Here is a 144,179-nt window from a genome sequence, read left to right on the forward strand (position 1 = left end):
TTGATTGAAGACACGACAGTGCACACACACACCCCTTCTGGCTAAAGCCATCATATAGTGTGTAGTGATCAGCTGTCTCCAGGATACCTAATTCATAGGTATCTAGAGAAAAAGCTCTAGATCCAACATCAAAGACCCGACCTTCTGTCGGACATCTGCTTCAGGCAGAACAGCAAGCATCATCAATCAAAGCCTCCACTACTTCATAGAACTAAGGACATGAATTTTAAATTGCAATAAAAACATAAGCACGAAGAATGTTTGCATCACCTGCATGTCTATTTCTTGGTTAAGGAAAGATGCTTGACTGAGAATGGCAGAGAGTTTTAAGGCATACTCCCTGAAAACTTTGGTGCTGAAATCCCTCAAATTTCTGGATGCAAACTCTAAGCTTGCCGTCTTCCTTTGTTTCTTCCAAAGCTCACCATCAACATTAAAGATCCCATCTCCAAGAAGAACTTCCATATAGGAATGATACACTTCACCCTGCAGTTAGAATCACAAGCTTTTCCATCAAAATCATCAAATTATGCAAGTAAAAGAAATGAAATTTAAACAAGATTCAAACCTTTGGATAATTATTGAAGTTGGTCTTAAGTACATGTTCCACATTAGCAGGATCAGCTATGTAAGTGTAAGTTGTGAATGGCATAGGGACCACAACAGTTTTTGACTTGGACAAATATTTGACAAGCCAATCATGCATCCTATCATAGTTCATCAATTGTTCAATGGAAGCTCCAAGAAAGGGCCATGTTTTGGGGCCTAACTTGTTCCTTTGACTCCATCTGTGTATGAACATCCATCAAACAACCATGCACATCACTAGCACTAACCCTCCCATGTTGCATTGGTCCCTAAAGGGAGCAACTAATGCCTACCTCATCTCTTCTCTCATTTTCAAGACATGAAAAATGACCTGTATATAGAAGTCTGTTATGTCACGAAAGATGAATGTTGGAGTGATACTTAACGAGTATCTTTATATTAATTAGGGAGATTAGAGGTGGTTAAAATGTAGATATCTAACTGGTTTATTTTATATAAGATTTTAGCTATGTCTTAGCAACTATGTCACAATCTTTTAGTGCTTTTAATTTATGAATTTGTGAGATAAAGAAAAGCTTCATTTGTTTCATGCCCTTGACCTAAGTTTCCTAGAATTACTAATATGACAAGAGGGTGAGACTTAGGCAAGTCACTATCCACGTTACAGATACTGATATTTGCATTTCTGCTAAAAGGTTATTGGTTAATACCCAATTAGGAAGAAAAAAAAATTGATTAATTTTTTTTAAAAAAAAATCATAAACTTAATTGATTATTTTATATTACTTATTGACGAAATTAAATAAAAAAATTCATTGTGTTCTTTTTTAAGGTTTAAATTTTAAATAAACAAAATGTTCATTTTATAATTTTCAATCATTTAAAAAAAATGGTAGGATATACTTACCACAAAAAATATTTACCACCTTTATAACCAATTTAATCACCTTTGATTTCAATCAATCTAACAGACTATAATTTATTGAAAATTAATAATTAATTAACAAGTACAACCTAATAATTTTCAATAAAGTATAACCGTTAGATTGACGAAAATAAACCATGATTAAGTAGATTGTAAGAATGGTAAACATTTTTTGTGGTAAGTATATCCTTCCCCTTAAAAAAAAATTGTAAAGACAAAAAACAAAAATTGCAAAAAGATGGAAAGCTTGCCTTAACCTGTTTACAAAAAAAAAAAGAATGAAACTAAAAAATGGTACAGGATAAGGATAAAGTACATGAATCAGACGAATTGGTATCTGATTGTGACACGTAATAGAGAAGCTAGGAGCCTTTGGTTTTCCACAATTTTCCAGAGAATAACATGTGCAACCAAAAAGGACGTTTCCAGAACGTTTGGGCAATCACTCTCGAACCTTCTTCACTCATCATAGTTTTCTTCTATTTATATACATCCAAAAGTGGAAGATTCCTCAAACATTAAAATTCTCATTATCTTGGTCAGATTCTCGGGGCACAAGCATAGGTACATGTCAGAACATTGACTCACTATTCGTGTCCTATGATGTTTTTTTCTTTTTCTTTTTTCTCTGTCTCTTTCTTTTTGTAGTTGATGTTTTTATGTGGTTACCTTAATTGCTGTGTTTTGTGGTGGTTTCAGATTAAAGTAATAGTGGGTGACTTTGCTGTGAGAATTGGTGAAGATGAGCAGTGTTGGTGTGGATTTGGTTACTGCAGTGAACAACCTGTTAAATTTTCCTGAAACCATGGAAAATTTCATGTTTCCTTCTCGAGAGCATGACAACCAAAACACCAGAGGAGTTTCAATTTCTAGCTTCCCAGTGGACATTTTGGATACTCCCAAGGAATATATCTTCTACGTGGATGTTCCTGGTCTCTCCAAATCTGAAATTCAGGTGTACTTGAGAGAATTAAATTAAAGATTATTTTTTTTATGCTACTATTCATGATGAGACTTTTGTATGATAATATGCAGTATTATGTAAGCATGCATAATTTGTTGGTGATTTGATATAATGAAGTAGTGATTAGACATTTTTTTTTTTTGAAATAAGTGATTAGACATTTGTGTTCTGGTGTGATGTACTCATGAAATGTGGCTGCATTGCAGGTGACAGTTGAAGATGAGAACACACTTGTTATACGAAGCAATGGGAAAAGGAAACGTCAAGATGGTGAGGATGAAGGTTGCAAGTACCTTAGGCTGGAGAGAAGAGCACCACAGAAGTTGCTGAGGAAGTTCAGGTTGCCTGAGAATGCCAATGTGTCAGCCATCACTGCTAAATGTGAAAATGGGGTTCTGACTGTGCTTGTTGAGAAGCACCCTCCTGCTCCAAAATCAAAAACAGTTCAAGTTTCCATTGCCTGAATGATAATTTGTGTTGGGAGCTAGAGCACAGTGATTTTTTGGTTTTTTGTTTGGTTTTTCTGCTTGCTTAGTAGTGAAGGGCCTGTGTTTTTGCCCTTTGTGGCTGTTTAGGTGGCAATGTAATCCTAGTACTTTTGGTTCTTGTATTGGCTCTTGTTCCCATGTAATGAAATTTTTAGCTAGTGGATAAATAACAAAAGAACAATCTTCTCGCCAATATAGATGAAGACAAGAGCAATGTGCATAACACTTTGTAAGACTATTATAATTGTAAAACTTGATTTTAAGTCGAGCGAAAAAAATTATACATACCCAAATGATGGGTCCAAATTAAAGAAAGGAGCACTAGGTATATATAAAATGGATGAACACAAATATCAACTTCAATCTCGAAGCTAACATTCAATCTGGCCATAGTTCTCTATTATGAAAGATCAATTACCAAGGGAAATGAGCTGAACTTGACCAGATTACTTTTTCCTTTTCTTAGACTTGGGTTTTTTATGGGAAGGTTTTTTCTCGGTATGGTTATCTTCCATTAGATGCTCAAACTCTTCATAACTTGCAAATGGAGACACTGCACTCTTGCCACCACTCTTGCGCTTTCGTTTTCTTCTGTCAACTTTATCTTCATCAACATCAGAGGCATCATCAATATCTCCAATGTCAATATCATTGTTATCATCAGTGCCATCATCATCAATTGAAGCATCAACGTCTTCCTCTCCAATATCTGAGGCTATCTCCATCTCTGCATCACTAACATCACCAATCAAGTCCTCATCATCCTCATTGGCTACTTTATCCAAATCATCATAATCATAGCCACTTTGTGGTTCCAAAGATTGATCAGCAGTATCCAGCAAATTCTCAATCTCTTCATTATCACTCTCATCCCCACCATCAATATCGCTGCCATCAACCTCAAACAACTCCTCAGCAGCTTCCTCATCAGCTGATTTCTTCTTTTTCTTTTTCTTCAGTTTTGAAGAGGAACTCATTTTGTTGGTATAGAATTTCTGGAAGACAAGATCCTCTGGTGGTACATCTACTTCAGCTAATGAAAGAATTTCTGACCCAATCAAATGATTGTTGACGTCCATCTGCAAAAATAGGATAGAAATGAGGATACATTAGCAACAGAAATGATTGTGCTGAAAAAGCATGAATTGAAATGTTGATTAGTGAAAAAAAAAAAAACCACATTTACCATGCCACGTGCTTTGTTTTGGTTTCTTCTCCATGAATTTGTCAAGGAAAGCTGTTAAAGACAGGTCATTTAACGGGTTTCCATTATAGACAATGTTGGCCCCAGAAAGAAGAGTCCCTGCCATAGTAGCAACTGAAGGGTGTGCATGAGAAGCAAGTACCATTAACTCCCACCAACTTACACGGTCTGCATTGCTGTTGGGATGGACAAAGTGTGTAATTTATGATGTAGAAAGATAATTAGAAGGTGTTACAAACAGATTAAGAATATAACTCGGAAAAAAAAATCAATGGTTATTAAAATAATCTCTTTGACTACAACTTCCCCAAATGCAACAGCTATTTCAACTTGTTACCAGAATTGTGGATCACTTTTAGTTCCCTATTAGAGGAAAACATAGATATTATGGGCCTCATAACATTGTACCTATCCCCCCTTTTAGAAGTAATATGACACAGTTACGCAATTTATCTTAGCCCTGGTGCTTTGAACAAACAATCACAGAAATCTTTTATAATTTTTAGATATCAGATATGAGTTCTAATGTGAAAGCAAATCAAGCAAATTACCAATAAGAAGGCTCTCTGTGTTGCGGATCATAGCCTCCAGGCAGGAGTGATTTCTTGGCAGATTGCGGATCATAGCCTACAGACTTTGATTTCTTATCGTTTAAATCACTCTTTGCTAGCACAAAACCTGCATCCTCTGAAGCATCATCCGAATCATCATCTTCAGAAGATGCTGGAAGATCATCTTCATTTTCTGAAGAACCAGCGTCAGAATTGGCATCCTCATCATTCTGAACAAGTCCAATATCATCAATTTGCTTGTTTGATACAGTACTAGGTTCATTATCAGTTTCTTCTATAATATCCTCAAAGTGTTCAAGTTCCTCATCCATAGACTCATTCTGCAACGCCATGTTCCTATATGACAAGTGAAGATGAGTAGATGATTTTTTTTCTAGTCAAATGAGTAGATGGTCAAGTACTTGACTACCAATGTACACAGAATAGATAATTTCTTGCCAAATGTTATATATCTTTCACGTCCACAATTAATAATGGCAATGACATAGAACAAACAATAACCAGCCTTACCATAAAGGTGGCCTGGCTTTAAGGAGTTCAGAAAGAAGGAAAAGGCATGCACATGCATATTGTGGTGGTTGCTGAAGTGCAAACTGAATGAATAAGAATCAATAGTGTTATCTTGTAAAAAAAGAAAGGTAGAGAAAGTGCAGTTTAATAATCACCTGTAATAAACGTTTAGAAAATGCAGCCACACGCTTTAAAATGACATCTCTTTTCATTGCTCTTAGAAGAAGTGCAATAAACATTTCTGCCTGATAACGAACGAGTTAGAAAAAAAAAAGTCTAGAGAGGAGAGGAGTGAAGAAAAGCACAAGCATAAGCATTTTGGGTCAAAAGGTAAAATGTAAAAAGAGATTGCTTGCCTTGGATGTATTCATGACTGCAGGAAGCAGAAGTTTGGAGTACAAAGCACGGTAAAAACGATCACTGGCTATCTGATTCTTCGATGTAATTTTATCAAGAAGCATCAGTGCTTGAACTCCTACATTAAAATTCTTCGAATGAACCTGCAAGTTTGCAGCTTTTGTTAAGACATCTAGCAACCAAAATCAGGTATGAAATACTGCACGCAGAGTTTCAAATGTGTTATCAATCAGTAATATTACCAATTGGAAAAGTACTGGCGTTTGAACATCAACAATGTCATCAGCTTCATTACTTGAGACAAAAGGAAATGCTCTATTCAATCCCTGTAAGAATATCAAATGGGAAATAGCAAAAGATTGTAAAATTTAGGACAAAGGTTGCTGAATAGTGAATACCCAGATTATGACTGAGTCTGACATGTTAAAAAATTTCACAATCATTAATCAAAATCATTGCATATAATAATACTATTATATAATTATACATACAGTTACGAGAGCCGATAGAAGCCGAGAGTCCAATTCCGCATGTAATTCTGATAACCCTTTTGATTTTTCCTCCTTAGCATTTGCCTTGCCATTTTTATCAAACTTTTGATTGCTGCTTGCAGCAGTGATCAAAACCTGCAGAACTCTAATTGTGAATGCATTTTCCCCCCATTTCACCTATTTTCTAAATATTGAGAACCGCACACTGACATGACATTTCAGTTTGAGAGAAGCTTAAAGAAGGAAGGATCTTAGGGAAAACCAATACCTTAAATAGTGCAAAATATACATCTATTAGACGTTTTGCCACTTTTGGTCCATCTCCTTTATTTGTGAGACGGATTTGGCTCAAGAAGTTAACCTGAAAATGTAGAAAAGGCAGTCAATGAGATTCTTCAGTCAAACCATGTCTAAATGGATTTGGATAGAGTCAAAGTTTTAAGTTAAAAGGTCATCTAAAAATTGAAGGGTCGCCATTTATGTAGCTACAGAAAAGTGATTTCAGACAGATATATTCTTGCAGTGCACAATATTCTCATTTAACAAATCAACAAATGATTACTCAAATAAATTTTAAAAGTCTGAAATGTCACAAGATCTAGTATTTAAGATCCCTTTTGGGTGTGTTGTAGGATACCGATCTGAATGATAATGACACAAACAATGATGAACAAACTTTAAGAAACATACTATGGCAGATAAAACCACAACTTGTGCTTTTCTGTGCCTAGTATGTAACAATTAAAAAACAAGAAGCTTGTCGCATTTTACTTTGCTTTGAAAGATATAATAATAACATAAACAATAAAAAGTTTAGGACATACAGCATGGTACTGTGCACGTGGTCCTAAGTGAGGCCGAAAAAGAAAAGAATCCACCTCGCCAATAACCACAGCCTGCATAAAAAGGGGGCAAAATAGTAAAGAAACAAAACATATACAATTAACAAGAAGCAATTGCATCAGCACCTAAAACAAATTAGGAGGAAAATAGGAGCCTTCACGTCAAATATATGTATCATTGTCAAATCTCACACAACTCCAAACCAAAAAGGAAATAGTCAATATCTTCTAAAAGAGAAGGAAATGGAAAACAAAACAAAAGAAACCATATGAGGCATGCAAAGCTTTTCAGCTTGTAATTTTTGTTCAAGAATATATCTATTTCCTGGTAACATTGATAATATGTAAACATTGGCTGAAACATAAATTATTGACACTCCCAAAACCAAATTAAAAAGGTTGATAAATAATCATACCTTCATATTTGGGTGGTCAGACAGAAGGTTGGACAAGTGAAAGTCAGCATTAGATGCAGCCTTAGAATCTGGAACCCCAAGCTGAAGAAATTCCAAGTCCCCACCCACCAGCAAAACAAAAGAAAAAAAGCAAAAGTTAAAAAAAATAAAAAAAAATCAGAGAGTGAGTTTAGTAAACAGCTGGTATTAGTTCTAGCAAGTTCACTAACCACCTAATATGACAAGACCAAATGAAGATCAAACATGTCCAATTCAGATAGGTCATGCTTAATGTTAACTCACTTTATTAACAAGTGCAGAAAGTAGTTTGCGCTCTTGCTCTGACTTTCTACTCAATAGCACGTGTATGGCCTGCAAGCAACAAAGGAAAAAGGAACCCACACAATATTTAATAATTGATTCACTTGATATATCTCAAAACATGTCTTCACACCTCACATAACATGCATAAAAACAAAAAAGAAAACCATAAAATGCAAGGGTATATTTTAAGTTTCTAAAATAAAAAACAAAGAGAAAGAAAAAAAATTAGACAAAGTGTGAACAGAAAACCCACCTTCAGTGCCTTGTTTTTTAAAGCAGGTAGCAAGTCTCGGGATGCTTCTTCAAGTGCAACAATAAATCGTTCATATCTGAGACATCAGAAGCTATTACATAGATCACTAAAAAAAAAAGAGCTTGGGTCGACAAGGACAATACACTGTCATTGAAATTTGAAAATTGGTAATATTATGATTGCTCAAGCAAATATTAATTAATGTGATGTAAAGTAATCATATGATGAAGTTTTGGGCTGTCTGGTACTAGCATTAATAAGCCCTTTCTCCTATTCTTCGGTGGTAGCAGGAGGTTACACTTCTGTGTAAATGCTCACTAGAATCCAATTATTCTTATAATGGCAAAGCAAATAATTACATGTATAGGAAGCATCCAAAGTATAAGAAACAAAAAATGCACTACATAAAATGTACTTGCATTTAGAGTTAACTTGAGAAACCTTACACCAAATCAAATCAGAAAATTTGATTTAAGATTTTTTTTTTTGTACAACAAAGTGTTGCCACACATACCTCTGCTTCAAACATTCTTCCCAATACCAGAAAAGGAGAAGTGAGTAACCATCTTTAGTTTCTGGAACGTGATTTAGCGGCCACTGTATCAGGGTCTTCAATTTGCGATCTGGTAATAAGCTGCAAGCAAAATAGGAAAAAAGAAAATGTAGTAGATCAGAGCACTGATGAGGCATGTGATTCAATGCTATGCAAGTTAGACATTTGTCCAGTATGGTCTAAATAATCAGTTAAATTACAACTTAAAAGCATGCAAATCGTAAAAGTATAACATGGCATATATTATTAGAATAAACAGGGTATACTCACAGCAGAGTAACGCAGGACACGCAAAGTAGAGCTTGGATTATTATAGTTTACATTTGAGGATTTTGCACAGCTTTCACAATTATCACTCGCACAGATTTTTATCTCTTTTTGAGCATTTTTTAAAAAGCATTTACGATTACATTTTAATGATAAAAGAAATTTTATCAAGATGGGGAGAGGAAAAGTGAGAGTGAAAGACAAAGGGGAAATGCAGACCTTGCAATAAATAATTCTTGGAGTGCTTCGAAACCTGTCAAGGCATGGCGCTTTCCAACCTTGGAAGTAACCATTCCTAGATTAAACAAAAAACAGAGTCAAAAGCTCAACTCTGAAGCACCACATATGGGGAGAACAAAAAAATATTATATATCCTAAAGTCAAGGTATATATACAGATGGGGAAATCTCACTAGAGACACAAATCATTGAGGAAAAAAACCATGAGATTGAAATAACAGATCGCTATAAAAAATAAAACTTGGTTGAATGTTTGATGGAAATGAAACTCTAGCAAGTACAATGTTGGGATATATATCTTATGTGCTTCAGATTGGGGTAACATAGCGGGAAGTGCTGCTTGGAAAGAGATCAATTTTTCTTTTATAACATCAGATAGAAGTCTGCTAATGATAAGACACATTAGCATCAAAGGGTTACTAAGAATTCAAAATATGGGGAAGTGGATTTTAGAAGACAAAAAAGAGAAAGAGATATGTACAAAGATAAGTTGATTAAATTGCCAAAAACTTTGAAAGTAAGAAATCTCGATTTAGCAAAAATAATAGATACAAGACAGCATCAGAATCATTCAACCCCACCAATAAAAAATTAACTGAAACAAGTTCTATCGCACCCCAACCCCAAACAAAGACAAAAAAACTTTTAACTAAAATAATTGAGCTAATACATAGCCTAGAAAAACAACTTGTCGTCAGAACTTGAAATGTCAATCCTTACTTATTCTTCAATTCATCGACACTTGAAGAAAGGAAACCAATGTAAATACTTGCTTGATGGCTCAAACTAAGCATATATAACAAGTTAATAACAATAAAAGCCCATTAAAAATAAAAATAAAAAAGATGAGAAATGAATTTACCCAAAAGAGCATCAATTGACCGCAAGTTTGCAATTGGATTGTCCCCAACCAACACAGAAAATGCAGATACTTTGTCAGCAGCAGTCCCTGACCTCTGTGTGGAAACCAACATCTTAATATCACTACTTTGTCCCCTTGATGACTCATAATCCTGAGCATACTGTGCCATCAACCTCTCACCCAATTCCCTCTTCTTCTCCACAAAGCCTTTCCATTCTTCCACATTCCTTATCTCCACCTTCTTCTCCTCACCAATCACCTTGGCTTCCAACTCAGCCGCATCCTCAAACCACACACCCAAAGCATTTGTTTTCATCAAAGGAAGCTTGGGAAGATTCCTAGACTTATTGAACCCATTTCCCTTTTTGGCAGCGTCCACTGACGACAGAACTGAGGGTTTAGGTTTGGGTTTGGGGTTTGGATCCTCTCTTTTTTAAGCTATAAGTTACTTTTAAGTTAAAGCTAAAAAAAGAGCTTAAAAAGAAAAACTAAAAACTATTTGATAATTACATAAAATAATTTCTTAAAAGTTACAAACACATATTTCAAGAAAAGTATCTCTTTATCTCTATAGCTCTTCATTAAAAAAAAACATAAAATTCAAGAAAAATAAATAAAAGCTTAAAAAAAACTCCTCCCGAGAACTTTTAGTTTTTAGCTTTTTACTTCATTATATAAAATAAGTGTTTTTGATTATACGAGCTTTTCTCAAAACTTGTTTGTTTGGCATAACCTATATTTATAATTAACTTCTAGCTTAAAAAAGATAGGATTCAAACAGGCACTAAATGAGAAAAAGATATAAGCAATGTAAAATTGTAAATCATGGGAGAAAAAATGAGTTTTTTTTCTAAATTTAACATTTAAATAAAAAATATTAAATTATGTCATGAAAAGCTTGCTGGAATAGGTTGTGGAACTGTATCAGTCCATGTTTTTGTTTTATAAAAAAAACAGTTAAAAACCAAAAAACAAATACTAACCAAAACAGAGATGAACAAAAAACAAAGGTGTTTCTGCCTTTGTTGTTAAGATTAGTAAAAGGTTAAACTGTAACAAAAGCAAAAATGAAACACAAGTACAGAACAGAAGTTTCGTCGCAGGTTGTTCGCATACTTTAAGGGTCAAAAGACAAAAAGACCCTCAAAACGATATACAGAACGTGCAAAAAAAAAATAGATGCGAGGTTTTCTAAATGTTGTGATTCTACCTTGAAAGGTTACTGTCTGAAGTTTTAACATGTAGTTGGCGTGACCCAATTGCAAAGATAGTAAATTTTTCAACCAGAAAAGAAGAATAAGAAGATGTTACCGTAGTTGCAGCGCTTGAAGATGTAACGTTCCATCTGAAAGTCGCAGTTTTTCGTACCGAGATGGACATGCGCCGCCAACATCAACTGGATGTCGGCTTCCTTCTGTGACAGCTCGCGCGGCGGGGCTGCGGCGGAATTGGTGGCGGCGGCCATGGTTGCTACCGGAAAGGGATTTGCACTCTAAAAAAATAAATTTCTCAAAGAGAGAGAGAGAGACAAGGGAAGCTCCGAGTGATGTGAGGGAATTCTGAGTAAGGAATAACGATGTGTAAAAAAAGTGATTCACATGTCCTTGACCCATAAATATCTTGACCCATTGATCTTATTTTTATTTGGGTCAGTTTTAGACAACATTAATTATATATCTCAACACGTCTTTTCACATGAGAGTCTACTGGGCTTGAAGGGTGGACAATGCACAGGCCCACTTACGTGCGAGCAAAGAAATTCCACTTGAAAGAAAGTGGAAGGCGGCGAAGATCGAACCGACACGAGGCTTGATACCATGACTTGTTTTAACAATGATCTATTGACTCAAAACTTGATCAATACTTATTATGTGAACAAAAAAGAAAAAAAAATCACAATTATATTAAAAAAATAGTTTTAACGTAAAATAATTACGTCAAAAATTTTTACGAAAAATATTTCTATAAATAAATTTCGCAAAAAATTTTTACGAAAAATATTTTCATCAAAAATTTATGACTAAAAATATTTCTGTAAAAAAATTTGATGGAAAAAATTTTTTATCAAAATTTTTTACGGAAAATAAATTTTGTCAAAATATTTCACAAAAAAACATATTCATTAAAAGTTTCGACGAAAGAAATTTCCATAAAAAAAAATTGGACAAATTACACTAGACCACCTTGTACTTTGGTGTTGTCTCAAAAAGTCACCTTAAACTTTCAATTGAATCAATTAATTCCTTTAAACTATCATATTAAAACAATTTAACAAATTTAATAATATTTAGACAATAATACCCATATTCTTAACCATAACCATAACCATTGCCACCACCCACTAATTGCACCACTGCCCCGGTCGCCACCCTGTCACCAGCCATTGTAGGAGAAATGTAACAGGCCTTCTATTAGGGAGTCGATGAAACAAGAGAAATGTAAGACTAGAAGTTATGTTTATACAAAAAAATCAGAATGGTTAATAATTCATTCACCAATTAGAGTTTTGAGTTTGAATTGAACGAATGAAATCTTCAAACACTTTCGAGGAAGAAGGTGGAGAAAGAAACACCGGAAAGTCACTAATAAAAAATCATTCAAGGTAAGAACTGAGGTAATTGATTGATTGATCATTTTTCATTATTATCATTGTTATTTACCAATGAATTTGGTAGCAACAATTTCAACAGAATGATATTGTACCAAAGGGGAAAGTTGAAAGAGGAAGAATTTGTGAAGAAGATACAAGAGATGGTAACTGAAGAAGAGAAACAGAGGATATCTGTTGCATAGGGTCTTCCTTGAACTGCAGATGAACCAAGGTAAGGTGAAGTCATTTGTTTGAATACTGGTGACTATGTTGTGGTCAAAAGAACAAATATTTCATTAATTCAAAGACATAATTGGTTTCATCTTTGCAATTGCTGCAATATGGGTTTTACTTGGCATTCTTTGATGCTATTATTTGAGTGCTTGGTAAAACCTCCATAGTGAAAAAAAGCACAAGGCTCATTGACGGATTGCGGGCAATGGATTGTGTGATTTGTTTGACCATCAAGTATCTCTTTCATCTCTTCTTTTCTGATCAATTGCTTACTAAATTCATACTAGAAACTGCACTTGAAAATAAAGACACTAACTATGTTGGATGACAAGGTGGGGACCGTGAGGGCCGTGGAGCAAGAGCAGGTAGCGGTGATAACGATTAACATGGATAGGTTATAAATAAGGGTATTATTGTCTTAATTTTGTTAAATATGTTAAATTGTTTTAGAATTATAGTTTAAGGGGGGTTAATTGATACAATTGAAACTTTATGGTGTTCTTTTGAAACAACCCATAAGTACAAGGAGTTTTTGTGTAATTTACCCAAAAAAATTTGACGGAAAAAAATTTCATCAAAATTCTTTACAGAATTCAAATTTCGGCAAAAGTTTTCAACGGAAACATTTTCGTTAAACCTTTGACAAAAAAAAAATTCGTCGAAATTTTTAGCGAAACACATTTCCATCGAAAATTTTTGACTAAATATTTTCGTCAAGTTTTTTGATAAAAAATATTTCCAGAATTTAAAGCGATAACTCGTGGAGGCACAGAGTATGAAAATCCAATTTTTGGAGCGACTACTTGTGCGAGCGCAGAGAAGAAAAATTCAAGATTTAGAGCGAGAACTCGTAACGCCCATATCGAGAAAGTCCAAATTTTGAAGCGACAACTTCTTGAGGCAAAAAGCATGAAAATCCAACATTTGGAGCGGCTACTTGCGTGGTCAAAGTTGGACATTCAATTCGAAGAAAGAATGGAATTAACGGATGAATCTGATGACGTAGATGATGACATCAATCACTTGGGGATTCTAAACCATGGACAAAATTGGGAAGTACGACCTGAAATTCAGTCCACTTTTCAAGATATTAAGATGCAAATAAACATTCATGACTTTGATGTCTACAATCACAACACAATTTATGATGATTACTCGATTTATGATAATAATTTAATTTATGATGATTATCCAATTGACGATGATTCGATAATTATTTAGTTAACGATAAATCTATTGGGAAATTAGATGATGGAGATTTAATCGAGCAAGAATTGTTGTTTCAATTTATACCTAAAGGTATTGAGAGCAGTGAAGAAAAAGAAGATTCGAGGGCGAATCTTTTCCTAACAGGGGAAATGATGCACTTACATTTGACCAATTTCACATGACCCAATTGATTAACGAAGCCCAAAGTCAACTAAAATTGTGATCCAATAAGTATAGCCCAATTGCACATGACCCAACTAAAAATTTGTTATATTTTAAATTACTACTTCTTTTAACAATTAGGCCAAACTTATTGGACCAAAATTCTGGTTGACTATACGCTTACTGAATCAATGGTTGACTCATTCCATGAATCAATGGTTGACCTATTCCATATGACCCAACCATTGATTCAGGAAGCACAGAGTCAACTAGAATTGTGGTCTAATAATTGTGGCCTAATTGTTAAAAGAAACAGCAATTTAACATATAACAAATTACGATCAAATCCAAATAAAAACAACACATTTGGTATGATTTGAGATCTAAGATTTGAGATATGTTTTAAATGATTTAATTGTAATTATTTATCTATTTTTAAATGTTTATTACTGTTATATTTGTTTCAGGAATTTTTCTTATTTTTAGGATTTTCGATTTTAAATTGATTTGTTATTAGTTTATAACAAGGAGCTTAAGACACTCATTATATGAGTTGAATTTATTATTTTGATAATTAAAAATTGAAAAGGGTTGAGAAAATTAATGATAAGTTTTTTGATAATTTTGTTTTTTTATTGTATAAATTTTATCAAAACACCTCTCGTTAATTCTTCTAATCATCAAAACTATGTAGTTTTGGAGTTGAAGAAGATAATTTTATTTCTTATGACAACAGAATTGATAAACGCTTCGTTTATACCCCTAAATATGATCATATTATTAAATAAGTGAAAGATTAAGACAATGATAAAAATTAATAACTGTTTTATATTTTTTGATAAATTAAATTGGTAATAAATTTTGAAAAATAATTTAAGAATTTCGAAGTGATAGTTACGTATCGAATGCTTGTGCAAATATCCGCTAGTTATTTTATCGTCAACAATAATATATGAGTAAAGTCATTTTTGGGTCTCAAATAAAAGACACGATCCTCACTTTCATCCTGTACAAAAAAAAAAGTTAACTCTTGGTCATTGTACAATTTCAGTTCTTTGAAAATGTAATCCCTCGTAAATTCAATGAAGACCCAATTAAGTCTTTAAAAAAGGACTAATATGAATATTTTTTTGTAAAGGACAAAAATGAAGACTCTATTTTTTGTTGGAGACCCAAAATGAACTTTACTCATAATATATGTAGTAAAGGTTTATTATTTGTCATTTTAAACGACATAAAATTATGTCATTTTAATAGCGTGTTTGGATCCTCTCTCTTTTTAAGCTATAAGTTACTTATAAATTAAAGCTAAAAAAAGAGCTTAAAAAAAAAGTTAAAAACTATTTGATAATTACATAAAAAAAATCCTTCTTTTTTTTTTGGAGTTACCTAACCCTAATTACCTCTTTGAGGCGAGTTGGCTCCCTCCGGTATCTCCACAAGCTTCGACTCTTTGAGCCGGCTATGGGACTAATCCGGAGTGCGGGGGTCAGTGATGGCTAAAGGTTAAGCCCCCTCCCCAAGAATGCATTCAGCGGGAATCGAACACATGTCCAACTCCACTAACTCAGCGCCAAGGAACCAACTGAGCTGCACCCATTGGGTTATAAAAAAATTTCTTAAAAACACATGGAAATAGATAATGAATTGTACTACACATTATGAAAATAATGAATTCTGCTTTCTGGAAATGCTTCCATGTGAATATGAAATCCAAATCCGTTATTGGACCGCGGAATAACTAATGAATATAGTTTCCCTATATGAAACATAAATAGATACATTATTATTACAAACAAGGTCGGAATTTATCACCCTAAAAGAAGAGAAAAATTCTTAACTTTTATCTGTAACCTATAATTCATTCATTTCTCAAGGCCTTGATCCAATCAAGTTCAACTCTGAAATCACCCGGACCAGATCTAGCACCTGGAACACCACCCTCAGCATTGACAGACAGAGACATGCCCAGAACACGGGATGGATTCATTTCCATTTCTGCATCTATAACGTTCCCTCTCCAGGTAGGTAAATATCGAGCTAGAGGAATCTGGTCAATCATTGAAATTACTAAGCACATATCCAAAGTGTTGAAATTCACAATAGAAAAGAATGCAACCAAAGTATGACCACTTCAGAGCTTAGTATGGGCCCCATGATACCAACACTTCACTTTCACATTTACAGAAAATCAACAAGACACAAAACCTAGCAACAATTATTCCATCATAAGTTGTCTGCTCAATTTCAAATAGTAAAGATCAGTCCCCAGCAAGACCTGGACTACTAGTAGCAATCTTGATACTTTAATGAGTAGCAATCAGAGACGCTGATAAAATTGACAAAAGCAGTTCTGTGTATAAGTAACACAGAAATTTCAATGTGAAGCAAAAGTTCTGCATAAATAACAAAAGACACATTTGTTATCCACAAAAGCTGCCTCCTGTAATGCCCAATAAGCTTTCCAACTTCTAAACTCTATGATCACGTATTAAACTGTTAATAATCCAGAGATTCGTAAAACCAACACAAAACAGCATCCTAGTTCTAATCACAATCTAGAACTGTGTAAACATTGCAGTCGTGAGGCTTCAAAGAGAAGTAGATGGAATGCTACAAAAGCAATGTGCATGGGCTTTCAATGCATCTGGATTTAATTTCAATTTTTTGAGGTGAGTTAGCCCTTTAGCTATATTCATAAATTTCAATTTTTTGAGGTGAATATGAGATTAATCCCGAATCGGGACTTAATCACAGTTAAAGTTCTTCGTCTTTCAAAAATATATTTAGCATGTTATCAACTAAGCTACACTCATTGAGTCTATAGGTGTAACTGAGCTCCTACAAGTTCAATTACACCTATCTAAGGACGCTCCCAATTATTATCTATATAAAGTAGGAACAGAAATTTCAAATTTGAGCCAACTAATATTGTGAAAATCGAGTTTCTACGTATAAATGAAAAGAGATCGTAGAAACATAAATCGTAGAAATGACACGAAACATAAAATTTCTATTACTTAGGATCAAGCTATAAAATTATATATATGTGCATATAAAAAAATATCACATAAGTCATTACTTAAAATTCAATGAACAACTTCATATTTAAAATATATAACTCACATAACTATATAAGACGTAAGTTCAAAAACACAAAAAGAGTTTAACAACTCATATAACCCAGTTCCAAAATATCAAAAGAATAAAGTTTAACAACTCTTAAATTATATCAATTAATTTAAATCAAACACATCATCTTACATCGGTTATATGTCCTCAATGTCTTCTTCTCTTACTCATATAACAAGTTCATTTGCAATAAAACGTAATAGATTGATTCAAAATCCACCTTAGTTTGATACTCAAATTTTGCACCAGTGGCTTCACTCTCTTCATTTTCTGCAACAGCGACCTCGCGTGAGGTTTTTTTTTTTCAGATAGCTAGAAGAAGATATTGTACATTTTGATTTAGGGAAAATGAAAATAGGTTTTTTTTTAAAAAAAAATAAAATAAAATAAAAATCGAGTTACGGGTTAAAAGTTGACCTAGTTCAATTTTTTTTCTTTTTTTGGGATAAGATCGGGTTCAAATTTTTGTTTAAGTAAAAACGTTCTACCATTTTTTATCAATTTCTATTTAAGAGAGTTTTTACTTGTGTTTTAACATATATCACTTCAATAAAAATGTAAATTTTTACACATTTACACTAGTTTCTGACAACAATGAACATTAAGAGAATAAGTTAACTCATGAAACTTCATAAAGTTTTATGAAATTTAAAATAACTCAAGGTCACCTTTAGTGAAACCAAAACCTCTATGAGTTAATTTCTTTTATAACAGATGATTTAATATTTCTTGTTAATTTTATATGAAAATCATATTTTAAAACATTTCCCTATCAAATAATAAAAATCACGAAATATAAAGTGCCAGTGTAAATAATTTGATTTTATAGACTACTGCACCAAATAATAACTCCTACTATTAATATTTCATATATCCATTGCACTATCAACGAAATGAAAACTTTGACAGAACCTTTGGTATGTTTTGGGTCCTCAGAACTCAGATCTAATAGACAGTGGGTTATATCCCAGCTCTTAAAGTATCTCCTATTACAATATTCATATCACAGTTCTTTTCGTATGGCCCAACAAAACCTATTTCTTTTTGAAGAAAAATTATGGATTTGTTTTAATACAATGATACTTTGACCTCTTTAACTTAGATACGCCACATATGTATCCATTATTAATACTACATAGCGCATCGTGCGAATATGTATAAATTAAAACAAAATACGAAAATATAAAATAAGAAATATTTAAAATTATAATGAAAATGTGTATAACAAATTTAAATATTTCAAATTTAAAATATAGAAGAATAGAAGTTAGGAATGACAAATGTTATATATTTTATTTTTTTAAAGAGAGTACAAGAAGAGATTTAACCACCCCAAGATATTAAAATTATTAAGGGTTTACTAATGTTAAAATCTTACAAATCTTTATCAATTTTATGTATTCCATCACTTAAAATATGAAATCATGATGCTTATTGGACATATAATCAAAGATGAAGTACTCAAGAACGTCTCTCTATTGTAAGCTTCAAGCCATGTTGCATTGATAATATAGTCATCATCCTGTATTTCACTGAATGACCAGGCACCAAGTTGAATTTGTAAAATCTGCACAAAATAGCCAATACCATCCTCATCTGGAGATATGCAGAGTCCTTTCCAAGGCATATCCTTGGCCCTGCCTGTATATCCAAAGAAAAAACTAAGGTGTTTATTGCACATCTTGGTTCAAACATGCAATACTTGCTTTTGTATTTTTGTTATATATTCCAAACCAGATTAACTTACCTGAAAAGCAGTGAATTTGAATGGAGATTCATTTTGGAGAATACCATCCTTGAACCATCTTTCAGGTGTAAATGAAGCTGCATCAGGGCCCCAGTTATATTCCATCCTTCCCATAGAGTATGGAACATATGTTACCATGCCACCTGCTTTTATTTTGGTTCCATCTGGCAAGACATCGTCTTCCAAGATGCCCTTAGGATCCTACAATCAACCCCGTTGATATCATGTTACATCTATGAAACACCGACACTTCAAAAACCCTGACGTATCGTGTCCGACACTCTTTGACACTCCCCGACACTCCAAGATGCATTATAGAAATTCAAAAAAAGGTTCAAAGGTTGCGTTGCGTTGAGTTTTTAGTTCCAACTATTAGATTCGTTGGATTACGATTACTATTTTATTGAGTTTAATATATATATTTGGGATATCTTATATTTCTTTGCAAAATCGATGAATATTATAAGTTTAGTTTCATTTTTTTGTTAAATTATTGAATATTAAATATAATATACACTACAAAAATTAAAAATATTATTTAATATCAAAACGTGTCTTAACGTGTCGAAATCTAATATTTTTTAGAATTAACGTGTCGGAGTGTCGTGTCGTATCGTGTCACATGTCAGTATCGGTGCTACATAGTGTTATATGACACAACTTCTTTTTCCTACACACTCAAAAGTATGTGGGACCCACTCCAATTTTTTTTATCTTTTTCTATGCAGTGGGACCCATGATGTTTATGTGTCTATAACATGATACAAGAAGTGTCATGTAACATTATATTCATAATACCCTAAATCTTAAGCAAAAACCTTAGTGAAACTCCTCTTTCAAATTACATTAAGGTACTTTGCTTAGTAATAAATGTTAGAGATATATAATATAAAATCATTAACCTGATATTCAGGTTAAGCTTTAGGGTTGAATTGGTGCTTTATAACATTTAAGTACATGACATTTTATAGAAGAATTTAAATTGGACTGCCAAATTCATTTCCCTTTGGCAGCATTAAATGAATTCTCAAGCTCTTTTCATTAGGCTTCTAAAATGAAGAACTTCTGCTTATTCAGGTCATTATGAAGAAACCTACCTTGTGATTGTCCTATAATGCTTTCTAGTAGTCATTTGAGTCAAATGAGATAAAAAAAAAAAGTATATCATTTTTTCTTAATGTAAAAATTGCATACCTGAGGAACAGCTGGATACAATCTTAGGGTCTCCGTTATGACTGCATGCAAATAGTGCAGTTTTTCTAGTGAATCTTTATTCAATAACCTTGAAAATTGAGCTACTCTTTGATTGAATGATTCAGGGTCTCCTATGTCACATTGAAGCAAGGAAATATTCTCTTTGTTTGCTCGATTCTCCTCAAAAGTTTTGAGCTCTAAGTAAAGTTTGTCAGCAACATGAGCATGTGTAATTACCATATAAATGGCCCATGATACAGTTGTTGCGGTTGTGTCTCGACCAGCAATTACAAAGTTCAAGACAACATCTCTTAGACTCTTGGCTGATGCATTGCTTTCTCCCAGTTCTATGAATCTTGATAATATATCATGTTTTATCTGTTTATAAATTAAGATAAGAGTGATATATTAATATGTAAGCTTAGGTTTGAACTCCACTGCTATGTTTGGATACATGGTTTCTATGATGCTACCTGATTTTGTTGCCCATTCTTTTTAGCATCCTCTATCTCTGCCTTCCTTCTACGAATTACTGAGTAAGTGAAATCATCAATGACTTTGATGCTCTTATGAAGTTGTGCTTCTGACCCTATATTTAGAATTTTCTTAATTTTCCATAGTGGATCAATGAAGCGAAGTGTTACTATGATGTTTGCAGTGTCAAAGGCCCGAGCAAAAGAATTGTCTGGTAAATTGGGAGTCAAAGTTCCAATTTCCACACCAAATCCCACTTTACATATGGAGTCTAAAGTCATTCTCATCAACAACTCCTAGAAATTGACATTACAAGCATCATCAATCAAAGCCTCCACTACTTCATAGAACTAAGGACATGAATTTTAAATTGCAATAAAAACATAAGCATGAAGAATGTTTGCAGCACCTGCATGTCTATTTCTTGGTTGAGGAAAGATGCTTGACTGAGAATGGCAGAGAGTTTTAAGGCATACTCCCTGAAAACTTTGGTGCTGAAATCCCTCAAATTTCTGGATGCAAACTCTAAGCTTGCTGTCTTCCTTTGTTTCTTCCAAAGCTCACCATCAACATTAAAGATCCCATCTCCAAGAAGAACTTCCATATAGGAATGATAAACTTTACCCTGCAGTTAGAATCACAAGATTTTCCATCAAAATCATCAAATTATGCAAGTAAAAGAAATGAAATTTAAACAAGATTCAAACCTTCGGATAATTATTGAAGTTGGTCTTAAGTACATGTTCCACATTAGCAGGATCAGCTATGTAAGTGTAAGTTGTGAATGGCATAGGGACCACAACAGTTTTTGACTTGGACAAATATTGGACAAGCCAATCATGCATCCTGTCATAGTTCATTAATTGTTCAATGGAAGCTCCAAGAAAGGGCCATGTTTTGGGGCCTAACTTGTTCCTTTGACTCCATCTGTGTATGAACATCCATGAAACAACCATGCACATCACTAGCACTAACCCTCCCATGTTGCATTGGTCCCTAAAGGGAGCAACTAATGCCTGGTTCATCTCTTCTCTCATTTTCAAGACATGAAAAATGACCTGCATACAGAAATCTGATATGTCACAAAAGATGAATGTTGGAGTGATAATGAGTATCTTTATATTAATTAAGGGAGATCAGAGGTGGTTAAAATGTAGGTGTGCCTAACTGGTTTATTTATTATATGGTTTTAGCTATATGTGTTAGCAACTATATCACAATCTTTTAGTGTTTATGATTTATGAAATTTTAAGATAAAGAAAAGCTTCATTTGTTTCGTGCCCTTCACCTAAGTTTCCTAGAATTACTAATATGACAAGAGGCTGAAGGATGATGGGGCTTAATTGAATTGGTAAAAAAAATCTTCTTTCTTTGAATCATAGTATTCATTCTTATTCCCTTTTCAAAAAATCATAAACTTTTTTTTCATTTTTTGTGATTTGTTCCTACAGAACGTAGTTCGAAAAGATTACGAAAATAGAATCATCTGATTTGATTCATTCTCAATAGCCACGAGATGATTGTGACACGTATAGAGAAGCTAGGAGCCTTGGTTGTCCATAATTTTCCGGAGAATAACGTGTAACAAAAAATTCAAAGGACGTTTCCAGAACGTTTGGGCGATCACTCTCGAACCTTCTTCACTCATCATAGTTTTCTTCTATTTATATACATCCAAAAGTGTCGTTGTTACATATCTCTCAACAAGATTCCTCAAACATTAAAATTCTCATTATCTTGGTCAGATTCTCGGGGCACAAGCATAGGTACATGTCAGAACATTGACTCACTATTCGTCTCCTATGATGTCTTTTTCTTTTTCTTTTTTCTCTGTCTCTTTCTTTTTGTTGTTGATGTTTTTATGTGGTTACCTTAATTGCTGTGTTTTGTGGTGGTTTCAGATTAAAAGTAATAGTGGGTGACTTTGCTGTGAGAATTGGTGAAGATGAGCAGTGTTGGTGTGGATTTGGTTACTGCAGTGAACAACCTGTTAAATTTTCCTGAAACCATGGAAAATTTCATGTTTCCATCTCGAGAGCATGACAACCAAAACACCAGAGGAGTTTCAATTTCTAGCTTTCCAGTGGACATTTTGGATACTCCCAAGGAATATATCTTCTTCGTGGATGTTCCTGGTCTCTCCAAATCTGAAATTCAGGTGTACTTGAGAGAATTAAATTAAAGATTATTTTTTTTATGCTACTATTCATGATATGAGACTTTTGTATGATAATATGCAGAGTATTATGTAAGCATGCATAATTTGTTGGTGATTTGATATAATGAAGTAGTGATTAGACATTTGTGTTGTGGTGTGATGTACTCATGAAATGTGGCTGCATTGCAGGTGACAGTTGAAGATGAGAACACACTTGTTATACGAAGCAATGGGAAAAGGAAACCTCAAGATGGTGAGGATGAAGGTTGCAAGTACCTTAGGCTGGAGAGAAGAGCACCACAGAAGTTGCTGAGGAAGTTCAGGTTGCCTGAGAATGCCAATGTGTCAGCCATCACTGCTAAATGTGAAAATGGGGTTCTGACTGTGCTTGTTGAGAAGCACCCTCCTGCTCCAAAATCAAAAACAGTTCAAGTTTCCATTGCCTGAATGATAATTTGTGTTGGGAGCTAGAGCACAGTGATTTTTTGGTTTTTTGTTTGGTTTTTCTGCTTGCTTAGTAGTGAAGGGCCTCTGTTTTTGCCCTTTGTGGCTGTTTAGGTGGCAATGTAATCCCAGTACTTTTGGTTCTTATATTTGCTCTTGTTCCCATGTAATGAAATTTTTAGCTAGTGGATAAATAACAAAAAGACAAAAACAAAAAACAATCTTCTCACCAATATAGATGAAAACAAGAGCAATCTGCTTAACATTTTGTAAGACTAAACTAGTCAAGCGAAAAAAATTAAACATACCCAAATGATGGGTCCAAATTAAAGAAAGGAGCACTAGGTATATATAAAATGGATGAACACAAATATCCACTTCAATCTCGAAGCTAACATTCAATCTGGCCATAGTTCTCTATTAAGAAAGATCAATTACCAAGGAAAATGAGCTGAGCTTGACCAGATTACTTTTTCCTTTTCTTAGACTTGGGTTTTTTATGGGAAGGTTTTTTCTCGGTATGGTTATCTTCCATTAGATGCTCAAACTCTTCATAACTTGCAAATGGAGACACTGCACTCTTGCCACCACTCTTGCGCTTTCGTTTTCTTCTGTCAACTTTATCTTCATCAACATCAGAGGCATCATCAATATCTCCAATGTCAATATCATTGTTGTCATCACTGCCATCATCATCAATTGAAGCATCAACGTCTTCCTCTCCAATATCTGAGGCTATCTCCATCTCTGCATCACTAACATCACCAATCAAGTCCTCATCATCCTCATTGGCTACTTTATCCAAATCATCATAATCATAGCCACTTTGAGGTTCCAAAGATTGATCAGCAGTATCCAGCAGATTCTCAATCTCTTCATTATCACTCTCATCCCCACCATCAATATCGCTGCCATCAACCTCAAACAACTCCTCAGCAGCTTCCTCATCAGCTGATTTCTTCTTTTTCTTTTTCTTCAGTTTTGAAGAGGAACTCATTTTGTTTGTATAGAATTTGTGGAAGACAAGATCCTCTGGTGGTACATCTACTTCAGCTAATGAAAGAATTTCTGACCCAATCAAATGATTGTTGACGTCCATCTGCAAAAATAGGATAGAAATGACGATACATTAACAACAGAAATGATTCTGCTGAAAAAGCATGAATTGAAATGATTGATTAGTGAAAAAAAAAACACATTTACCTGCTTGGCAGGTTCAATCTGAGAACCACCATGCCACGTGCTTTGTTTTGGTTTCTTCTCCATGAATTTGTCAAGGAAAGCTGTTAAAGACAGGTCATTTAACGGGTTTCCATTATAGACAATGTTGGCTCCAGAAAGAAGAGTCCCTGCCATAGTAGCAACTGAAGGGTGTGCATGAGAAGCAAGTACCATTAACTCCCACCAACTTACGCGGCCTGCATTGCTGTTGGGATGGACAAAGTGTGTAATTTATGATGTAGAAAGATAATTAGAAGGTGTTACAAAACAGATTAAGAATATAACTCGGAAAAATAAAAATCAATGGTTATTAAAATAATCTCTTTGACTACAACTTCCCCAAATGCAACAGCTATTTCAACTTGTTACCAGAATTGTGGATCACTTTTAGTTCCCTATTAGAGGCAAACATAGATATTATGGGCCTCATAACATTGTACCTATCTCCCCTTTTAGAAGTAATATGAAACAGTTACGCAATTTATCTTTAGCCCTGGTGCTTTGAACAAACAATCACAGAAATCTTTTATAATTTTTAGATATCAGAAATGAGTTCTAATGTGAAAGCAAATCAAGCAAATTACCAATAAGAAGGCTCTCTGTGTTGCGGATCATAGCCTCCAGGCAGGAGTGATTTCTTGGCAGATAGCTGTGATTGCTGATCTTCATTATCAGATACAGACTTTGATTTCTTATCATTTAAATCACTCTTTGCTAGCACAAAACCTGCATCCTCTGAAGCATCATCCGAATCATCATCTTCAGAAGATGCTGGAAGATCATCTTCATTTTCTGAAGAACCAGCGTCAGAATTGGCATCTTCATCATTCTGAACAAGTCCAATATCATCAATTTGTTTGTTTGATACAGTACTAGGTTCATTATCAGTTTCTTCTATAATATCCTCAAAGTGTTCGAGTTCCTCATCCATAGACTCATTCTGCAACGCCATGTTCCTATATGACAAGTGAAGATGAGTAGATGATTTTTTTTCTAGTCAAATGAGTAGATGGTCAAGTACTTGACTACCAAAGTACACAGAATAGATAATTTCTTGACAAATGTTATATATCTTTCACATCCACAATTAATAATGGCAATGACATAGAACAAACAATAACCAGCCTTACCATAAAGGTGGTCTGGCTTTAAGAAGTTCAGAAAGAAGAAAAAGGCATGCACATGCATATTGTGGTGGTTGCTGAAGTGCAATCTGAATGAATAAGAATCATTAGTGTTATCTTGTAAAACAAGAAAGGTAGAGAAAGGGCAGTTTAATAATCACCTGTAATAAACGTTTAGAAAATGCTGCCACGCGCTTTAAATTGACATCTCTCTTCATTGCTCTTAGAAGAAGTGCAATAAACATTTCCGCCTGATAACGAACCAGTTAGAAAAAAAAAAAGTCTAGAGAGGAGAGGAGTGAAGAACAGCATAAGCATAAGCATTTTGGGTCTGAAGGTAAAATGTAAAAAGAGATTGCTTGCCTTGGATGTATTCATGACTGCAGGAAGCAGAAGTTTGGAGTACAAAGCACGGTAAAAACGATCACTGGCTATCTGATTCTTCGATGTAATTTTATCAAGAAGCATCAGTGCTTGAACTCCTACGTTAAAATTCTTCGAATGTACCTGCAAGTTTGCAGCTTTTGTTAAGACATCGAGGAACCAAAATCAGGTATGAAATACTGCACGCAGAGTTTCAAATGTGTTATCAATCAGTAATATTACCAATTGGAAAAGTACTGGCGTTTGAACATCAACAATGTCATCAGCTTCATTACTTGAGACAAAAGGAAATGCTCTATTCAATCCCTGTAAGAATATCAAATGGGAAATAGCAAAAGATTGTACAATTTAGGACAAAGGTTGCTGAATAGTGAATACCCAGATTATGACTGAGTCTGACATGTTAAAAAATTTCACAATCATTAATCAAAATCATTGCATATAATAATACTATTATATAATTATACATACAGTTAGGAGAGCCGATAGAAGCCGGGAGTCCAATTCCGCATGTGATTCTGATAACCCTTTTGATTTTTCCTCCTTAGCATTTGCCTTGCCATTTTTATCAAACTTTTGATTGCTGCTTGCAGCAGTGATCAAAACCTGCAGAACTCTAATTGTGAATGCATTTCCCCCCCCATTTTACCTATTTTCTAAAAATTGAGAACCGCACACTGACATGACATTTCAGTTTGAGAGAAGCTTAAAGAAGGAAGGATGTTAGGGAAAACCAATACCTTAAATAGTGCAAAATATACATCTATTAGACGTTTTGCCACTTTTGGTCCATCTCCTTTATTTGTGAGACGGACTTGGCTCAAGAAGTTAACCTGAAAAAGTAGAAAAGGCAGTCAATGAGATTCTTCAGTCAAACCATGTCTAAATGGATTTGGATAGAGTCAAAGTTTTAAGTTCAAAGGTCATCTAAAAATTGAAGGGTCACCATTTATGTAGCTACAGAAAAGTGATTTCAGACAGATATATTCATGCAGTGCACAATATTCTCATTTAACAAAATCAAAAAATGATTACACAAATAAATTCTAAAAGTCTGAAATGTCACAAGATCTAGTATACAAGATCCCTTTTGGGCGTGTTATAAGATGCCGATCTGAATGATAATGACACAAACAATGATGGACAGACTTTAAGAAACATACTAGGGCAGATAAAACCAAAACTTGTGCTTTTCTGTGCCTAGCATGTAACAATTAAAAAACAAGAAGTTTGTCGCATTTTACTTTGCTTTGAAAGATATAATAATAACATAAACAACAAAAAGTTTAGGACATACAGCATGGTACTGTGCACGTGGTCCTAAGTGAGGCCGAAAGAGAAAAGAATCCACCTCGCCAATAACCACAGCCTGCATAATAAAGGGGGAAAATCGTAACGAAACAAAACATATACAATTAACAAGAAGCAATTGCATCAGCACCTAAAACAAATTAGGAGGAAAATAGGAGCCTTCACGTCAAACATATATATCATTGTCAAATCTCACTCAACCAAAAAGGAAATAGTCAATATCTTCTAAAAGAGAAGGAAATGGAAAACAAAACAAAAGAAACCATATGAGGCATGCAAAGCTTTACAGCTTGTAATTTTTGTTCAAGAATATATCTATTTCCTGGTAACATTGATAATATGTAAACATTGGCTCAAACATAGATTATTGACACTCCCAAAACCAAATTAAAAAGGTTGATAAATAACCATACCTTCATATTTGGGTGGTCAGACAGAAGGTTGGACAAGTGAAAGTCAGCATTAGATGCAGCCTTAGAATCTGGATCCCCAAGCTGAAGTAATTCCAAGTCCCCGCCCACCAGCAAAACAAAAGAAAAAAAGCAAAAGTGAAAGAAAGAAAAAAATCAGAGAGTGAGTTTAGTAAACAGCTTGTATTAGTTAGTTCACTAACCACCTAATATGACAAGACCAAATGAAGATCAAACATGTCCAATTAAGATAGGTCATGCTTAATGTTAACTCACTTTATTAACAAGTGCAGAAAGTAGTTTGCGCTCTTGCTCTGACTTTCTACTCAATAGCACGTATATGGCCTGCAAGCAACAAAGCAAAAAGGAACCCACACAATATTTAATAATTGATTCACTTGATATATCTCAAAACATGTCTTCACACCTCACATAACATGCATAAAAACAAAAAAGAAAACCACAAAATGCAAGGGAAAAAATCCTATAATTCACGGGTTGATTATGTTCAAGAACTTTCAAGTACCCTGCAGAAGTTAAGACAAAATATTTTAAGTTAATAATACTAGCTGTTAGAGTATAATATAAACCATTAAAAAGGTCCTCATCTCCAAATCTAAAGCAGCATGTATTATACCTCGTGGCAAACCTTTCAACTTCCCAGAAATTGCAGGATATGCCTTTGTTTCTCCCCAGAAACTCCATTTTTTGGTCAATCTCTTCTTGGTGATAATGATACTTTGTAGTTCTATACACAATGAACAGCACTACTGTACACACAATTGCCATAAAAGGCAGCTGATTTCCCCCCATCAGACAAACCACTCTTTTTTCTCATCAACCATCTCCATGGTTTGAAAGACTTCATGAAAAACAGAATCTTTTATTCAGTTTTCATCACAAACTACTTGCTAAATGCAATCGTGTCCTGGATTTGATCATCACCGCCCCCATTTTCTTTATGGAATTTCTTAGTATGGATAAGCTGGGCCTGATGCATTATCCACATTTCAAACCCAATGGGCTCTCTTGTGAGTGGCGTGTTAGAGTATAATATAAACCATTAAAGAGGCCCTCATCCAACAGCTTAAACTTTTGGGTTGAATTGGTTCTTTACGTGGTACCAGAACCTCGGTGTCAGGGTTCGATCCTCACCGCCCCTCATTTAATTAATAATTAATTAAGTCTTGTGGAGTTTCTTAGCACAGGTAGGCTGGACCTGATGCATCATCCACCCTTCAAGCCTAATGGGCTCTCGTGTGAGGGGGCGTGCTAGAGATATATAAAGCTATTAATGTAGCCTCACCCAATAGCTTAAACTTTTGGGTGAATTGGTTCTTTACACTAGCAAACCTTTTGTTATAATAAAGTATAAACTAGAGTCACTTGTAACCGTAAATATTAAGTAACTAAGTCTAAAATAAAAACCAAAAAGAAAGAAAAAAAAAATTAGACAAAGTGTGAACAGAAAATCAACCTTCAGTGCCTTGTTTTTTAAAGCAGGTAGCATGTCTCGGGATGCTTCTTCAAGTGCAACAATAAATCGTTCATATCTGAGACATCAGAAGCTATTACATAGATCACTAAAAAAAAAAGAGCTTGGGTTGACAAGGACAATACACACTGTCATTGAAATTTGAAAATTGGTAATATTATGATTGCTCAAGCAAATATTAATTAATGTGATGTAAAGTAATCATATGATGAAGTTTTAGGCTGTCTGGTACTAGCATGAATAAGCCCTTTCTCCTATTCTTCAGTGGTAGCAGGAGGTTACACTTCTGTGTAAATGCTCACTAGAATCCAATTATTCTTATAATGGCAAAGCAAATAATTAAATGTATAGGAAGCATCCAAAGTATAAGAAACAAAAAATGCACTACATAAAATGTACTTGCATTTAGAGTTAACTTAAGAAACCTTTCACCAAATCAAATCAGAAAATTTGATTTAAGATTTTTTTTTTTTGTACAACAAAGTGTTGCCACACATACCTCTGCTTCAAACAGTCCTCCCAATACCAGAAAAGGAGAAGTGAATAACCATCTTTAGTTTCTGGAACGTGATTTAGCGGCCGCTGTATCAGGGTCTTCAATTTGCGATCTGGTAATAAGCTGCAAGCAAAATAGGAAAAAAGAAAATGTAGTAGATCAGAGCACTGATGATGCATGTGATTCAATACTATGCAAGTTAGACATTTGTCCAGTATGGTCCAAATAATCAGTTAAATTACAACTTACAAGCATGCAAATCGAAAAGTATAACATGGCATATAATATTAGAATAAACAGGGTATACTCATAGCAGAGTAATGCAGGACACGCAAAGTAGAGCTTGGATTATTATAGTTTACATTTGATGATTTGCACAGCTTTCACAATTATCACTCGCACAGATTTTTATCTCTTTTTGAGCATTTTTTAAAAAGCATTTATGATTACATTTTAATGATAAAAGAAATTTTATCAAGATCGGGAGAGGACAAGTGAGAGTGAAAGACAAAGGGGAAATGCAGACCTTGCAATAAATAATTCTTGGAGTGCTTCGAAACCTGTCAAGGCATGGCGCTTTCCAACCTTGGAAGTAACCATTCCTAGATTAAACAAAAAACACAGTCAAAAGCTCAACTCTGAAGCAACACATATGGGGAGAACAAAAAAATATTATATATCCTAAAGTCAATGTATATATACAGATGGGGAAATCTCACTAGAGACACAAATCATTGAGGAAAAGAGCCATGAGATTGAAATAACAGATCACTATAAAAAATAAAACTTGGTTGAATGTTTGATGGAAATGAAACTCTAGCAAGTACAGTGTTGGGATACATATCTTATCTGCTTCAGATTAGGGTAACATACAGGGGAGTGCTGCTTGGAAAGAGATCAATTATGTACAAAGATAAGTTGATTAAATTGCCAAAAACTTTGAAAGTAAGAAATCTCGATTTAGCAAAAATAATAGATACAAGACAGCATCAGAATCATTCAACCCCACCAATAAAAAATTAACTGAAACAAGTTCTATCGCACCCCAACCCCAAACAAAAACAAAAAAACTTTTAACTAAAATAATTGAGCTAATACATAGCCTAGAAAAACAACTTGTCGTCAGAACTTGAAATGTCAATCCTTACTTATTCTTCAATTCATCGACACTTGAAGAAAGGAAACCAATGTAAATACTTGCTTGATGGCTCAAACTAAGCATATATAACAAGTTAATAACAATAAAAGCCGATTAAAAATAAAAATAAAAAAGATGAGAAATGAATTTACCCAAAAGAGCATCAATTGACCGCAAGTTTGCAATTGGGTTGTCCCCAACCAACACAGAAAATGCAGATACTTTGTCAGCAGCAGTCCCTGACCTCTGTGTGGAAACCAACATCTTAATATCACTACTCTGTCCCCTTGATGACTCATAATCCTGAGCATACTGTGCCATCAACCTCTCACACACTTCCCTCTTCTTCTCCACAAAGCCTTTCCACTCTTCCACATTCCTTATCTCCACCTTCTTCTCCTCACCAATCACCTTGGCTTCCAGCTCAGCCGCATCCTCAAACCACACACCCAAAGCATTTGCTTTCATCAAAGGAAGCTTGGGAAGAATCCTAAACTTGTTGAACCCCTTTTCCTTATTGGCAGCGTCCACTGACAGAACAGGGGGTTTAGGTTTGGGGTTGGTGTTTGGTTTCTCATGGGGTCCATTGTTTCTGTTTAAAGTCTTGTTTTTTGGCTTCTGGGTATTTTGGGGTGTAGTTTTTTCAGGTGCTTTTTGCTTCTTCTGTGGCTTGTTTGGCTTGTTGGTTTGGCGAAAATCGACATCGTTGAAACCTGAATAGGATTGTGAAGTGGACAACCCAAGCGAAGAAGCGAAAGAGGCTACATCGGATTTGAGGGTGTCTATGTCTTCCGGATTTTTGGAGGACTTGTCGGAATTTGATTTCACCATTGTTGCCTGTGGAAGGAAGAAAGAGCCACTTCACGGTTTCAGTTTAGGAAGTTGAAGGAGTAGGGTTTAAGAATTTGGGCCCATATCAATACAGCCCGGCCCATATCAAGTACGGTTTAATTATCATGCTTTTTATGGAAACCTAAGTAATTAATTATCATGCTTTGATTGGTATGAAAGCATGATAATTAATAATCATTAAGCCGTCAAAACGGGCTAGCCCGGCCCGTTAGGCCCTCGCCCGCACGGGTCAGGGTCAAAAAGCTCGCAGGGTCAAAGACCCGCATATTAAATAGCTCGCACGAGCCAAAAAATCATATAACCCTATGGGTTAGGGCCAGCCCGCGGACCAAAAAACTTTTTTTTTTCTTTAGATTATAGCTGCTATAAATTAACATAGACTTGTCAAATAAATATTCCATAACATAATGTAATTTATATATTCAATTCAGATAATTACCAGAATTGCTTAATAGCTAATATAAACTTCCTACTCTGCTCAAATGGGTATAAACCAAATCATCCAGATTCCATGAAAGGAATTAGAAATACATGATTGCAGTAACTTCAACACTTGAAAAAAGGTATTCTGATATTATTGAATTGTGTATTAATCTGATACAAAGAGGTCTCTATTTATAGAGACCAAAAAAACCTAATTCTTAACCTAATGGGCTTGGCCCACTACAACAAATACTAATAATAATAAAAGACCTAATATTTACAACACTCCCCCTCAAGCTGATGAATAGATATTTATCATTCCGAGCTTGCTAGTAAGTTCTTGAAATCTGTCTGAAGGAAGTCTCTTTGTCAATAGATCAGTTAATTGACGCCCAGTGAAAATGTATGGAGTGGTAATCAACTCGCTATCAAGTTTCTCTTTGATGAAATGGTGGTCGACCTCAATATGTTTAGTTTGATCATGTTGAACCGGATTATGAGCTATACAAATAGCGGACTTATTGTCATATAGCAGCTTCATAGGTCCTTCACATTTTATTTTGAGATCATCAAGTATAATTTTCAGCCACAGTAACTCACAAATGCTTTGAGTCATAGCTCGAAATTCAGCTTCTGCACTTGACCTGGCAACCACATCTTGTTTCTTACTTCTCCATGTCACTAAGTTACCGCAAAGAAACATGCAATAACCAGTGGTAGATCGACGGTCAGTCACGGATCCAGCATAATCAGCATCAGTGTAGACTTCTAAAGAGAGATTGCCATCACGTCGGAATAACAATCCTTTACCAGAAGTAGCTTTAAGATACTGAAGAATTATCTCTACTACTTGCATGTGTTTCTCTTTTGGGTCGTGCATAAACTGACTGACAAAACTAACAGCATAAGCTAGGTCTGGTCTCGTATGAGCCAGATATATTAATTTTCCAACTAGCCGTTGATATTGTCCTTTATCAACTGGAGGATTCTCCTCTTCATAGCCTATCTTATGATTCTGCTTAATAGGAGTATTAGAGGGTTTACACCCGAGCTTTCCTGCTTCTTTGAGAAAATCAATAACATATTTTCTCTGGCTGATAAAAATTCCTTTTCTTGAATGAGCTACTTCTATCCCTATGAAATATCTCAGTTTTCCAAGGTTTTTGACTTCAAATTCAGAGGCAAGTCGTGTTTGCAGAATCTGTTTCTCCACAAAATCATCACCTGTGATAATAATATCAACATATACAAGGAGCACAGTAAGCTTTCCATTATGGGAATGCTTGAAGAAAAGAGTGTGATCTCCTTGACTCTGTCTGTATCCTAATGTCATCATAACCTTAGTAAACCTTCCAAACCAGGCACGAGGTGACTACTTCAATCCATACAAGGCCTTTTTTAATCTACAAACTTTATTTTCTCCTTTCACAGAATCAAAACCATGCGGGATTTCCATGTAGACTTCTTCTTCTAACTCACCATTGAGGAAAGCATTTTTCACATCAAATTGATTTATATCCCAATCGTAATGGGCAGCAAGGGACAACAAGACTTTCACCGTATTCATCTTTGCATCTGGAGCAAATGTTTCTTCATAATCAATGTCATAGGTTTGAGTGTAACCTTTGACAACTAATCTAGCTTTGTATCTCTCAAGAGTTCCATCATAATTATATTTCAGGGCATAAACCCATCTGCACCCTACTGATTTCTTTCCATTAGGTCTATCAATAACCTCTCATGTTTTATTTCTCTCCAACGCATTCATCTCCTCTTGCATGGCTTGAGCCTAATTCCCATATTTCAAGGCTTCATGTACTGATTTTGGGATTGCAATAGAGTCTAGTGCTGAAACAAAGCTTTTGTGCTGCACAGAAAGATTAGCAGAGGGAACAAAATGGGAGATAGGGTATTGAGTATAAGAGGGACAAGAGGAACAAGATTTCTTAGGACAAGATCTTTTTCCTTTTCTAAGAGCAATGGGTAAATCATCAGAATCAGTAGTAATGGGTAAGTCATCAGAAGTATTAACATCAAGATCATAAATATGAGATTCAGGACTTACCAGTGGTTCAGACGATTGAGGTTGCTGCTGAGACAATGTGGGTTGTTTCCTTCTTTGATATACAAACTCAGGTGTCATAATCTTATGTATCTCTGCTGAACTTGATGTATCAGTCACAGGAGGATCAGTCACAGGAGGATCAGATATAGAAGGAACAGGAACAATAGGGACAAGAGAAGGATACACTGACACAGGTAAAGGAGTAGACATTGAAGACTCAAAGAAAGGAGGTGATGAGCTTTCTGGTGAAGGATTCTCCCCTTGAAGATGAGGAAAAAGGACTCACATTCCTAAAATGTAACATCCATAGAAACAAAAAATTTCGTACTACCAGGGTGATAGCACTTGTAGCTCTTCTTATCGGGAACATAACCAAGAAAAACACATTTAATAGCCCTAGGGTCCAACTTACTGCGATGATGTTTATGAACATAAACAAAAGCAACACACCCAAACACTCATGGAGGAAGACTCATAGTTGGAATAGAAGGGAAAAAAGAAGTTATAGAGTGAATAAGACTTACATGGTCAAGTACCCGAGTGGGTAAACAATTGATCAAGAATGCTGCAGTAAGAATAACATCTCCCCAATAGTATTTGAGTACATATGTCTGAAACATTAATGCACGAGCCACTTCAAGAAGGTGACGGTTTTTTCTTTCAGCAACCTCATTCTGTTGAGGGGTGTCAACACAAGTAAGTTCATGAATCATACCGTTATTTCATATAAATTGGGAAAAATTGTGATTAACATATTCAGTACCATTATCTGTTCTTAGTCTCTTGATTTTTTTACCAAATTGGGTCTCAACCATTTTATAAAATTGAAAGAACAGATGTGGTATCTTAGACTTTTCACGCATTAAGCAAACCCAACTTACACAAGTGTAATCATCAATAAAAAAAACCATCTATTTCCATAAGCATGAGGGACTTTAGAAGGACCCCAAACATCAGAATGAATAAGATCAAAAGGTTCAACACTCTTAGTACTACTAGAAGGAAAAGACACACGATGATGCTTAGCAAACTCACAAAAATCACAATGAAAAGACTCAACAAACTTAGACAAAAACAATGATGGAAATAAAGACTTGAGTAAACTAAAAAGGAGGATGTCCCAAACGCTTATGATGAAGCCAAATCAAAGAATCATTAGTTGATTGACCATGAGTCACGAAGATGTGATCTGTTACTTTATTTGCGGGAGATTGTGACACCAGATAGTACAGCTCACCTTGCTCTTTAGCACCACCAATCATCTTCCCCGTGGCGAGATCCTGAAAAACACAATAGGTAGGGAAGGAGGTTACAGTACAATTCAACTCTTTTGTAATTTTATGAATAGAAAGAAGATTTGTGGAGAGTTTAGGAACATGAAGAGCATCTTTAAGATGTAAGGACTGCTGTAAGTTTATGTCACGAGAACCCGCAGCTGATTATGTGAGCCATCAGCTATGGCTATTGTATGAGTTTCAATGGTAGGATGATAAAAAGTAAATGAGTCAACACAACAAGCCAAATGATCAGTAGCACCAGAATCAACAACCCAAGAATGTTTAAAATCATTACCTGAAGAAAGGAAAGAATGAGTTTTAGAGCTCATATCAGTCATAGCCAAAGCACTAGTATCAGATGGCTTACTCAGATAATCAAGGATGGTTCGGAGCCGTTCCAATTCATCTGGACGAAATGCAGGTTGGGTCTCATTAGGTGCAGGAGTTATTTCAGAGGAAGGAAGATGCGCTTGACCACGCATCATTGCCATCTTTTCTAAAACAGTTTGCTTTCCATGGAGGCGAAAGCATAAATCCTTGATATGACCTGTTCTTTTACAATAAGAACACCATCGATCATATCTCTTAGGTCTAGAAGATGCACCATCATAAAACTTTGTAAAGGAACTCCTTTGAGAAGAGGTCATACTGCACAAAAAATGGTCAAAGAAAAGCTCCAAGAAGTAAAAAAAATACAGAAAAAATACCAAACGATGTCCGATCTGAGAAAACAACACAGATCCAGAAAGAAGACAAGGAGACGAGAAGAACTGCACTGGTCCGCCGCCGAGAAGGCTTGAGGCCACTGTATAATCCACCCCAGCCTTCACTTCCAATAACCTGATAAAGGATCATAAATATAATTAAAAATATATATTATAAACACAACAAAACAAAACAAAAAAGAGCAAAATTTGCACCCTGAAAGATTTGAAGAAGAGTACCAAGAGCAGGAACAGTACTAGGACTTAGCTTGTTCCTCTTGAGATTTCTCTCAGTTTGTTGGCGTGCGTTTACCTGAAAATAACAATGGAATTGGTTATAGAGACCAAGGGAGAAGCAAGGTAGAGAGATAGAGAGAAAGATTAGGTACCGTTTGAAGAGGATAAGTTATGATTTGAGCAATAATACCGCAACTTGCACCTGCACCAACTCATTTGGCTTCAAATTAGAATCGATGGAAAGTGGATGAAGCGGTAACAATGAAAAAAATAGAGAAGATACCGTGACAGAAGAAGAAATTGGAACGCTGGTGAAGAAGAAAACTAGAAAAATTGGGATTTAGGGTTTAGAAAAAAAAGCATCGGGCTGGCCCATAGGTTATTGGGTTAATCCAAAAGAGACGAGGGTTGATGGGGTTAGGGTCAAAAACAACCCCATCAAATATGAGCTAAAAAAAATTGAGGCTGAAAAATGAGGTTGAAGGGCTGGCCCACGGGCTCTGGCCCGTTTTGACAGGTCTAGCCGTATGATTCTCTTAACTTGTGAATATTTTGATAAAATCTTAAAAACTTTAGGAAGAGACGACTTAGCATATATTAGAATAAGAAATGTCTGTACGAAAAAAGAAATGTCAATAAATAAATAAATAAATAAAATTAAAAAGATCAAATTAATTAAAAAAAATAAGAAGAAGAATAAGAACAGAAAATGAAGGATTTATTTGGGATATCAAAATTTAGGATGTACAACTACAAACCAACCAGAAAGATACCAAAATTCGTCTGATCTTCTCTAATTTGAAAATAACACTTACCTGGAGAAGGAAGGAAAGAAATAACACTTACCTGGATTTTGAAACGATAATTTGAAAATGAAAGAAAGAATGAGGAGTGCCCTTTCTACAGACACATTTTTAGTTCTCAGGTTGCACTGAGTAGTTTAAAATGAAATTATAAATTATATATTTTAAAAAATATATAGTTATAAACTTATAATATTAAAGTTATTTTTCTCTTCCTTTCTAGAAAAATATGTCAGCTAATGTATTATGTTTTTATTAATGGGATATAATACAACCGTAATATTATAAACTTTTCCCTTTATACTGTCCAAACTCCAAACGATAGTAAGGGAGTGTTTGTAATATCAACAGGTATAAGTTAGGGCATTAAAAAATAAAATTATACCTTGCTTTTTTAAGGTATTTTTTTAGAAATTAAAGTTATTTTTTATTTGAATGTGAGTATAAAAAAAACAAGCATCATTAAAATTTGAATTGGGTTTTAAATTTATTATTTAAAATTAATGGCAAATTATCTTCACTAGAAAGTTGGATTCGTGTAATGAACTTAATTATTTAAAAATGAAGGTAATACAAAACATTGTTTTGCCTGTGTGGTGTGCATGATAAAGTTCTTGTTCTATATTCACCAAGAGAATTATCGTGTGTGTGTATATATAAAGAAAGGGGCACACGTTAAAACAAAATCTTAAAACTGTCATTTATCAAAACAAGAAATTAACTACGAAGAAATAACAAATGAAAATAATAAATATTACAGCTAATATTTAAAAGATTAAACTTAACTTTAAACATATCAAGGATGACGCAATTAAAAAATGTGCATCCATCTAAATAAATAAAAGAAGTCGATAGTACCAGCATGAGAAATTAAAGGGAAAAAGGTATCAAATAGAAAATTAACCGACTATAAATTAAGAAAAATTAAATAAAAATACAATGATAACCTGTGACAAAATAAAATGTAATTAATTTAAAATATTTTTATTGAAAGAATTAGTGTTAAATACCTTATTAGTTTTTCTTTAAGAATTTGTTTATGCTAAATAATTATGTAAAATTTGGGAGTAAATCTCTCATATTAAATATTCACATGACCTGGTGATGTGATATTTTCATATAGATCTATTTCTCTCTTTGATAAGTAGAGGTCAATTATAATTTGTCAACATTAATAAAGAAAGAGATAAACACAAAAATTTCACCTAATCTTCTAATGTGAAATTTTAACATAAGAATATCAATTCCCATAAAATTTAATTGATTAAGAAAATTTATAAAAATTTCATAAATTAAGTAAATAAAATTAATAATGTTCAATCCTTGTTTATCCCCAAATTCCATAGATTCCATAAATTATTTAAATTGATTTAGTTATCGCCAAATCAAAACGCCTATCAAGATTTATTGAATAGTCCTATCAATACTGCTCAAGCCTTGTTTATCGAAAAGATAACATATGGTGTAAAAAAAACATAATAATAATATATCCGCTTCCAAGAAAGACACAAATCTAACACAGGAGAAAGCAACTGGGAACCTTATAAAATAAGTGAATGGAATTTTTTTTATTACTATAATAATAATTATAGTAAATACGGTTGATTTAAAACTTCATCTAAATAATTAAATTTTTTAAATTTTATGATATCTTTTATAAACTTCATCAAAATTGATATTCCCATTTTTTGGGTGAGTCCTATCTTTTTTTTGGAAATATTTCATCGGTTCATCACTTTGTGACTAGTCCGATTCGGGGCGGGTTGAGGATTAAAGCTTTAAACTCTCCCCAAAGGAGGTACTGGGGAGGTTCGAAGACATGCTCTCACCCCCACCTACTAAGCTCTCATGCGCTAAAGGAGCTACTACAATTTGGTTTTAGTGAGTCATATCAATCAGTTATTCTGTGTCTCCTGATCCATGAAGCTTATAAAATGGATGCAGTTGTTCAAACACATGCTCTCACCCCTACTTTCTCAGCTCCCATGCGCCAACTGAGCTACTACCATTTAATTTGGGCGAGTCCTATCAATCAGTTATTCTATGTCTCGTGATCCATAAAGCTTATAAAATGGATGCAGCCCACCAACGAGTTAATTTCAAACCCAAAATAAGCCTAGAAAGAAAGGGCAATTAAGTCTTTCAATAAGGAACTAGGGTTTTCTGTGTTGTGATATTGCAAAATCTCAGCGCAGCTTGAAAAATTTCAAAGTCTCTCACGATAGTAATTTGGATCTTATGGTCATGCGGTCATTTTATTTGATCATAACTATTCATTAATGATAATATAAGAGAGATAAAAATGCATTATTCTTAGATAAGTCGTTATGATCAGATAACATGATCACATGACTATTTATTTTTTCAAAAGATTCAAATTTCTCCCTCACAGCACTCTTCGCTTTCTCTCTGAAAATAATTTTTCAGAGTGCAAATCCCGTTCTCGTTCCGGTAGCAACCATAAATGGATTAGTAGTGCAAATCCCGTTTTCAAAATCTATTCTGACAGCATTAATTTTTATTTTTATGTTGTCATTCCAAATTCATCTGAATTGAATTAAAATACTTCGCAAATGATTATTCCAATTCAATAAATTAACATAACTCATCTTATACCATAAAAAAATAAAAATAAACTCACCCAAGTGAAACCAAAGTACTATTGGACTTACACTTTAAAATAACAAAATACTGTTATCAAAAAAATAAAAAAAATAACAAAATACAATCACATGATGAATATTACCTTAGGGGTGTTCGGTTGAGGAAGAATTTTTTGAATACTAGAAAAATGTAATTTCTAGAGAAATGGTTGGAAATTGAGTTTGATAGGAAAATGTAAAAAAAGTTGTTTTGTTGGAAAAAAAAATTACCAGAAAAATTTGATAACCTGAGAGTATTTTGGGCTGAGTTAACTTTCATCTTTTGTCATTTACCCATCTAACTAAGGAAAGCCACCTCCAAAGAAGCTTTCTAAACAGTGACAATTGCTCCATTTCAACGGCAAAATCTGAATAGCTATGCAATATGAATAAATGGGGAAATTTTAAGAAACTCTCTACCAAACAAGGAAATCAACAATTGCCAACTTGATTTGGATGAAATTTTTTTAAGAAACCCCCAACCAAACAGCACCTAGAAGAAATTCTTAAAAAAAATACCGTAAATAGGTCAAACAGCTTGTCGGGATTACAATTTTGTCTAATTTAGCTTAATTCATTTTAAAAATAGTATATGCTTGAATTTGTTAAAAGTTTTCCTTAGAAATAAGTCTACAAACCTATTTTAGCATACTCGTCTTTAAGCCTTAGGCTCGACTTGTATTTTTTAATAAAAAATATTTTATTTTTGATAAACTAATGCATAATTATTTTTAATAAAATAATATGTTGCTAACTTTAATCTTATGTTATATGCATTTACATATCTTGTTATTATTTGTTCGGTATGTGTTTATGTTTGTCTTTTACTATTATTATTTTTTTATTTTTTTATTATTTTTATTGAGAAATTCTTTTAGGGAAATGTTATACTTATTATTATTTTTTTCTTATTACCTCTTACAACCAAATCTTAACCGTTGATTTACGTCAATCTAACGGTTATAATTTATTGAAATTTAATAAGTAATTAATAAGTATGACCCAATAAATTTTTATCGTTAAAATAACTTAAATAAAAGGTTAAGATTTGGTAATAAGAGGAAGCAAGAAAAAAATGTAGTAAATATAACTCCGTCATTCTTGTATAAGTTTGTTGGTTGGTGGATATCTTCCGCCTTTAGTTGCGTTATCATTGTTCTTCATGATTTGTATGAAAAAGTTTTGAATTGTAATGTATTTATCATTTTTGAAATTGATTTTTAAATATATTTATTTTTTTAATCTAATTTGATTGATTTTCACTTATTTCATGGTTGTTTTTTTTTTTCTTACAAAATCATGATATTGCAAAATTGTGGAGTAGCTTGAAAACTCTCACGGTGTGCATGACAACTATTATATTTTCTGACACTGTTTCTAAAAAAAATTATTCTCTATTTCTGAGAAAAAAAATGTTTGATAACATGTTCTATTTTTATTCTGAGAATGAGAATTGCGTTTGATAACACAATAAATAATATAATAAAAAATAATTTGTATTAAACATAATTTTTTTCGCATTATCACTTTCCTTTCTATATGGTGTGGTGATGGTGGCGACGGTAGTGATGGTGGTGGCGTGGTGATGGTAGTGGTAGTGACGGCAGTGGCTGCGATGATGGTGGTGGTGACGATACAGTGGTGGTGGTAATGGTGGCGGTGACTATAATGGTGAGGACAGTGACTATAATGGTGATGATAGTGGTTGCGAAGATGGTGGTGATGGTTGGTGACAGCGATGATGGCGTGATAGTGGTGGTGGTGGTAACGGCAGTGGCAGTGGCTGCGACAGCGGCAGCGGTAATGGCAGTGGCTATCGCGATGATAGAAGTGGTTAAGGACAGTGGTGGAAGTGGTGACGTCGTGGTGGTGGCAGTGCCATGGTGATGGCGATGGTGGCTGCAGCGACGATGGTGGTGGTGGTAATGGCATTGACAGTGGCTGCGACGATGGTAGTAGTAGTTAGTGACGGTAGTGGAAGTGATGGCATCATGGCGGTGGCAATGGCGTGGTGATGGCAATGGTGGTGGTGGTGGTGACGGTGACGATGGTGATGATGGCAGTGACTGCAACAATGGTAGTGGTGGTTGGTGATGGTGGGGGAAGTGGTGATGGGTGGAGGTGGTGGCGATGGCATCGTGATGGTGGTGGTTGTGATGGTGGCGGTGGCGGCGGCGTCGTCGTGGTGACGACGACAGTGGCAGATGGTCGCGGTGGTCATGTCAGGATGTGGTGGTGATGATGATGATGATAGCGGAGGAGAGTAATTGAGAGAAATAAGTGTTTCTCATTTTGTGCACTGGAACAAAAAAAAAGGAATTTTTTTTTATTATTATTTTTCCTGTTCCTCGGCACAAAAAATAAATCGGTTCATCCTGGGAACAAAAAAAAGTAAATCGATTTTACCAAACAAGTTTTCTATCCATTTCTGTTCTCAGGAACAGAAATTAAAAAAAAAATGATTATGGGAAGGTTGTCATGCACACCCTCAAACTCCTTCACAACGGCACTCTGGGCTTCCCTTCGCTCTGTCTCTCTTCGAGGAATTTTCAGAGCGCAAATCTCGTTCTCATTCTGATGGCAATGAGAATTGCGACTTTCAGATGGAACGTTAAATGTTGTTTAATTTTAAAATAAATAGTTTTATGATATATATATATATAGGCTTTAATGTTTCTACAGTAAATATAGATAAGTTATCTACATTCATTCTCTAAACGACGTCGTTTTGGGTTGAAAGATTAAAAAATCATAATGAAAAAGACTATTACAATCCTTAAGTAAATTATAATTATAAAAATACCATTATTTCTGCCCCAAAACAACATCGTTTTGGGTTCAATGTAAATAATTTATCTACATTGACTATAGAAAATACGAACCCCCCCACACGCACACACACATATATATATACGTGCTTTATTTCCAACAATATAGTTAAATTGTCAATACTTTGAATTGTGTTCAGTTATCATACAAAGTAATTATAACTTATAATTTACAGAGTGAAATATAGTATTTTTGAAGGCTGAGTAAACTCGTTCCAAAGCTTTTATTTTTAAAAACAACTCGGACTAAACTTATAAGTTGACTTGTATTATGTTAACAAACGAAGGAAGACTTTAAAATAATTTACTCATACCTCATACCTAACTTACTTAGGTTAAAGTCTGATTTAGCCTAATTAATTTACCCTAAATATGATTATATTATTTGTTCGGGAACGAACATTTATGTCTTGTAGGATAGCTAATATTTGTATCTACGGAGCTTATGGTAAAGATAACAAACAATGAAAAGTCCTGCACCTTAGGTCAAAGTCCAATGATTTTAACAATTGGTGTGTGTGTGAGAGTCACCTCCTTAGTGGATAGGATGCGCTGTGAACAAATGTGAAGGTTGTTGTCATGGTGGCAAATCTTATAAATACTCGGATAAGTTATATGACTTAATGGTATGATGCAATACCTAGTGGTGATTATTTGTAGTGGATGTAAGTTAGGAGAGTGATGGAGTGAGATACTCCATGTAATGGGGATATGAAGTGAGAATCACTTAAGTGGTCCATAACATTATTAAACAAGTGAAAAATTAAGACAATGATAAAAACTAAAAATTGTTTTATAATTTTTGGAAAAATAATTTAAGAATTTCTAAGTGATAGTTACTGATGGAATGCTTGTGCTAATATGTGCAAGTTATTTTGTCGTCAACGATAATATGTATAGTTATATAAATTATTTTTTGATAAAATATAGTTATATAAAATTTAACTGTAAATGGTTGGTACCTTAGTGGTGGCATGCACATCCAGTCACAAGTGTTAGAAATAAATAAAATAAAATAAAAATTCGGCCTGTTTGATTTCCATTTTGTAAATTTTTTTTTCAATTTAGAAGCAAAAAAAAAAATTGATACTTAGGGTGTGCATGACAACCTTCCCATAATCTTTTTTTTTTTAATTTCTGCTCTCGGGAACAGAAATGGATAGAAAACTCGTTTGGTAAAATCGGTTTATTTTTTTGTTCCCGGGATGAACCAGTTTAATTTTTGTGCTGGGGAACAGAAAAAAGAATAAAAAAATTTCTGCTTTTTTGTTCCCGAGCACAAAATGAGAAACACTTATCTCTCTCAATTACTCTCCACCACTACCATCATCACCACCACCACCATCATCCCGACACGACCACTGCCACCATCGTCGTACCACCACCACCACCTCCACGTCATCACCACCACCGCCGCCACTACCATCACCATCACCACCATTATCACTACCATCACCACCAACATTGTAGCCATTGCCGCCACCACTACTACCGTCATCACCACCGCCGCCACCACTACACCACCGCCATCACCGCCACCAAGTCATCGCAATCACTGCTGTCACCACCACCACTACCATCGTCGCCACCGCCACCACCATGTCATCATCATCACCATCGTCGCAGCCACTACTGTCACCACCACTACCGTCGTTGCCGCCGCCACTATGCCACCGTTACCACCACTACACCATCGTTATGTCATCACCATCATCACCACTATCGCTTCGGCCACTGTTGTCACCACCGCCACCTCTACGTCTCATCCACCATCACCAACCACCACCACCACCATCACCACAACGCCACCACCACTACCGTTATCGCCATTACCGCCACCACTACACCACCGCCATCACCGCCACATGTCATCATGATCACCATCGTCGCAGCCACTGCTGTCACCGCTGCCACTGTCATGTGATCATCATCACCATTGTCGCAGTGACTGCCATCACCACCACCACTGTCGTCGCCACTATGCCACTGTTACCACCACTACACCACCGCCACCACCATGTCATCACCATCACCACCACCCTTGCCACCATTATCACCACCATCTCTGCGGCCACTACTATCACCACTGCCACCATCACCACCACCACCACCACCACTACCATCACCATCACCACCGTTATCACTACTACCACCATCGCTATAGCCACTACCACCACCGCCACTACCATGTCATCGCCATTGCTACCCACTACTGCCACCACCATACTATCACCTCTACCACCACCACCACGACGCCACTACTACAACCACCACCATTACCATCGCCGCTGCCGCCACCACCACCACCACCACCACCACCACCGCACCATATGAAAAGGAAAGTGATTATCCGAAAAAAAATTATGCTTCATAGGAATATTTTTTATTATATTATTTGTTATGTTATCAAACACAATTCTCATTCTTGGAATAAAAATAAAACATGTTATCAAACATATTTTTTTTCTCATAAACTGTTCCAAGGCACATAAATAGAAAAGAATTGTTTCTTTTCAGAAACAGTGCCAGGGAATAAGATGGTTGTCATGCACACACTTAATGTTTTGTAAAAAAAAAATTAAAAACAGTTTTTTGTTTTAGTTGTTTTTATTTTATTAAAAAAACACACAAAGAGGAGACAAAGTGTTTTTAATTAAGGGAAAACAAAGGCTTTTTGACCCTTTTACCCTTCATTAATTAATTAATAACTATTTTCCCCCTTATTCGAAACTATCTACCAATCTGCCCCTCTTTAATCGATTAAATTAAATGGTCAAAACTGGCAAAAATGGTTGACTTGAAGATTTAATCGATTAAATCTCTCCACAGGTAGTAAATGTCAAATCTCCTCCATAAACAAAAGCAGATTCCATGCATATGAAGCAAATCAGCAAGTTAATAAGAGTTGATTGCGATTTGTATTTAATAAGAGTAGATTGCATTTTGTATTTAATAGGAGCTGATTGCATTTTGTATTTAATAGGAGTTGATTGCGTTTTATTAGGAGTTGCCATTTTACGTGTTGATTACATATTGTATTTAATATATTGCTTATAAATAGGCTCGGAATTACAAATTACAAATAAATTTGAATTGGTGACAATCTGTAACCAACTCGTAAAATGGCAACTCTCAATAAAACGCAATCAGCTTTCATTAATATTACTCAAAGCACTTTGCATGTTTGGTAATTAATTATTAAATAAAGGTCAAAGAGCCTAAGATATTGTGCTGGTCACTTTTTGAAAAGAGTTATCAACTTACTATATAATATTACTCAAAGCACTTTGCATGTTATCACCTTCGAATATGTTGAAACTGTAAAGTTTGAAGTTCCGTAGGGTATGCAAGTTTCTGAAGGAAATAAAGTTTTTCTTTTTGAGCTTGTCCAAAGATTAATAAGTGATGGTTTGACTAGGTTATGTTCGCTAACACTACTTGATTTGCATATTCAACAAGGCTTTCACTCAAGTTGCTTAGCTAATAGTTTACTTTAATGCAGGTGGATTTATTCTTCCATAGGGACCCAGAGGAATCAAAGGCACAAGAGGAGGATGAAGCTCCAGCAGGTGATTATGCTGCCATTACAGACTTCAATGCAGGCCCTATTACTGCTGATCGACAGTGGCCTGCTGCAATTGATCAACCATGGACTGATACATTTCCACAACCTATTCCAACCTAGGTTGTCAGAAATTCAAAGAAGATTCAATTTAATTCATAAAAAAGGACTAATATAAGGATTTTTTTTTGTAAGGGACGAGAGTGTAGACTCTCTTTTTTTGTTAGCGATCCAAAATTGGCTTTACTCATAATATATATAGTAAAAGTTTATTGTTTGTCATTTTAAAAGATATAAAGTTATGTGATTTTAAGAACTTGTTTGGATCATTTCTTTTTTAAGCTAGAAGTTACTTATAAGTTAAATCTAAAAAAAGAGCTTAAAAAGAAAAGCTAAAACTATTTGATAATTACATAAACAATTTGGCTTAAAAGTTACTTAAAAACACATATTTCAAGAAAATTATCTCTATCTCTATAACTCTTCGTTTAAAAAAAACACAAAATTTAAGAAAAACAAATAAGAGCTTAAAAAAAAGCTCCGTTTTTAATTTTTAGCTTTTTTCTTCATTATATAAAATAAGAGTTTTTTATTATATGAGCTTTTCTCAAAATCTGTTTGGCATATCTTATGCTTATAAGTAACTTCTAGCTTAAAAAAGAAAGTATTCAAACAGGCATCATGAGAGAAAAAATGAGTATTTTTTTTTAAATTTAAAATTTCAATAAAAAATATTAAAATGTGTCTTTTTCTCACTTAAAATAGTATAATTTTATGTCCTCTAAAAGAACAAATATTTTTTCAGTATAGTGATATAAAATTTAACTGAAAATGGTTGGTGGGTTAGTGGTGTGGCATGCACTTCCAGGCACAAGGGTCAGAATTCAAAAAAAAAAAAAAAAAAACCAATGTGAACGTTGTTTCTTTTTTGAGTAGAAACTCTTGCAAAGTTTATTTCATTGTATCAAAAAAAGGAATTATCATTTTTGCTCTAGTAGCAGATTTTTTTTTTCTACTAAAACATAAAAGGAACGGGCTCCATCATTGTTTTATGTCGTAGTGACAAATTTTTTTTTCCTACTGAAACAGAAATGATAATCCCATAAAAAGATGAAGAAAAAAAAAAAGTCTTGCAAATTATTTTTCGGTCAAATCAGTAAGTGTGGATGGATATATGCGTCATGGGCTTTACAACTTAAACCCATAAAACTTATAAATGGATGCAGCCCAAAGAAAGCCCAGAAAAAGGGTAATTAAGTCATTTCATACGGAAACTAGGGTTTTCTGTATTACAAAATCGCAGCGCAGCTTGAAACACTCTCAAAAGTCCCTCACAGCACTCAGAGCTTCCCTTGTCTTTCTCTCTCTTTGAGAAATTTGTTTTTCAGAGTGCAAATCCTATTCCGATAGCAAACATGGCCGCCGCCACCAATTCCGCCGCAGCCCCGCCGCGCGAGCTATCACAGAAGGAAGCCGACATCCAGTTGATGTTGGCGGCGGATGTCCATCTCGGTACCAAAAACTGCGACTTTCAGATGGAACGTTACATCTTCAAGCGCCGCAACGATGGTAACATCTTCTTCTTATTCTTCTTTTCTGGTTGAAAAAGTTACGATCTTTGCAATTGGGTTACACCAACTACATGTTAAAAACTTCAAACATTAACCTTTCAATGTAGAATCACAACATTTGGAACAACCTCGCATCTATTTTTTTTTTGCACGTTCTGTATATCGTTTTTTTGAGGGTCTTTTTTGTCTTTTGACCCTTAAAGTATCCGAACAACCTGCGAAGATCAGCGACCTGCGACGAAACTTCTGTTCTGTGCTTCTATTTCATTTTTGTTATTGTTACAGTTTAACCTTTTACTAATCTTAACAACAAAGGCAGAAACACCTTTGTTTTTTTGTTCATCTCTGTTTTTGTTAGTATTAAAAAAAATCATAAACAGCCTTCAAATTATTAATTCACTCACTCTAACATTCACTTCATTGATAAAAAATTTTGTATCTGTATTTTATACTTTTGATGGTGTTTTTTTATAAGATGTTTTTTTTGTCTGTATCATGAAGTTGTTATATGTGTGGTATAGATCTATATAACTGGTACATGCATAGGACTCTGCGTTGGTCGCTACCGGCTACCTGCAGTTGATAACTATTGTGTTCTGTAATATACGTGGTTGTACTCTTTTTTGTCTTGTCTTGATTAAAAAATGGGAATTTTATTGGTTGTGTTGACTTTGTTTAGGTATTTATATCATAAATCTTGGTAAGACTTGGGAGAAGCTTCAATTAGCTGCCAGGGTTATTGTTGCCATTGAGAACCCTCAGGACATAATTGTCCAGTCTGCTAGGCCTTATGGACAGAGAGCGGTTCTTAAGTTTGCTCAGTACACTGGCGCTCATGCAATTGCTGGGAGGCACACTCCTGGCACATTCACGAATCAAATGCAAACTTCATTCAGTGAGCCTCGTCTTCTTATTCTAACAGATCCAAGAACTGATCATCAGGTTAATAATAGCTTTTTTTATTTTAGCTTTTCTTTATAGAGTTATTACTTTATTAATGTGATTTATATTACTTTGTTTGTATTGTTTATGTGCAGCCTATTAAGGAAGCTGCTCTTGGAAATATTCCAACCATTGCTTTCTGTGACACTGATTCTCCTATGAGGCATGTTGACATTGGAATTCCAGCCAATAACAAGGGGAAACACAGCATTGGTTGTCTCTTTTGGCTTCTGGCAAGGATGGTGTTACAGATGCGTGGTACTATTCGCCCTGGTCTTAAGTGGGATGTGATGGTAAAAATTTATCTTGCTGCTATTGTGATTCTCGAGTTGAATTATTATTTCTTACAACATTTTTGTTTTTTTTTTAATTTTCCTTGTTGCATCTTGAAGTGGATGGAGATCTTATGCTCCTCCAGTTGTACTTCACATATTTTCTCTCTACTAAAATATCTTTAATGTGATATTAAATTGCCCCCGCTTCTGTCACATGGAGCAGCTACATTTATAAATCTGAGGCTTGTTTCTGTATCTGTAGTGTGAATAATTAGAATATTGTTTTATGTTTGCATCTATAAATATGATATAGGTGGAGCAGGGACATTATCTGTTCAATAATCAATATTATGTTATAAATGCTGTTTTCCACTTATATAATCGTTGCTTTGGTTTCATCGAATTCTGCTACAAAATTTTAATTGATTTCCATTGCCCAAACTACATGTTTTGAAATTGAAGGGAATTAATTTGCTGCATTTTGTAAATTACTTGAAATTTTTGAATCCACGATCTAAACAGAGTGTAATAGGCCATTGACAGCATTGTTTTACAAAATGATTATATGATAAGTACTAGATTTTACTTATAAATTTGCCCACTTCTTAAGTGGGATGTGATAAAAAATATGTCTTGCTGGTATTGTGATTTTCAATTTGAATATTATTTGTTAGACATAGTATATGCAGTCTTCTATTAGATATCTGATATTTGAATTGCGAACACATTGCACCCTTTCCCTAGTGTAAGATCCAGAGGGTTTGAATTTTGGAAGAGCCAACATATTGGGTGGCTTTCACTCAAGTTGCTTAACTAATAGTTTACTTTAATGCAGGTGGATTTATTCTTCCATAGGGACCCAGAGGAACCCAAGGCACAAGAGCAGGATGAAGCTCCTGCAGGTGATTATCCCATCACCGACTTCAATGCAGGCGCTCTTACTGCTGATGGACAGTGGCCTGCTGCAATTGATCAGTCATGGACTGATACAGTTGCACAACCTATTGCAGCAGCTCCTGGTGTCAACTGGGCAGCCCCAGAAACTGGTATCTGATTATTTTTTTCTTTTTAAAGATTGTGCTATCTTTAATATATCATTCGGTATCTTTCCTGACCTTCCAATTTGATTGAGGGTTGGTAGTTAAATTGATTGTATTAGCATCATTTTTTTAATATTTGTTTGTGAAAATTGTCTTTACAAAATTTAAGCGGTGACCTTATCAATGCTGCATGTGTTTTCACTTTTTGCAGATTTTAGTTAATTTTGTTTAGAATTAGGGCTTTGATTTTCTAAAGTTGCATGAAAATTGAATTCTTGTGTTGTGACTCATCTAGTGTTGGTCTCCACATTTATTAAAAAGAGAAAAAGAAAAGTCGAAGGGTCACAATTTGATAATTCAATTCTCATTTTTTTCTTAGAATTATGTGTTTATGTTTTGTTTAACGTGATTTTCTCTTGCAGGTGCAGTTGCAGTTGCAGCAGGAGGAGACTGGGGTGACTCAGTAGCCACTCCACAACAAATTCCTGTTGTTATTGGAGAGGAGACTGTGCACCCAACTGGGTGGGAATGAACTTAGTGCTTTCCTTCAGCTATTTATTTTACTCTTTTCCCTTCTCCCCGAAGTATGAGTTTTTTTGGTAGTTAAGGAACTTCGTTGTTTACTTTTTTGGTATGAGTGGCAGCAATATTGTTAACGACATAATATATTCGGTCAAATTTTATTACATCTTTATTCTGTCATGAATCTTTTGCCTTTTATTTTTTAATCCCTTTTTCTGTTTACTAATACCCTATAATTTGATCTTAGATTTCGTTTATTTGTTAAATGTCTCGTGATAATATGACTGAATTTCTTTTATGTATAATAAGGTTAAATGTACAATTATATCTAACAAGGTGATCAAAGTGTTGCATATGATATTTTGGCTTTCGAGTAAAAATGAACTTGAGAGTGGAAAATATTGGTAAGATGAATTTAATAGTCCAACTTCGGTAGGTTCACTACTTCGTGAGTATTATTTTGTAGTTATAAAGTCCGAGACTCTGAACAACGCAGATATGTTTTATAGATTGGATAACAATGACAAAACATTTTTATTATTATTTTCTTTTGCGTAAATCAAGCATTAAGCTACTTGAAAATTGTTATGACACTAGACTATCTCCTTTTTGAAATTGACACTTTTTTTGTTCGTTTGGTTATAATTACATCATATAAGTTTTATAATCCATCTTCCTTTTGGATAACGGAAAAATGTTTCTTTAGCATTTGAAATCCTACGATTAATATTTTTTCAATGGTCAGTTAGTGCGGGGATGTGAATGGCAAACGAGTTCATACTTTAAGCAAATAAAGATGGAAATCAGCGAATCGGTGGTTCAAATTAGTGAATGAATTGGTCATGCATTCGACCCGGTGAGAACCGGTTTGACATGCTCAATTTTTATAAAAATATAGTATCCTGGTCAATTTTTGTTGCAATTTTTTTTTTAAAAAAATTAAAGTGAAGCAGCATCGTTTTTAAAGAAACAACCAAATGCAAAATCTCTAAGTTACCATACACTATTTTCAATCCACAAATACACATCATTCACCAAAAAACAAAACACGATTAAATATTTAAAAGTTAAGAAAAATGAAATTGAAAACCCTATGTAAGTTGGAAAAAAAATTTCGGTGCACCAGGACTTTGTGCTCCTCCCATTAAGAAGATGACATGATTAAAAAAAATATATTCATATTCTCTTCTCTCTTCTCTGTTTTTTCTTCTCTCTCCTAATTCCATTACTGTGTCCCACCCAATAAAAAATGGTCCCGGAGCACTTAAAAACTTCTCGTAAGGTGGATTGAAATTTGAAAGTATAAAACACATTGGGGAGAGCTAATTTAAAATTTGAAAAAAAATATATATTTTTTTTAATAATGACTCCGGATAATTCCTTTTTTTCCTCGTAATTAGGGAGTGCTTAATTCCGAAAAAATGAATTACAAAGATGCAAAATTTCTATAGTTATGAAAACAAGTAAATCTCAATCTAGTAAACTAATCATTTGAGGAGGAGGCTAACTAAAGATAATAATATTCTCTTCCAGGCAAAGACTTATTTCGTAAATCAATCCTTATATTTGTTGCAAGACAATTTTGGATAGACATAATTATAAATTTTGCTAGACAACATATAGAAGTTACTGTTAATGAATTTTGAGTATAAATTAAAATTTATATATATTTTTCCGGATCGTGCGATTCTTCCAATAATCCACTGATTGAACTAGTGCTTTATTTACCCGACACACCGACCAAGTCGATGACCGATTTGAATTTAATAACATTATTGTAGTTACTTTTAACAATTTTCTTATAACTTAGATGTCCTTTTTAACATGAGCTGTATATATTGACACAAATTTCTTCGTGAAGATCAATTACTTCATTCTTACACGTGATACCGTAAATTGTCTTTTTTTTCTTCAAGCATGACATTTACATGTTGATTTGAAATTTTGAATATCCGATACCAAACTTTTTTGTATGTACACAGATTTAATTAATACAGAAGCTTTTTTTTTTTCCACCTTATTCTAACCTATTGAATTTAATTTGAATTTGAATGAACAAGTAGTTCATGGACTACTGTTACCGACATCTGAACCTAGATGTTCTTAATATAATGGTCTCAACTATGTCATGTTCTCTTCCTCTTTCCTTTACAATACTTAAACAAGTCCCTTATATTAAATAATGATAGCTTAGTTAACGAATAAAAATTGAGTAAATAGAAGTGAAAACATATGTTCGATTATTCCCAGTATCATCTTTAAAAAAGATTTAAAACCTTAATCCTGGATCTATCCCAAACAAGATTGCCTCTCATAAAAAATACATGTGATAAGACACCTTGTGTAACAAAAAAAAAAAAAACCCTTACTATTTTTCAAGGTTCCAATAGCTTGAATGCTTAATGATGTGAAGGACCAAATTACGTTCCTAAAGGTCACATGGCTACTCAAACCAAGTTTGAATCTTCCATACATTCAAGTCTCCAACAATTGCTTGGGGCTATAACTATAGAAAACTCCTGGTGTTACGTACAATTAGACTTCTATTATCACTCAAGATCAACTCAGAGACACAAAAACAATACACTTTAAAACACTACATTGCCATTTGGTTTATTGCTTTATGGGACATCGCATGTGATACCGTACCACGATAAGCTACAATATTGTTAATCTAAAGCAATGGCAAAGCTTTGCACTTTCATCGTTTCAAACTTCCCCCCAAAACAAGTTAATTTGGCTTAGCTATTTCAAACTTGTTTTAAAAAAGAAAACAGGTTTGTTTTCCTTATGCTATAGGAAAACAGTACCCTTTCTCATACACACAAATATAGAGAGGAGACAAAAAGAGTGATGAGAGAAAATAAAAAAAAAATAGAACCCATGTGTTTTTCTGTCGGTAGAAAAGTGATACTATTTTCCTACAACATAATTCTTGTTTTTTTTAAAAAAATAAAATAATTAGAGGTTGAATGAGAATACTTTCAAATTTATACCAAATAATAATAATAATAATTTGTTAATGACTATGCCAGATGACTGAACACAGTCAGTCAGCTGCAGAATAATTGGTATCTTCAATTCTTGAAAATGAAACTCTCATGTATCCAGGGAACCAAAAAAGATTTAAGCGCGCATAATTGATCTGTCAAAGCAGTTATAACCTGAGTACCAGCTATGAAATATTTTTGTTTTCTCAATGAAAATGATATATAAGGTTGATGATTTTGGTATGTTTAATAATGTAACTAGTTGGGGAGGCACAAAAATGAATTTACCTATTGACATCTAACATTACCTCCCAAATGATGGCTACCATGGACTACAGAGAACTTTGCAGGGCAAATATAATCTGTTAACTCAAATGCCCTTGAACCAAAAATCAGCTCCTCAGCTGCTGCATTTGCTATTTTTGCTTTTGGATTATATCTTACCATTTATTTCTGTACAGCAAGTCAGGAACCCACAATCCTTCGGATGGGGTGATAAATGTCACAAAACTATTCATGAATAGTCTTATTAGACAAAAAGCATCTCCCCATTAGTTACCCAGCGTTCAAAGCTTTCAGTGTATTTGCCATCTTTGTTGAGTTCTGCTCCACTCAGCTTTCCCTGAAAGACATTGGAAGAAAATTGTGATTACCAATTGGTTGCATGCTTTGAAAATTATTTGCTTTTTTCTTGTTAATTAACTATATATAGCTTAATAATATTTCCTCAATGAAACCAAACAATGCTGTTATGCAATGATTCTGGATCTAACAACATATACTGACTGACCTTCATGCTGGATCCAGACTCACTTGCAGATGTCTCAGTTTTTAGTTCATTCACAATATTCTCTGAGGAGATGCTGGTTGACCTGTTGCCATTAAAACAAGAGGCCAGTCAGTCATCATCCCTTAACAGGAATATGACTCAGAGAAAGAAAGGATCAATCTTAATAACTATCATCAACAATATTGGCATCAGTCAACGCCTAAAAGTTCAGATTGTAAACCAATCCAATTACTTCACCATGACGTTCAAATATGCACTACAATTTAGAAACCTTAACCAAATAATTACATTAAAAAAAAAAAATGTCTCTTAAGCCCTTCCCCATTCACTTTCATGCTCCAAAAATGAAATTCAAGTTCAAGCTCTCCTAATTTCACTTAAGGATTCACTTCAATATAAAACCCGAGGTTAACATTTTATTACAATTCAAGAAAATTCTCAAGACAGATAAAACCCTTTCACTAATATGCTAATTGAAGGAGTTGAATGAAGGCTTCAAGATATACCACCGGCTAGACTCGTTAACTTTTGCTAAGCTCTGGTTAAAATGCTTTCCTTCCCTTTTTATTTTCTCTTCCAATGTCAAAATATTGCTTCCCATATTGGCATGAGATCTGAGTATTGCATAAACAAAAAGCTGACAGAATTTTAGTCCTCGTTCCTCATCAATTTTTTAATTCATAGATGAACCTCCCAAAGTAATTGAAATATGCTCATGCTATGATATAAGCATTCTTCTCATTCTCTCACCAAAAATTCAACATATGCCTCTCTACCTTTGATTAGGATTGGATAAAGCCAATGGTGAAGAAAGACCATATTTTTTAATCATCAAGTGACAGAAAAGTAACAAGAAGATGGCATAGGTAAATGAGTACTAATCAAAATTTTAGAACTACCTTTCAAGTAATTCCTCTTCGCAAGAATTCCCAGAAGAAGAAAGCCAGTCCACATCAAGGAAATTGGAGCAGTCGCATGCATCTCCATGTTCATCAAAACCAATGTGATCACTGTCACAATGTTGGTCCTTAACCATTCTCCCATATAACTGCCTGTATGATACCAATAAACGTACTATCAAACTATAAAACATATCAGACTAAACAGTGATGGGCTAGATGGTCTGACTCCAGCCTGAAAGTGATTGAGCTGGCTGGCCGCAATTGCAGCCAGAAAAGTAATGCGTTGGCTGCCGGTCCAATGTCAACTTCAAAAGTGAGCGCGCTGGATGGTCCAATTTCGGCCTGAAATGATCAGGCCAGCCCAATTCTAGCCTGAAAGTGATCAAGCTAGCCTGATCTCAGCCCAAAAAAAGATTGAGCAGGTTGGCCCGGTCCCAGCCCAAAGGTGATCTACTTTCAGCTTGAAAGTAATTGGGCAGGTCTGGTTGCAGCCTAAAAGTGCTAGCCCAATATAACCAGGCCCAAATAGCCAGCCCTACTTTTGGCTGACACTTGTAAGGCCTGGCCTGGTAACTGCTACACATAAAGGATCCTGAAGAATCTAAAAAAAACATCTGGTGTATTAGAAATAAAGAAAGTATCCAGAATACCCATCAAAGAAACTAATTCATATGTCTCTCAATCATTAAGGCACCAAAAGAGAAAAAATACAAGAAAGTGACCCATTAGTTGGAAAAAACAAGATTTTGAAGCATAATACAGAGTAGAAATGTGAATCAGGTAAGGAAAGGGATCAAAGAACGAGGATTTCCCTAAGCCACACATCCTCCCGAAATTGCAAGCTGTGAGCCAGTTCTTCAGCAAAGGATAAAAAGAGGGATATATCGTATACCTATGTAATGAACTTTAAGGACCCTCGTGAGTAACATTGACCCCAAATGTTACCCTTTATGAAGAATTGTATACTTATGTCAAAGATATTGAGATTAAAAAGGAAAGCACTATAACCATTTAGCCACTAAAGTGGAAGTTGGAAAGGAAGAAACCAAAGGGAAGTGAGGAGAAAAGAGAGAGAGAGAAGGGAAAAAGGGGGGGGGGGGGAAGATATGGGAGACTCCAAATTGAGGAGCTTTGAAATGTTCATAATTGTTGAAATTACAGGGATTTAGGTAGAGGAAGAGAAAAAGAGACATAAAAGACACTGAATTCTCTCATGTATATTGATACAAAGTGCAAAGCACTAACCCCTATTTATATTAATACTAGACTATTAATCCTAATAAGGGAACAGATCATGAAATATAATTGAAAATCACTCACTCCTAAGAGATCATCTAAGATGCTCTTTTCATTCTAAGATAAATAAAGGTAATAAGAGATATCTTCTAAATATTCTAACAATAATAAGAAGGGAGAGTTTTGAGGATTGCACAATAATCCCTTATTTGAGAGGTTTGCTTGAAAACTCTCTGTCCCCTCCCATTCCCACAATTCTCCTCCATCCAAAAGGAAATGTTTTTAGACACCAGATTCCATGTGCCTAATCCATCCCCCTTCACAGTCCTTATAACACATGTCCCAATCGACTACACGATCCCCCCAGAATCTCCAGCTCCTGACCCCAGAAAGCTCATCATAATTGTGTCGAGCACAATTTGAGTCTGAAACCTGGTTCTGTCTAGCTCAGTAGCTCTTAAAGCCTATGGTATTGTTAAAATTTCAGCTGGCCTTTTAAAGAAGTTACATCATATTGCTTAATTTCAGAAGCAACTTTCCTTCTTTTAGAAATCAGAAAAGTTGTATTTAGCAAAGAAACTCTGCTAGTCAGTAAACCCCCAGTATATAAGTAGCTACCAGAGTTTACAGAATGCAAAATGCCAATTAAGCATACCTGCAATGACAAATGGCACTTCCACAAGTAAAGATGTCTGGAGTAGACTCTGAAAGACGACGCTTATCAGGTATTTCAGATGGGTGCTGACAATTGGTCCTAACTGTAGTATCACTTTCACCGACAATGTTGCCATCTGATAGTGATCTTTTAATACTTGATCTAACAAAATAAAGGAATAACTTCGTCAATCATCTGACAAAGGATAACTAGTATTCATTTGCTTTCATCCTCGAAAAAGGAGGAATATGAGATTACACTTTGCCTACATAACATTTTCCTTACATAGATCTTAAGTCAAAGCTAACACCATCTCAATTTAATGAGCAAGACCATCTAAAGAAAGTATTGAGCTATTATAGTAGTAAATCTGTTTGCAACTTGAGGGGATAAACGAAGTAATCACAGTAGAATAAGATTTGAGTAGAGAGTCAGGAAAAATACAAGAAATGCTTTCAGTACCAACACTACCTCAAACTACTTGTGATGCTTCATAAATTTAAGATCATCAGATGTGAAGCACCAAAATAACAAAGTCATTCTGCATTCTTCAAATCAAAAATCATCAACATCTATCTATATGCTTGAACAACATTTTCAATTTGATGATTAAGCTCAAAGCTAAAGACAGATTTAAATAGAAAAGTGAGAATGGATCCTCACATGAGAATTTCACATGACAAGGTTATGTCAGGAGAGAGATAGGTACAAAGACCTTAAACAGGGTCCCACTATTTACTGCCTTTGCATCTCTCTCTTGACATTACCTTGTCATGTGAAAATCTCAATTGAGAGGATTCATTTCTCATAGAAAAGCACACAACTGATATTAGACAGAAAATATCAAAAGCTCTAATATATCGTTAACTTCTTGAAATTTTAGTATTTACAGGTCATAAAATCTTTCTTGGTTTTAAGTATAAGCCCCTCTTCAAAAGATTCATTAAATGAAAATGACCAAAACTTGTTTCATTGAATAATACACTCTACCTAAATTTGTCATCTGCTAAACAGGGGCCACGTTTCCCAACAGTGTGATGTTGATCTGAATCTAGCTCCCACAGTGCCGCTTTTCCTTGTTGTGGCTGAAAATGCCCCAAGAATCTGACCAAAATAATATCAAACACGATAGTAACTAATTCATTCTAATGCAACTACCACAAATATATAACTAGTGTTCACTTTAAATCCTATTACATATGAAAACATTTTTTTTTAAAAAAAAATGACAAACCCCAATGTACAAGGCTCCCCGACTTTGCGAGGATAGGGGTAAGGGTCAATTGTACATGGCTTTACCCTTACATTTTCGCTAAATAGTTGTTTCCTAGACTCAAACCCGTGACCTTCTGGATACAGAGGAGCAACCTTACTGTTGCTCTAAGGCTTGCACTCACCTATGAAAACAATTATGTAAATAAGATTTTAAAAAAAAGGGACTATTTGACTTACATGTTAATTGCTTTTTGTTTATCTCCATCCATATATGTGTTGTTGTAATAACGCTGCAGGGTTCGAATAAATTCCTGGGATTGTGTTGCTGCCTTCCATTGACCTCTTCTCTCAGAAAATATCTGAATAGCAAGACCAATTTGCAAAATACTCAAAAGGAATGAGCAGTAATCAGACAAAACTCCCATGCATGGAAAATAGGACAAGGCAAATTTAGATTTCCTCATTTCCACTTCAGAACTCTGGGAATATTGTGATGGTCTCTTATAGTAAATTAATCAAGATTCAAGAACACACTTGGATATCTCATCTCATAAAAACTGGGTAAAACCTAGGAGTACATAAGCAAAAGGTGTACAAGGTTCTATTTATTGGCATGTATATTGATGAGTACACAATTAATTAAACATCTTCATTTACTAGGAAACTACCATATATCATTGAAATGAAGCATCCAACCCATCGCTTTCAAGTACCAACTCCACTCTGCTTGATAAAATAAATCTTTCAGGCCATGCACTATCATTGAACCAAAAGGTCAAGCCCCGGATCCACACCATAATTTTTTCATTATTTTGGGAGAATTAAATGGCTTCATACTGCAAAATCGTTCTTTTTTTCATTAGATTGGGTGCATGTAAGAGGCTGCAAGGAGCATGAAAGTAAGTTGAGCTACCAAGCATTTTTATCACAGAATTAGTGGTCCTTGACTCAGGTTGAGGAGGTAATTGGAAACAATTATGCCACGAGTTATCTCCCACGCCCCACTCCTAGCACATGCCAAGGGATCGGGGATGAATTGGAGATGGGTAGAGTTGCGTGCTGAATGATGACATGATGTACTTGAGGGCAAACTATGCCATGCTGATGAGTGAGGGCAAACTTAATTATACATTGAAAGCACATCAGTAAACAAAATCTTTATGCGCACAGAATTTCTGATCCCATATTACATTCCATAAACCATAAAGTCCAAAACCAGAAGGTAGAATGATTACCTTATTGTGCGCTGCAGAACCCCCATATTGAAAGGCTAATGTGTCGCCCATGGACTCATAGACTTCCATTAATTCCTTTGCCAAAGGGTTATCAAGATCAATATTTGGGGATTCCATAAATCCTAAAATTTGTAGTTGATGTCCTAGTGCAGCTAATCCATAAGCATATTGCGCAACATTGGTACGATCTAAACAGTCTATGCAATTAGTCCTCAAGACCCCTGCTTGAAGCATCTGGGGTTTGACACTATAATCTTTGATCTCATCACCACTATAATAACAATTGCCAACTTCTGTTTCTTTATCAACATTTTCCTTGTTCATACTATCTCGCTCTGTGACAGAGTGATCAGTGACATTGTTATTCCTGCATTACATTTATAAAAAAAAAAACACTTCAATAAATGCTACATATAAATACCATTTATGAATCTTCACCTAACAACTTAAGTTTTTGGAGAGTTAGTACATAACATGGTATCAAAGCTTATATGAACGAGTGGTTACTCCATGACATGAGGGGCGTGTGACGATATTAAAAAATAAAATAGAAAGAAAGAAAGATCACATTCACGAATCTCCACCTATCAATTTAAGCAATTGGGAGAGGTGAACCATGTCAAATAAAATTACTAACAATTACTCCAAGGCAAAACCATTATAAAGAACAAGTAGAAAATATTGTTGGATATTCCCTAACACAAGGTATATCATGTAATAAATCATCTAAACATACAAAAATTAATAAGTAGGCAATTGTATCAGCAATTTCTAAAATTATCAAGTGAAATTTCAACTTGCCTAATTAGTATAACAGAAAACAGTGTCAAAATGTGCTGCTATGGTACTTACTCAGAGTAGGAATATTGAAAAAATCCCTCGAGCCTCAAATTCGGTGTCACTGGACTGTAGAAGATGCCAGTTAGCTTCAATGCATATGCAGCCACTTTTCCCAGTTGTGCCAACACATTGGTAGCTTTGCTGCTAAAAGTGATTGATCAAAAAATGTCAAAATAACACCCAAGAAAAAACCTGTAGTGGTTGAACAAAAAAGGAAAGAGCAAGTTACCATCTTGAGTGCCGATGCAAATCCCAATGAAGGAACCTCAGGCGATTATCCCCTTTCAAATTTGTATTAATGGACCTAACAGCATTTGCAAACTCGGCTCGCAAAATAGTTTCTCGAGGCTTCTTCTCACGTGTCTTAAACACAATTGACAACAGAATGTATAAGGTAGAAAAAAATTTAGTTTGGATATGAGACAAAGAAATCGAGCATGCATGACGGTTCCTTGCATATGTGGAAAGCATACCTTAATCAAGTTCAATATAATAATTGGATTTCCATATCTCTTGACAAGATTTTCAAAATGAAGTCTTGTTGCTTCAAAATCATCATCTTTCCTTGATACTAGAAAAAACGAACCAAAATGAACTGTCAGCATAAATTACAGTACTAGAAAGTAACAAACAAAGGAAAATTGTTTCCGCATCATACATATGATGTCAGGTTTTATATTCAATGGAGAGGCTTCCTGAGACCAGAACAGAGGGATTGAACCCCTGATCTGCACCACAGAACTGATTTGCATTGGGCATCCATCATGAGCATCTGCAAAGACTATCTGTTCTGTCTCAACATCATTAGCTACTCTACCCTTTTCATTCACTCCTCGTTTCAAATATCTGCATCACAAGATAGAGAAACCAAGTAACATGTCTGGAAACAGAAAATAAACAAAGACAAGAAATTTGTGAACAGAAATTAAAATAAAAAAAGGTATCTTGGTGATAAATCTCCCTGTTTGCATGACTTTTATGGATTTAAGTCCTTGGAGAAAAACCATACTGAATGGCAGCCATACCTCAATTAGAAACTCAAGCAATTAAGACAAATATAGGTGCAAACATAAACAGATGCATTTCATCTCGGACCACAAGTACAAAGATGTGAAATAGAATGTAATTTCAATTATCAAAAACTCAAGAAAGGCTCAAAAAGTAAAAACCTGGTCCCAGCATAATGCCGTGAGCGCCTAGCAATGATGGTCAAGTTGAACTCACGGCCAGATACGGAAAGTTTGACCTGCACGCCACACAATGAAATGAACACTTGAAAACAACAAAAGACCAAATCTTATCTGATGATAGATAATACTAGCATTTTTTTGGGCGCTATCGAAGGAAGGCTTGAAGTCAGCATCACAGGAACCATTAAAAGTTACCCAAAATTAAGATGTTAGATGTCTTAAAAAAAGAAATAAGATGTTAAAAATACTTCCTATATTAAGTTAATCAAACCTGTGTGGTCTTGAGGAATGAATTTTCCAATATAAGACAACTGAAACACTGATAAATTATGGTTTAATGACTGCAGTGTTAACTCTATCAAATAAAATGCTGGCACGTAAGATTAGTTTCACATTATCGAAACAAGAGAATTAATTCCAAGAGGTGTCAGGTTCTCAAAGCATAAATCAAAGGTTAACCTCACTGTAGATATAGAAAACTTGAAGTCAAGAACCAAAGACACTTATACAAGTCACTAGCATTACTGTTAGCTACATCAGTTACCTTTACAAATCCCTCACAAACATATCTATTAACCAATAAAGGAGACTTCGTTTGTACCTGTTTAAAAAATCCATACACCAAGGCAACTGTCCAAGAAGTATTCTGGAGATTATTCCTGATTCCACGAGTTAAGAATTCATTCCAAACAAAGAGTGTTTCATAAAGTGATTGTCCCATAATATTATGACCAGATAAGTTCTTTTGAAGACTAAGCATGACATTGTATGAGTAGCTGAAAAAGAAGTCCTTCGTAAGATCCACACTGCATAGAAGCTTCTTGTATCTAAGTCACAACAGAAGAAAGACAAAGCCCATTAATAAGATGGTTTATTATATACAGGAATAAAAGTAAAACAAATGGACATAAAAACAACTAATGAAGCCAACAACTCTAACCAAAAGTACTAAAAAATGAAAAGAAAGTGATCTCCCAATTGAAACCCCGGCGATACCTTGTCTCACTCAAAAAGTTACATTTACATCATAACAGCAATGAAGATTGCCCCTGTACATTTACAGGAAATGAACTGACAATAAATGTACAACATGAAAAGAACAACAAAGGAGGTATCCACTATACATATTACGGGACTCCGAAATCTGGAAGAGGCATTATTGATTCTATTTCAAAAGAGACAATTAGAGAGTACCACAGAAAGATGAGAAGGTTGACCTGAGGAAGCCCACATTGTGCATACACACTGAAGTGAGACAATCAACATATATAGTACAAAGAAAAACTCTAAAATGTAGAATTTCAACACAAGTAAAATACGATGCTCTAACAGAACGTTTTCACTACACAATATAATAAACTTAAATAAAAAAACGTAATTCATAACATAATTCTCATCTAAGTACAATCGATAGGGTATAGTTCTCAATGCTACTCTCATATGTCTCTGTAAATGTACCATAGACATATTACAATTACATGCAAAATTTACTAAAGACCTTTTCTCATCATTAGAACATGCCATTTTGGATTGCACAGTGGCATGTGGAATAGGAACCATTTCGCTCTTTGTGATAGCATATATAGTGTGCCCACATATTGTACCGATCTTCCTTCGTTTTGTTATAAGCATCATGTAGTATGGCTCAAGAAATTTGATAAATCCTAAATCAAAAGAAAATATCATAAGATGATGGATTTATTCTGATGATTAATGTGGTAAACAACATCAGCGATAATAATAACAATTTTGTTCTTATATAGAAGATAGAAAATACCAATGATTCCATAACACATTGTTACAAATTTAAGTCCCCCTGTTGACTTGTTTCCTTCATGTATCCGCCGCAGAAGGTCACAACACTCAATTTCTGAGTATACTGTTATATCTTCAATGATATTTAATTCAGATCGCTCCAATCTGTCAATCTTTAAGACCCTCCAAATTGTTCTGCTTTTGTCTCTTCCTATCATAAAAAATTTCTGAGCACAGAGAAATGGTAAGAAAACAGCAATAGTGCTCTGTAGCTATATTATGTGCACAAACAAAAGTGAAAAAGATAATATTCTTGAAAGGAAAAAAAAATCTCAGCAATTAGTGCCATTTATAAAGAAATGAAACAAAAAATTCTACTAGGAACTTCAATTAAACACTAATGCAGAACTTCAGAAATGCAACAAGTAAATTTATATCCAATTGACAACATGACGTATGGCGAAATAAAGTGTTAGTAATTGCAGTACCTAAGTAAATAATATCTTGTTGATTATTATGTAAATAGGATAGTAAGAATCAGTTAATTATGGTGATTATGATACTAGTGATATCTGCATTTATTATATAGTTATATTATTCAACTGTATAACTCAGATCCCATTCTGCAACTGAGACACACGGATTTCATCAAAGTCTCTCATTTTCTCCTGACTTAACATAGTATCAAAGCACGCCTAACGAGAGGTAACCCTATTATGTGCCTACCCGATGGACCCACTTCCAACTGATGACAAACCTTTTTCTGGAAACAGTGTTTCCTTTTGGTTTCAGTCTCTCTAATTGTATCTTCCTTCCGGTCGCCACAGCTCCTACTATCGCCGACCACTACTTTCTGCAGTTGGTGGCAGTCTTCGTTGGCCAGTAACCCACAAATTAGGAGCATCTCTCGATGTTAAATCCATCCCCATTACACCCACTCTAAATAGGCTCCAAATGCGCCCTCATGCACCACATGAAGGATTTGTGTGTTGTCTTCTTCAAAGAAGCCACCAATTATGCCACACTTGCCACGGCCTCCTCTCCACAAATCCGATGTGTTCCACCTATTAAGGCCCTCCTTTGATGTTTGTTTACTTTGTCTCTTACCGAAATTCAGCTCAAGGATGCATTTATTTGATTGTTGTATACATCGAGGACATTGTTAACATTGGAAGAGATCATCATGGCATCACTCAGATATAACGGTATCTTTGTTATCACTTTCTGACCAAAGATTTTTGCAAACTTTGATATTTCTTGAGAATCAAGGCTGCACAATCCAAGGATGCTATTGTAATTTCACTCAAGAAATATGCTACAAACCTTCTTGAAGAAACCGGTCTGTTGAATGCAAAGCCGGTGGATACTCCAATGGACCCAAACACTAAACTCGTATCAAATAGTGAGAGCCACTTTTGGATCCAATAAGATATAAAAGGGTAGTTAGGAAACACTAAAATATCTTATGATTACTCGTCTGGATATCTCATTTGCAGTCAACATAATAAGTTAGTGCCTCAATTCACCTTGCACTGAACACTGAAATGTCGTGATTTGTATATTAGAGTACATCAACGGTGCTCCTGGTAAAGACCTTACCTATGGAACAAAGGTCATACTCAGATTGATGGATAATCAAATGCCGAATGGGCGAGTTTCCCTAATAATAGAAGGTTCACCTTCTAGTTATTATTTAATCATCGAGGATAATCTAGTATACTGGAAGATTAAAAAGCAAAATGTGCTTGCAAGATAAGTATTGAAACAGGATATCGAACCATCGCCTCAAGGCCCTCAACCACTAACAAACTTATTTGGCTAGAACAACTGCTCAAAAAGCTCTAGTTTGGAAAGGCTACAAAAAAAGACATTAGTTTGTAATAACCAGGCTGCATGACACATCGCCATCAATCTAGTGTTTCATAAGAGGACCAAACATATCGAGATTGGCTGTTATTTCATTAGAGAGAAGATATTATCCGAAGACATCAACACTAACTTTATTCACTCGTATGATCAACTGGCAAATGTTTAAACTGTCTTTGAGAGGTCGTCGAATAACTTGTATATGTAACAAGCTTGGGGATATATTATGACCTAGATGCTCCAACTTGAGGGGGAGTGTTGGTATTTGTAGTAACTATGTAAATAGTATCTAGCGGATTATGTACATAAGGTAATCAAAATCAGGTAATTAGGATATTAGTGATATCTGTATTTATTAAATACAGATATCACCATGAGTCTTGCATAGCAGTCATTTTTTCTTGTGTATTGCACACTTACATCAAGGGCTCATGGTGTGCATTGCAATAAAATGTCAGAAACTCAAACTTAAATTTCTTTTTACATACACTCAGAAACATGATTTGGCCTTAAGTGTCAAATGAGAAAGTCTTATTTGGCCAAGATTTTGAGGGCGGGTTTTAAGCTTCCTCCAATTTCCAGTATTGCCTAATACCCATGTTGTGCATGCAAAACAATGTACAACTGCACATGTTGCGCACACAATACCTAGGCAATATCAAATGAGCAAGGCAAGTGGTGTTTTATTGTCCAAATCGGCGGCTGCAGCCAAGTAATCAATACACTTCTCACTTAAGGAGGTGATAAATGAAGATGACACAACAGCAAGGAGATTAATTAAAAGAGTGGTAAGGTTGTGAATTTATCAAAATTTTCCTTTTAGATCTCATTTCCTAAAGAAGAAAACATCAGTTCGATTCAACCGCTCCAGTTCTATTTTTGGCCTTCGCCCCATTTTTATTGAAATTAGTGGGTATATTGACGTAGCTACTCGATCTTGCCGAAGAGAGGGGAATATGACAAGAAAGAACAAGCAATGGCCATCCTTCCGATAACAAATGTCGGCAATATAAAATTTTAAAATTAAAGCTGAAGGCACAACATATAAGACCAGATGCATGATGTTGATGAAAGAAAAGAAAAACACAAAAAAAAATCAAAAACAAAAACCCTAGTTTCCATTTTCAGAAAAACTCAGTAGTGAAGTTGAAAGCCCTCCATAAACATTCAACAGCTTTCACAGTGAGGCATGAATTGAGTTCCAAAACACTGAAAGTGGATAACAATGCTTAGATGTTCAATCATCCATTACACAAGTAAATAAACCAAAATTTTTTTTTTTTTTTTTTGGGGGGGGGGAGGGATAAACAAAAAGCCAAGGTAAAAATAGTCAGTAAATATAATCAGAAAACAGTGGAGTTTAAGAAACCATAATTCATTTGTTTTGCAAAATCATTTGGCGCTGTTCTTTGCCATCACATGCATCATGAAGAACACAGACACAATCCTAAATGAATTATAATGATTCAAGCCAAGCAGAAGCAGGAAGCCTGGATCAGTGTGTTCTTGCAAAAACCATGAGAATCCAGATACACAACAATAATTCATCAAGCCCACCTTCATGATGAGAAGAATTTAAATCCCAATTGAAAAACTAAACATAGAAAAAAAAAACAATCTTCACACACCCATTCGATTCCTTTGACCAATGGAAAAATATCATGATTTGTGAATGAACATATGTACATGGTGCATGAACATGAATTTGACAATGGGAAAAGAAAGAGAGAGATAAAAAAAAAAAAACTGTACCCAAAACAAATCAACATTCTAAAGCAACAAACAAAGAGAAGCACAAAAAAATTCCACATCTAGATCATGGTCAGAATATACTGAAACAGTAATGCATGCATCATTGATATCAGATATTTACCGAGCGAGTTTCATAAAGCCTGAACTTCTGCATATAGTAAGACTTTGGGTCAGCTCCATCTTCAACAACCACACTGCTCTTCAGCTTCTCCTTTGATAACTCCATTACAATTCAGATCCCGAGCCTCAAAAAAGCTCGGGTTTTTCCAACGAGTTCACCAGCAGAAAATTCAAAACAAAACAAAAAGAACTTCTCTTTGATCAAACAGAAGCTCTTGAATACACACACCCAAAAAGAAGTACAACAAAAAGCTCAAATCTTTACACCAATGGGACACATAAAATTCTGTTTACATACACAATCAAACCCAAAATTCAAACCAAAAATAAAAAATAAAAAATAAAACCAATAAGAGTGAAATCTAAATCAGAGAATAGAGAGAGAGAGAGTGAAAAAAAAAAATAGCAGCTTTTTGAGGAATCAAGAAGAAGATTGGTTTTGGGGAATGGAGAAGCAGTAGCAGATTTTGGTTTCTATAGATGAAAAGGAAGTGAATATGAGATTGTCAGAAGAAGCAGAGAGAAAGAGAAGAAAGCCAAAGCTTGGGCCACTGCATCCACGCAAAAATAAAATAAATTAAATAATTAGAAATGAATAAAAAAAAATGATGATGATGATGAGAATTGCAAAGCAGAAAACAATTTAAAAGGACAAAAATTTCGGTTTTTTTTTTTTTTTTTTTTCATTTGCATGGACATTTTCTCTCTCTACCGTGTAGTAGTAGTTTTTTTTTTTTTTTTTTTTGTCTGCGTCTACAGTTTCTTTCCTTTCTTTTTGTTTTTCTTTCCTTTTTTAATTTTTTTACCAACACGAAATTATCATGTTTGCATCCGTTTCCAAAATTTGATTTGGATTATTTATTTGTGTAATAACTTTCTACAATAATAATTTAATGATAATAAAGTAATATTCTCTTAAATTGCTCGTAGTCAATATTCTCATGAATTGTTCGCGGGGTTGATTCACGTGACAAATCTTGATCATCCCCACTTATTACATCTTTTTCCCCTTATATAATATAAATATTAATTAATATGATAAATATTTTCTTAATTAAATAATAGTTAAAACAATAAATAATTTTCCACCTTAATTTTTGAAATTTTTTTAAATTTGAAAACATTAAATTTATTATCATCAAGCACAATTTCATAATTAACATTAAATACAAGCTCGACCCCTTTAAGTAGTTATAATAGATCAATGTTAAATTCTTAAAAAAAAAAAAAAAAGGACCAATTACAATTTATATTTTTTTTTTAATATAATGATGGTACTGAGATTTAAACTTATAATTTCATTCAAATTATCCAAATCTTTCACCATTATATCAATCTTAATGATTTTGTAATTTTTACCTTTAACTTAAACTTATTAGCAGATTAAATTTAATGGTTGATTGGACATATAATTTTGTTAAGTAATTAAAGTTCAGAAAATTATTTACACATTTTCAAACCTTGTATTTGCACCTACAAAATTTTGGTTGTAAAATAATCATATGTTGTAATATGAACACTTTTTTTCTCATGTATAGCGGACATAATCAACACGGTAAAGTGAAAATTGTATTACGTTACTCCAAACTTTTGCTAGAGATATTTGGTGATAGCATCATCCCCTATGACTATCATTGTAAATAAACAAAGCGTTTACTTCAATAATGGCAAAGAATAATAAGTTAGAGAGAAAAAGAAAAAATATATATATATATATATTGAGTTGATTCCACGCAGAGAGAGAATATCCTAATATGCCCTTAAGATGGCTTCGAATACCCCACCCACCAATCATTTGCGCATATTCTCCTATCTACTTTACCATCTCTTTCTTCATTTTCCCACTCTCTCTTAGACACGCTTTCCTATTCTTCACTTATTATTGTTACACATCAAACATCTTTCTTTTTCTTGGTGAAGAAAATATATATCATCTATTAAATAAATAAAAAATTCACCTCAGTTTAATTCTTATATTTTCATCTTCCGAGTAAGTAGTATCTTGTATTTGATTTTGAATAAAATTTCCACTTTTTTTGTTCTAGACACCCACCTTTTTTTAATACTATTCATAATTTTTATTTTTATTTTTGTTACATTGTAATTGTAACTGAAACTTGAAATTTTCAACTTTAGATTTCACTTATTTCAAGCAATTTTAGAGAGTAGAGTTTTACACGTTTTTCTCATGATGGAGGCGCCGTATGTTAAAATGTTCTACAGTTCAACCTTAACTCTTATAGATTTGTAGTAAAAAATAAATAAATTGGTCAAACTTGAAAATCAGTCTAATATTTAGTTTTAATTCTTACCATTTAGTATTTATTAAACTTGACCCCACACGTGTATGAACAATGTATATTATGGTTGCAAAGTTTTTTTTTTTTTTTTACTAATTATTAGTTTATAAATAAGTCATGTTAGTTATAATGTTGTAATATAACTTAAATTTCGTACATTTTATTTTAAACAATTCTTATTAAAACATGCAAAGAATTTATTTCTGACATTTAACAAGTCAAGGGATTGTTGATTGATGAATGAGACAATGACAACCCTATATGGATTTGAGGCTTTGAAGTAATTTTAAAAGTTTATCTTATTAAGTACACAGTTACGAGTTGGACCCAAATTCGGTAAATGAATGAATGTGTATTATATTGTTTGTTGTTTAAATCAAACTTTGATTTATTCGTTAACCATAATTAATACAGGCATGTCTAAGTGCAATGTGTCAAGCACCTCCAAATTAACTATAGGACATTAAACTATAAACAAAGCAATTACATATTTTGCTTTGTTTTCGAAGATAATAGGACATGAATATAAAATGGTTCTTTTGTTTTGGTATTCTTGTTATTCTTTTTCTAAGAATGTTTGACACGGTATTGGTCGGAGTGGTGTGAACGAATGAACTTGCTTTTCAGAAGCCTAATAAGCTATTTATCATCTTCACACAGTAATTGGCATTGGTTGGTAATTGTAGGTATGCTAAACGTGCCTTAATAAATGTGTCGATCTCATAATTTCTTCTTCGTAGAATATTCAAATTTCAACTGTACTAATTTTTTTAATAAAAGAAGCTTCCCTACGATCTTCATTTTTAACATTAAAAAATTTAGTTGTGCTGCAATTTAAATTTTATTCATGAAAAAATATTTTCTCATATTGTTTGGAGATGTTTTGTCTTATGTCATATAGATAAACACATGGGGCTCTTTTTTAACATTAAAAATAAAAACAAAATTAAAGAGACCACATATTTATCTCTACGACATTAACGAGATATCTCCAACAATACAAGTTTAATAAGTTCCTTTATTTATTACTAATAAATAATAGAGAAATGGATTAAGAAAAAATTTCTGTCGTGCACACATAAATTAGATGTGAGACTCAATGCTTTTTTTCTCTATCCTCTAATATATGAGTGAATGATAGATTTTTTTCTTATTCTCTCATATAATATGAGAGTCAATTTTTTCTTAATAATACTTTTTTTGCTATCTAATGTCTTAAAGACTGGTTACTAATATTTTGTTATTATATTTATAAGTATTTAAAAAAGTAAACATTAAAAGTAATAATTAAAAATAAAAGTATTAAATTTAAAAGTATAAATATTTAATATTTTAAAATTTACAGAAAAATAATATTTTATTTTTTAAGTAAATAGTGAAGAAAGGTATAATAAATTATTTTGAAAAAATATCTTTTTTCTTAATTAAGATACATGTTAAAAATTATTCTTTTGAGGATATACTTATTTTTTTATCACCTCTTACTATTAATTTTGTTATCGTTTGATTAAAATCAAATTAATGGCTCTCACTTTATGTTATTTTGTAAATGTTAATTTGATTTTGATATAATGATAACAAGATTAATAGTAAGAGGTGATAAGAAAAAATGATAATATGTATAACACAATCCATATATCAATAGCAGGCTATTTTTTTTAGTACAATATAGCAGTCTATTTTACTATTAGTACAAAATGATTTTCAAAATTTAAAATCATATATAAATTGTTTCGTTTGAAAAAATTTGATTACAGCATCATTTTATAGTCTCATTTAACAAATAGGACTTTCAGCTCTCTGATACGCACTTTGAATTAATTTTTACTCTATTTTTGCTTAAGAATATTATATTAAGTGTAAATCATGGCCTGTGAGTTAATAAGTGTCTGATATATTTTGATATGCTATATATGATAAGTATACTTATCATGAAATAAATACCAAATAAAATGTATTGAGAACTAAGATCAATTAAAGATTAAAGTATCAAATTACATTTTGACCAAAAAAAGTACAAATTACATATGCTATCGAATAATTTTATATAAATTTTAGTTTCTATCAAACAAATCACTAAATTATAACTATTTGGCATTGTAATTATTTACGTTATGTTTTGTTAAAGATTAATAACAATAAGAATATAGTTAAGTGATTTTTATTTAATATATTTTAAGCATATTATGTTAATATTAACATATATCAAAATATTAAATAATTTTAAAATAATGTAAAGTTTTATACACATAGTTTGTATAAGAACATTTAATCTAATTATAGGTGTTATAATATAGCTATTTAATAAAAGAAAATTTGATAATATAATTGATTTTAACTTAAATTGTAAAAATACATTATTTTACATTAGTAAAATTAATTATATTACTATTCAAATAACCTTATAAAATAACTGTATTTTTAAAAAGAGAAAAATTTAAAATGATATAAAAACAGAAAAATGTATGTCACTTTAAATTACATAAAGTTGTATCACTTTAAATTACATAAAGTTGTGTCATTTTAAGAGAGAGATAGACACACAAAAATATTTTTTTATTTAAAATTTAAATTAAAAAAAAGTCACCCACTTTCTCTCCCATGATTTTCATTTTTTGTGTCTATCTTTTTCTTAAAATGACGTAACTTATGTCATTTAAAAATTAAAATAACAAATATCAAATCCTTTTAAAAAAAATTATTTTTAAAGCGACGTAAAAATAAAAAATCTGACATAAATTTTGAAATGAATATCCTAACATGATTGTCCAAAGAAAAAGTCTTCTTTCCAACCACAAATACATAAATAAATTAAATAAAATGAAGTACAACGTACTTATTTAATAATTTAGTTAATTAATATGTGCATTAAAAAAAATTATGGTGGGGCGCATGATAGTGGCAGAAGGGCAGGAGTCTCGTGGGTTGGGGATGATAAACGTGGCCAGATATTTCGACGTAACTGTCGACAACTGGCATGATGACGTGTCACTACATAGACATCTCATCTCAAACCACGTGATCCTAACATCTTCACCCGACATCCAACGCCACGTGTCTTTTCCAACGTTTGTCTCTCCTCTTTTTGTCCACTCGCTGAAGCGCGTGCAGTAAACTGCACTCGCTCCGTCTATCTTAGAAAATATTTATTTTAACTAAAAAAAATGAGGAAGGTTATACTTACAATTTTTTTTTTTTACAACCTCTTACAACCATATATAATAACCGTTGATTTTCGTCAATCAACGATTATCATTTATTATAAATTAATAATTAATTAATGAGTTTAATTTACGAAAATCATAATCGTTGATTGGCGGAAATCAACAATTATAATATATGGTTGTAAGAGGTTGTAAAAAAAAAGGGTTGTAAGTATAACCTCTCCTAAAAAAATTAATAGAAAAGTCATAGTTACAATTTTTTTTTATAACCTCTTACAATTATATTTTAACACCGTTGACTTTTGTCAATCAACGGTTATCATTTATTGTAAATTAATAATTAATTAATGAGTTTAATTTACGAAAATCATAACCATTGATTGACGGAAATCAACGATATCAAAATATGATTGTAAGATATTGTAAAAAAAAATTTGTAAGTGTAATGCTTCCTCAAAAATAATAATAAATTTTTCCAGAAAGATTGTTTATTTGCTTGCGTTTGAGTATTTGTTTTACCTGAAAGAGTCAAGTCAAAGATTTTGTAGTTTATCAGGAAAAAAAAATTCAAGGTTAGATTGTAATATTCTAGAAAGTTTACATAGGCATTTATTTTTGATTTTTTTAATAAAAACCTAGAAGAGTTCTGCATAAAAAATCTCCATCCTTTTAAGAAATGAGATAATATTGACTCATTGATTAAAAATATCTTAATATGGTTGGAACAAATTATTAATTCCTTACACTTTTTTTTTTATAAAAACTTTCATTCAACAATACTGTGCCTATGTTGAAAATGAAACATGGCTGAAACTATAATGAGATTACATGCTTGTTCTAAAAATAATAAGTAACAAGATTTCACAAGAAAGACAAAATAAACAAATGGTAATCACAACGTCATATTAATGGTAATCACTTCAATATAAACTAGGTTAATGTCCTCCTCGCTTTACCTCATCAAAAGTTTCATAGGATACTACTATGTACTAAATAGTTGTTCACCAAAGAAGCTAAATGTACTAAATTAATTTAAAATCCGCAACATTTTTTTTTGGGTAAAAAACAATTAATTTAGTTAGTAGAAAAGAAGAGCACATATGACATAAAATGCATTTTTGTAAATTTCCAAAATAGATATACATAAAAGTAATGAATAATCAATTGAATTGACGTAAGTTTTATATAAAACGTAATTTATAAATAATTTTTTTAATTAATTGGTATGTTTAATCTAATTTTTTCTCGATCACCTTGCAACTTTACATTCCCCAGTCCAATGTGTTCCAAATTGATTTTAGTTAATTTGTTTACTTCTGATTTTTTAGTTAAGTTGTTTTCATGGTAGTTAAAATCTGGATTTAAATCTTAAAATTCTGATTTTAACGATTTATTTTTGCTAAAACGATTTAGATTTCAGTTAAAATATTTTCCAATATAAAATCCCGATTTAGACATTTACTTAAGTCCATTTTAAGATTTAAATCCCGATTTTAACTATTTGAATGATGTTAAGCAAGTTAAAAAAATTGTTAAATATAACATTGCTGATGTTTCATCCGAAGATGAATGAATTGTGAAAAATGAAGGAACTTTATCTCATGATGAAAGTTTAGATGAAGACAATTTTGAATGATGTAGTTGAAGATCACGTGGAACAAAATGTCTTCGACGATAATAACTTGAATGATTTATTAGTTTAGACCCTTAGAGTGTGATAATTGTATGCAAATGTATAAGGATGGTGGCAGATAGTCTATTTTTCTTAAAAAAATTTATACATAAGCATATGTATATAAAAATTTAAGAGTAAACACTATTTTTGGTCCCTAACAAAAAACACGGTCTCCACTTTAGTCCCTTACAAAAATAAATTAGTCAATTAGTCTCTAACAAATTCAAAGTGGACCCATTTTAGTCCTTTTGAGGGACTAATATGGGTCTTTTTTGAATTTATGAGGGACCGCGATTTCAATAAAATGGGTCCACTTTGAATTTGTTAGAGACTAACTGACTAATTTATTTTTGTAAGGGACTAATTAAAGTGGGGATTGTGTTTTTTGTTAGGGACCAAAAATGGTATTTACTCAAAATTTAATTTTAGAGTGCAGGTAAAATCTACGATTTGTATTACGATTTTACGATTTACATTTTTTATTTCCTTTTCGATTTTAGGTAAAATCCTGATTTTGACTACCTTAGTTGTTCTAAGTTGATTTAAGAGAAAAAAGAAAAAGCGTTAGTGTCCAATGTTATACGATAATATATATTAAATAATATATGTAGATGATTTTCATGCACATTAAGAAAAGGTTAAGCAAAACGGTCTTCCTCCATCGCGTTCACGTTGCTCTCATTGAGTCTTCGGCTTCTTCAGCTACAAGTAGCTTAATTTGTCCATATTTGACATGACCCAAGTTGAAGATACCCTGCAATATAGATTAGAAATAGAAATAGCTAGAAAGAGAGGCAATAATTGAGAACATGGAAAGACAAAGCAAAAGGAAGGCGTAAAATGTCAAAAAAAAGCTTTTAAACGATTCTTCTCGTATAATTTGGGTGGGTGATATATTCTTGAATTTTAGAGAGTTGATAGCAATATCAAATAATCAATTCAATTATTACGCACTAATATTCAACATAAACAAAAAAGGATTCTTCAAGCTCATCACCACTTGCATTTCCACTAGCACCTACCTTTATGCATACAACTCACTAAATGATCATTTTCAATTACCGTAAAGTGAAATCTATGTCTTTATTATCAGTGTATGTGTGGCAACAAAGCTGCCACTTCATTTCTCCTTCTTTGCATCTGATCCCAAATGGCCAAATACCTATTACTTATCAGTATCAACAAGATTTAGTATTTTTTTTAAAGGAATATGGCATCTATATTTTCGACAAGTGGGTAAGGACTACAGCATTAATTGACTCTCTTTTTTGTAAAAAATAAAATAAAAATCTTTTAGTGTTTTCCCAATTTTGTGATGTATAAAAAGGGAGTTGCAAATTGCAATGCTTACTTTGAATTTAATTAAAAAGATTCTTTTATCTGAGTGAAATTCAGTTTAATAATTACTAAAAATTCGGATTACTTTGTTGTACTGTGTATATCTTGGTTATTGTGTCCCCCCCCCCCCCCCCCCCAGGGAAAAATTGCGGCTTAGGGTGTACAAAATTAATTTCACGTTACTTTTCTTAAACATAAAGGCTTAAATATATCGATTTTAGGTTTTGATTTTTCCAAAAACCTTCACAAATGAGAAAATTAAAAAAAAAAAACAACTAAAAATCTTTCTAGTACACCTTTATTTTGCGTACGGGTCCAGGAAATCTAGTGAGAAGAGATTACCATTAATGAGCTAAGTAGATCAATTTTTAATTATATTTATTTCACTTAGTTTATTACCAATTAATGTGAAACTTATCACACTTAAATATTTCAACATGTTTTTTTTTTATTAATTCAACCCTAATTATTTTTTTGAGCCGAGTTAATTTTTTTCGATATTTTCGTAAGAGACTAATCCAAAATATAAAATAGATTAAAATGAGATATTTAAGTCTCTCACAAAAATTAAAAGTTGGTTTAGGTCATAGGTTATGGACAGTGGTCTTTATCAAACTTCCATGACTACTCGCTTGACAGCCTGTGCAAATCATAGTCAAAATTATTTCCTAGACAGTAGACACCATATCAACAGCTTCCACACAGATGTGCCTCTGTTTCGCGAACCTAGAGATAACTCATCAACTTTAAGCATCAATGTCACACATCACACTTCAATTTTGTTCCTTCACATCACCAAATAATTAATATCCAGTATCACGAGCGCACATAAGCTGGATTAAGAATAAATCTTCAGTGTGTCGTTTAATTTTTACTTTTTTTAAATAGGAATTTGCATTCATCATTTAACATGATACAAAAAAGTTTATTATTACATACACAACATCTTATGGAGTCCACACTTTTTGAAGTAAAAATAAAATAAAAAATACGCCACGCAAAACGAATCTCTATAACATTACAGAATCACTTTTTTTACAATATAACTCTTATAAAATCCTTTAAAATAATGTGATATTTTTTATTTGGAAAAAATGTGTATCATTTAGAAGGATGTAAAATTGTGTCATTTTAAGTGAGAGAAAGAGATAGATAAAAAAGGAGAAAAAGTGGACAAAAAAGTGAGTCCCACCTCTTTATAAAAGTGAAATGACATAAATTGTATCATTTAAAAGAACAAATAATTTTTCCTTTTTATTTATGCATTATAAAATGAATGACAGTTACATTGAACTTTTCGGTTGTCCTAAAAATTTATCCGTGGATCAACGGGCACAAAATTTTTCAGCTTAACTTGATCTTGAATTCAAATCTTGGATGTGCAGTTGTTTTAAAAATTTTATAAGAAATTTTTTATCGACTATATAGCTTTACCCAATTTAAATCAGATTAATCATAATTTATAAATCAGTGAAGAAATTAAGAAAAGGGAAAAAGAGCATAGTTATTGCAAATTTAAAAACAAATTATCAGCATACCAAAAAAACAAAAACAAATTATCAAAGTAATGTAAAATTGAAATTATTTTCCGAAATATTACAATGAGTTGATAGGGAATGCACAACTTCCATACAATACAACCGGTGAATTCTCTCATGTTAAATAAAATATTGCAAAATGGATCAATGATGATAACATAATAAAGAGAAAAATATTGAAATAAGTAGTTATAAAATCTTCATCATTAATTCACCTTTAGATAATTATAATTTCCTTACATGACCATGTCATATTTTATTTAACACGAGAGAGGATCAATTTCCGAGTGTAACCAAATTGCAACTCTTGGGACCCACATCTTCACATTCCTAATTGTGTGTTTAAAAGTTAATTACCACTTACACCTTTATCTCCTCAATCAATGTAAATATTAATTAGAATTCATTTTTTCTGTGGTTAATGTAAATAAGTTATTTACATTGAGCCTAAAATAACATTGTTTTAGAACGAAAATCAAGATATTTTTGTAATTATAATTTATTTTAAATTTAAGATAGTTTATTCTTTATAATTTTTGAATCTTTCAACTCAGAACGACATTGTTTGGGTCCACTTTTGGGAGTAATATAGATAATTTATCTATATTCAACGTAGAAACATTAATACCTATTAATTAATATGATAAATATTTTTTTAGTCAAATAATAATTAACCTAATAAATGGTTCTCACCCATGATTTTTTGAATCCTTTTAAATTTGAAAATATTAAATTTGTTATCATCAATCACGATTTGATATTTTTTTTATTTTCAGAGAAATAATTCAAATATTTTATATTACTCTGTAACAATTTGAAATCTTTCATACTCTCGTCATATTATTAATCAATGATTCAATTTGTAAGGATTCCAAAAATTAGGGGGTTTATCAACCTATTCAAACCGCGAAAACCGAACCAAAAAACCGATAACCGAATAAATCGAAAATCGAAAAATCGAAAACCGAAAGAAAATTGCAAATTTTAATTGGATTGGAACCGATCCAATCCAAACCGATCCAATATATTAATTATCCTCTACCTACTTGTCCTTTCTCCAATCATAGCCCAAAAATTTCTAAACTCAAGACCCATTTACTCATCAACTAAACCCAAAAAAAAACTTAGTCACGTCTCATCAACTATAGTATTGTTTACTGATATTTTTGTATTTCAAATTTTTTTTTTTACAAAGTCAATATATACAAAAAATGTTATTTGCATAATAATCATGAAACTAATTTTAGGTTATTCAAAAAATCGAAAATCGATCCAATCCAAACCGAAAAAAATTGGATTGGATCGGATCGGATTTGAAAAAAAATCTAAACTAAATTGATGATTACATGATCAAACCGAAGGGATTGAATCGAACTCACAGTATGCTATTCCAAGTAATTAACATTGAAATTAAAATCTTACAAATTGAAGTGAAATTCATTTTTGTTAGTTGGAAATGGTACTTCAAAGAATGTAATGAAACAGTAGATTCACAAATACTTTGCATATAGCTTTGTAGCTATATGTGAAGCTTCTTATGCTTATATCTTTTGTAAGCGTCAGCATCTGTATAATTAATGTTGGATCTACATTTACCCCTGAACATTTAAATTGATGCACCCTTTCAAACTAACAAAAATGACCTTCACTTCGATATTTTAACAAAAATGACCTTCACTTCACTTCCTCAATTAACTTTGTTAACTTTAACTTTTGGATGGAAAATCAAGTCAGGGGATAAATGATAAAAAAGTTTTAAGTAGGGATGTAAATGATTAATTTTTTGGGAAGGGGGTAAGTGATTATGAGAAAACTTATAGGGAATTTTTTGAAGTTTTCCCTAAAATTTATTAAAAAATCGTGTACTATCTTACTAAAATTTTCACACTTCTACGACCGAAACTATTTTATGAAGGTTCATTCAAATATTATTACCATAAAAACTTGTAAGATTAAAAAAAGGAAAAAAAGTACTCTTTTCTACCAATACAAACACTGAAGTTTTTCTTTTATAGGCAAGGAAACGATAATAACAACAAACATAATAATTATACAAGAGACACCCCATCAGTCATAATCATTGTTGTCAAAAACTAGTGTAAAAACGTAAAAACTTACGTTTTTACTATAGTGGTGTGTGTTAAAATTCAAGTAAAAACGGTCCTTGGTAAAAACTGGTAGAAACGCCGTGTAAAAACGTAAAAACGGTAAAAACTTACGTTTTTACCGTTTTGACCAATTTTACTTAAAACTAAAAATTTAATAAAAAAAAATTTACAAAAAAAAAACCTATTTTTCGTTTTCCCCAAATCATATTCACAGTATCTTAATATATTTTTGTTTGTATATATGTTTTTTATAATTATGTCTTATAAAGCTGCAATTTTATTATAGTTATGCTATGAGAATCATTTTGTGTTTTTGGATCATTGTGTGCATTGAAAGAAGTGGAATTATATCCTGATAAGCGATGATCCAATATCTGCAGAGTGTATGAAGCAGTTAGAGCAAATTGGTTATCTATTACTTGTTAATTATCACTGTTTATAATATTGATACTTGGTTATGAAAAACAATTTTTCTTTTTAGATAGATAAGTGGCTCAACAAACATGTTCATTATGTGATATTTTTTTACATGCATATATATAATTTTGTATCTTGACCTTAAGTGGTAGAAAGTATAGACTTTACGTTTCGTGTCGTTTCTACGTTTTACGTTTCTTCCACCCCTTTCTGTTTCTATGTAGAAACTCGAGTTTGACAACATTGGTCATAATAATACAAACGACAAACAACTTTTCAGAAATATGAATTATTGGGCACACTTTATATTACAATCATACACGCATCCTTCAACTCGGATCATTATCAGTAGTGCTGCAAAGAGATACTGTGTATCAGAAAATACACTCTGTAATGATCCAGTATTACGGTCCTCTCATCGTTAAGGACTCATGGATGATAGTCTCCGATAAAAAAGCTAAGAGACTAAGGTGTGCAATGTTTTAGTTTAAGGATTTAAGGATCTGGTGACATTTTGTTCAAGATAGACGAATACCAATCATCTAAGATAATTGAATCTCCTCAAATATCCAAAGTTCTGAGAGCAATTATCTTTCTTACATACTAATCAATTTTTATGTAGCTCAATTTTTTTAATAAGTGAGTGGGCCTCACCCATGATTGTGTCTATGATAAAAAAAATTATTCTCCTATAACATAAGATTAATAAAGCCCTTAAAAAAAGTTATAAATATGTATTTTTAAAGCATTTTAACAAGGGAAAGATCTATTTACAAACATTTACAAATTATACTATGTACTGTCGGAAGTACATAGTATAACCGAGTGTATCCAAGGGTACATAACGTAGTTTGTAAGAGTTTATAAACAAAAAATTTGTAAATATAACTCTCTCCTTTTAACAGTACATATTTTTATAGTAAAATATAAACATTTTTTTTAAAACTTATTAAAAATGAACACACTTTAATCTTTTTATTTTAAAAATAATAAATTTGGGAGATTAAAAGAAATGAAAAGTTAAGCAATATATATATATATATATAAATGAAATAAATAAAAGTCAAAAACTAAAATATAGTAGTTATATGAAAAAATTTAAAATTTAAAAAATCATCACGTGATCGCAATAATAATAAAAGAAAATTTATATTATATATAAATTACATTAAAATAGTCCCATCAATATAGGTGTGGCCCTAATGATTTACTTCTATAGGAACGAAAAATCTATTTATGGAGATAGGTATAGATTGGGGAAAGAGACTTGTGTAAATTATTGGAGACATAACCAGCAAGTAAAGTTTGTCGTTCATGTGCTCCAAATTGTTGCTTTTACTCATCCCGTTTGTGGCTGGCTTCTTCTGATGCTTCTAAGTTATAACCACTACACTTCCAAGGCCAAACTATATATAATATCAATTATCTTTTTTTTTTTTGTAAATTAATATCAATTATCTTTATCTGGTGCTTTTGTGTTATATATATAATCACATACAAGCCACAAGGTCTGACATGTGTAATCACGAGTTTGTACCATATTTATGATTTTATTATTTAACTGAGCTATTAATTGATTTATTGGATTAAATTTCATTTTCTTAATTATAAATAATATTTAAGCAGTCATAAAAAATAAAATAAAGTAAGGCCAATATCCCACTATTACACTATAAAAGTTTTATCATCTATATGAAAAACTAATTAACGTGCGTAATGACATATTCGGAACTTAAAATATCGGAACATATATGGTAGCGTAAGATGATGCCCAAGTTTTACTTTTTGGTTGGTCAGAAGATGTGGGTTTATGGAGAAACATTAGATGGGGAAATGGGTGGGGAGAAATTTTTATGAATCATAGGCAAATGTGATTAGTGGGGGAATGAGTGGAAAGTGAGTTTGGTGGAAAAATGTAAAAATAGTTGTTTGATTGAAAAATATTTTAGTAGGAAAATTAGGTAACTTTTGTAAAGTCTACATTTGGCTGATGATAAAATATAGATGGGGAACTCAGTGCCCAATTACGAAAATAACCTTCTTTTATTAAATTAAACAATGTGGGCATCGTACCCTTTTGTAAACAATGAGGGTGGGCTGGTTTTTTGTTAGTCTGAACAATGACCAAATAAGGTTGCTTTTCCAGAATACCACTCGGCCATGGGGCAACTTTCGTTGGCTAAATGGTGTTGGAAGTCTATGCTTTTTGGTTATCTACACAACTGATTTAGCTGGCATAGTAAGAAAAATAGTCCAACCAAACGTGAAGAAGTTAGATGCCTTGCTTTCATTTCCCCAACTTTTTCCAAGAATCCATAAACCAAACTGTTGTAAATAGTAATTATGTAGTCATTTATTAGTAATTATGTAGTTATTTATTTGTATTTATTTAGTCTGTTACTTGTATATTGGGTCAAGCCCATTAGGTCAAAATTAGGTCAAGAAGTCTCTATAAATAGAGACCCCTATGTACAGATTCAAAAAAATATCAATAATATTTCATAACCCTTTTTCAAGTTGGTATCAGAGCTCTCGATCCTGAGGGCTCTGCTTCCGCGCCTATTGTCTTTTTGTTTTACAAAACCCTAATTTCTTTGCCTCTTGCCGCCATCAGCCGCCACCGGAAAAAATTTTCTGGGGACCTTTTGGACCAAGGGGACCACTGTTGACCTTCTTTTTTTTCCGTTCTATCATTCTACGCAACGTTACTCCGCCACAAACGACCCAAACACCTCCGACCGCCTTCAACCAGTTCTGTCTTCACCGTTTAGAACTCTTTCCGGTGACTTTTCAACCGCAACCACCCACAGACAGGTGCGCGCTCACCGGACGACCACACCGGAAAAATTTCAACCGGAGAAGCCTTTCCACGCGCTCTCACGCGCCGCCTCTTTGTCCGCAAGTGAAGCCCACGCGCAGCTGCTTTCTCCGGCGCGTGGAGGCGCGTCCGGCGGTGTTTCTAGACCAGACCACCACCATTCTTCTCGTCTCCTTGTTCTCTTTCTGGATCTGTGTTGTTTTCTCAGATCGGACATCGTTTGGTATTTTTTTCGAATTTTTTTGGCTTCTTAGAGCCTTTTTCGTTGACTGTTTTTTGTGCAGCATGGCCTCTTCTCAAAGGAGTTCCTTTACAAAGTTTTATGATGGTGCATCTTCTAAACCTAAGAGAGATGATCGATGGTGTTCTTATTGTAAAAGAACAGGTCATATCAAGGATTTATGCTTTCGCCTCCATGGAAAGCAAACTGTCTTAGAAAAGATGGCAATGATGCGTGGTCAAGCGCATTTTACTTCCTTTAGAATAACTCCTACACCTAATGAGACCCAACTTGCATTTCGTCTAGATGAGTTAGAACGGCTCCGAACCATCCTTGATTATCTGAGTAAGCCATCTGATACTAGTGCTTTGGCTTTGACTGGTATGAGCCCCAAAACTCATTCTTTCCTTTCTTCATGTAATGATTTTAAACATTCCTGTGTTGTTGATTCTGGTGCTATTGATCATATGGCTTGTTGTGCTGACTCATTTGCTTCTTATCATCCTACCATTGGAACTCATACTATAGCCATAGCTGATGGCTCACATACATCAGTTGCGGGTTCTGGTGACATAAACTTACAGCAGTCCTTACATCTTAAAGATGCTCTTCATGTTCCTAAACTCTCCACGAATCTTCTTTCTATTCATAAAATTACAAAAGATCTGAATTGTACTGTAACCTTCTTCCCTACCCATTGTGTTTTTCAGGATCTCGCCACGGGGAAGATGATTGGTAGTGCTAAAGAGCAAGGTGGGCTGTACTATCTGGTGTCACAATCTCCCGCAAATAAAGTAACAGATCACATCTTGATGTCTCATGGTCAATCAACTGCTGATTCTTTGATTTGGCTTCATCATAAGCGCTTGGGACATCCTCCATTTGGTTTACTCAAGTCTTTATTTCCGTCATTGTTTTTATCTAAGCCTGTTGAGTTTTTTCATTGTGATGTTTGTGAGTTTGCTAAGCATCATCGTGTGTCTTTTCCTTCTAGTAGTACCAAGAGTGTTGAACCTTTTGATCTTATTCATTCTGATGTTTGGGGTCCTTCTAAAGTCCCTCATGCTTCTGGAAATAGATGGTTTGTTTCTTTTATTGATGATTGCACTCGTGTAACTTGGATTTACTTAATGTATGAAAAGTCTGAGGTACCACATCTGTTCTTTCAATTTTATAAAATGGTTGAGACCCAATTTGGTAGAAAAATCAAGAGACTAAGAACAGATAATGGTACTAAATATGTTAATCACAGTTTTTCCCAATTTATACGAAATCAAGGTATGATTCATGAACTTACTTGTGTAGACACCCCTCAACAAAATGGGGTTGCTGAAAGAAAAAATCGTCACCTTCTTGAAGTTGCTCGTGCCTTACTGTTTCAAACACATGTACCCAAATGCTATTGGGGAGATGCCATTTTTACTGCAGCGTTCTTGATCAACCGTCTACCCACTCGGGTTCTCGACCATGTAAGTCCTATTCACTCCATGACTTCTTTTTTTCCTTCTGTTCCAACTTTGCAAAGTCTTCCTCCTCGAGTGTTTGGGTGTGTTGTCTTTGTTCATATTCATAAACAGCATCGCAGTAAGTTGGATCCTAGGGCTCTTAAATGTGTCTTCCTTGGATATGCTCCTGATAAGAAGGGCTACAAGTGTTATCACCCTGGTAGTCGGAAATTTTTTGTTTCTATGGATGTTACATTTCAGGAATCTGAGTCCTTTTTCTAAGGTCCTCATCTTCAGGGGGAGAATAATTCACTAGAAGACTCATCACCTTCCTTCTTTGAATTTGAATCTTCAGTGTCTACTCCTTCACCTGAGTCAGTGTCTCTTCCTCTTGTTCCTGTTCCCAATGTGTCTATGTCTGATCCTCCTGTGACTGATCTTCCTATGACTGATACACAACCCACATTGCCTCAGCAGCAACCTCAATCGTCTGAACCACTGGTAAGTCCTGAATCTCATATTTCTGATCATGATACTTCTGATGACTTACCCATTACTACTGATTCTGATGATTTACCCATTGCTCTTAGAAAAGGAAAAAGATCATGTCCCAATAAATCTTGTTCCTCTTGTACTCAATACCCTATCTCCCATTTTGTTTCCTCTGCTAATCTGTCTATGCAGCACAAAAGCTTTGTTTCAGCACTAGACTCTATTGCAATCCCAAAATCAGTACATGAAGCCTTAAAATATGGGAATTGGGCTCAAGCCATGCAAGAGGAGATGAATGCATTGGAGAAAAATAAAACATGGGAGGTTATTGATAGACCTACTGGAAAGAAAGCAGTAGGGTGCAGATGGGTTTATGCTCTGAAATATAATTCTGATGGAACTCTTGAGAGATACAAAGCTCGATTAGTTGCCAAAGGTTACTCTCAAACCTATGGCATTGATTATGAAGAAACATTTGCTCCAGTTGCAAAGATGAATACGGTGAGAGTTTTGTTATCCCTTGCTACCCATTACAATTGGGATATAAACCAATTTGATGTGAAGAATGCTTTCCTCAATGGTGAGTTAGAAGAAGAAGTCTATATGGAAATTCCGCCTGGTTTTGATTCTGTGAACGGAGAAAATAAAGTTTGTAAATTAAAAAAGGCCTTGTATGGATTGAAGCAGTCACCTCGTGCCTAGTTTGGAAAGTTTACTAAGGTTATGATGACCTTAGGATATAAACAAAGTCAAGGAGATCACACTCTTTTTTTCAAGCACTCCCAAAATGGGAAGCTTATTGTGCTCCTTGTATATGTTGATGATATTATTATCACAGGTGATGATTTTGTGGAGAGACAGATTCTGCAAACACGACTTGCCTCTGAGTTTGAAGTCAAAGACCTTGGGAAACTGAGATATTTCCTAGGGATAGAAGTAGCTCATTCGAGCAAAGGAATCTTTATCAGCCAGAGGAAATATGTTCTTGATCTTCTCAAAGAAGCAGGAAAGCTCGGGTGTAAACCCTCTAATACTCCTATTGAGCAGAATCACAAGATGTGCTATGAAGAGGAGAGTCCTCCAGTTGATAAAGGACAATATCAACGGCTAGTTGAGAAATTGATATATTTGGCCCATACTAGACCAGACTTAGCTTATGCTGTTAGTGTTGTCAGTCAGTTTATGCACGATCCAAAGGAGAAACATATGCAGGCAGTAGAGAGAATTCTTTAGTATCTGAAAGGTACTTCTGGTAAAGGGCTGTTATTTCGACGTGATGACAATCTATCTTTAGAAGTCTACACAGATGCTGATTATGCTGGATCCGTGACTGACTCTTGTTCTACCACTGATATTTTGCATGTTTCTTTGTGGTAACTTGGTGACATGGAGAAGTAAGAAACAAGATGTGGTCGCCAGATCAAGTGCAGAAGCTGAATTTCGAGCTATGGCTCAAGGCATTTGTGAGTTACTGTGGCTGAAAATTGTACTTGATGATCTAAAAATAAAATGTGAGGGACCTATGAAGCTGCTATGTGATAATAAGTCCGTTATTTGTATAGCTCATAATCCAGTTCAACATGATCGGACTAAACATATTGAGGTCGACCGCCATTTCATCAAAGAGAAACTTGATAGCGGGTTGATTACCACTCCATACATTCCCACTGGGCGTCAATTAGCTGATCTATTGACAAAAGGGCTTCCTTCAGATAGATTTCAAGAACTTGCTAGCAAGCTGGGAATGATAAATATCTATTCCTCAGCTTGAGGGGGAGTGTTGTAAATAGTAATTATGTAGTCATTTATTAGTAATTATGTAGTCATTTATTTGTATTTATTTAGTCCGTTATTTATATATTGGGCCAAGCCCATTAGGTCAAAATTAGGTCAAGAAGTCTCTATAAATAGAGACCCCTACGTACAGATTCAAAAAAATATCAATAATATTTTATAACCCTTCTTCAAGTCAAACGCAACCCTAGAGGATAAAGATGAAAAATGAGCAAACTCAATGACCGGTTCAGCTAATTAAATCTTTGAATTTCATGATCATAATTATTCTAAAACTGCGTGCACCGATTGAATTTTGAAGAATAATCCAGCATCTTTGCGATAATATACCAAGAAATGATTGACATAAAATATCAAGAAAATAACAAAATCCAACTAATTGAAACAAAAAAAAAAAAGACAAGTGATTTTTTCTCATTTTCTGTTTTAACATTTTTTCTTAAGATATTGTGCTGATGATCACTTTTCGAAAAGAGTTATTAACTTACTATATAATATTACTCAAAGCACTTTGCATAACCTTCGAATATGTTGAAACTGTAAAGTTTGAAGTTCCGTAGGGTATGCTAGTTACTGAAGGAAATAAAGTTTTTCTTTTTGAGCTTGTCCAAAGATTAATAAGTGATGGTTTGACTAGGTTATGTTCGCTAACACTACTTGATTTGCATATTGAACAAGGCTGACACATAAGAATATTTGGAGTATAACGCACGAGATATCTACATATTTGCTTCTCTGTATTGGCGAATATTTATTTTAACCGCATAATATATGCTATTAACCAAATAATCAATTCATGTAAAAATGATGTAAAAAATGGGCTAAGCAAAATGATGTAAAAAATGTGTATGAAAAAAACTTTGTTGATAGAAACAAAATCCACTTCGATAATCTCTATGTTTTGAGAAGATTAATTTCCGACTGTCAAGCATTGAAATATCCCTGAGTTATACTAAAAAATGGGCTAAGCATATCAATGTTGAATAGACAATTCCAGAACCACATAAAATTTTGTGTCCCCTTGCTATGTACGTATCTTTCTTCATCTTGCGAGCCAAAATTTGACAAGAGATTGTGAAAAGGTGGAGAGCAGAGACATCAATTAAGCAACTTTCCTTATCAAAGTCAAAACTGAAGAGATCAATTGTAGGGCAAATAGGCCAATTACAGGACCAAATAAAAACTAAATATCAGCCCAGTCGCACTGCGTAGGCCCATACACAGGAAATTCAATTTTTCATTTAGTCACCAATTACTTCAGGCACATGGTATATTTATCATCAAAAAAATTTATCACTTTTATGATCAATTTAATCACTGTTAATTTTTGTCAATTTAACAATTATAATTTATTATATTTATTGAAAATTAATAATTTATTAATAAATAAGACCCAACAATTTCTAATAAATTATAATCATTAAATTGACTGAAATCAACAGTGATTAGATTGGTTGTAAATGTGATAAACTTTTTTGGTGGTCAGTATATCCTGCCCCTTTACTTTCAAATATAAAAATATAATAACTAATAAGATTAATCTTTAAAAGATATAGATCAGTTATATAAGTCTTTAAATGATGAAAATTACGTTAAGGGAAATTTTTGAGTCAAATTAGTCCTAAAGTCAAGAACTTCAAAATTTAATTTAAATAACGAAATACATACTTAAATAATTAAATTGATCGACTAAATACATATTTCGTGTCTACGATGAATGTAATTTCCATCTTTTAAGAATTAATATTGTTCTGGATAGGCCCAACAACGCGGCAGCCCAAAGGTCTGAGCCCAATCTTAACTCATTTCCACGTCAGCCCTACCTCAACCCCCTTTCCACGTCAGCCCTACCAACCGTCAGCTCCCCAACCTCCAAAGCGACGACACTCCCTAGAGGAAACACAAAAATGTCCTATCTTGGGACCCTAACCCTCAATGATGATCGCCCCAGTTGTCACAAGAGGAAACTACCCTTTGTCACACGCTAACACCGTCAGACACTGGGGGGCGCGTCACTGCTATCATAGCAACGCCTGTCACGCCCAGCACCGTCTATCGTCTGCCACCCCTGGCATATCCCAAGGAGAGTTGACCCTCTTCTCACCAACCCTCAGAAGGTTCATAGCACCTTCCCCTATAAATAACCCCCTTGACAAAGAAGATATCTTATGTATCGTTATTCTGCCCATTTATTATGAGTTACACCATACCCACACCGAATCTTCCATTGTTATTAGCTTGCTTAATACTTTGAACAATACTTCTAGCCTGGTCTTTACCTTCATTAGAGGTATCACCCATACAGTGACTCCATCACTAAAGGAAACATAGTGGGCTTATAGATCCTAACAGTACAAATATAGTTGACATTATATTTTTTAAAAGTTAATTTAACTATTTACTCAAATATAAATATAACAATATTTATATTTAAATAAATAAAGTGCGTGATTAATATGGCATTAACTATTAAAAAGATAGTAAAAGCAAAAGGAATTTAAAAGATAAAACATTTTTTTGGTAGTTAATAATATATGGTTGTGTTTAATTTTAGCAGTAGAAAATTAGTTAAACATATTTTTACAAAGTTTTTTTATTATTAAAAGATTTTTTTATTATAATAATAAATAAAAATAAAAAATAAAAAAATTGTCGAGAGGAACTTTTGTAAAATATATATATATATATTAGATATTTATTTTTTTCATTTTTTTTTTCAGTTTTTTTTTATTCTAAATTTATATTTATCAATTTTATCTTAATAATTCATCCTAATAATAAAATATTTTTTTCTTTTTCAAAACCTTCAAAATATCTTTATATTATCACCAAACCCATTGTAACTTTATTTTTGAAGTTTTTTTTTTTTTTTTTTTAATGATAGGGGTAATAAAATTTTACCGTGATGTGAATGAAAATTTGATTCAAAATAAAAAATAATTTTGATAGAAAGGGTTAAAAAAAAAAAAGGTATACCAAAACGGTGGCGTTTACGGGCTTCTTCTTCTTCAGTGTATATTGGTAGGGTTCGCAGTGTTGCAGCTAATTTGCCTTCATTTCTTTGACTATCACAGTGACAGTCACACTCGCAGGAGAACGCAATTCGACGTAGTTTCGTTTCGGAAATTGGTGAAATCGAAAGGTATCAATCATGTTTCGTTCATTGCGCTACTCATTCGCATCATTCAATTCATATTTATCTGAACCCCTTTTTCTCTTCTTTTTTCTTTTTTTAATTTTTGTTTAGTATCTAATGGCTTTGCGAGGGGTTTGGCAACTTCAGAAGCTGATTGTCAGCTATAGCGACTGGGGCGGAAGTAGCAGAGGTATAAGGTACAAATGCAATCCCATTATGTTCATTTTCATATTTGTTTTCTTGGAGACATAAAAGTTTTTATTTTTATTTATTTCTGGGTATTTGGGTTTATAGATTTTTCTGGATTACTATCCGTTTTGCTCTTCTTATTTGTTTATAGCATTGCAATTAATCTCTGGGGGTTATATTTGTGAGTTCTGAAGGGATGGTGTGGAATGGTTCATAAATGATCTGGTCATCATGGTTCATATATGATGATATATAATATAATGAGTAGATAGCTGGTATTTCTTCCAGGACTTAACAATTGAGATTGTTTACAGTATTATATAATTACATATCTTCTGATAATAACAAGGTTTTGATTGGACTTGTGTTCTTGGGAATAGGTATTGTTTTGCCCGTAATTGATTATGTTTTCCCTTTAACTGCAGGGTTATTATTTGTTATTTTGTTTTGCTTACCATTAAAATTTAAGTCTTTGTGATTGTCCCCTTCACTCTATGGCTTGTTTCTAAGTCTTGTGCTTTAGATGATAGCTTAATAATTGAACTTTATATTGAGTATCAACCTTTTTCTCTTCAGACTGGGAAAATTTCATGAAGTAAAAATTTACAATTTGTTCTTTGCTTGTATGGTCCTTTTGCTGACATCTTACTGGTTTTATTTTGTCTTGTCCCCTGTGACTTCATGCCAGTCATAACCTTTTTTTTTTTAATGTTAGAGAGAAGTTGTAATTATACTGTACTCCTTGATAACAAATTTTTTCCGTCTGCTCGCCTTTGCATTATGCCTAGTGGTCTAGTAGTAAAGGCTTGGAACCAGAGTGCTATGAGTAAGTATCTTTTTCATGTTCTCTTTTGTTTTGAACAGGGGATTCTTACTTTAATTTTTAAATATTTGATAGGGCATTTATGGAGTCACAATTGCCAGCTTTTAAGGAAAAGAATCCTCAATTAGAGGTGGTTACTGAACTCATTCGTGGTCAGCATCCACATCTGAAGGGTTTTTACAGTAAGATTATTGTTCTCACTTGTAACTTTGTTACTTGAAAATTTTCCTCAGCTGTAATTGATGTTTCTCCTATGAAATGCAGAGAACAAAAGAGAACGAGTGATATGTGTGAAGAATTTGGATTCGGAAGACATACTACTGCAAGCAACCAGGCTAAGGAATGCATTGGGAAGGAAGGTAGTGAAACTGAGGACAAGACACGTAACCAAACACCCTAGTGTGCAAGGTACATGGACAACTGCCGTGAAATATTAAGATGGAAAAACCAGGTGTATGAGAAAGTTTCCCTTGATGTTGTTCCATTTCTTTTAGTGATTAATCGATATTTGTAAACTAGTGACTATAAGTTCTCATGCTGTCTGGCACATTTTCCAGTATTGCAATAGTTCAGATGCCTTTTTTTAGGTTTGTCTGTTTGCTTCCTCATGATGAAGCTAATGATAAAAACCATGATAAAAGTGATTATTGGTAATAATATCATTCAGATTCATCGTAGATCTCAAATACGTGAAGTTCTTTTGCCTTGGTAATCTTTTATCATTTAGTAGGGCCTTGGTGTATTTTCTTTGCGAAAGTAAAATTGCACATGGTTACTATATCATAGAATCTGCCTTAATCACCAAAAGATCAAAACTCTAAATTAATCACGTAGACGCTGAAAGCTTTATTACTGCACGTATATATTGAATCAAATATTATAGAACGTTATTAAATTATATTGTACATCCAAATAGTTGCTTCACATTGTAAGGCCCTGTAATCGTTGGTGGTCCATTCCACATTAGCTCTGCTAGTTGGCGGTTTGCTCTCTCAGTGGTATGTGCTCCATCAAACCACACGTATTCAGCAGGGTTACTACATACCTCAAACTTCTCCTTTCCACTAAATCCACCACCACACCCAGATGCTCTATAGGCTCCATTACCACAGCAGGCTACCTTGCCTTCCTTAAATTCTGTACAATGTAGACAACAATGTTAGAATGTTAGAATGAACATAAAGCACCCAGTTATGAAAGCTAAAAATTAGTCATAGCCTACCATATTTGGAAGGCTTGTTGACTCTGCCTAAAAGTGCATTATAGTAATTGAATGTTGAATACTTAAATCCTGGTAACGTGCTCTCTAACTTCTTCAGTGCTACAGATAGAGCTCTGTTATGTTGTCTTGCCATTGCTGATACTACTTCAGCACAGCCACCACCCGGTTGAGCATTCCTTGCTCTATCATTTGGCGTACAGCCCAAAGGCCCTGCATTTTGAAACGCAATTTTCCTGCCTCCTAGGATATATACTTCCTGCCATCAAAATTGAAAAGAAAGAGTTCAATGGAAATGGAGAAATGGGGAGGCATGATTGAAGGGGAACAAATACACATTGGGGTATTGGTCAATTTTTTTTTATTAAATTAAAATACTAACCTTCAGTGTATTGGTCAAGTTGCCAATCACCATCTTGACATATTGGGTTTGGTATGACTGAGTGACATTGGGGTTTTGGTAGTGAAGGCCGATGTAATCGTTGCCTCCCATACTAAACAAGTATACAGCATTGCTCAAAACCTTGGCTTTTTTATCGCCTAGTTCATTTTTTAGTGATTTCACTACTGCCTTGAAGTAGCTCAATTGTGTTGGAAGATTGATCTGAAAAGGGAAATGGTCATTGAGTGCTCTATTACAATACTATGTCGAATTGTTACTAGAACCTGAGTAATACTGCCATGCTGCAAACAGTGCAAGTTACATGGGAGATTAAATTTGCAAGAAACAAAGGGGGAGGATTTATTGAATGGAGTGTATCACTTACTACTTTTGGATTAGTGTGAGCAAGAACGCCTGCTCCAGCTGATGCAAAGTTAGCCCCATTAGTGAATTGGTGGTCACCATTTTGCAGGTATGGTGGAAGTATTGGCAAATTTGCAAATTGAGCTGCAATTTACAATAAATTAGTCAGGATTAAGCATCAGAGTTTTCATAATTGCTGTTGCAGGTTTCAAGTTACTGATAAATTTAGATATTACAGTTTACTGAAACATGAAAATGTAGTGAAACAACAAAGATATACCTATGAAATCAGGGACTAGACGCCCATCAGAGAATCTTCCAGTGGGATGCTTGAAGTAGGTTTCTCCATAAGGCCATTTAGTTGATGGCTCTCTGATGCTTCTGCTGAGGTATTGATTATTTCCAGGATCAAAAAGTGAATCCCCGAAAACAAAGAGGGCCAGATGTTTTTTCTTGTGGTTAGGTCCAGCAGCATAGCAGCTTACTGTGCTGTGAATGAACAGCACTGCACATAACAGAGAGCTCAGGCTTGCCATAACTCGCTCTGTTGTTACTTGCACTCCGCAAAAGCTTCCCAAGCTTCACTTAAATCCTGGTTTTGATGAGTTCTTCTGTGGATTGCTATTGCTACTACAATTATTTATAAGGAGGTTTTTATGAATTCATGAGTAGATTTTTTTCTTTCTTTTTGGAGAAATTATTTTTTAGGCTTTGCTTACTCAAATTATGCAGATTAAGCCAATTATATATTTATATATTATGTTTTATATTAAATAATTATATTAATATTCGTGCTAAAAAAGTAATTTACTTGAATATCAATTTATAATTAATTAAATCCATAAAATTTATATTATTATGTTTTGTTAAGTACTTTTTTTTTTTTATATTGGCATTGTGGTATTTCGTACTTCTTTGTTCTAGGTCCATTTTAACACATTATGTTGAGGTCGGTGTACAAAGGATTTGGTTTACACGTAGGAAAGCTCTGCATATAATCGGTGGTCGGTGTTGTGTTGGCCACTTCACATTAATGCAAAGAGTACAAGGGAATTAATTTGTTAATGCATTAAAAAATAAAAACATCATTAAACAAAAACTATTTTATATTAAGAATTTGAAAAATGTTTTCTAATCAATGTATTTTACATTATATTCCATAATAAGTATCTCTAAACATTTATTAGAAAAATATTTAATATGTGATATATTTTATCATTGGCTCTGCTGGCCACATGGCGATACATAGTGGGAGAATTTCATCAATAACACATCTAGATGGCAATTGAGGAATTGATACAACATATATAGTCACCACACCTCACATAGCCTTAATTTATTTAAAACATATAAAAAGGTGATAAAAATTACAAATACTACTGATATCCGAATAACTGCTTCACATTGTAAGGCCCAGTTACATCTGGTGGAGCACTCCATATAAGTTCAGCTATTTGGCCATTGACCCTTTCAACCTGATGTGCGGAATCAAACCATACATATTCATATGGTTTACTGCACACATAAAATTTCTTTGCTTCTCCACAACCAGTTCCTCTGAAGGGACCAACACCACAACATGCTGTCACACCCTCCTTCAATCCTTTACAAAACATAATCACAATCAGGGGAAGCAAGCATTGATCAATTATAGAAATGCAAACAAAATATTACCTTGGCGAACATTTTAATTTGAATATAACATACCATATTTCACAGGGTTGTTTACTCTGTCGTTAATTGCATTATAATAATCAAATATTGAGTATCTAAGTCCTGGTAGCTCGCTCCCTAACTTCTTAAGAGCTTCAGAGAAAACTTGGTTGTGTTCTCTTGCCATTGCCATTAAATCTTGAGCACAAGCACCAGTACTCACTACTCTACTCTCTGGAGCACAACCCAAAGGTCCTACATTTTGATATGCTATTTTCCTGGCTCCTTGACTATACACCTCCTGTAATTAAAAATAGTATATAATAATAACAAACAGGCTATAATAGTCCAAATATATTGTAGTGTATATATTAGACCCTAAATCTTAAATAATAAAAGAATTTGAGAAAGGGGTAATGTAAGGTTATTTTCCTCACCTTGAACACATTAGTGAGGTTGCTAACAACTTGGTTAATGTATGCCCTTCTGTATGACTCAGTGGTGTTGGGATTTTGGCTATGAAGGGCAACATAGTCGTTGCCTCCAATACTAAACAAGTAAACAGCATTTTCCAAAACTCTCTTGGCTCCTATATCTCCTAGTTCCCGTTTCAGTGACTTCACTACTGCCTTGAAATATCTCACTTGTGTTGGAAGATCAATCTGAAAAGAATAACTATTAATATCTTGAATGTCACTATATTTACAAACGCACATACTTAATGTCTGATATACTAATATCATGTTAAAATATAGGAGCCTAAGATGTCTAATATGACATATTTCACATTCTTGGACATCTCGTGCATATTGTTAGAAAATTTTTAATAAAATGATAATATGATGTGTACTATACATATAGAAATAAGAAATCGCTAATTAGTATACTATATAGATGTTGAATATTCCTATGCCTCTTTACTCAACATCCTCTCTGTGATTTTGTATGAAAAAAGTTGTTAAGGGTAGTAATATAGTCTTATATGAACACATTCAATTGTATTTTGAAAACATAAAGATAGTCTCTTAAAAAACTATAAATAAAATATAACAATATATGAATTAAGGATCGGGAAAAAGGGTTAAATATATGCTTTTTTTTTTTTTTTTTTTTTCTCTTCAATCTGCATTTGTAACTGTATATTTAAACTTATTTATGTATAATTACTTTAGGTAACTTCTTCACCCACTTCTTGATGAAATTTAATTGAGTTAAGGAACCACATACACATGGATTTGAACGAGTGGAGATAACACCAGCTCCACCTGAAGCGAAGTTAGCACCATCAGTAAACCGAGTAGGATGTGGTTGCAGATATGGTGAAAGTATAGGCAAGTCTGCAAAAGTAGCTGCAGCATAAAAAGCACATACAATGATATATCATTATATTAGTTTCAAATATTCAAGTAATGGAAAAAAAGAGATGAAGAAAAAGCTATTCAAAGTAAGAAAACTTCACCAATGAAATCAGGTACTACACGGCCATCTGAGTATCTTCCTGTGGGATGTTTGAAGTATGTTTCCCCATAAGGCCAATGAACTGTTTCCAGTTTGCTGCCACCACTGAGATACACGTTGTTTCCAGGGTCAAAAGGTGAATCCCCAAACACAAACAAGGCTTTGTGTTCTTTCTTTGTTTTGAATTGTGCATGGCACTTTTCCATGATGCAGATGGTTAATAATAACAACACCAAATAACATGTTAGACTAATGGTGGTGGATACCCTTGCCATTGTTTTTATTGGCTTCTCTTTATATGCTTGAGTTGCTGGTTTCAACTCTTTATATACAAAGAGCTTCAGAGAAGGCTTTGTTTCTTAGTTAAAAAAGCCTCACATAATTTGGAATGATCTTTTTCCATGTATGCATACTACTTATTTAATCTATTTGATGGATGCAACTGAAATTTATGATGCACACTAACACTGTTTTTGTAATCCTTACCTTCTGTCTCTTTTCTGGTTATTGAAGAAGATACAAGGAATTTGGTGTAGAAATTAAATGTAGGAAGAGCAGAACTCTTAATTTGACATAGGGGACATAATGTAAGAAGACTTTACATGATCTAGTATAGAAAGTGTGAAAGGATATATACACTAAAGTGGAGGCACTGCGACTTAATGAAATTCCACATTTGAATGAAAAAATCCAAAGTTATTTAGTGTCATTTAAGTTAAGTGGGCCAAATAATAATATATTGCTGCCAGAAAAATGTAATTAAAGGAAGATGAATATGTGATGGCCGAACTAAATTTTTGAATGATTTCTCGCCACATGAAGTACACTTCTATACTTATTTTATATATGAGAGATATACTCATGCAATCGATAGTTCAAAGCTTTAACTAAAGTTTGATGATGACATATAACACATTAAAGGTAATTTAAAAGTTTTATATACAGCCAGCTTTGCCAAATGTGAACAAAAGTGTGCAATATTTTGCCAGAAAATTGAGTTGGCTTTTACTTCAATTAAAACTAAGTTTCTATTAATTTAGACGAGGGGGCATGTTTGATGCACAAGATATGATAAGACCTGATAATATAAGACTTAATAGTATAAAACCTGATTGTATAAGACTTGATTAAATTTTAATACTATCAAGCGTTTGATATGACATTGTATAAAATAATGTGTTGTATAAGATAATACTATTTAATGTTTGATAATGTATAATATTACGTAGGACAAAAATACCATTTAATAAAGAATTTATATAACTCTTCCAAATATGTTATATGATATTAATTTTTATAAAAATCTATTGATCAGTATGTTCAAAGAAAAAAAATATATTTGTAGAATTAAAATTTTTCAATATTTAAAAAAAAAATTCATGACGACTATATATATTATAACAAAACAAATTTATGTAGTTATCCTTTTGCATTTGAACTTTCTCTACCTCAAAATGATAAACTGTAGGTAGCACTTGAACTTGAACATGTTTTTCCAAATGTTTTTTATTTTATTTTTCATATGAATATAATTACTCAAGGTCCTTAAAATATACCATTGACTTAAAATTGGAAGTGGAAGTAGCTTCACAACTTTGTCGCATAAAATAAATAGAGAGAAATCGAGTAGCTTCACAGCTGCAGACCGATGGTGGCAGAGGGAGAAGAGAAGTGAGGGCTATAAAGAAGAAAGATGAAAAGAAGAAAGAGGTAGAAGGGGAAGAGAGAGGTGAGAAGTGATTGACCTCCGGTGATGTAACACCCCGTAGTATTTTGGTATGTTATTATTATGTATGATATTAAGCGCAATTATAATCACAACAGTTCAATTAAGATGCGATTAAACTTTTTTTTTTAAACAGTGCACGTTCCATATTTACAATAATTATCGTATTCAATTTAAACCAAAATTGTAATTGTAATCCAGTGATATTGCAGAATAATTAAATCTAGCTTAAACATATCATACTAGTTTTATTAGATACTACAATGAGATTTTCATACACCCCACAAACTCACTTCATATTTTTAGCAAACTATGCATTTTATTTGACTTTAGTCTAAATAGAAAAATTGTAGATAAAATATTTCGAGTCTGGCAAAGTCTATTAGTTTGGTGTAAATTAAACTATAGGTCTGAATTATATTTAAAAATTAAAAGGTCTAGCCTAAGTGTATTAGCCTATTTAAGTTTATCTAATCTTCAATACCTATCATAGGGGTGTAAACAGGTAAAACAACCTATTAGGAGTCTACAATCAAACCTACATCAGGCTAGGTTTGGCCTACTAAATTTAGTAATTAAAATAAAACAGATTCGGGCATTAAAATAAGCTTGTTTAGAAAATAGGTCATAAACTTATTTGTACTAAGCCTGCCCTACAAGCATACAAATTAGGCCATGGCTTTTGATTTTTAAATTTAGGCCAAGCAGCCCACACCATGCTAATAGGTCAGTGAGGCACAACATATTTTACATAGGTTGGTTCTATTTAGATCAAAGTGTTGTCTGACCCAGCCATTTACATGCTATCAATAAGTAGAAAAAAGAAACAAAATATTATTTAACGGGAAAAGTAATTTTGCCTTTGCTAAAGGAAAGTTTTTCTGCCATATTCACATAAAAGTGAGTGAGTCCCATTAATTTTTTTTTTCTTTTCATTATAATGGGACCCGCAAAGATAGGAATATTAAACCCTTATTTTTTGATTAAAAATATTTAAATAATTATTTTATATATAAATAATACAATATAGAACAATATGTAGACTTAAGCCTTGTAAAAGTAACCCTATGATCTATTTTTTACTCAAATCTTTTGCTGTAATTCAAAAATATAGAAAACAAATATTAAGACTTACTTGACCAACAGAGATTCACTGTGCAAAAGACTAAAGGAGAAATCTAGAGAGAAGTTAGAGCAAAATCTTAGAGAAAAGGTGGAAAGATGGTGTGAAGTGAAAAATGAGGGTATACTTGTGCTAGGTCGTGCCTAATTGGGGCGTGACTACTGACTAGTCACGTCTAAAAAGACATGATTGCCTTATTGGTTGCGCTTTATTGGGGCGCGAGTGGTCATGCCCATTTTGGGCGTGACTAAGGGTGTGCATGACAACTATTCTATTCCCTAGCACTGTTTCTGAAAAGAAACAATTCTTTTCTATTTCTGTGCCTTGGAACAGTTTTTGAGAAAAAAATGTGTTTGATAACATGTTCTATTTTTATTCTGAGAATGAGAATTGTGTTTGATAACACAATAAATAATATAATAAAAAATAATTCCTATTAAATATAATTTTTTTTCAGATCATTACTTTCCTTTTCATATGGTGTGGTTGTGGTGGTGGCGGCAGCGGCGGTACAGTAGTGGTGGTGGCAGTGACGCGGTGAAGATAATGGTGGTGGTTGTTACGACAGTGGTTGCAGCGATAGCGATGGTAATGGTGGCGGCGGCAGCAGTACTGGTGGGGATGGTGGTGGTAGAGGTGACGGCAGTGGCTGCGACAATAGTGGTGGGTATGGTGGTTGGTGGCGGCAACAATGGTAGCCGTGGCATGGTGGTGGTGGTTGTGAAGGCATCATGGTGGTGGCGGCGGCTGCCGCGGTACGGTAGTGGTGGTGGTTGTTACGAGAGTGGTTGCAGCGATAGCGGTGGTAATAGTGGCAGCGACGGCGGTACTGGTGGGGATGGTGGTGGTAGAGGTGACGTAGTGGCTGCGACAATGATGGTGGTATGGTGGTTGGTGGCAGCAACAATGGTATCAATGACATGGTGGTGGTGGTTGTGAAGGCATGATGGTGGTGGCAGTGGCGATGGTGGTGGTGATTGTGGCGGTGGCGGTAGTGGTGGCGATGACGTGGTAATTGTAGTGCCGGGGGTGGTGTAATGGTGGCGGTAATGGCTGTGACGATGATGGTGGTGGTTGGTGGCGGCGGCGGCGGTGACGGTAGTGGCTGCGACAATGGTAGTGGTGGTTGGTGACAGTGGTGGTGATGGTAGTGGTGGCGTCGTGGTGGTGGTAGTGGTGGCAATGAGGGTGGTGGCAGTGGCGTGTGATGGCGATGGTTGCGGTGACGGCAGTGGTTACGATGATGGTGGTGGTGACGGTGATAATAGTGGCAGCGGTGGTAGTTGTGGTGGTGGTGACAGTGGCATGGTGGTAGTGATGAGTGGAGGTGATGGTAATGGTGACGGTGACATCGTGGTGGTGAGGGGTGGTGACGACGACACTAGTGATACGATGGCGGCGACGACGATGGTGGCGGCAGTAGTGTCAGGATGATGGTGGTGGTGGTGATGATGGTAGAGGTGGAGAATGATTGAGAGAGATAAGTGTTTCTCATTTTGTGCCCTGGAACAAAAAAACGGAAATTTTCTAATTCTTTTTTCTGTTCGCCAGCACAAAAATTAAATCGGTTCATCCCGGGAACAAAAAAAAATCGGTTTTACTAAACGAGTTTCCTATCCATTTCTGTTCCGGGAACAGAAATTAAAAAAGAATTGATTCCGGGAAGGTTGTCATACACACCCTAGTGTAATAGATCCATAAATTGATTCCAAATTATTATCTATTCGTAAATATTTATTAAAAAATAATAAATTAAAATTTTTGCCTCATTAATTATCTCCGCTTTCTATTTGCAACCCAAACAGAAAATATTAGATCATAAACATATTTTCTTTCTCTCAAATTATTTCTTTTAAATATTACCTGCCATGATGATTAAGTATCTTGAACCTACTCTCGAGTTAAAATATGTTTAAATTGAACATTACGCAGTTCCATAACAAAATGCAAGTAAATTTCCAAATTGTTTGTCCTGGCATGGGATGTTTAGAGAGGGAAGTTCCTGAAATATTGTGAGAATGGAGAACGAAATGCACAAGATAGAATAGGAAGCTTCATAAGCAATCCATGTAATATAACCTACAGGACTCTACAACATGTTATGCTAGTGCACCATACTCAAAGGATCTTGGAGCAGATTCTTCCTCCTCAATTTTAATTTTAAGAGGATGAGTTTGGATCTGTCATTAAATTGTTCGAATCCAGAAAATAAATATTTTGGATTGGATTGGCTAAATGGCCTTGGCTGACCGTCCTACAAGACCAAAACACTTAAGCACCTAAGTGCACATGGGCCCCTTTACATGTGATTACTTCTCATTTCCCACACAAGCGAGGAGGGTCACTGGTTCAACCAGGTTGAACCGGATTTACTGTTCACATATTAAAAATATAAAAATATTACTTATATTAATAAAAATTCACATAAGAAAGCTATCAATGAGCTTAAAAAAATAAATTAATTTTCAATGATAGCAAATATTATATACTTCTAAGCTTCTAGCTCTAGGCCATATCCTAATATTGGATTAAAATTGCAATATAAGTTAAATGCACCTTTTGTGCTTGACATGATACAGATAAATTAAATCATGATAACAAATAGTATGCATGAAATATACACTAAGAAAAAAGTTTCACCGTTATCATGATAACAAATAGTATGCATGAAATATACACTAAGAAAAAAGTGTCCACTGTTGAGATGAGATCATGAGACCATCAGTGTTTATCACCACTTAACTTCTTGAGATCATTATAAGATGCAACTAAATTACATAAACGAACTGCACTAATCTAAAATACCTTATTATTTTCACCTTACTTTTAATCATATCTATAATAAAATATGAATATGATTTAATTCAAGAGTTCTTATCAACAAAACAAAAATTTGCCAAAAAAGAGAAAGGAATAACCGGTCTAACCCGGGTCGTCGGGTTTCGGCCGAGTCAACCGGTCCAATCTGAATTGACTACAGAAGCGGTCCAACTACCCGATCGGACCGGGAAACCCACTGGGTCACCTAGTCTCTGGTCAACCCAGCCGGTCCGAGCCGGGTTTTAAAACAATGCTATTTACAGTAATAAATTATTTTCTAATTTGATTGATCTTCCCTTCAATTATATCAATAATTACTCTGTTTTATAAAGGAATCAATTATTCATTAACTATGACGAGTCACGCAATCTCATATCATTATAGGACCCACTAGAAACGATTATGGCATTATATCTCTTATGCCTATAAAATCTTCTTCACTCTATAAATACTCCATCACCTCTTCAAAAAAAGCATCTTCATCACCATTACCTACGTTATTGGAACTTTGCCAATTTCTCCTCTCATCAGTCATAACGAAGCTTATTCACCTCCTCCTTAATTCTCAGCTTGTCTGAGGCCTAACCTTTATGAGCTGTAGTTCATACTACTACCCATAATGATATGCTTTGATGAGTGTCATAGACACTATATTTTTAAAATCAAAACTATATTAAATAAAGATAAATATGATAAAGAATATAGTATAAATTAATAAATGCAAAAGATATTAAGATTTCAACAATTTGATATCATTTTTATCTCTTTTTATACTGTTTCAGGTTTAAAATAACAAATTACGAATTCTGATAGATAAAGGCAGTTGGTAGAGATGAGGATCAAGAAAATAGCAGAATTAATCAAGATTATTGGGCTCGCTGGCTTCGTTTATCCCTCGCTATTAAGCTCGCTTCAACGAGCAATTAAGCGAGAAGTTGAAATTTGCTCGCTGAGCAGCTCGCTTCAGCGAGCCTTATCCAGATTAAAAAGCCCAGTCTTTATTTCTTTAAAAAGACGAGATTAAGGCTGTGATATTCATTCTGGGACGTGATAGAGAAAGGCTAGGAGGCAGTCAGAGATGACGTAGGAGGCAGAGAAGCTTCGTTCCATACCTGAGGAGCGGAGGAATGGTCAAAGCTTCACCATGGAGACCGGATTTTATGTTTGTTTTATGAATTTTCGTTTCTTTTTATCTCTTTCTTTAGTTTTCTTGATTATGTTAGGCTAGATATTTTTGTAGTTAGGGCAAGACAGAACCAATGGGTTCTTGAACACTGTTTATCTTTTCTTGTAATTTATATTCATGATTTAAGTTATGTAATTAATCTGTTTCTTCATGACTAGCTTTGTTTATGAACTGATCACTCATAGATAAATACATGAATCTTGCATGACAATAGGGACGTTGGTGTTTTGATTCCGATCGATTAATTGCTAGAGTTTGCATGATCTAGGAATAGGCTTACAAATGCTATAACTTTATGGTACTTGCGTTAATGCTTGCTCTAGGAAAAAGGTTCTAAGGGATTAGACTTTTGAATAAAGTAAAGGATTAAATTACCAAGAGATTGAGATTTAATCAATTTTAGAAATAATCGTTAATAATTTAATCTTGAATGTTGATTGCAAGAAAGGGTAGACTTGTTGGGGAAATCAAATCCCTAGCTACGCTTGTCTTTAATTGAGTTTAAACTGTTCTTGTTTGCGTTCTTGCATTTTTTTTTATTGTTCTTGGTTTTTAATCTTGAAAATAAAAAATATTGTTTTTAAATTGTTTTATTAATTCAAATTACATTCTCAAGAACTTCCAAGATCGATGATCCAACTTTAATTATATAAATAAATTATTGCTTGATAAATCAATCTTTGTGAGATCGACAACCTTTCTTTTACCACTTTATTACTTGTACGACCGGTGCACTTGCCGAAGTCGCAACATGCTTCACCCTATCATGAAAATATCATCTAATTCTTCTTTCCAATAAATTCAATAACCTTTTTGCTACCATCTAAAATCGGAATATTTTTGGGAGTGGTTTTAGTCATCTTTTTAAAACGATACTTATCAACACTATATGTAAGTATTGATGCACATTTATATTCCAAAAGTGGATGAACCGGTTGGCAAACCAAAACCAAAAAAAGTAAAAAACATTTTTCAAGGTTTATGGTCAAAGCCTATCATACATCAGAGGGTTATTTACACTGTTTCCAAGTGAGTGTATGCTAATAATCAAATATTGAACATTTAAATCCTGGTAACTTGATCTCTAACTTATCAAGTACTTTATATAAATTTTCAGCAAATCATCATTTGTTGCTACATTGCTTGGTCCACAACCTAAAGCACCAGCTTTCTGAAATAATTGTGAAGAATAAAGATTTTAAGAAAAACTTTACATGTTGCTATATAGTTACTGCATACCTGTTCAAACTTCAAATATGATTCTATTTTGCTATTTCTATTAACATAGAAGACCATGCATGATTCAGACGTTTGAAATGTGATCCATTAATCCATTTTATTATGTTGTTTGTTGATAAACCTTTTATGTAGTAGGATGCATGGAATTCAAAGTTTTACAACATATAAGTCATAAGATAGGAAATTGAGCTGACGTTTTGATGTTATTTGCATTTTGAAGGTAAAACCACAAATATTGGTGCTAAGAAGTGCTAAAGAAATCATGACGAAGAAGTTGCGGCTTAATATGGACCAAAGGAAGTCAAAATATTACAAGTCAAGGGCCAGAAGAGCACGCTTAAGCGCACAAGAGGACGTTTGAGCACGTACAAGCAGGGAAAACAGCCAAATTGAGCAGTCCAGGGCGCTCAAGCGCACAGATGCATGCTCAAGCGCCCAAGAAGACATGTATCCACCCTCGAGGAGCACGCTCGAGCGCTCATTAGCACGCTCGAGCGCGCTCAGGCAGACAAAAACAACAATTGGAGGCACAACAGCACACTCAAGCGGCCAACAGTGCGCTTGAGCACCCAAGCACGCATCAGACAACAAAGATTTAATAAGATTTGATGAGATTTCCCAATGGATACCGGATTAGGATAACCGGAATTAAAGCGGAAACATATCGACCTTGATTTATAGAGATCTATGGAAGATTTGAGAAGGATCATAATAGGATTCAAAGTTTAAATCAATCACCCAATCTACAAGATCTTAAATAAGAAAAGGAAGCAATTGTAGAATCGATTGCAAATCTGATAAGGATCCGATGGGAGATTCAATGAAGGATGTGGCTTCAATGGTTATAATTAGGGAGCTGAGGGTCAGAACATAACACCAATCCAGAGAATTACATAGAGACCTGAAAGAGGAATCCTGTTGCGGAGCGCTGGAACGCTGAGGAACCAAGTCAACATCACACCAATGGAGGCTTGGGGTTCTCTTTTATTTACTATTGTTTTTGAATTCAGTATGCCAGACTAGATTTTTATGTAGTTAAGAGTAGATGGAACCCAATTGAATCTTTATGTTTATGAATTAAATTGTCTTTGAATTCTTTTGTTTTTATAATTTAATAAATTTATCTGTCTTTAATGCTTTTTATGAGTTTGCTCCTTATAGAATGATTTTGGGGAATTGTATGACAATAAGGATGTTGGTGCATGAACCCTGAATTGATAAATTTATCACAATACTTGTGATCTAGGGATAAACATAGGGTAATTGCGCAATCTTGAAATTCTTGATCTTAATGCATGTTTTCTTGGGGAATAACCGAGGAACTAGGATTCTTCTGAGATCACATAGATTTAGGGTAACAAGGAATTGAGCCCTAATTAACTTAGAAAGAATTGATCGGCAATATATTAAGAACGGATTCTTGGCAGTTTAATTCATAACATATTGAGGAGATTGAGGGAAGTCGAAACCTTAACTACGCTTGTTTTTAAATTCTTTAATCAATCATCATCTTTTCCAATTGTTCTTTTTAATTCTGAATTTTTATGTTATTGCTTGTTTTGAATTTTAATTTCTTTCAAATACAATTCTCTTCATCTTATTCTTGTTTGTTCAACTAAACCGCGATTAGCGAACTAGTGGGTGAAAATCTGATCCTCGTGAGAACGATCTCGTACTCAGTACACTTTTATTACTTTTACAATCGGTGCACTTGCCGAGGCGCAACATTTGTATAATTATTTATAGTATAAAATATGCTCTTATACACAGAATAATAATAACCTTAGAATTTATTATATTTTATTTTATTCTGTGACGGACTACATTTAAGTAGCTAGTCTTCAAATGTCAAACAACTGTTTCAGATTGTAAGATTCAATGACATCACTATTTCCACTCCACATTAGCTTGGCGAAATGCTCAGCAGCATGCTCCGTGGGATGTACAGAATCAAAGAACACATAGTCATTAACATTGTTACATAGCTGATATTCTTCAATCCCCCTTTTCCCTCCACAACTAAAATCTCTTCTGTAAGGCCCACCTCCACAACAAACTGCATTCCCTTCTTTGAAACCTTACCAGCAAAAAAATAAATAGAAAGCAATAGTTACAACAAAGATGATGCAGTTTGCTATTTTCTTTCTTTGGTAAAAACTAAGCCATATATATATATATATATAGTTGAAGAGCACATACCATATTCTGAAGGGTATTTAATTAATTTAATGAGTGCATTGTAGAAGTCAGTAATTGAGTATCTGAATCCCTTTAGCTGTTTCTCAAGCTTCTGAAGTATTTTGGAAAGTGCATTGTTGTGTAGCCTTGCAAGTGCTGAAGCTTCCTGTTCCAGGCATGCATCTATTGAAGTCCCATTTACAAATCTCCTTAGAAATGGAATGCAATTAAAAGGAGCCATATTCAGAAACCCGAATTTTCTTCCACCTTCTTTATAAATTTTCTACATAAAAAATCAATCATTAAAATAACTAAGTACTAACAACTGAAGAAAATAATTGTTTTAAAACAAAAAGTTAGTGCAATAGTACTAATTAAGGCCAAAGGTTCAAATCTTAAGGTACTTTGATCACTGCTGTAATGTTGCCAATCACTAAGTCCACTATTTCTTGTTGAGTGTACGGAAGAACCCCATTCCCTGTATAGAAAAGGGCTGCATAGTCATTGCTTCCAATGGAAAATATATAGACTGCTCTGGACTGCAATTTCTTTGCTTCCTTTATTCCTAGTTTCTGCCTGAATAGCTTGCTAACTTGTGCAAAGAACAGTGCCTGAGTTTTTAGGTCTATCACCTAAAAGAGAAAAAATGCTTATATACATAAGATCCAATTTTGAATGTAGTGTGAGAACTGATAATACAAAACTTACAAAAATCTCTGCTAAAATAAGAGTTTGCATTATATATGCACTAGAGCATGAGTGCACATAGAAGCAATATTAATGGTATACTTTAAAAATTTACTTGGTTTGTAGACTTTGGTATATAAAAAATCATTAACGTAGCCTCATCTAATAGCTAGCCTAAGCTGTTGGGTTGAATTGGTTCTTTATATGGTACCAGAACCTTGATGTCACGGGTTCGATCCTCACCGTCCCCATTTTCTCTTGTTGAATTCTTAGCACAGATAGGTGGACTTGTACATCATCCACTCTTCAAGTCCAATGAGTTCTTATGTGATAGGGCGTGTTAAAGAAGTATATAAACTATTGATGGGCTTTTATTTAACAGCTTAAACTTTTGGGTTAAATTGATTTTTTATATGGTTTAGAACATCAGTGTCCTGAGTTCAATACTTGCCGCACCCCATTTTCTTTGTGAGAGGGCGTGGTAGAGATATCTAAAAAACCCATTAATATAGCATCACCTAATAGTTACATTAATGGTTAAGCTTTTAAGTGTAGGCCATCAATAATTTACATATTTCTCTAATAAACAATATTAATATGATAATCAACCTTTTAATTTCAATTTTTTTTTTTTGGACCAACAATTTGATTCTTTCTTTATGAATTTGAACAAGTTTAATTTCTTGCTTTGTAAACATGTGATTTATGTGCTATATTTTTTCCGCTTTTAATCTAATACCACTTCCTAAATTAGGAATGAAAAATTATGTTCAAGAGTCACCTGCTCTTCATAAACCAAGTCATGTGACCAAATTGAAATTACCATTCAGAGTCGTCTTTTTTTTTTTTTTTTGAAATACTACCAGAGTCTTTAATGATATACAATTTTTCAAAAGTTAGCAAAAGGACAACATACCCTTCCTTGATTAGTTTCAACCAGAGCCCCAGCTCCTGCTGATGCAAAATTCACTCCATAAATGTACTGATCATGGTATCCAGGATGCAGGTATGGAGGAATTAATGGCAACTTTGCATACTCAGCTGCAAACACTCACCAAACTTAAACCACAAATAATAATAATAATAATTAAGCTTAACTAAAAACTTCATCTCTTAAAGTAAAATACAATAATGCTTTAAACATGTATATATACTACTAGTTATAGTGGAAACAAACCAATGAAATCTGGTATTATACGTCCATCAGAAAATCTTCCAGTGGGATACTTGAAGAAAGTTTCCCCATATGGGGGATAGTTAGCCTGAAAAAAAGTGGTGGAATTAATGTAATCATTGTTTCCAGCATCAAATAGTGACTCTCCTAATATGAAAAGAGCTGTGTGCTTTTTCTGCAGGAAGGTCTTGCTTTGGGAAAGCGAGTGACCAATGTTGAGAATAAAAGAGCTCAGATAGAGAACCAACATACACACAGATACCCTTAAACTTGCCATGCATGATATAAATCCTAGTTCACTTGGCAATCACTATATATAGTGTTAGGAGGAGGATATGTATTAGAGTAGCATTAATTTGTTAGGATCCTGATTGTAACTATCACGGTTTGTTACCTTGTATATTAAATTAGATTAGCTTGATTTATGCTTTCTGTTCCTTAGTTTTAGCTGATTTCCTGATGTAACCAATTGTAAATCTTGGTCTATATAATAGACCCAATTTGATATATCATCAAGCTGCGAATGACAGCAACTTCTGTTATGGTATCAAGAGCTTGACGATCAACAAGCCTTCATTTTTTTTTTTTTTTTTTTTCATCATGACTTCCGCACCTAAAACCTTCAAGGTTTCTGATTCTAAGTCACCCTTTTACCTGCACCCATCCGACAATCCTGGTGCTGTTCTCACCACGGTCATCCTCCGTGGACAATCTAAGATTTTACACCCATCTTGGATCATCGACAGTGGTGCATCCCAACACATGACGGGCACACTCTCCTATCTATCCAATGTGCATTCTATTTCTCCTTGTTCTGTGGGACTGCCGAATGGAGTTCATGATATTGCTACGCAATGTGGCAGCATTACTTTGGGCTCTTCTCTTCATCTCTCCAATGTTCTTTATGTCCCTTCGTTGGCTTGTAATTTGATTTCTGTATCTCAGCTTCTGCGCCAGTCTTGCTTGGCATTGTTTGTTAATTCTGTTTGTTTGATACAGGACCTAAAGCAGAAGAGGACGATTGGAACGGGTGTTGAACGAGAAGGGGTGTATATATTGTGTGCATCATCAGCTTCTGCTCATGTTGCCAGTACGTCAGATTCTGCAGCACTATGGCATCGTCGTCTAGGACATCCATCTTCCCGTTATTTATCTTTGTTACCTTTTATTTCCAATGCAAATAATTTGGCTCCTTGTGACGTTTGTTGTAAAGCCAAACAACCACGAAGTCCTTTTCCTATTAATAATAAACGTTGTTTACATCCTTTTGATTTACTTCACTGTGATATATGGGGGCCATATCCTATGGCATCTACAACTGGTGCCCGCTATTTTTTAACTGTAGTCGATGATTTTAGTAGACATGTTTGGATTTTTTTGATGCGCAATAAAACTGAAACTTCCACATGTTTACTTCGGTTTCTCCACTTGGTTCGCACCCAATATGATGCATCTGTTAAGCGAATTCAGAGTGATAATGGGACTGAATTTTTGTCATCTGTAGTCCAAGAGGCTCTCTCATCCTACGGTATTCATCATCAATTATCATGCACTTACACCCCACAGCAAAATGGACGCGTTGAACGTCGTCATCGTCACATCCTCAACGTGGCTCGTGCTTTGCGTTTTGATGGTCACTTACCTATATCTCTTTGGGGAGAATGCATCTTGACCGCTGCTCACCTCATCAACAGGACACCGACTCCACTCCTTGGTGGTCAGTGTCCCTATGAAGTTTTGCATGGCACTCCACCAAAGTATGATCACTTACGGGTCTTTGGGAGTTTATGTTACACTACTGTTTTACCCAAACCACATGACAAGTTCGCTCCTCGCTCCCGTAAGTGTGTGTTTGTTGGCTACCCTTTCAACAAAAAAGGATGGAAGGTCATGGATATCTCCACTCATGAAATATTTGTTTCTCGTGATGTTTTATTTCATGAAACTATTTTTCCATTGGCTGCAACTTCATCTGCACCTTCTGTCCATGTACCGTCACCACAAGTTGTCTTCACCGATTATGATGTGGCACCTGTTACTGCTATTGATACTCCCACAGCGGAGCTTGATGACAGGGGGAGTTCGTCCTCCCCAGTTCCGGGTTCTATTACTTCATCCACGGATGTCCCTGGTTCACCGGTTCCGTTGACAGAACCCAACACTGCATCTGTGGCAGATATTCGTGAACAGCGTGCCAGACGTCCCCCATCTCATTTAAAGGATTATGTATGCAACACAATGACTACACCCTTTCCTCGTCTCTCCACTTCTCCAATCGACTCAGGTATTCAATATTCCATTGATCATTATGTTTCTAATGCATTATTTTCTTCGCACCATCAGATTTTTCTTGCCGCCGTGGATAGTAACCTGGAACCCAAATCATTTAAAGAGGCTATGCAATATCCTCATTGGCAGAAAGCCATGCAAGCCGAAATTGATGCATTGGAAGCCAATCATACTTGGCAAATTCAACCTCTCCCTTCTGGTAAGAAAGCTATTCCATGTAAGTGGGTGTACCGCATCAAGTACAATTCTGATGGAACCATTGAACGCTATAAAGCGCGTCTGGTTATTGCTGGGAACAATCAGATCGAAGGAGAAGATTACACTGAGACTTTTGCACCGGTGGCTAAAATGACAAGTGTGCGTACATTCTTATCTGTAGCTGTAGCTCGAAAATGGAGCATTTTTCAGCTGGATGTTCAAAATGCCTTTCTCCATGGCGATTTGGATGAAGAAGTCTTTATGCGTTTTCCTCCCGGTTTCTCCCAAACCAAGTCTGGTCACGCCTGTAAGCTTCAACGTTCACTTTATGGTCTCAAGCAATCCCCACGAAATTGGTTTGCTAAGCTTCGTAGTTCTCTCCTCAGTTTCGGTTTTGTTCAGTCTCGTGCTGATTATACGTTGTTCACTTACTCGACTGGTTCCCATTATGTTGCTATACTTGTCTATGTAGATGATATTTTGTTGGCAGGTAGTGATCCTTCTCTCTGTGACCGTGTCAAAGCTCATTTACAAACCTGGTTTAAAATCAAAGATCTTGGTCCCCTCAAATATTTTCTTGGCATTGAATTTGCTCGAAGCAAGACCGGTTTGTTTCTTTCTCAACGCAAATTTGCTTTGGATATTCTTAAGGAATGTGGACTTCAAAGTTGTAAACCGGTTGCTTATCCTATGGATCCCAATCACAAGCTTGCTCTTGCTGAAGGACCTCCGTTTGATGATCCTAAACGTTATAGACGTATTGTTGGCCGTCTTGTATATCTCACGATTACACGACCAGAACTTAGTTATGCAGTTCACACACTTTCTCAGTTTTTGCAGCATCCTATGCAGATACATTACGATGCGGCTATTCGTGTTCTTCGGTACATTAAGTCCAATCCTGGCCAAGGACTCCTTCTTCGATCTGACAGTGATCTTCTTCTTCGTGCCTATTGTGATTCGGATTGGGCTAGTTGTCCCTTGACTCGAAAATCAGTCACTGGTTATTTTGTTACTCTTGGACATTCTCCTATTTCTTGGAAAACCAAGAAGCAAAACACAATATCCCGCTCCTCTGCTGAAGCTGAATACCGTGCCATGGCAGCTGCGACTTCTGAGCTTATTTGGTTAAAGTCTTTTCTCAGCTCTCTTGATATTCCTCATGCAGCCCCTATGCAACTGTTTTGTGACAGTCAGTCTGCTATTCATATTGCTTCTAATCCAGTGTTCCATGAGCGTACCAAGCATATCGAGTTAGATTGCCATTTTGTTCGGGACTATCTTCTCAGCAAGACTATTTCTACTCAACATATCCCCACTAGTTCTCAACCCGCAGATATTATGACCAAAGCACTTGGATCCAAACAATTCGATTTTTTGACTTCCAAGTTGGGCATCTCCTCCCTCCATGCTCCACCTTGAGGGGGAGTATTAGAGTAGCATTAATTTGTTAGGATCCTGATTGTAACTATCACGGTTTGTTACCTTGTATATTAAATTAGATTAGCTTGATTTATGCTTTCTGTTCCTTAGTTTTAGCTGATTTCCTGATGTAACCAATTGTAAATCTTGGTCTATATAATAGACCCAATTTGATATATCATCAAGCTGCGAATGACAGCAACTTCTGTTAATATGTTAGAAGCAAAATAGAGGTTACTTTTATTTACAGTAAATATATCTTTCTTTTAATTTAATGTAAAATAATAGAAATCATATTTATTTATACTGGTGGTACTTCTATATAATCAATCAATAGCTAGATTTTGACAATACATTTTTTATCTCAAGGTTACAAAGGATTTTGTGAAATTTTTCAGAGTCTTCTAATCTAAGCATTAATATGATAGTAGGTGCAACTAATATTTATAACTAGAATAGATTATTTATAACTGAGCTGCATGCACCAACACTTTTTTGGCAATGCTTATTCTTTTCTCTCTCTTGTATGACTATCAAGCAACTACGGACACGCTAAAATTTTTTAAAATTTGCGTGTCGGACACGTGTCCGGCACGTGGTCAATAATATTTAGGGACACGCGGTCAATTTTCTGACATGTTTTTTCGACACGCGGTCAACACTCGGATACGCTCTCGGACACTTTTTTTTTAATCTTAATTTTATTTTATTAACTAAATATTAAAAAATAATTTATAAATTAATTTTTTCTATTATGAAATTTGACATGAAAAATTAACAAAGTACGAAAAATTATTTATATTTATATTTATGTTATAAAATTTAAATATTTGATTGGTTATATGACTTATTATGAACTTTTATATGTATTAAATATAAATTATATTATATATATTAAAATTTTTATTTAATATCAAAACGTGTCCTAAAATATCGAAATATGACATTTTTTAAAATTAACGTGTCTGCGTGTCGTGTCGTGTCCCGTATCGGTGCATCATAGATTACTATTGAAGAAACAAGGAATTTGGAGTAGAAATTAAATGTAGGAATAACAGAACCCTTAATTTGACATATATAGAGGACATAATGTACGAAGACTTTACACGACCTAGCATAAGAAAGTGAAAGGATATATAGAATAAAGTGGAGGCACAGCGACTTTAATGAAAATCAAAGTGTTAACATCAATAACTAAATTTGGACTAGGGGTACCGATGATGTGGGGTATTTAGAGGAACCTGTTCATTAATTACCTCCACTTTCTTTAATTTTAATTTTAAGAAGATAACATGAAGTAGTGATAAAATTATTTCTTTATAATTAAAAGGTTACCGGCTCAAACCCAGAAAATAACCTTTTTGTTACTATCAAATTGGAATTTTATGGGGAGCGGTTTTAGTCATCTTTTTAAAAGATATTTATCAACACTATATCTAAGTATTAATTGATGCAAATTTATATTCCAAAAGTGGATGAACTAGTTAGCAAACCAAAACCAAAACCAAAAAAAACATTATTCGAGGAAATTGACTATCAAAACTGCAAAAATCTAGTGTGAAGTTTATGGCCAAAGCCTACCATACATCAGAGGGTTATTTACTTATTTACTCTATTTCCAAGTGAGTGTATGGTAATAATCAAATGGGAAAAAGGTTTTTCCCATTTGAAGAAGGTACATGGAATTTGGTGTAAAATTAAATGTAGGAATAACAGAACCCTTAATTTGACATAGGGGACATAATGTACGAAGACTATACACTACCTAGTATAGAAAGTGAAAAGATATATGGAATAAAATGGAGGCACAGCGACTTCAATGCATATCAAAGTGTTAAAATTATTAAATTAATAACTAAATTTGGACTAGGCGTACTGATGATGTGGGGGTATTTAGAGGAACCTGATTAATTACCTCCACTTTCTTTAATTTTTGTTATGGATTGGTGACGAATCTCCAATTTATTATGTATTAAGTGTTAAAATGAGCATGAAATTGATTTAAAATTAATTAAAAGTTATGAGAATTATAATTAAAGTGTTATTTTATTCTCAATAATATTTTCATAAAAATTCTTATATTTTGCAGTAATTTTCAGCGCAATAAAAAGATATATTGGAGAGCTCAAGTGGATTTGTTTCTCTAAATCATATAATTGACTGAAGATCTTATTGAAGATTCTCTTGAATATTTTTAAGGAAATTGTTTCCTTTAAATATAAAAGAGAAGATTTTAAAGATGTGATTAAAGACATGACTGGAAATTATAGTAAAGATTCCATTGAAGATATTATGAAAAATTAAAAGATATGATTTCTTCTATAATAAGAGGGTTGACACATTCAAGAGGGGGAGCTTTTGGAATCAAGGAGAGAGCGTTTTGAAGAATCAAGAGGAGGAATCATGTTGCGGATCATTGGACATCAATGGAGTCTTGGGGAATTATTTTCTTTCCAATTGTTTTCGAATTTAATATGCTAGGCTAAGTTTTTATGTAATTAGGGGTAGATGGAACCCAATTGAATCTTGTGTGTTATAAATTAAATTATCTCTGAATTCTTCTCTTTCTATATTTGAATGAATTAATCTGTTTTTAATGCTTTCTATGAGTTTGCTCCTTATAGATTGATTTAGGGGAATTGTATGACAATATGGATGTTGGTGCATGAACCTTGATTTGATAAATTCATCATAATCTTTGTGATCTAGGGATATACATAGGCAATTGTGCAATCTTTGAATTCTTGATTTTAATGCATGTTTTCTTGATGAACAACCGGGGAACTAGGATTCTTTCAAGATCACGTAGAATTAGGGTAACAAGAAATTGAGCCTTAATTAACTTAGAAAGAACTGGTTGACATTATATTAAGAGCAGATTCTTGACTATTTAATTCATAGCATAAAGAGTAAATTGGGAGAAGTCGAAACCTTAATTACGCTCTTTCTTGATTTTCAAAACTTTCGTCTTTTTATTTTCTTGCTTTTAATTCTGAAATTGAATGTTATTGCTTGTTTTTAATTTCAATTCTTTTCATCTCAAATTTGGTTGTCCAACTAAATCGCGATTAGTGAACTAGTGCTTGAAACCAATCCTCGTGGGAACGATCTCGTAGTCCGGTACACTTTATTACTTAACGACCGGTGCACTTGCCGAGTTGCAACAATTGGATCCATATTCTAACAACCCTATTATTAGTAAAATTGGATAGGGATATCACAACCATATAATCTAGAAAGGATCAAGGGATAAAATCTCTATCCTCATCAATCAAGGCAGATTTTATATCAATTGGGAGATCTCAAAGGCCCAAGCCTATGAAGGTAATCCTTATAACTAAGAGACTAAAGACCCCAAGTACATATTTTTGACGTATTTACTATTACTGCCAACACTGTGCACACACCCACGTCTTGGCTACACGCTCATTGATAGTGCGTAGTGATTGAAGTATTGGCTATAAGTCAATCAGATATCTATCTCTTAGATATCTCTGAGCACATACTCTTGAGGTATCCTTATACGGTTCAATAAGATCGAACATTGACGCCGTCTGTGGAAAATTGGCAAATTTCGACTCCAATACATGGTGAACACGCGCGGCATAGCGCGAAGCAACAGATGGCAGGCTGCCTCGTGTAAGAACTATACCGTTAAATTAGCAATTTAAATAATTTAATTATGAATTTAAGAAATAATTCCATAAATGACCTTGCATAAATATAGAAAGATTGGAATAATTATTGAGAAGGACAAATAATGCTTAAATCGCGGTTCTGATAAAAAGTGCTGATACCGGTTCCGCTTCAAGGTATAAGTGTGTACCGGCGAAGTATCCCGAAAAATTATAATAAAAATACAAATATTCCTATAAAAATATCTAGGTCTAAGATATCAAGTTTGGAGTAATAATAATGAGCGGTGATCTCTGAACTAATACCGGCTATGTATAAAACGCGTATAGATAAAGTGTTGCGAAAAATTATAAGAAAAATATGAGAATTCCTAAACAAATGGCTAGGTTCAGAATATTAAGTTTGGTAGAAAAATAATTAGAGAAGCTATTAGAGCTAATACTGTTGATTAGTGGGCACACTTATATAAATAGTAAGTGTCACAAAACCCTAGGTCAGTTTCTGATCCCTAGGCTGATCTTCCATTCCTGCCACCTCCCCCCCCTTTATGAAAGCTTGAGTTTTTGCATAGAACCTATTCAAGAACCCATCTTTCACCATATTTCTCTAACCTTATACCATTAAACCATCATCACCCCTTGTAAAACTTGAGTCTTGTGAGGGAAGGAGTATGTTTTGAGGGTTTTAGCTTCTGTTTACATTGAGGAAGGGCTTATCACTTAAGCTCTTAGGTGTGAACCATGGATACCTTCTAGTAAGCTCCAAGAACTAATCCTTGGGAGGAAATAACCTACCTTGGAGTGAGATTTTCGTGCACCACCAAGTCAGTGGCTTGGAGCACCTTCAAAGTCCTCAAAGCTTCTCCATTTTCTGAGTTCAAAGGTCCCTAGGTAACTTCAAGTCATTTCCTTTGTAAATTCTTGAAAATGAGCTATTTTGTGAAGTAAAATGTGAAAATACTAATGATGCATGTAAAATATGTTAGAATGATGTTTAAGCATGTTAGTTGGACTTCTGTTTTGATAAAAATCGGACCTTGAACCCTTGGAAGCCATTGAAATCGTGGATTATGCAGAAAATTCTGTAGATTTTGTGTTCTGTCTGCGTGGTAATCGATTATCCTGTTTTTGGTAATCGGTTACCATGTTGAGTAATCGATTATCATGTTTTTAGTAATCAGTTACCGTGTGTAGTAATGGATTACCCCCTGTATGGTAATCGATTATCCCCTGTCAGAAAGATCAGAAACTAGTTTTAATGGGTGAGAAAGTTCCCATTTGGGCATGGTACCCTAGGAAGTCAGTGCTACTATTGGAAAAATATTAATACCAATAATAGTGAGGGTAATATGCGATAATTATGAATTAACAAAGATGTAAACGAAAGAGAAAACATTGCTTAATGGATATGAAATTTGGGATTTCTGAATATTGAATTATGTTTCCATAAGAAACAGATTGCAATTGTTGGACTGTTAGTGTGTCTGTGTATACCCATGACACCGAGGCTCTGGTACTATGTAAAAAATCATTTTAACCCAAAAGCTTAAGCTGGTAGGTGAGACAACATTAATGATTTTTTACATATCTAACAGTTGCTCCATTGCTTGGTTCATGTAACACCTCGTGTATACCGATTATTATCATATTACAGTATTAAGGACAGCTCAATTAAATGCGGAAGCTAAAATAAAATCAGTTATTAGACATGCCAGATTCACTTTTTCTTTATTAACATAGCAATATAAACTCCATCTATATCCTTATGTAATTGCAAAACCACAAATAAAATCCTGAAATGCCTCAATATCATAAATAAATACTAAGTCATGATGCTACATCGCGTAGTCATGACCAACGTCCATAAATCATGGCGTATACAAAACATACATGTTCAACAATAACACAAATAAATCAATGGCATGGACAACCCCCATGCTCACAACAAATAAAACATACATAGTCTAGTAAAAACATAATGTCATAATAATCATGTCACGGTACAATAATCATATCCATAATAATCTAAATAAAACATGCATCTCAAATAAACTCTACTCCGACCTCTTGTCTCAGAAAGCATCCATCTCATGAACATCTGTACCTGAAAATATGCCCCACATGGGGTGAGATCTCTAAAAATAAATCTCAGTAAGCAAGGGTTCTCGAAGAGTTCCTCCGCCCCAAGCTCACTTCGGTATAACAGTTCAAATATAACTGTTCAACAATAATAATATAATCACATGATGCAGAAACATATATATCATGCATGTGTGCTAACAAGTCTACTGGCCAGAGAACGATATGATTTACACACGTCTGCTACATACATAAGAAGTATAAGGCTCATGCCTTATACCCACACTCAGGAAATACAGTCTTGTGCAGCTCCACACTACACTCATGTATTAGCCATCTTGTGTGTAATACACCACATAACATATATATATGTATATATATATATATATATATATATATATATATATATATATATATATATATAAGAGTACATCATTTCACCATCTCAAATAATTGATAAGAACATATACCACATAAAACTACCATCCCCCTCTTGGAGTATGGTGGAACAAATGAAGATTACCTTGAGAACACGAAACTTACCTGTGAAGTAGTATAATCAAACTCAAAATCCAACAGCAGCTCACAGATCACAAAACAGCAGGATCAAGGTCTGTTCATAACATAAATATCATCAACACTCATGCTCTATATTTCAAGTCAAAAGGAATACATTTTCTTCCTCATTTAGCGTACTGCAGGCTTTTCCCAAAGCCCCTCAACACAAACTATCTTTGCCATTTTTAAAACTTAAGTTTCAAATATTTAGAAAACATTCTAAGATTTTAATATGTTAAACTAGACATCTCCATCTTTCCAAAGACATATTTTATGTCTCAATCGGAGTTGTGTAACTTCGGTTATGATTTTTGTAAAGTGACTGCTGCAAACTGAATTTCCAGCAACAAAGTCGCTACTTAAAACTAACACTGCGATCAAACTACTTATCCAATGGCTATAAAATTTTACAAAGTTGTAGAAATATGTGTTAGCTTAATATAGGTCAAAACGGAACTTGATTTAGATTTCTGTAGCTGAAGATATTGAATTTTTAGCAAACTATATTCGCTGTTGGTTCATGTACTCGGGTAACAAAATATGTACCCGGGTAAGTTCCTGAAGAACATCTACCCGGGTAGGGTTGAAGATGTACTCAGGTAGAACATCAGCTGAACCTAGATTTTGACCAAATATGTCAATTTTCGCAAACCAAAACCATGAATTATCATTTTTAAGGTTCATAGAGGTTCAAGCTACCCTTTTAATTTATGTTCTAACTAGTAGTCCACTAAGTTATCTTTTTTTACTCATTAAACATATTCAAAACTCAATCTTTTCAACAAAATTCAAGAGAAAGGGGTGAGAGGTATACCCAAGGCTTCCAATACAGAAAGAGAAGGATCTTTAGAGACTTTGGTGCTACCATCAGCTACTGCCCAACCTCACCCACAGAAATGGTCTTCAAGTTTGATTCTTTCTCCATCAAGAGTGCTTCTAGGTGGTCAATGGTGTGTTTAGTGTTTCTTGAAGGCAAAACTAAGAAGTTGTGAAGAGAGAAAGGGTGGCAGAAATGAGAGGATGAGAGGCTGCATCTACATGGGTGTTATAAATTCTGACCTAGGGTTTAGTGCCATTAGCTATTTATAGGTGCACTCACTAATCCACAGTATTAGTTCTAATAGTTTCGCTAATCATTTTTTCACCAAACTTAATATTCTGAACCTAGACATTTTTCTAAGAATTATCATATTTTTCTTATAATTTTTTGCTACACTTTACCGGTACACGTTTTGTACATAGACGGTATTAGTTCGGATATCACCGCTCATTTTTATTACTCCAAACTTGATATCCTAGACCTAGATATTTTTCTAGGAATATTTGTATTTTTATTATAATTTTTCAGGATACTTCGCCGATACAGATTTATACTGTGAAGCAGAACCATTAATCACACTTTTCATCAGAAAAATAATTTAAGTATTATTTGACCTTCTCGATAATTATTCAAATCTTTCTATATTTATTCAAAGTCAATTATGAAAATCTTTCTTAAATTCATAATTAAATTACTTAAATTCCTAATTTAGCGGTGCGAGTTCTTTATCGTTCACAACCTAAAGCACCAACTTTCTGAAATAATTGTGAAGAATAAAGATTTTAAGAAAAACTTTACATGTTGCTAGTTTCTGTATATCTGTTCAAACTTCAAATATGATTCTATTTTGCTATTTCTATTAACATAGAAGACCATGCATGAAAAGACGTTTGAAATGTGATCCATTGATCCATTTTATTATGCTATTTATAGCATAAAATATGAAATATTACACATAACAATAATAACCTAAGAATTTGTTATTTTTTATTTTATTCTGTGAAGGACTATATTTAACTAGCTAGTCTTCAAATGTCAAACAACTGTTTCAGATTGTAAGATTCAAAGACATCTCTATTTCCACTCCACATTAACTTGGCGAAAAGCTCAGCAGCATGCTCCGTGGGATGCAAAGAATCAAAGAACACATAGTCATTGACATTGCTACATAGCTGATATTCTTCAATCCCCCTTTTCCCTCCACAACTAAAATCTCCTCTGTAAGGTCCACCTCCACAACAAGCTGTATTCCCTTCTTTGAAACCTTACCAGCAAAAAAATAAATAGAAAGCAATAGTTACAAAAAAAAAATGATGCAGGTAAAAACTAGGCCATATATATATATATATATATATATATATATATAGGGGAAGGATCCATTTACAAACTTTTTTTTTACAAATTTTTAGAAATTACACTATCTTCGGCCGGGAGAACATAGTGTAACCAGTGTTCTTCCGGAAGAAGATAGTGTAGTTTGTAAACAAAATTTTTTATAAATATAACTTGACCCATAGTAATACAGAGATAGATGTAAATTAACTTTTATCAACTGAGCATTAGATTAAGATTTCAACGTAAATAAACAACAAATATATATATATATATATATATATATATATATATATATAGTTATATATATGTAGGGGTAAACATTTCTACAACCACTTTAGATAAATTTATATGTTTTCCCAGGAGAACATAGTTATAACACTAAAGTTGCTTTTTTTTTCTATCTCCTAATTTACTTTTCAGAAGCTGTCTGCTGACGTGAAGAGAGAGAAAAAAACAATTTTAGTGTTATAACTATGTTCTCTCAGGAGAACATAGTTATAAAAGGGTAGTTGTTGATAAGCTTATCTAAAGTGGCTGTAGAAGTATTGTTTCCATATATATATATATATATATATATATATATATATATATATATATATATATATATATAGTTAAAGAGCACATACCATATTCTGAAGGGTATTTAATTACTTCAGTAAGTGCATTGTAGAAGTCAGTAATTGAGTATCTGAATCCCTTTAGCTGTTTCTCTAGCTTCTGAAGCATTTTGGAAAGTGCACTATTGTGTAGCCTTGCAAGTGCTGAAGCTTCTTGTTCCAGGCATGCATCTATTGAAGTCCCATTTACAAATCTCCTTAGAATTGGAAGGCAATTCGCAGGATCCACATTTAGAAACCCGAATTTTCTTCCACCTTCATTATAAATTTTCTACAAAAAAATAAATAAATCAATCATTAAAATAACTAAGTACTAAATACTGGGTACGAAGAAAATAATTATTTTTAAATAAAAAGTTACTGCAATAGTGAGGCCAAAGGTTCAAATCTTCTAATCAAGTTAGTTAAAAACGGAAAGGAGATAAAAAAAATCATAAAACATAAAATTGTAGTAATAAAAAATTGTAAAAAAATAAAAGCGCTTATAATGTTAATAAAAACATTTTGATAAATTTTTTTGCAAAAAAGCAAAAATACAGTTTTAAAACGAGATTTTAACTACCATGCTTCTAATAGCCCGTACTCTTAAAAAAAAATCAAAAATTAATTCACGAAAAAAGCCTTTCCCACACCAAGCACTAATCTATTTTTAATGTGGGTAATAAGGTACTTTGATCACTGCTGTAATGTTGCCAATCACTAGATCCACTATTTCTTGTTGAGGGTATGGAAGAACCCCTTTCCCATTGGAGCTTGTATAGAGAGGGGCTGCATAGTCATTGCCTCCAACGGAAAATATGTAGACTGCTCTGGACTGCAATTTCTTGGCTTCCTTTTCTCCTAGTTTCTGCCTGAATAGCTTGCTTACTTGTGCAAAGTACAGTGCCTGAGTTTTTAGGTCTATCACCTAAAAGGAAAAAAAAGCTTACATACATAAGATCCAATTTTGAATGTAGTGTGAGAATTGATAATACAAAACTTACAAATATCTTAGCTAAAATAAGAGTTTCTATTATGATCCCAACTTCTCATGTTGTAGGAGAAGATTAACACTATGTACTACAGGTAATACATAGTTATAATATTAAACTTAATTTTTCTCTCTTTGTCATGTCAGTCGACAACCTCCGAGGATAGAGAAAAAAAATAGTTTGTAAAATTATAATTACGTAATGCCCGTAATATATAATGTTAATTCGTTATAGGAGAAAAAAACTTCTACTACATGAGAGCTATATTTTCCTTACATTATATATGCACTAAATCATGACTCATGAGTACACACAGGGCACATATATAGAAGCAATATTGATGTTATACTTAAAGAATTTACTTGGTCCAACTCTTAATTTATGCATAAAATATATTAAGGAAAAAATTGATTCTACCCAACTCTCATTTTACATTTAACTCAACCATACTTTGCAGAATTTCAACAATATTAATATGATAACCAACCATTTAATTTCAAATTATTATTTTTATATTGGATCAATGTAGGAGTTCAAATCTAACAGAATTGGTGGGGAATTGAGAGAGGGAGGAAACGTGAGGGAGAGAGAGAGTTAGAGAGAGGAAATAGAGAGAGAAGTTGTCCAACTTTTCCATGTTTTCTATTAACACCCCTCTTGGGCTATATACTCACACCACTTACAATCTCCTCTGAGTTTCTTAATTTCCCAAATACAAATATTACCGATCCAGGACAATTAATAAACTGACTACCTTGTTATGCGAGTCGGCCTGTTCACATCCAGCCCAACGATGTGGGGTGCAACAATCAACAATTTTTATTATTTCTTTATGGATTTCAATGTTTAATTTCTTGCTTTGCACAGGTTATTTCGGTGCTAATACCACTTCCTTAATTAAGAATTAAAAGTTATGTACAAGGGTCACCTGCTCTTCATAAACCAAGTCATGTGACAATATTCAAAATACCATTCATTAAGTCTGTAATGATATACAATTTTTCAAAAGTTAGCAAAAGGACAACGTACCCTTCCTTGATTAGTTTCAACCAGAGCCCCAGCTCCAGCTGATGCAAAATTCACCCCATACATGTACTGACCATGGTATCCAGGATGCAGGTATGGTGGAATTAATGGCAACTCTGCATACTCAGCTGCAAACACTCACCAAACCAAACCACAAAAATTAATAAGCTAAAGTAAAAACTTCATATCATAAAGAAAATTTTAAAAATATGCTTCAAATAGGTAAAATGATTACTGAAAACAAACCAATGAAATCTGGTATTATCCGTCCATCAGAAAATCTTCCAGTGGGATAGTTGAAGAAAGTTTCCCCATATGGGGGATAGTTAGCCTGAAGAAAAGTGGTGGCATTGATGTAATCGTTGTTTCCAGTATCAAATAGTGAGTCTCCGAATATGAATAGGGCTCTGTGGTTCTCTGGCAGGTTGCTGCTTTGGGAAAGTGAGAGAACAGAGTTGTGAATGAAAGTGCTCAGATACAAAGTCAAAACAGAAATGGAAACCCTTAAGCTTGCCATCTTAGAAATTCTAGTTCTCTTTTCTCATGCACAATTAGGTACAGCATTGTCAGTTATTATATATAGGCATTGCGAAATGCTCGTGCTACACTTTTTCTCGTTCATATTACCCCAAATTAATATATTATTTTAAGATTATTAAATAGTAACACGAACATGTTAATTTTACAAACTTGTCGTCTAGTACAAATTCTATTCTGAAGTAGCAAAAATCAAAAGAAATTAGTGTTTCTCAGATAGTTTTATTTTTTATATATATGAAATTTATTTTTTTTCCTTTCTCTTCATTTTATATGGATCCACATGGATCTCGTATATTTATATGTGTATAAGAGATAAAATTATTTCTTGTAATATAAAAAATATTATTCTCATAATCAAAAGTAATAGCAACGCATTTGGTCGGAATTAAAGGAGTTTTTTTTTTTTAAAAGGAGATTTTACATTAAAATCTTGTGAATAGAAAAAAAAAAAGTGTTTGGAGCAATGTTATTAAAACCGGCTCAGTCATTGACCCGGTCGAGGTACTGGGTTACTGGTTCAACCAGTGGGTAACTGGTTCAACCGCATGACTCGGTAATTATATGCAATTTTATAATTTATATTAAAAATATTATAAATATACTCAAATATATAAAAAAAAAGATAAAAATTTCAAATATTTTTTATATAAAAAATAATAAATCACATTTTATTATCCAATAAAAGATCAAACAAAAATATAATGATCGTGATACGGGGCTTTAGGTTTAGGAAACAACATCTTTAACTATAAATCAAATCAAACTTTTCTGCATAGTGTATAATTGAGATAATATTTTTGTTGTAGGTACGTAACTTATGTAAGTCAATAAGCAAAAAAATATTCAAATATGTCCATTATAATTTTTTTTTGAAAACAAAAATTTGGATTTTTTTTGTACCGAGCCGGGTCACCAATTTTCATAAAAACTGACCGGGTCACACAGGTTCTGATGCTTGAAACAACGGACCGGTTATATGACCGATTTACCGGTTCCTGGGTCGACCCGGCCGGGTCGGTCCGGGTTTCTTATCACTGGTTTGGAGAACTTTGCTTCCTAGAGGAATATTCACTCTACTCGAATTAGGTAAGACTTAAAATAAATTTAAAATACTAAAAGTAAAAATACAAAACACGAAAAGATGTGATAAATAAATATATATATTTTTGTCACGAGGAAAATGCAAAAAAAAAAAAACATTTATAAAAGGGAAAAATATTTTTGCACTTAATGCAGATAAGTTATTTGTATTTATTCTTAAAACGACGTCGTTTTGGTATTGAAATTTTAAAAAATTATAAATATAAAGACAATTATAACCCTGAAATAAATTAAAATTACAAAAATACCATGATTTCTGTCCTAAAACGACGTCGTATGCAGCTTACTGTAAATAACTTATCTGTAGTAACTGCCCCAAAAAGGTAATTAGGATCAGTTAAAAAAAAAACTTTAAGAAAGGACGGAAAATGAAAGAAAGATAATAATTTTGTGGGTCTCACTGTGCATTTGCATGCGTTTCTTTTTTATTGTTGTTTTTTTCTCAATAAAATATAATAAATAAAGGGAACTTTTACTTATTTTTCATTAAATAATATTAAACAAGGAAAAAGAATTATTCTTTCGCCTTTTACTTTTCCTCAGTGATAAAAAGACCTGCGGTGGTACTTCAAATAATTTGATTTTTAGAGAACCTAAAAAAAAAAAAAAAACCCTCATCCGTCCTCTTATTTCATATATATATATATATATATATATAGGAATTTATGTCTATCATTTAACATAACCACAAATAATTTTTTATACACACAACATTTTGTGGGATCCGCATATTTTGAAGAAAAAAAATTACGGCACACAAAACGAATCTTTATAACATAACACAATCATTTTTTCTACAACATAACTCTCATAACACTCGTGTGTATATATATATATATATATATATATATATATATATATATATATATATATATATATATATATATATATATATATATATATATATATATACCAAACTAGAATAAACACGAACATTACAAGCTCCCGATGAATTCTACCAAATAAAGCAAGCAGAATTAAGTGCGTGCGTTACGTGAGGTTTCGGTTTACCAGTTCGCATTTAATGATTTATGAAAATAACAAAGCACCCGAGCGCATATTCTGTATTATAGATGCATCAATTATAGGATGTCACGATATATTTATATCATATACTATTGATAATATATACTATACAGTGTAAAATATAAATTTTTTTTCTGTAATATAATTGTAGCTGATGTGGCGTGCTTCTATAAATTTACTGTGCCTACTTTTGTAATATACTGGATTTTTCGCAAATCACCCCATGCCCCCAAGTAACACCTATGATTGAGACTTTTGCATACAAAAATTATTGATAGCGCAGAAAAATCTGGTGTGGGACACTATGATCCGAAAATCTGGACGATACAATTGAAAAATGTCGCGTTAGTTAGCAATGGACAGCTATGTGTGATTGGTGATTTGGTATTATCGGCAATTATTATATGGTCAGATATTTCTTATGTTGTAAAAAAATAATTTTATCTCTCAGGAAAAAGTATTTCTCCAGTCACTAAAAATAAAATTATTTTCAATGAACTCAAAACGACGTCGTTTTAGAGTTATAAGATTAAAAAAATTATAATGAAGACTAATATAATACTGCAATATATTATAATTACAAAAACACCTTAATTTCTGATAGAATCATGTTCTGTCAAGGAGAAAAAAAGAGAGTAGGGAAGTAAAGACAGAAGAGAAGTAATTTCTTATTTCATTTGATGATCCATATTACATTCATGTTGCCCTTTTTATACTCAAAGGGTTCAACAGAAATAGAAGCAAACAAACATCACATGCAACCTACTTGCTAGATGGTTATTGAGCGTTGATAATACAACAGAATCCTAACTGAATTGACACACTATTTAGAGTCCAGAATTGTACCCCCACCGTATTTACAACATTAGTGTTTGCTATACTCACTCCTCAAATCTCCTTGGCTTTCTAATCACTCTCTTGAATCTTCTTTCTGCAATGGATCTTTCCAGTTCTGATTCCTTTGGGTCCATCTCCTCTAATACACTTGCACGCAACTCTGACTCTGACTCCATCTCTTTTGCTTCGACTGTCGTTGATGTTGCTTCAATTGGGTTTGTAGCTTTGTGTACTTCAACTGGGCCTTGGTCATTGGACTCTTCTAATGGGCTGTCGCACATTGGGCTCGTATCAATACCTTCTCCATTAAAATCAACCTTGTCCTCAAGGTTGAAAGTAGGATATTGCTGACATGCCATTCCATAAGATGTGCACTTGTTTAACTAGAATATCTCCCATTTGAATTATACGAGTAGCCAGCACTTGTTGGGGTTCCAAAATTGGTAAACCTCCTTGGAAGCACTCTGGTAGGGAGCATGGGGTAATAGTGTGGTCTCCTTTGAATGGTTTCAACAAAGAAACGTGAAAGGTATGGTGAATTTTGGCATGTGGAGGTAATGCCAACTTGTAGGCAACCTTACCTACACGTTTTAGAATTTCAAAAGGACCAAAATAGCGTTTGGCCAGCTTATGTGACAGCCTATTAGCCACTGATGATTGCCTATAGGGTTGTAACCGAACCCATACAAGATCTCCCACCTCGTAGAGAATATCTCTTCTATGTTTGTCTGCATTTTGTTTCATGGTTTCCTGGGATTTCAATAGATTTTCTTTCAACTGTTGCATAATATCTTGTCTGTCAACTAGTATCTTATCTACTTCATCTAGGGTAGCAGTAGGGGGTCAAATAATCCAGAATAAAGGGGGGGGTTCACGCCCATATACAGCCATAAAAGGGGACATACCAGCTGAGTTATGATAAGTTGTGTTGTAGCAGTACTCTGCCTAGTGTAGAATTTTGGACCATTTCTTTGGAGTATCAGCCACAAAGCACTTAAGATATTGCTCTAGGACTCTGTTAACCACCTCAGATTAGCCATCTGATTGTGGATGATATGCAGTGGTGTGATTCATTTTGGTTCCACTGAGTTCAAATAGCTCAGTCCAAAATTTACTAAGGAATAATGGGTCTCTATATGCAATCAGAGACCTAGGAAGACCCTGAAGTTTGCACACAATCTGAGAAAACAATTTAGCAACTTTGACAGCAGTAAACTTCTTAGGTAAGGCTCTGAAATGAGCTTGTTTGGATAGTCTATCCACTACCACTAGAATAGTGGTGTAGCCATATGACATGGGTAGACCAACCACAAAATCTAATGATAAATCTTCCCAAATTCGTGTAGGAATTAGTATAGGCTGTAGAAGTCCAGCAGGTGCCTGTGTTGAGTACTTTATTTGTTGGCACACAATACATGAATTTACAAACTCCTTAAAAGCTTTCTTTAACCCAGGCCAAGTAAAACTGGCAGAAGTCCTGGCTAAAGTCTTTTGGATACCCACATGGCCACTAGCCAAGGTTGAATGATTTTCTTGGAGTACCTGGTGGACTATGGGAGAATTAGGATCTAATAGTAGCTTTCCTTTACATATAAAATGTAACACCCCGTGTATACTCGGTTTGTTAACATATCGTCGTATTAAGCTGCGCTTAATTAAAAATGCGGAATATCTTTTTCTTTTCAATTATGACGTCATTATACTTAGCCAATTTGATTACTTAATCAATTTCATAAAATATCGCCTGTATGTAAATTGCAAAAAGACATCTAACTGAAATACCTCATAATATAGATAAAGTGAGTATCTATGTCACGGATCCACTACACGTAGTCCAGACAATAATCCTGATACATTAATACAACTCCAAAAGAAACAAGACATAATCAAGTCTATGTGGCATGGACAATCCCCATACTCACCAAATCAACAGCATAACCAACAGAGTCTCAACAGAGAAATCCATAAACTGAAGCTAAAAGCATAAGACAGTAAATAGGATCCAACATCCAATCATAGCAGCATATCAGCATAAGCAGCATAAACATGTAACATCTATCAGCTAAGCTCTGGCCTCCTGCCACTAGAGGTCTCAACCCCCGCATTACCTGAACCTGAAATAAGCATTCCCCAAACGTGGGGTGAGATCTCTAACCAGAAATCTCAGTAAGACAAGGGGTCCTCAAGGATCTTCCACCCCAAGCTCACTTACATGTGCAATATAAGTTCCAAAAGCAGTAATTCAATATAAGTTCCAAAACTCAATGCAGTGCAACAGATATTCATACCATGTGTGTTGTAACTATTTTACTGGCCAAAGAAATGCAGGAATACGTCTATTACCTACAGATAGTACAAGGAACACCGCTTGCACCTCACTCACAGCCTCACCGTATTGTATGTACTACATACTCAGGCTTACCGTATAGGTGGAACACCACATGCATATCATAAAGGCACTAGCATATAACAGCTCAATAGCATTTCCAAAACATCAAAAGCATGTAACACAGTATGCATATACCCATACCCCCATGGGACATGGTGGAACCACAACATGGCTAAACCGAGGACACGAAAGCTTACCTTGCAAGCTAGCTATCCCAGCCAAGAGTCCTCACAGCTCAACGTCCACAAATAGTACAATCACAATCTGTTTGGACCAATAATTATTTCAATATACAACTCTACAAGCATACAATATAAAAACAACGCCTTTCCTTTTACGTTTTACCTTTTAAGGCTTCACACAAAGCCACAAGCCCTTAAACACTTGATTCTAACTTAGTTTGATAATTACAGAAGTCCAACTTCATCAATCTAGGGTCCACAAACCCCCAATAGCCTACTGTATGAACAGTGCAGCTACTGTTCTTCGAAATCCCAAAATATCCGGATATTCGTCGGGGGTATATCCGGAGATCAATATCCGGATATCTCTCTTCCAATATCCGGATATTCAGATCCCCATATCCGGATATCAATATCCGGATATTCACAACAAAATATTCGGATATTTCGCGACAGAACCCAGATTCTGCATTTCACGAAAATCCAAACCAAAGGTCCAACTTTTACCGATTATAGAAGCTTAAACATGCATGTCTAAGTGTGTTAAGCATTACCCAACGTTAGGTTATCATCTTAAGCTCATTACATGCATCAAGGTTCCATTTTTAACCAAATAACTCATGATCAAAGGTTGAGTATGTTTACCAAGCTTCTCAAAACAGAGAATGGCAGGGAGACGGAGCTTCCTACACCACTCCACTGTGCAGCAACCAAATGGCCACGGAAATGCACAACAAGAAGACTATTTTCTTCACAAAGGTGGCACTTTGAAGCTCAAAATACCAACTCCAAGCTCCCACAAGCCAACTCTCAAAGTCAGCACCTCCTCACCCTCAACCAGAGGCTACAACTCAGCAAGGGAGTCACTCACAACCTCACAAGACCAACCCACTCAAGGTAATGATGTTTAGAGATGAAGAGATGGAGGAAAGGTGGAAACTTGGCTCAAGAAATGGAGGAGAAGACCAATGGAACAGTGACCAGCAGCTGACCAGCCCCAAGACTCACGTAGGATCAGTATTCTGGCCTAGGGTTTAGGGCCAACTAATGTATATATAGCGGTTTAAGTCATTAACACATAGTATTATCGTTAATTGCTACGCTTAGAATTTTAATCTCAAACTCAGGATTCTTAACCTACTCAATTTTACAAGAATTATCATATTTTTCTTATATTTTTCGGAGCACCTTTCCGGTACGCGCTTTTCATAGCCAGTACCAGTTTCTGGCACCAGTTCATTATTTTAACTTGAAACTCGTTTTACAAGTCCTATATATTATTCTAGGAACTATCATGCACTTATAATAATTTTCTGGGATACTTTTTCGGTACGCATTTATACCGACTAGCAGAACCGGTATCTGCACTTTTCTTCCGAAAAGCGACTTTCAGCATTCTTAACCTCTTTCTATAATTATTTAAGCCTCATAATAATTATTAGGGTCAATTATGAAATTATTTCCTAATTTCACATATTTAATTAATTAATTTCCTTAATTAACTGTGCAGGTTCTTACAATAACAGTCCTTCACGAGCCTCCAAATTTGGATGGGAAGTTGGATCTTCTGTTAGTTGCTGATATTTTTGCTTGAAAAATGCATTACACTAATTTTCTCTTTTTAAATCCTCCAATATGGTAAAGTTCACCACAGCTACTGTTTGAAGTGACATCACAGAAGGATAACGAGAGAGTGCATCAACCACTCTATTTTCTTTTCCTGGCTTATACACTATAGAATACTGGAACCCGAGTAGTTTAGCAAGATAGTATTGCTGTTCAGGAGTTTGAATCACTTGGTCCAGCAAGGCACGCAAGCTCTTTTGGTCGGTTCTGATTAGGAACTTCCTTCCTAGTAGATATTGTCTCCATTTCTTTACTGATTCAGTAATAGCATAAAGCTCCCTTACATATGCAAAAGCTTTCTGCATTCTTAAAGTTAACTTCTTACTGAAATACGAAATAGGATGCTCATTCTGTAGCAACACAGCTCCTTTCCCCAAATCTGATGCATCTGTTTCCACCATAAAATCCCGGTTGAAATTTGGAAGAGCTAGCACTAGAGTTGATGACATTGCTGTTTTAAGGTGCTCAAAAGCAAGTTGAGCAGCTGCTGTCCAATAAAAAGAATCCTTCTTTAGCAAATCAGTGAGTGGAGCAGCTATGGCAGCATAGTTACACACGAATCTTCTATAATAACCTGTGATGCCTAGAAAACCCCTTAGCTGTTTGAGGTTTCTTGGTGTAGGCCACTCCATCATGGTTTTAATTTTGTTGTTGTCCATACTGACCCCTTCAGCAGAAACTACATGACCAAGATACTCCACTTTATGTTGTGCAAATGAGCATTTGCTCCTCTTGATATAAAACTGATTATTCTGCAATGTAGTCAGTAGTTTCTTCCATCGCAACCCACAAAGAAAAAAGAAAAACAGAAACCCTAGCAGAGTAGAAAATTTTGCGCGCGTGAGAAAGCGCGCCTAACCCATACCAATGAAAGATGGTCCAAGTGCTTTCTTTGCACATAGTTACAACTAAAATAAAAGAAACCTATAAACAACATAAAATTTTAACAATGAAAATGAAGGAGAAGTAAAAGACATGAAAGAAGCAAGGCAGTTTTGATTTATTTTTTTTGGTAATATGGAGGGGCTAAAGACCCCAAGTCAGAACTCAGTTTAGAAACACCCTACGAGAATTACAAACCAAAGAAAAATCAGCCAAATACAATGGCAAAATACCAGGAGAAATAGTTTACACAAAATCAAGAGTGTAAAAAAAACCAAAATAACTAATTGAATTGTAAATTGAACTGAGAATTCAATTTTAAAAACTAGTTGATGAACCAAATTGTTAAAAACTGGTTTCTTCTCTCTCTATTTCCTCTCTATTTTTCTTCTTTTATTTACTTATTTACTGTTTTTTTTCTTTATTTCTTTTTTCTCTTGCATATTTTATTTTCTAGTTTATTTTTATTTTAAATTTATTTTTTAATTATTTATTATTATTTTTAATTTCTAATATCCTATCAATTATATTTTTTAATTTTTAATTTTTTCTCCCAATTTTTTCGTACATTTTATTTAAATTCAAAATTAATTTTAAAAATTGAACCTTGAACCGAATTGGTTATAAACTATGGCGTTAATGTTTCTACAGTGGATATGGATAAGTTATCGACAATCATTTTCAAAATGATGTTTGGGTTAAAAGATTAAAAAATTATAATGATAAAGACTATTATAATAATCTTGAAATAAATTATAATTATAAAAAAATCTTAATTTCTGCCTAAAAAAAACGTCATTTTAAATTCAATATAAATAACTTATCTATATTATCGTAGACAAAATAAACCGATAAACTATTTCTGAACTGCTTAAATCAGTCAGTTCTGCAAGCTGAATTATTTAAAAATAATCTTGAATTATACACACCCCTAGCAGTGGCAAGAAGTGACACCAATTCCATAATTTTCGTATGAATGCTAGCAGGGTATTCATCAACAGATTCAAACCGATTCAAACTGCCATGGCCAAACCGAAAAATTGATAACCGAATAAATCAAAAATTGAAAAAAACCACAAATTTTAATTGTATTGGATCAGTTTTTGGATGGGTTGATGAAAATCGATTTAATATATTAATTTTCCTTTACCTACTTGGGTCTTTCCCCAATCATAGCCCAAAAATTTCTCCCAAAATCCATTAACCCATCAACTAAACCCAAGAAAAAATCTAATCACATCTCATCAACAAAATTTATCTTTGTAGAGCTTCATATCTCATTATCCAAAAAAAAAAACTATATTGTAGTTTACTAATGCTTGTGTATTTCAAAAAAAAAATTACAAAGCTAATATATACAAAAGATGTTATTTGCACAATAATTATGAACTAAATTTTAAGATTTTTAAAAAATCAAAAACCGATCCAATCTAAACTGAAAAAAGTTGGATTGAATCGGATCAGATTAGAAAAAGAATCCAAATCGAATGGATGATTATATGTTCAATCCGAGGTAGTGGGTCACTGGTTCAACCAGTGGGTCACAGGTTGAACCGCATGACCCGACTTAATACATAAAAACTTATATTTTATAATAAATACATAAAAGTATACACATATATATAAAGATATATTATACAGGGATGCAAACATATATATTTTTGTGTTAATAAAAAAAAATCATATATGATAACTACATATAATGTAATAGAAATAAAAAAATTATATGATAATAATTATGTATTAGGATAATTTAAAAACTAATTTTTAAAATTCAAAATTTTAAAAATATATTAATAAAATTATACTTCTTTTCACCTATTTATATTCTTCTAAACCACTTAATTACTTTTTTAAAACCTCTTTCTCGAAACTCTTTCCAATGCACCTTACCTGTCTCTTCGTTTTCCCACGCCACTAATTGTCCACTTCATTTCACACCTTTCATTTCATCTCTTCTATACGACTTTCATTTCTTTCGTTTCATCTCCTTTTTTATTTTATTTTTGAAAACTTGTTTCATCTCTTTCGTTTTACCTTTTCACTACTTAACTATTCATCTCAGAGTATTTTTTTGTCTCCTTCTACTTCATTTTTTTTTTGTAGATGATGATGACAAAAACAGTAACAAGAAAAAGAAAAAGCCAAACACCAGGGATTTGTCCGCCATAAGAAAAGGAGAAGTATGTGAGGCTACTCTGGATGAATATGGCAACAAGAATCTCTAGATAGCGTTTGCTTCTTTTTGTTGTGTAACTCATTTTTTTTCTTTTCTTCATTTTCATCAAGATCTGTGTCCTCTGCTCATCTCTTTCGTTTCATTTCCTTTCTTTTGTTTTCTTCATATTCATCTCTGGTCCGACTCGGTGATCCAGTGGGTCACCAATTTTAAAAAACCTAGCCGAGTTGCACGGGTTATATCAATTGTTTAACATGTCCGGTATTTTAGGTTACCCGAACCGGTCACGTGACCGATTTATCGATTTTCGGGTTGAACCAGTTGATCCGGTTTGGGTTATATAACACTGACAGTGCATTAACTTAAATTTTTTCCACTTATAGAAACAATTTGAATTTGAATTATTATTAATTTATTGGTAGGAAAATAGTTCAGCATTCATTGCAATTCAAATTTGAATTTTGAATACAATAAAATCCTACTACTTTTTGCATTGGAAAGTGTAAAGTCTTTTAATTTTGCTGCATTCAATAAAAGCCATAATAACAATACAATAAAATCTCACTACTTTCTACGTTGGAAAGAGTTCGGCGTCTAATGTTTTCATTAATTTTCAAATTTGAATTTTTAATTTGATAGGTGGAAATTTTCCATTTCTTTTTGTATAGGTAATTGTTAACTCTATTTATAACAAATTATTATTTTATTAATAACCAAAAAATTTAAAAAATGAAAATATTTCAATAAAAAATATAAATATTTTGTGTATAAATAGGATATGTGTTATTGGGTCTTTTCATTTGGTAATTAGTTTTTTTTTTAAAAGGGATAATTAGCTTTTGTTCACATGTTTCTTATATTCTTTGTATGTTTATCTTTTTCATCTTCTCAAGTTGTTGTTCTATTACATGAATATGTAATATTTTTTTTTTGCAGCTCTGTTATAAAACACAGCTGAGATGATTTGAAATCAATATGATATGTACTTCTGACCTTCCTCATATGAGGCACCAATGAACCTGTGATCACCGAAGAAACTAAACCAAAATATATGTACAAAACAAGTAAAAGCAATATGAGGATCTTCAGCAGAGTTTGCAACACTCCAAGTAACATTTGAAAATGAAAACCCACAAGCGATCGATTTATAGTTTACAGTAAAAAAAAAAAAAAAAACAAATAAGATAAAGACCACTTATAAAACTTAATGTCTTAATTCGTACTCATCCAAATTTCCCAGCTGGCTCATCCAGAATCCAAATAATGCAGGAAACGTATAGAAAAGTAACTACATAAAAAGTTTGGATTTGATAAAAGAAAAACAAATTCGTTCTTAAGTATAATTATTAAAATAATAAAATGTTCAGTCTATTATTTGATAATTCCAAATTCAAAATACGTCATAAATCTTAAATTTCTAAAAAAGCAAAATTTATTATTTTTTAATTTTTTTCTGAACAAATTATAATAAAGTCTATTGCTTTATTTGAATTGAGATTTGGTTATAATATGTTTGACTTCGATTGCTGTTTTTCTTAACGTGTAAGAAAAAATTTGTTTGGGCCCTTTATAATGGACTAACCCTAAGAGCATAACTGAAATATTTAATACTAGTAATATTTTCTTTTCAAAGTTAAGTTTTTCGGGCCATGCTTTAAAAGGAAAAGGTTAATATAGTACCCCAAAAAAAAAAGGTTAATAGCAATGTTATTAAAACCGACTCGGTCATTGATCCAGTCGAGGTATTAGCTCATTGGGTCACTGGTTCAACTGCATGACCCGATAATTATATGCAATTTTATAATTTATAATAAAAAATTATAACATACTTAAATATCTAAAAAATGATAAAAATTTCAAATATTTTAATATAAAAAATAATAAATCACATATTATTATCTAATAAAGGACCAAATAAAAATATAATGATCGTGATACGGTGTTTTAGGTTCGGAAAGTGACTTCTCTAATTATAAATCAAATCAAAATTTTCTGCATAGCGCATAATTGAGATAATATTAGTATTGTAGGTACATAACTTATGTAAGTCAATAAGCAAAAAAATATTTAAACATGTCCATTGTGATTTTTTATTGAAAAAAAAATTGGAATTTTTTTTTTGGGACCGGGCCGGGTCACCGGTTAACCGACCGGGTCACCGATTTTCATGAAAACTAGCCGGGTCAGACCGGGTCGCATCGGTTGTGATGCATGCCCGGTCTGTTATTTCAACCAGACCGATTATATGATTGATTTACCTTGTTAGTCCAATTTTATTAACACTGGTTAATAGATTCTATTCATCATTTAGTTCACTTTACCATCAAAAGAATAAAACTTCTAAACCATCAAGAGAATAAAATATATCCAAAAAAAAATCAAAAGAATAAAAGAAATAACAATTTTTTTATGTCAAAGATATATTATGTCAAAGCCTTCGGGATATAATATAAAGTCAAGGCATGAGATCAAAATTCCACAACTGGCATAAAGTATATATGTAGGTATATACCACGAGTACGGTTATATTAACAATTTTTTTTTTTTTTACAAATTTACAAACTATACTAGGTTTGACTGGTAATACACTGCTCAAGAATGTATATATTACCGGTCAGACATAATGTAGTTTATAAACAATTTTTTTTTATAAATATAACATTCCATCCACGTATATCACACCTCAATATCTCTTATGCCCTTAATGATGAATGACATATCCCGGAAATCCAGTGAGAAATTGACCTTTTGCTGAATTTTGACCTAGTGAGCATGACTTATTTACATGGGTACTTGAACTGTTGAACATGTCATCTAAGGACCCCAAAACTCTTGAAATCTTCATCTAAGGCTTGATAATCACTAGGAAGCAATATTGTAAAATAATGAAAAAAAAATTGTAGGAATACATCCCATCATCAAATAGAAATTCTCCGCAGTTGATTAGCTTCGAAACTACACCATCAGCTTGCAGCATATGTCTGAAGAGACCTAACTTTGATAAGCTAGGAATATCAGAGTTTCAAAAATTGTTGTATTTGCCATACTTCTGCTCTTGCAATTTTTATTTCTCTTTGTTGAGTACCATATGAATATTACCTTACAATTTCCTGATTATAACAGGACGTTTAAATGTCTTGTCATTGCTACTTACACACTTTAAAACCAACCCAATTAATTTTTCTCTGAACTCAAAAAATATCAACTTCAATTACTCAAAATCCATGCAATTTGAACATAAAAGCCTCCCTCCAAATAAGCCTCCATGCTCCCCACTAACTTAATGCTATCATCTTAAGGCCTCATAGATGATGACTTCACAGAGGAAAGTAAAGAGTGGGGTTCCAAAACAACTCAAAAAATTAAAAGTGAAATGCAGTGCATATATGCTGCGATATTAATAAGCATTAAGGTGCCTCTGTTCCCAGGTTCTGTCCTTATCTTTGAGGCAGTGAGTAACATTAAAGCTTTGATGCTAAAAGTATTCAAAGTGAGAAGAAATTGATTCATTGAAAAAAATGAAAGTATCGATTACAAGGTACTGATATTTATATCAGTAGAGAATGAATTAACTAACAACTAACAGTGACTAACTAATGAATTAATAACCAACTAATTAATACTGTGATAGCCCCCCTCAAGTTGGAAGATGAATGTCTTTCAATCCCAACTTGGATAGTAAAAAATGGAAAGGAGTAGAAGGAAGAGCCTTGGTTAGAATGTCAGCCAGTTGGTTAGCAGAGCTAATAGGAAGAAGATGAACTAAACCAGAATTCACTTTTTCCCTGATTATATGGCAATCGATCTCTATGTGCTTGCTGCGTTCATGGAAAGTTGAGTTGTGAGCAAGGTAGATAGCTGATCGGTTGTCACAGAAGAGAGAGATAGGTTGTTCAATAGCAATGCAGAGGTCCTTGAAGAGATGAGACAACCATTGAAGCTCACAAGCAACTGCAGCTAAGGCTCTATATTCAGATTCTGAGGAGGATCTAGAAACAGTGGATTGTTTCTTTGATTTCCATGAAACCAAAGTATCTCCAAGAAATACACAATAACCCGATATGGATCGTCGAGAGTCTTGACAACTGGCCCAATCTGCATCTGCAAATCCAGAGGGAATAAGGTTGTTGTGCCTGGAGAAAAACAAGCCCTTCGAAGGTGAAGCTTTAATGTATTTCAGAACTCGCATGGCAGCATGAAAATGAGAGTCCCTTGGGTCAGCCATGAATTGGCTAAGCTGCTGAACAGAGAATGAAAGATCAGGACGTGTAGTAGTTAAGTACAACAAACGTCCTACCAGTCGACGGTATGCAGAAGGATCTGAGTAAGGCTTGCCATGTTCTTTGCTTAATCTGATATCCATAGGTGTTAAAGTTGGTTTGGAAGCAACCAAACCAGCATCTGAGATCAGTTCTAATGCATATTTTCGCTGATGTAGAACCATACCATGTTTGGAGCGAGCAACCTCAAGCCCCAAAAAAAATCTCAGTGGACCTAAGTCTTTAATTTTGAACTGCTTGTCTAGGAGTTGTTTGACACGAGAAATCTCAGCATTGTCAGTCCCTGTAAGGACAATGTCATCGACATATATCAATAAGCAGTGAAGGACTTATCAACTTGACGTATGAGCAAGGAATGATCTGCTTGGGACTGTGTATATCCAATTGAGAACAGAAAAGTGGTCAATTTGGTATGCCATTGCCTACTAGCTTTGCTTGAGTCCATATAAGGAACGCTGGAGTTTACAAACTTGATTGGAATTCTCAAATTTGATTCCTGGTGGAAGAACCATGTACACATCTTCATGAAGGTCTCCATGTAAGAATGCATTGTTGACATCCAATTGTTGGACATCCCATCCTTTGGCAGTTGCAATGGAAAGTAGAATGCGAACTGTAGTGAGCTTAACAACTGAAGAAAATGTGTCTAAGTAGTCTACCCCTTCGAGTTGGGTATAGCCTTTAGCCACTAATCTAGCCTTATACCTCTCAATGGAACCATCAGCCTTATGTTTAATCTTATAAACCCATTTACATCCAATAGGTGTAGTGTGTGATGGTAGGTCAACAATCTTCCAAGTATGATTTTGTTCAAGAGCCACGAGTTCATCATGCATGGCTTTATGCCAACACTCAAATTTTGAAGCTTGGTTATATGATTTGGGTTCAATGCATGTCATGGTATTGAGACAGAAATTTTTATAAGATGGAGACCAAAAAGAATAAGATAGAACAGAAGATAAAGGATAAGAGGGAGTACTTGACTTTGATGATGGTTCAATTATTGCATTCGATAGAGAGACATGATAATCTGTCAAGTAATCTGGTGCTTTGTGGTTTCTGGTTGATCTTCTAGGGGGTATTGATGGTTGGACATGATCTGTTTGGGAAGGTATAGAAGAAATCTGATCTGAATCAATTGGTTCTGGATGTTCATGGGTTGCTAGTAAAGAAGTGTCTTCTGTTTGTAAATTTGTGGTGGATTCGAGTACATCATATAAAGTGGTGGGATGGCAGATGGATATAGGTTTGCTATCTTTTGAAATATGATCTACAGGATTGAATGGGAAATTATTCTCATAGAAAATGACATTCCTAGAAATGAAAATGGCCCTTGATGACAGATTGAACAGAATGTAACCTTTCATACCTTCTTTATATCCTAGGAAGACACATTTAGAGGCTCTGGGTGAAAGTTTGGTACGGCCTTGTTGAAGTGTGGAAGCATAAGCTAAACAACCAAAGGCTTTAAGATGTATGAGGGTAGGTGTTTGATTGTGAAGAATTTCATATGGGGTTTTATTATCAAGTAAGGGAGTGCATAATGTGTGTGGCATGTGAAACAGCATAGGACCAAAGATGTTTTGGTAAGTTAGCTTGAAAGAAAAAGGGATCTACCAACATTAAGAATATGTTGGTGTTTTCTTTCAACTAAGCCATTTTGTTGATGAGCTTCTACACAGGAATTTTGGTGAATAATTCCTTTGGTTTGGTATAGCTCGATCATGGAAAATTCGAGTCCATTGTCACTTCTTATTATCTTAACAGAAGACTTAAATGGTTTTCAACATAGGAAATGAAGTTTTTAATGTGAACTCTTGTTTCAGTTTTGTTTTTCATTAGAATTAACCAAGTGAATATTGAGAAATCATCAACAATAGTCAAAAAATAACGATGGCCATGAATAGAGATGGTGTAGAGATAGGACCCCAGATATCAATGTGGATTAATTGAAAAGGAGAAGTTGAATTCGAATTACTGGAAATGTAAGGTAAACATCTTTGTTTGGAAATATGACAAATGTCACATGGACTAACATTTTTACAAGATATGAAAGGAAATTGAATACACATTGATTTAGTTACAGAATGTGAAGGATGACCTAGTCTATAGTGCCAAATGAGGGAAGAATCTTTGCTGATGGTATTGTTGCAGGCTTTGTGCTTGACAGAATCATCATGTAGAATGTACAATCCATCGACTTGCCTAGCTGAACCAATCATCTTGTTCGAAGGTACCTGATTAATAAAACAAGTTGAATCATGAAAAAGAGTGTAGCATTTTAGATCATGTGTGAGTTTGGTAACAGAAATGAGGTTTACATGAAAGTGAGGAACAAGTAAGACATCTTTAAGATGCAAAGATTCTGAGATATAAGCATTTCCAGATTTTGATGCAATAATGTGTGCACCATTAGGGAGTGTAATGGTAATGGGTTTAATGGAATGAATAGAAGTCAGAAAAGATTCCATGCATGTTATATGATCTGTGGCTCCTGTATCCAAAATCCAAACCTTCGAAGATATACCTGATTCTTTTGTGTCAGAATTGAAAACAGAGGAAGTCACCAGATTGGATGAGTGTGTAGGTGGAAATAGGTTCTTTTGATTCAGCATTCCCATCAATTGCTGATATTGATCCTTTGAAAATCTGAAACTGTCATCAGAATCTTGATTTTCTTTGTTATCTTCCAATTCATCAAACTGGAGGTAATTGGCTGTGTGAGATGTTCTTGATCGAAAGCTTGGTGGAAAGCCATGCTTCTGATAACAATTCTCAATTGTATGATTTGGCTCCTTGCAATAAGTGCAGAATTTTCCATTCCCTCGTCCTCTCCCTGTACTGTGATTGAAGCGACTGGTATTTCTCCCATCATTTCTGGAATTGAAATTAGGATTGAAACTGGAACTGAAACTAGGATTAAAATTAGAATTGAAATTGGGATTAGAATTGAAACTGGGATTGGAATTGAAACTGGGATTGGAATTGGAAGATTCATTTCTGTCTTTGCGTTGATCAAAAGCATTAACAAATGCTTGAGAATCATTCTGTTTGATACTGAGATCAAGATTAAGACGTCTTTCTTGTTGACTCACCAAAGAAAAGACCTTATTGATAGTAGGTAAGGGATCAATCATCATCACTTGAGAGCATACATAGGAGAATTGGTCATTGAGACCCTTTAAAAATCGAATCACTCGATCTCTTTCTAGTCTACTCTTGATCTGGTTCAAGAGTTCATGAGAATAGTTGCATGTTGGTTGACAATTACATTTGGGCATTGGTTGCAGGCTATCCAGCTCATCCCATAAAGATTTCAACTCTGTGAAATATTCTGCTACCACCTTCGTGTTCTGTTGGATTTTCAAGATTTCATCATGTAAATCTGAAATTCTAAAGATATCCGATTGTGCAAACCTTTCTTGCAGATCTTTCCAGATATCTTCGGCTTTATCCATCCATAAAACAGATTGCACAATTGTATCAGAAATGGAGTGTTGCAACCAAGATACCACCATTGTATTGCATCTGTCCCAAGCTCCATAAGTGGGATCATCAATTCCTGGCATGGTAATCGTTCCATCGACAAAGGAAAGCTTATTCTTGGATCGTAATGCAACTTTCATAGCTCTCAACCAGGTATGAAAATTTCTTCCATTCATCTGGGAAGAAACAAGAACTAATCCTGGGTTTTCATTGGGATGAAGATAAAAAGGATTCCCAATGTTATTAACATTTTCAGGCTGGGCTGCCATTTTCTCAGAAAAGAAAGGCGGAAGAAAGAAAAGGATTCTAGGGAGAAATACCAGAGCTCAATTAGAGCTCTGCTACCATATTGAAAGTGAGAAGAAATTGATTCATTGAAAAAAATGAAAGTATCGATTACAAGGTACTGATATTTATATCAGTAGAGAATGAATTAACTAACAACTAACAGTAACTAACTAATGAATTAATAACCAACTTATTAATACTGTGATAAAAAGATCTAAAAGTGATTCCATAATTTCATTTATAATCGTGACTGCACATAACTTCTAGCATGTTACCTCATTAATACATTTTGTGACTACTCAGCACTTTTTCAATCTCCAATCTGTGTGCAACTTAAGCTCCAGACCTAAACACTAATTCAACTTTACTATACATACACAGTCAGAGAAGCACACATACAAACTGACAATTCCTACAACCGACAATATTACAATTCTTTGCTGCAGGAATATAAATCAACAAAAAAAAGGGTAACGCATTTGCTTGAGAAATTAATTTAGGAGCCTAGTTATGAAGATGCAAGAAGTACAATCCTACATTTAAAAATTTAAATCTTTAGCCCAATTAAAAATTATGTTGCAGCAAAGAGTTTAAGGCAGCAATAATTTATACAAAAACAATTATGATCCAACCACACATTATGAAACACACATGGTCTCTAATTCGAATCTTAGACCAAGCAACTCAGACCAGTGACAAAAAGTTTTACTCTCTGATATACCAAAAAAAAAAAATTTACTCTCTGTCATAAAGGAAATTAGTTTCATCCAAATGGACGGGAACACTACTTGAAAAAAAAACTACCAACGAAATCTCCAAATGCTCAGGGATTATTGGTGAATTATATGGAGAAATACTTTATAAAGGTATCCTAATGTGAATACCAAGCATATTACGACCGCCCTAGCTAGTAACATTAGAGTAACTTATTATCATTTTTCAACTTGACTGAGTGGAATAAATCTATAAATTAGTTCCAAACTGTTATCTATTCTTAAATAATTAAATTCAGTACTGATTTAAATATAATTTTTATATGTTATTATACATAATATATATATATATATATATATATATATATATATTTAAATATACTTTTGCATCTTAAAAATATTTTTTAAATTTTAATATCAAAACGTGTCGAAATTTAATATTTTTTAGAATTAACGTGTCGGAGTGTCGTGTCCCGTGTCCGTGTCGGTGCATCATTGTTATGCAGTTCCGTAACAAAATGCAAGTAAATTTCCAAATTGTTTGCCCTGGCATGGGATGTATAGAGAGGGAAGTTCCTGAAATATTGTGAGAATGGAGAACGAAATGTACAAGATAGAATGGGAAGCTTCATAAGCAATCCGTGTAATGTAATTACCTACAGGACTCTACAACATGTTATGCTAGTGCACCATACTCAGGTTCTGCAAAGGATCTTGGAGCAAATTCTTCCTCCTCAATTTTAATTTTACGAGGATGAGTTTGGATCTGTCATTAAATTGTTCGAATCCAGAAAATAAATATTTTGGATTGGATTGGCTAAATGGGAAATTTTTAATATACTCCCGGACCATCATGGTCTTTTCATTCAAAAATTGACACCTGTATTATTTATTTATTTTTTCTTTTCTCTCTCCTCTCTCCTCACCTTTTTCTCTCTTTCTCTCACCTTAGTCCCATCCTATACTTTTTGGTCCCGGACCGCTATAAAATCGCTAGGCTAAATGGCCTGACCTAAGTGCACATGGGCCCCTTTACATGTGATTACTTCACATTTTCCACACAAGCCTGACCTATTCACAGTAATAAATCATTTTCTAATTTGATTGATCTTCCCTACAATTATATCAATAATTACTCTGTTTAAAGCCTACCATACATCAGAGGGTTATTTACACTGTTTCCAAGTGAGTGTATTCTAATAATCAAATATTGAACATTTAAATCCTGGTAACTTGATCTCAAGTACTTTATATAAATTTTCAGCAAATCATCATTTGTTGCTCCATTGCTTGGTCCACAACCTAAAGCACCAGCTTTCTGAAATAATTGTGAAGAATAAAGATTTTAAGAAAAACTTTACATGTTGCTATATAGTTACTGCATACCTGTTCAATCTTCAAATATGATTCTATTTTGCTATTTCTATTAACATAGCATGATCAGACGTTTGAAATGTGATCCATTAATCCATTTTATTATGCTATTTATATAATTATTTATAGTATAAAATATGCAATTATACACAGAATAATAATAACCTTAGAATTTATTATATTTTATTTTATTCTGTGACGGACTACATTTAAGTAGCTAGTCTTCAAATGTCAAACAACTGTTTCAGATTGTAAGATTCAATGACATCTCTATTTCCACTCCACATTAACTTGGCGAAATGCTCAGCAGCATGCTCCGTGGGATGTACAGAATCAAAGAACACATAGTCATTAACATTGTTACATAGCTGATATTCTTCAATCCCCCTTTTCCCTCCACAACTAAAATCTCCTCTGTAAGGTCCACCTCCACAACAAGCTGTATTCCCTTCTTCGAAACCTTACCAGCAAAAAATTAAATAGAAAGCAATAGTTACAACAAAGATGATGCAGTTTGCTATTTTTTTCTTTGGTAAAAACTAAGCCATCTATATATATATATATATATATATATTCAGTTGAAGAGCACATACCATATTCTGAAGGGTATTTAATTACTTTAATGAGTGCATTGTAGAAGTCAGTAATTGAGTA

General features: G+C 33.9%; 13 protein-coding genes and 1 pseudogene across 16 annotated transcripts in view; 4 read left to right on the forward strand and 10 right to left on the reverse strand.

Moving 5' to 3' along the window:
• Nucleotides 1–1,888: 1,888 nt before the first annotated feature.
• Nucleotides 1,889–3,084, forward strand: LOC133305665 (17.4 kDa class III heat shock protein-like). Its single transcript, XM_061505903.1, has 3 exons — nt 1,889–2,038; nt 2,174–2,429; nt 2,645–3,084. The coding sequence occupies exons 2-3, from the start codon at nt 2,217–2,219 to the stop codon at nt 2,900–2,902; spliced, it is 471 nt and encodes a 156-aa protein (XP_061361887.1). The 5' UTR covers nt 1,889–2,038; nt 2,174–2,216; the 3' UTR covers nt 2,903–3,084.
• Nucleotides 3,085–3,251: 167 nt separating this feature from the next.
• On the reverse strand, nt 3,252–11,351 carry LOC133305664 (protein SLOW WALKER 2-like; annotated as a pseudogene).
• Nucleotides 11,352–18,541: 7,190 nt separating this feature from the next.
• On the reverse strand, nt 18,542–26,552 carry LOC133305680 (cytochrome P450 704B1). 2 transcript variants are annotated; one of them, XM_061505919.1, is made up of 7 exons: nt 26,540–26,552; nt 21,245–21,507; nt 20,947–21,162; nt 20,537–20,833; nt 20,064–20,441; nt 18,870–19,070; nt 18,542–18,763 (listed from the first exon to the last, which is right to left on the reverse strand). In XM_061505919.1, exons 1-7 carry the CDS (start codon nt 26,550–26,552, stop codon nt 18,584–18,586), a joined length of 1,548 nt encoding a protein of 515 aa, XP_061361903.1. In that variant the 3' UTR covers nt 18,542–18,583. The 2 variants fall into 2 exon arrangements, with proteins under 2 accessions (XP_061361903.1, XP_061361902.1); XM_061505918.1 differs by lacking the exon at nt 26,540–26,552 and having other exon boundaries at nt 21,245–21,592.
• Nucleotides 22,267–23,341, forward strand: LOC133305684 (17.4 kDa class III heat shock protein-like). 2 transcript variants are annotated; one of them, XM_061505923.1, is made up of 3 exons: nt 22,267–22,303; nt 22,439–22,695; nt 22,885–23,341. In XM_061505923.1, exons 2-3 carry the CDS (start codon nt 22,483–22,485, stop codon nt 23,140–23,142), a joined length of 471 nt encoding a protein of 156 aa, XP_061361907.1. In that variant the 5' UTR covers nt 22,267–22,303; nt 22,439–22,482; the 3' UTR covers nt 23,143–23,341. The 2 variants fall into 2 exon arrangements, with proteins under 2 accessions (XP_061361907.1, XP_061361906.1); XM_061505922.1 differs by lacking the exon at nt 22,267–22,303 and having other exon boundaries at nt 22,385–22,695.
• Nucleotides 23,437–25,875, reverse strand: LOC133305681 (protein SLOW WALKER 2-like). Its single transcript, XM_061505920.1, has 5 exons — nt 25,848–25,875; nt 25,646–25,735; nt 24,945–25,316; nt 24,343–24,565; nt 23,437–24,238 (listed from the first exon to the last, which is right to left on the reverse strand). Exons 3-5 carry the CDS (start codon nt 25,310–25,312, stop codon nt 23,606–23,608), a joined length of 1,224 nt encoding a protein of 407 aa, XP_061361904.1. The 5' UTR covers nt 25,313–25,316; nt 25,646–25,735; nt 25,848–25,875; the 3' UTR covers nt 23,437–23,605.
• Nucleotides 26,553–27,593: 1,041 nt separating the features above from the next.
• On the reverse strand, nt 27,594–34,268 carry LOC133305666 (protein SLOW WALKER 2-like). The gene is made up of 6 exons (XM_061505904.1): nt 34,122–34,268; nt 30,871–31,555; nt 30,107–30,182; nt 29,584–29,703; nt 27,866–27,934; nt 27,594–27,673 (listed from the first exon to the last, which is right to left on the reverse strand). Exons 1-5 carry the CDS (start codon nt 34,266–34,268, stop codon nt 27,916–27,918), a joined length of 1,047 nt encoding a protein of 348 aa, XP_061361888.1. The 3' UTR covers nt 27,594–27,673; nt 27,866–27,915.
• Nucleotides 34,269–47,437: 13,169 nt separating this feature from the next.
• On the forward strand, nt 47,438–50,627 carry LOC133305678 (small ribosomal subunit protein uS2). Its single transcript, XM_061505915.1, has 5 exons — nt 47,438–47,680; nt 48,362–48,624; nt 48,720–48,917; nt 49,735–49,945; nt 50,362–50,627. Exons 1-5 carry the CDS (start codon nt 47,527–47,529, stop codon nt 50,469–50,471), a joined length of 936 nt encoding a protein of 311 aa, XP_061361899.1. The 5' UTR covers nt 47,438–47,526; the 3' UTR covers nt 50,472–50,627.
• Nucleotides 50,628–53,609: 2,982 nt separating this feature from the next.
• LOC133305691 (phosphoinositide phosphatase SAC2-like) lies at nt 53,610–67,623 on the reverse strand. Of its 2 annotated transcripts, none has more exons than XM_061505930.1 (16): nt 67,009–67,623; nt 63,292–63,496; nt 63,013–63,178; nt 62,116–62,341; nt 61,494–61,570; nt 60,983–61,170; nt 60,798–60,895; nt 60,554–60,687; nt 60,337–60,465; nt 59,485–59,851; nt 58,487–58,608; nt 58,025–58,138; nt 57,035–57,196; nt 55,141–55,293; nt 54,242–54,323; nt 53,610–54,073 (listed from the first exon to the last, which is right to left on the reverse strand). In XM_061505930.1, the coding sequence occupies exons 1-16, from the start codon at nt 67,111–67,113 to the stop codon at nt 53,981–53,983; spliced, it is 2,421 nt and encodes an 806-aa protein (XP_061361914.1). In that variant the 5' UTR covers nt 67,114–67,623; the 3' UTR covers nt 53,610–53,980. The 2 variants fall into 2 exon arrangements, with proteins under 2 accessions (XP_061361914.1, XP_061361913.1); XM_061505929.1 differs by having other exon boundaries at nt 60,337–60,468.
• A 21,705-nt stretch (nt 67,624–89,328) lies between these two features.
• LOC133305683 (large ribosomal subunit protein mL43) lies at nt 89,329–91,124 on the forward strand. The gene is made up of 4 exons (XM_061505921.1): nt 89,329–89,458; nt 89,564–89,649; nt 90,540–90,646; nt 90,729–91,124. Exons 2-4 carry the CDS (start codon nt 89,570–89,572, stop codon nt 90,899–90,901), a joined length of 360 nt encoding a protein of 119 aa, XP_061361905.1. The 5' UTR covers nt 89,329–89,458; nt 89,564–89,569; the 3' UTR covers nt 90,902–91,124.
• Nucleotides 91,125–91,359: 235 nt separating this feature from the next.
• LOC133305667 (GDSL esterase/lipase 1-like) lies at nt 91,360–93,023 on the reverse strand. Its single transcript, XM_061505905.1, has 5 exons — nt 92,709–93,023; nt 92,451–92,572; nt 92,066–92,287; nt 91,687–91,942; nt 91,360–91,601 (listed from the first exon to the last, which is right to left on the reverse strand). Exons 1-5 carry the CDS (start codon nt 92,962–92,964, stop codon nt 91,360–91,362), a joined length of 1,098 nt encoding a protein of 365 aa, XP_061361889.1. The 5' UTR covers nt 92,965–93,023.
• Nucleotides 93,024–93,804: 781 nt separating this feature from the next.
• LOC133305668 (GDSL esterase/lipase 1-like) lies at nt 93,805–95,745 on the reverse strand. The gene is made up of 5 exons (XM_061505906.1): nt 95,541–95,745; nt 95,309–95,430; nt 94,519–94,743; nt 94,136–94,382; nt 93,805–94,031 (listed from the first exon to the last, which is right to left on the reverse strand). Exons 1-5 carry the CDS (start codon nt 95,743–95,745, stop codon nt 93,805–93,807), a joined length of 1,026 nt encoding a protein of 341 aa, XP_061361890.1.
• A 9,729-nt stretch (nt 95,746–105,474) lies between these two features.
• Nucleotides 105,475–107,949, reverse strand: LOC133305690 (GDSL esterase/lipase 5-like). The gene is made up of 5 exons (XM_061505928.1): nt 107,676–107,949; nt 107,415–107,539; nt 106,216–106,443; nt 105,833–106,094; nt 105,475–105,710 (listed from the first exon to the last, which is right to left on the reverse strand). The coding sequence occupies exons 1-5, from the start codon at nt 107,947–107,949 to the stop codon at nt 105,475–105,477; spliced, it is 1,125 nt and encodes a 374-aa protein (XP_061361912.1).
• Nucleotides 107,950–119,701: 11,752 nt separating this feature from the next.
• LOC133305686 (GDSL esterase/lipase 5-like) lies at nt 119,702–123,139 on the reverse strand. Its single transcript, XM_061505925.1, has 5 exons — nt 122,869–123,139; nt 122,626–122,750; nt 121,296–121,532; nt 120,635–120,896; nt 119,702–119,937 (listed from the first exon to the last, which is right to left on the reverse strand). The coding sequence occupies exons 1-5, from the start codon at nt 123,137–123,139 to the stop codon at nt 119,702–119,704; spliced, it is 1,131 nt and encodes a 376-aa protein (XP_061361909.1).
• A 20,610-nt stretch (nt 123,140–143,749) lies between these two features.
• LOC133305688 (GDSL esterase/lipase 5-like) overlaps nt 143,750–144,179 on the reverse strand; it is a 2,474-nt gene continuing 2,044 nt past the window's right edge. The window contains exons 4-5 of the mRNA XM_061505927.1: nt 144,119–144,179; nt 143,750–143,985 (exon numbers count right to left, since the gene is read on the reverse strand). The exon at nt 144,119–144,179 is cut by the window's right edge and continues 201 nt beyond it. Of these exons, the coding sequence (XP_061361911.1) occupies nt 143,750–143,985; nt 144,119–144,179 (297 nt within the window). The remainder of the gene's footprint in view (nt 143,986–144,118) is intronic.

Source organism: Gastrolobium bilobum, unplaced genomic scaffold (assembly GCF_033153095.1).
Source record: "Gastrolobium bilobum isolate Gb01-03AN ecotype WA unplaced genomic scaffold, APGP_CSIRO_Gbil_v1 utg7702, whole genome shotgun sequence".
Taxonomy (NCBI): Eukaryota; Viridiplantae; Streptophyta; class Magnoliopsida; order Fabales; family Fabaceae; genus Gastrolobium; species Gastrolobium bilobum.

Coding starts and splice junctions, on each gene's coding strand:
- LOC133305665 (XM_061505903.1), top strand. CDS start 2,217: ATGAGCAGTGTTGGTGTGGATTTGGTTACTGCAGTGAACAACCTGTTA. Junction 2,430..2,644: donor TCTCCAAATCTGAAATTCAG/GTGTACTTGAGA, acceptor GCTGCATTGCAG/GTGACAGTTGAAGATGAGAA.
- LOC133305680 (XM_061505918.1), bottom strand. CDS start 21,574: ATGAGAGAAGAGATGAACCAGGCATTAGTTGCTCCCTTTAGGGACCAA. Junction 21,163..21,244: donor ACTTCAATAATTATCCGAAG/GTTTGAATCTTG, acceptor TTCTAACTGCAG/GGTAAAGTTTATCATTCCTA. Junction 19,071..20,063: donor TGTATCCAGCTGTTCCTCAG/GTATGCAATTTT, acceptor GGTTGATTGTAG/GATCCTAAGGGCATCTTGGA.
- LOC133305684 (XM_061505923.1), top strand. CDS start 22,483: ATGAGCAGTGTTGGTGTGGATTTGGTTACTGCAGTGAACAACCTGTTA. Junction 22,696..22,884: donor TCTCCAAATCTGAAATTCAG/GTGTACTTGAGA, acceptor GCTGCATTGCAG/GTGACAGTTGAAGATGAGAA.
- LOC133305681 (XM_061505920.1), bottom strand. CDS start 25,312: ATGGCGTTGCAGAATGAGTCTATGGATGAGGAACTCGAACACTTTGAG. Junction 24,566..24,944: donor CACAGAGAGCCTTCTTATTG/GTAATTTGCTTG, acceptor CCATCCCAACAG/CAATGCAGGCCGCGTAAGTT. Junction 24,239..24,342: donor AGATTGAACCTGCCAAGCAG/GTAAATGTGTTT, acceptor CTATTTTTGCAG/ATGGACGTCAACAATCATTT.
- LOC133305666 (XM_061505904.1), bottom strand. CDS start 34,268: ATGTCTACTCCTTTACCTGTGTCAGTGTATCCTTCTCTTGTCCCTATT. Junction 31,556..34,121: donor AGATTATGACACCTGAGTTT/GTATATCAAAGA, acceptor TTCCTTCCACAG/GCAACAATGGTGAAATCAAA. Junction 29,704..30,106: donor CAAGAATTATTTATTGCAAG/GTCTGCATTTCC, acceptor TTTTGCTTGCAG/CTTATTACCAGATCGCAAAT.
- LOC133305678 (XM_061505915.1), top strand. CDS start 47,527: ATGGCCGCCGCCACCAATTCCGCCGCAGCCCCGCCGCGCGAGCTATCA. Junction 48,918..49,734: donor GTCTTAAGTGGGATGTGATG/GTAAAAATTTAT, acceptor ACTTTAATGCAG/GTGGATTTATTCTTCCATAG. Junction 49,946..50,361: donor CTGGGCAGCCCCAGAAACTG/GTATCTGATTAT, acceptor TTTCTCTTGCAG/GTGCAGTTGCAGTTGCAGCA.
- LOC133305691 (XM_061505929.1), bottom strand. CDS start 67,113: ATGGAGTTATCAAAGGAGAAGCTGAAGAGCAGTGTGGTTGTTGAAGAT. Junction 60,896..60,982: donor TATAAAACCTGACATCATAT/GTATGATGCGGA, acceptor CGTTTTTTCTAG/TATCAAGGAAAGATGATGAT. Junction 58,609..59,484: donor GTTCTGCAGCGCACAATAAG/GTAATCATTCTA, acceptor CTTGCTATTCAG/ATATTTTCTGAGAGAAGAGG.
- LOC133305683 (XM_061505921.1), top strand. CDS start 89,570: ATGGCTTTGCGAGGGGTTTGGCAACTTCAGAAGCTGATTGTCAGCTAT. Junction 89,650..90,539: donor GGAAGTAGCAGAGGTATAAG/GTACAAATGCAA, acceptor AATATTTGATAG/GGCATTTATGGAGTCACAAT. Junction 90,647..90,728: donor ACATCTGAAGGGTTTTTACA/GTAAGATTATTG, acceptor TATGAAATGCAG/AGAACAAAAGAGAACGAGTG.
- LOC133305667 (XM_061505905.1), bottom strand. CDS start 92,964: ATGGCAAGCCTGAGCTCTCTGTTATGTGCAGTGCTGTTCATTCACAGC. Junction 92,573..92,708: donor TCTAGTCCCTGATTTCATAG/GTATATCTTTGT, acceptor TGTAAATTGCAG/CTCAATTTGCAAATTTGCCA. Junction 91,602..91,686: donor CAACAAGCCTTCCAAATATG/GTAGGCTATGAC, acceptor TACATTGTACAG/AATTTAAGGAAGGCAAGGTA.
- LOC133305668 (XM_061505906.1), bottom strand. CDS start 95,745: ATGGAAAAGTGCCATGCACAATTCAAAACAAAGAAAGAACACAAAGCC. Junction 94,744..95,308: donor CCACTCGTTCAAATCCATGT/GTATGTGGTTCC, acceptor TATTCTTTTCAG/ATTGATCTTCCAACACAAGT. Junction 94,032..94,135: donor AAACAACCCTGTGAAATATG/GTATGTTATATT, acceptor TGTTTTGTAAAG/GATTGAAGGAGGGTGTGACA.
- LOC133305690 (XM_061505928.1), bottom strand. CDS start 107,949: ATGGCAAGTTTAAGGGTATCTGTGTGTATGTTGGTTCTCTATCTGAGC. Junction 107,540..107,675: donor TATAATACCAGATTTCATTG/GTTTGTTTCCAC, acceptor GAGTGTTTGCAG/CTGAGTATGCAAAGTTGCCA. Junction 106,444..107,414: donor TTGAAACTAATCAAGGAAGG/GTATGTTGTCCT, acceptor TTTCTCTTTTAG/GTGATAGACCTAAAAACTCA.
- LOC133305686 (XM_061505925.1), bottom strand. CDS start 123,139: ATGGCAAGCTTAAGGGTTTCCATTTCTGTTTTGACTTTGTATCTGAGC. Junction 121,533..122,625: donor TTGAAACTAATCAAGGAAGG/GTACGTTGTCCT, acceptor TTTTCCTTTTAG/GTGATAGACCTAAAAACTCA. Junction 120,897..121,295: donor ACATTACAGCAGTGATCAAA/GTACCTTATTAC, acceptor ATTTTTTTGTAG/AAAATTTATAATGAAGGTGG.